This window comes from Ranitomeya imitator, chromosome 2 (assembly GCF_032444005.1).
Source record: "Ranitomeya imitator isolate aRanImi1 chromosome 2, aRanImi1.pri, whole genome shotgun sequence".
Lineage (NCBI taxonomy): Eukaryota > Metazoa > Chordata > Amphibia > Anura > Dendrobatidae > Ranitomeya > Ranitomeya imitator.
The window spans coordinates 296,158,236-296,280,131 of NC_091283.1; the positions used below are offsets into that span (position 1 = coordinate 296,158,236).

Here is a 121,896-nt window from a genome sequence, read left to right on the forward strand (position 1 = left end):
ATTTTGAAAATGGAAGAAAGGAAACTAAATCTGAGAGTTTGTAAACTAAGTGTATATAATTTTATTATTTAATTGTAGATGTTAAAAATCAATAAAAAACAATTTTGTAAAAAAAAATAAATTGCTTTTTGTTCAGCAATGGAACCTTGAGTGGCGAGCCTGCATACAGACTATGGAGGTTGAGTGCATGCCTTACAGTTTTCTTTATAACAATTGTAGCTGCTGATTCCAGGTCTTTCTGTAGCTCTGATCAAGAAATCCTTAGCTCTTGGAAAAAATTTTGTCTAAAACCTGGTCATGGCCGGTTTATAGTAAAATAATGTTCTTTCAATTACCAGACTACTGCCACAACAGTACTCACTAGAACCTTCAGTAGTTTATAAATGTTTCTGTAACCAATCCCATGAGTATATTTTGCAACAATAAGGTTGCAAAGGTCTTGAGACAGCTCACTGGTTTTACGCATCATGAGATTTTTTTTGGGGGGGTGACATTCTGGTGAGGATTTCATGTCAATAGTAGATTTCATGTCAAACAGAACTTTATATTTAGTACAGAAACCTTTGTTTGCAATTACAGAGGTCAGACGCTTCCCATAGTTATTGACCAAGTTTACACACACTGCAGCAGGTATTTTGGCCCACTCCTCCATACAGATCTCCAGTTAGTTCAGGTTTCAGGGCTGGCGCCGGGCAACATTAAGGGTATATGCACACGTTGCGGATTCTCTGCGGATCCGCAGCATTTTTTGCAGTGCCGAAACGCTGCAGATCCGCAATTGATTTACAGTACAATGTAAATCAATGAGAAAAAAAAAATGCTGTGCACACGTTGCGGAAAATCCACTGCAGAAACGCTGTGGTTTAAAAGAAGTAGCATGTCACTTCTTTTTTGTGAATCTGCAGCGTTTTTGTACCCATTCCATTATAGAAAACCGCATTGGTAAAAACCGCAGCAAATCTGCAAGAAAACCGCAGCAAAAACGCACAAAAAAACGCTGCGGAACCGCACAAAAAAACGCAGGTGCGTTTTCTGCCAGGAGGCAGAATCCGCACCAGAAATTCCTAAGCCTAATCCGCAACGTGTGCACATAGCCTTAGTTTCAGCTCCCTTCTAAGTTTTTCTGGAGACTGGCTAGGCCACTCCAGGACTTTGAAATGCTTCTTACGAAGCCACTTTTTAGTTGCCAAGGCTGTGTGTTTGGGGTCAATATCGTGCTGGAAGACCCACCAATGACCCACCTTCAATGCTCTTACTGAGGAAAAGAGGTTGTTGGCCATAATCTTATGATCCATGACCCCATTCATCCTCCCTTCAATATGGTGCAGTCATCTGATTTCTTTCGCAGAAAAGCACCAACTATGAGGTTTCCCCTATCATGCTTCATGGTTGGGATGTACTCATCCTTCTTACTCAAAACACGGAGTGGAGTTTATACCACAAAGTTATATTTTGTTCTCATCTAACCACATGACGTTCTCCAGTGGCGTAGGAAGCGGGGTGCGGGGGGGGGGCCGGGTGGCACAATGCGGGGGGCGGGCGTCTAGCCGTTCAATTTGTATCTGTACAGCCTGTATGACAGTATATATAATATATATACAGGACAGGTGCTGGGGGCCTGGGCTGGGCGGCTGTTGAAATATATACACTGCACAGTACCATCACTCCCCTGTATATATACACTGCACAGTACCATCACTCCCCTGTATATATACACTGCACAGTACCATCACTCCCCTGTATATATACACTGCACAGTACCATCACTCCCCTGTATATATACACTGCACAGTACTGCTCCTCCTGCCCTGTATATATGTCATACCGGCCTCCTCTGACGCTGCAGCCGCTTCTCCTATCAGTCCCGCTCTCTCCATTTCTCCTCACCGCTCTCAGTGTCGCGCCGGTTCCCCGCGTCCTCTTCCTGCTGCTCGGGGATTTCGGCGTGGGGTGCGCGCTCCTCTTCCCTCCCGTCCTGTACCTGCTCCACACATGCGCCTTAGGACGCGGGCGTGCACTTCTTCCTCCAGTTAACCATTTCGGACCCTCCCTGCTCCTGTCTCCTCCAATCAGGTACTTCTTTGGGCTATATCAGGCCTCGCCTCCATAATGGAGGTGCCTGATTGTTGTGTGCAGTTTGTACCTTCGTTTGGCCCTGTCTGGTTCAGATCCTTTTCTGCTCCGGTCTGATCCATTTTCTCAGGCTCATTCTCCTCCTGTCTTCCCTCCGTTTTCCCAGCCTGTCTCCCTTGGTTCGTCCCTTCTGTCCTTTCCAGAGCCGTCCCTCTTGGTGCCAGCTGTTGCGGTATTGTTCCCCTCGGGCCTGCTCCCCAACTATCCCTGTATAGGGGTTGTCATCGCGGGTTCGCTCGTCCCTGGTTGTATCAGTACCGTGACCCAGAGGGTCCACTCTCTGTCTGGTCCTTCCGTCCTCACGGTCTCTATTGGACTGCGCTCAGATTTCATCAGAGTGCAGTCAGATTGTCACAGTCTTCCGTTCTCACGGTCACAATAGGACTGCGCTCAGATTACATCAGAGTGCAGTCAGATCGTCACAGTACAATCAGGCCATGGACCCCGCTGGTGCCTCCGCAGCAACCCAGAAGGAGTTGTTGTTCTTACGGGAGAATCAGACCCGTATTATGTCTGTTATGAAGTCTATGGACTCTCGTTTAACCGCCCTACAGACTTCGGATCCTGGTAACGCCCCTTTGCTGGTGGGACTCCAGCAGGAGCTCGCACAGCAGCGAGATACCCAGTCCCATATTCTTACTTACATGGCGTCGGTTGACGACCGCCTTCACTGTCTTCAGTCTGCCGCCGCTGCTTCTGCCTCTCATCGAGATCCTGTACCCCTTCCTCCTCCTCGTTTGGGAAAGCCCCCTCGATACAGCGGCGATCCCAAATTTGGAGAGAGACCAAGGAGGCTCTCGTTCGGACTGCAGCCCAGATGAAGAGACACGCCGACAAAAGGAGGAGGGATCTTCCACCGTATCATCCTGGTGACAAGGTCTGGCTTTCGACTAAACACATTCGCTTGAAGATCCCTTCCTACAAGTTGGGTCCTCGATACATCGGTCCCTTCGAGATTTTGGGACGTATTAACAACGTGGCCTATAGATTGAGATTGCCGGCTTCTCTCCGAGTCCCTAACGTCTTCCATGTCTCGCTCTTGAAACCTCTCATTCTTAATCGATTCTCTCCTGCACCCATGGACTCCCCTCAGCCCTTTAGCATTGACAATGATTTTGAAGTAAAGGATATTCCGGCCATGAAGAGGGTTAGAGGAAGGGTCTTCTATCTTATTGATTGGAAGGGGTTTGGTCCTGAGGAGAGGTCGTGGGAGCCTAGGGAGAACGTTAATGCTCCACGGATTCTGAGAAGATTCACAGCCAGTCTCGGAGGGGGGAGTCTTAGGAGGGGGGGTACTGTCATACCGGCCTCCTCTGACGCTGCGGCCGCTTCTCCTATCAGTCCCGCTCTCTCCATTTTTCCTCGCCGCTCTCAGTGTCGCACCGGTTCCCCGCGTCCTCTTCCTGCTGCTCGGGGATTTCGGCGTGGGGTGCGCGCTCCTCTTCCCTCCCGTCCTGTACCTGCTCCACACATGCGCCTTAGGACGCGGGCGTGCACTTCTTCCTCCAGTTAACCATTTCGGACCCTCCCTGCTCCTGTCTCCTCCAATCAGGTACTTATTTGGGCTATATCAGGCCTCGCCTCCATAATGGAGGTGCCTGATTGTTGTGTGCAGTTTGTACCTTCGTTTGGCCCTGTCTGGTTCATAGTAACATAGTAACATAGTTAGTAAGGCCAAAAAAAGACATTTGTCCATCCAGTTCAGCCTATATTCCATCATAATAAATCCCCAGATCTACGTCCTTCTACAGAACCTAATAATTGTATGATACAATATTGTTCTGCTCCAGGAAGACATCCAGGCCTCTCTTGAACCCCTCGACTGAGTTCGCCATCACCACCTCCTCAGGCAAGCAATTCCAGATTCTCACTGCCCTAACAGTAAAGAATCCTCTTCTATGTTGGTGGAAAAACCTTCTCTCCTCCAGACGCAAGGAATGCCCCCTTGTGCCCGTCACCTTCCTTGGTATAAACAGATCCTCAGCGAGATATTTGTATTGTCCCCTTATATACTTATACATGGTTATTAGATCGCCCCTCAGTCGTCTTTTTTCTAGACTAAATAATCCTAATTTCGCTAATCTATCTGGGTATTGTAGTTCTCCCATCCCCTTTATTAATTTTGTTGCCCTCCTTTGTACTCTCTCTAGTTCCATTATATCCTTCCTGAGCACCGGTGCCCAAAACTGGACACAGTACTCCATGTGCGGTCTAACTAGGGATTTGTACAGAGGCAGTATAATGCTCTCATCATGTGTATCCAGACCTCTTTTAATGCACCCCATGATCCTGTTTGCCTTGGCAGCTGCTGCCTGGCACTGGCTGCTCCAGGTAAGTTTATCATTAACTAGGATCCCCAAGTCCTTCTCCCTGTCAGATTTACCCAGTGGTTTCCCGTTCAGTGTGTAATGGTGATATTGATTCCCTCTTCCCATGTGTATAACCTTACATTTATCATTGTTAAACCTCATCTGCCACCTTTCAGCCCAAGTTTCCAACTTATCCAGATCCATCTGTAGCAGAATACTATCTTCTCTTGTATTAACTGCTTTACATAGTTTTGTATCATCTGCAAATATCGATATTTTACTGTGTAAACCTTCTACCAGATCATTAATGAATATGTTGAAGAGAACAGGTCCCAATACTGACCCCTGCGGTACCCCACTGGTCACAGCGACCCAGTTAGAGACTATACCATTTATAACCACCCTCTGCTTTCTATCACTAAGCCAGTTACTAACCCATTTACACACATTTTCCCCCAGACCAAGCATTCTCATTTTGTGTACCAACCTCTTGTGCGGCACGGTATCAAACGCTTTGGAAAAATCGAGATATACCACGTCCAATGACTCACCGTTGTCCAGCCTATAGCTTACCTCTTCATAAAAACTGATTAGATTGGTTTGACAGGAGCGATTTCTCATAAACCCATGCTGATATGGAGTTAAACAGTTATTCTCATTGAGATAATCCAGAATAACATCCCTCAGAAACCCTTCAAATATTTTACCAACAATAGAGGTTAGACTTACTGGCCTATAATTTCCAGGTTCACTTTTAGAGCCCTTTTTGAATATTGGCACCACATTTGCTATGCGCCAATCCTGCGGAACAGACCCTGTCGCTATAGAGTCCCTAAAAATAAGAAATAATGGTTTATCTATTACATTACTTAGTTCTCTTAGTACTCGTGGGTGTATGCCATCCGGACCCGGAGATTTATCTATTTTAATCTTATTTAGCCGGTTTCGCACCTCTTCTTGGGTTAGATTGGTGACCCTTAATATAGGGTTTTCATTGTTTCTTGGGATTTCACCTAGCATTTCATTTTCCACCGTGAATACCGTGGAGAAGAAGGTGTTTAATATGTTAGCTTTTTCCTCGTCATCTACAACCATTCTTTCCTCACTATTTTTTAAGGGGCCTACATTTTCAGTTTTTATTCTTTTACTATTGATATAGTTGAAGAACAGTTTGGGATTAGTTTTACTCTCCTTAGCAATGTGCTTCTCTGTTTCCTTTTTGGCAGCTTTAATTAGTTTTTTAGATAAAGTATTTTTCTCCCTATAGTTTTTTAGAGCTTCAATGGTGCCATCCTGCTTTAGTAGTGCAAATGCTTTCTTTTTACTGTTAATTGCCTGTCTTACTTCTTTGTTTAGCCACATTGGGTTTTTCCTATTTCTAGTCCTTTTATTCCCACAAGGTATAAACCGCTTACACTGCCTATCCTATCCTGCCGATCCTTTTCTGCTCCGGTCTGGTCCGTTTTCTCAGGCTCATTCTCATCCTGTCTTCCCTCCGTTTTCCCAGCCTGTCTCCCTTGGTTCGTCCCTTCTGTCCTTTCCAGAGCCGTCCCTCTTGGTGCCAGCTGTTGCGGTATTGTTCCCCTCGGGCCTGCTCCCCAACTATCCCTGTATAGGGGTTGTCATCGCGGGTTCGCTCGTCCCTGGGTGTATCAGTACCGTGACCCAGAGGGTCCACTCTCTGTCCAGTCCTTCCGTCCTCACGGTCTCTATTGGACTGCGCTCAGATTTCATCAGAGTGCAGTCAGATTGTCACAGTCTTCCGTTCTCACGGTCACTATAGGACTGCGCTCAGATTTCATCAGAGTGCAGTCAGATTGTCACAATATATACACTGCACAGTACCATCACTCCCCTGTATATATACACTGCACAGTACCACTGCCCTGTATATATACACTGCACAGTACCATCACTCCCCTGTCTATATACACTGCACAGTACCATCACTCCCCTGTATATATACACTGCACAGTACTGCTCCTCCTGCCCTGTACATATACACTGCACAGTACCATCACTCCCCTGTACATATACACTGCACAGTACCATCATTCCCCTGTATATATACACTGCACAGTACCATCACTCCCCTGTATATATACACTGCACAGTACCATCACTCCCCTGTATATATACACTGCACAGTACCATCACTCCCCTGTATATATACACTGCACAGTACCATCACTCCCCTGTATATATACACTGCACAGTACCATCACTCCCCTGTATATATATACACTGCACAGTACCATCACTCCCCTGTATATATACACTGCACAGTACCACTGCCCTGTATATGTACACTGCACAGTACCATCACTCCCCTGTATATATATACACTGCACAGTACCATCACTCCCCTGTATATATACACTGCACAGTACCACTGCCCTGTATATGTACACTGCACAGTACCATCACTCCCCTGTATATATACACTGCACAGTACTGCTCCTCCTGCCCTGTACATATACACTGCACAGTACCATCACTCCCCTGTATATATACACTGCACAGTACCATCATTCCCCTGTATATATACACTGCACATTACCACTGCCCTATATATATATACACTGCACAGTACCATCATTCCCCTGTATATATACACTGCACATTACCACTGCCCTGTATATATACACTGCACAGTACCATCACTCCCCTGTATATATACACTGCACAGTACCATCACTCCCCTGTATATATACACTGCACAGTACCATCACTCCCCTGTATATATACACTGCACAGTACCATCACTCCCCTGTATATATACACTGCACAGTACCATCACTCCCCTGTATATATACACTGCACAGTACCATCACTCCCCTGTATATATACACTGCACAGTACCATCACTCCCCTGTATACACTGCACAGTACCGCTCCTCCTGCCCTGTATATATACACTGCACAGTACCGCTCCTCCTGCCCTGTATATATACACTGCACAGTACCGCTCCTCCTGCCCTGTATATGTACACTGCACAGTACCATCACTCCCCTGTATATATACACTGCACAGTACCATCATTCCCCTGTATATATACACTGCACATTACCACTGCCCTGTATATATACACTGCACAGTACCATCACTCCCCTGTATATATACACTGCACAGTACCATCACTCCCCTGTATATATACACTGCACAGTACCATCACTCCCCTGTATATATACACTGCACAGTAGTGCTCCTCCTGCCCTGTATATATACACTGCACAGTACTGCTCCTCCTGCCCTGTATATATACACTGCACAGTACCACTGCCCTGTATATATACACTGCACAGTACCATCACTCCCCTGTATATATACACTGCACAGTACCATCACTCCCCTGTATATATACACTGCACAGTACCATCACTCCCCTGTATATATACACTGCACAGTACCATCACTCCCCTGTATATATACACTGCACAGTACCATCACTCCCCTGTATATATACACTGCACAGTACCATCACTCCCCTGTATATATACACTGCACAGTACCATCACTCCCCTGTATACACTGCACAGTACTGCTCCTCCTGCCCTGTATATATACACTGCACATTACCACTGCCCTGTATATATACACTGCACAGTACCATCACTCCCCTGTATATATACACTGCACAGTACCATCACTCCCCTGTATATATACACTGCACAGTACCATCACTCCCCTGTATATATACACTGCACAGTAGTGCTCCTCCTGCCCTGTATATATACACTGCACAGTACCATCACTCCCCTGTATATATACACTGCACAGTACTGCTCCTCCTGCCCTGTATATATACACTGCACAGTACCACTGCCCTGTATATATACACTGCACAGTACTGCTCCTCCTGCCCTGTATATATACACTGCACAGTACCTCTCCTCCTATCCTGTATATATACACTGCACAGCACCGCTCCTCCTGTATATATACACTGCACAGTACCTCTCCTCCTATCCTGTATATATACACTGCACAGTACCTCTCCTATCCTGTATATATACACTGTAGAATTTGCAATAGCTGTCACTCATGTTAGAAGTGAAATCTGGCATTGTACTATACCTAGATTTCTCTGCTGTTTCTGGGCATCAGGACTCTTTTGCCCGGGGCCCTCACAAACCTGGAGCCAGCCCTGGGGGTGGGTCACCGGTCCACGGCCAGCGCTGCAGCTGTTTAACGCTATTGACGTGCGGGCCCGCGCCCGCACGTCAATAGTTAACAGCCGCCAGCCAATCTGAGGTCAGTCCCAGTGTGCATGTCGCCGGCGTCTGACATCATTGTCAGTCGCCGGCAAGTGCGCGCTTCAGCTGCGTGGAGAGAGCAGGAGCGCATTCAGGTAAGCAGAACTTGTTTCTTTTTTTGCAGTCCCGATCATGTGATGGTAACATTCACCGGCGAAACAATTTAACTTGTCCATCTGAGGTCTTATTCCTGCTGGGGTGGGCGTCAAACTCGGGAACAGCCCCGGGCGGCAAAAGCTCTAGCTACGCCTCTGACGTTCTCCCATGCTTCATCTGGATCATCCACATGGTCACTGACAGATTTCCAACGGGCCTGGACTTGTGCCGGAGTGAGCAGGGGGAACTTGTGTGCCCTGCAGGATTTTAATCTATGACAGTGTAGTATGTTACTGACAGTAAGTTTGAGACTGTAGTCCCAGCTCTTTTCAGGTGTTTGACCAGGTCCTGCCATTTAGTTCTGGGCTGATTCCTGACTTTTCTTAGAATCATACTTACCCCTCGAGACGAGATCTTGCAGGGAGCCCCAAATCGAGGAAGATTGACAGTCATCTTGTGTTTCTTCTATTTTCTAATAATTGCACCAAGGGTTGTTGCCTTCTCACCAAGCAGCTTGCCTATTGTCCTGGAACCCATGCAAGTGTTGTGCAAGTCTACCCTGGAGCCCATCCCAATCTTGTGCAGGTCTACACTGGTGCCCATCCCCATCTTGTGCAGGTCTACAATTTTGTCCCTGGTGTCCTTAGACAGTTTTTTGTTCTTAGCCACGGTGGAGAGCTTGGAGTGTGATTGAGTGTGGGGACAAGGGCCTTCTATACAGGTAATGATTTCAAACAGGTGCATTTAATACAGGTAATGAGTGCAGAGTAGGAGAGCTTCTTAATGAAAAACTAACAGGTCTGTGAGAGAGAATTCTTGCTGGTTGGTAAGTGATCAAATACTTACCGTATTTTTTGGACTATAAGATGCACTATTTCCTCCAAAAACGTGGAGGAAAATGGGGCGTACGTATTATAGTCTGGATGTACCGGCTCTGGTTGTGTTGGGGAGGTGGGTGAGTGGCATCGAGGGAGCAGCGGGTCACAGGAGGCTGGAGCCAGCTGCTGTTGCTAACTTCTGTGCAGGTTGCTAAAGAGAAATGAATATTCACTGCATTCTACACCCATGGAGAGCAATGAATATTTATTTCTCTTTATTAGCGTCTTTGTGTGATTGGCCCCCAACCCCGGGTTGCTTTATGCTTGTAAGCAGCGCATGGCAGGGACATCATGCACTGCTTGCAAGCCTAAGGGCAGCTGCCGTAATTCTCATTGCTCTGCACACCGGGACTATGTGTGTGGTGGGAAGTGAGTATTCATTGCTCTTCAGTAGCGTGCACAGTGTCAGCCGCTGGCTTCCTGTTGCTGCCGGGCAGCCATGTGTGCTACTACTTAAGAGAAATGAATATTCACCTCTACACGCCCAGAGAAGTGAATATTCATTTATTTTAAGCAGCTGCACATGTGACCACGGGCAGCAGCAGGAAGGCTTTGGCTGACACTGCGCTACTGAAGAACAATAAATACTCACTGCTCTCTGCGCACACAGTCTCGGCGTGCAGAGTTTTGAGTATTCTGGCAGCTGTGCTCTGCTTCTGAGCTGCGCATTACGTCCCTGCCATGCGCTGCCTACAAGCATAATGCAGCTGCTGGCACCAGAACAAGATGCTGCGAGGGGGCGCAGGGAAGGTAAGTGAAATGATTTATTTTTTTGTTTTCTGATGGGTCATTCATACCAGGATGGGGGTGGGGCCAATCATAATAATCTTTATTTATATAGCTCCAACATATTCCTTAGCGCTTTACAGTTTAACAGTTTCAAACACAACAGTCGTAAGTAACAATGTTAACGATACAATAATTAAAGCAAAATAAGACGACCCTGCTCTTGAGAGCTTACAATCTACAATGAGGTAGGGGAGATACAAAGCACAGGTGTGTATTTACAATGATGGTCCAGCAATCTTCAGGGGGTGCGGGATAGATGTAAGTAGTGAATGGGCTACACACACACACACACATAAAATCACTGATTAGTGAATGTGATAAACCGCTCTCAACAAATGTATTTTGAGGGAGCGCCTAAAACTATGCAAATTGTAGATGGTCCTAATATCTAGAGGTAGAGCATTCCAGAGGATTGGCGCAGCACGGGAGAAGTCTTGGAGTCAGGAGTGGGAGGTACGGATTTGTGCAGAGGTTAGTCGAAAGTCGTTTGCAGAGCACAGTGGTCGGTTAGGCTGATAGACCAAAATGAGGGAGATGTAAGGGGGTGCTGCACTGTGGAGAGCTTTGTGGGTGAGAACAAGTACTTTGAGTTGGATTCTATAATAAATGGGCAGCCAGTGTAATGACTGGTGAAGAGTGGACACGTCTGAATACCGATTAGCTAGATGGACAACCCTGGCTGCTGCATTAAGGATAGACTGGGACCATGCATACCAGGACCGGGATGGGGGCCAATCATACCAGAATAAGGTTGGGGACCTTGCATACCAGAATAGGGGTGGGGCCATACATAATAGAACGAGATGGGGGCTCTGCATACCAGGATAGGGATTGGGGCGATGCATACTAGGACAAGATATGGGCCCTGAATACCAGGATAGGGATTAGGCCCTGCATACCAGGATAGAAATGAAGATAATCATTCCTGCTAGGATAGGGATGAGGAGGACCATTCCTACCAGGATAGGGATGAGGGATCCATGCATACCAAGATAAGGATGAGAGGGCCATGCATACCATAGTAGGGATGAGGGGACCATGTGTGTCACGGTTCCCACCGTGCTGCCAACAATATGTCACGGATCCCAACAATATGTCAGGCATCCCTGATACCTTGATAACAAGGGGGTTGTTTGATTTCCCCTGGTTCCGTCTGAAGGGGATTTATCTACATTCCACTTCCCAGTTCCAGTTTGGAACTTGCAGCTCTCGGGCACCCCTTTACCCTCAGGTCAGATCAGATCAAGTACTGCACCTAGGGTAATTAGTCACCAGAAAGGCTGCCTGCTATGTACTGGCTATTGGCACACTGCAGCGAGGACGATATAACTACTCCCACTCAGGCGGGAACAATAATTATCAAGGCCGCCCGTCACTGCAAAGACGCCCAATTGCACAGAACAAGGTCATTGCATCCAGCTCCGATTTTCACCAAAGGTTAACCGGTCTGGAGCCAACCCAAATCAGTAGCATTATTCACCTCAGAGGATGCACAGTCATATAGAGCATGAAGAGACAAGCTAGTAAAATTGTATATTTTACTCCATAAAAGATAGGCAGTATTTACAAAAATATTAATAAGATATTATAAAGATGACGAATCATGTTTATATCACAATTACAAATAAAAAGGGATAAACGGTGAAAATGGACTTACAATTCTTTTATATCATTCAATGGTATGCCGTATGCTGGCTGGGGGAGGGGACCTTCCCCACTTATTCTCACGTCAGATTGCACAGCCTGTCATAGCTGAATCCCCAGCAAAAGACACTGCAAGAATCCTGCTTTAGGGTATGTGCACACGTCAGGATTGCATCAGGATTTTGTAAGGATTTTTCATCAGTATTTGTAGCCAAAACCAGGAGTGGAACAATTAGAGGAAAAGTATAATAGAAACATGCACCACTTCTGCATTTATCACCCACTCCTGGTTTTGGCTACAAATACTGATGAAAAATCCTGACAAAATCCTGACGTGTGCACATACCCTCACGCAGATATTCCCTGACTAAAGCCCAGGCACTCCCCCTGTGGTGACATCACTTAGGGGCTGAAACCTCCTCTTTTCTTACAATATGAAAACTATTTTTTATGCATAGTTTGCTATGTGAACCTCGATGCTCATGTTCCCCACATCAGGGGCGTTCTGTTAAGTGTAAATACGGAGCCATTACATGATCTGCTTAAGGAGAAATCCGCACTTTGCACTCATTGCACCTAGCTGCTCGCGCTTTCAGTTGTCGATAGGTCTACCGATGGACATCCGGAATATGTAATTCGTATAGTTCCAGCCCAAATTGGTGCCGTGATATGTAACTTTAATAGAACAAAGAAACTCATGTCTTACACCAGTTTTAACTAGTGCTAGATAGGAGGAGTGAGCAGCCTTAGCAGAAACTGCTATTTGCAGGGGGCAATAAAAATTCTTCTTCACACACACACACACACACACTGGCAGCCAGCAGAGGAAAGAGGGGGGGGGGGGTCAGAATTGCCCACAGATTGTGTCTTGTAAAGCTAGGCAGACTCAAACATGGCATATACACATTATCGTGACAATGTGTATCAGGATGTAGGAGATATTAAGTACAATTTTACCACATTTTTTGCTTCAGTTTTTATTTCCCTAATTTCCTCCTTTATAACCTAGGTGAGTCTTATGGTCCGGTGCGTCTTATAGTCTGAAAAATATGGTATTTCATGCAATAAAATGCAATTAAATTATGCAAAAGTCATACAATGTTATTTCCTGGCTTTTATTTTTAGCTCCTGTCTCTTACAGTTGAAGTGAACCTACAGAAAAAAAAATTACAGACTTCATTCTTTGTATCTGGAAAAACTTGCAAAATCGGTATAGTATCCAATAGTTATTTTCCCCATTGTATATAATTTTCTCCAGGTCACAGCTATTTTTGACAGTCAACAAAATACAATTTAAGTAATTCATTCTTTACACTCTGGGTATGATAATGACTTCTGTGTGGGATTTTTTTTATGTTTAAAAGGGTTGTTCTCTACTTGGACAATCCCTTCTCAAGCCTTATGTCTGATCCTGTTAAAATAAAAATAATTATTCAAACCTTCCATGCCAATGCAGTTCCAGCAGTGTCAGCACTTGAGTTTATAAAGCTCATTTGAGTTTATCACGTCATGCGAGCCCTGCGGCCAATCAGCGCTGATGTCACTGTCCCCAACTTCAAATCAAACAATAGGAGGAAGTAGAGAGCAGCCGCAGCTCTGGTTTCCTGTTTATATTCAATACTTCCGAAGGCGGGGACAGTGAAGCCGGCACTGATTGGGCGCAGGGTTTGTTTACTGTAACAACCTCACATGAATCCTGACACCGCTGAATTGGCACCTGCAAGGGAGCTGTGTATGAGTATTTTTGTTTTAGCGAGGCCAAATATAAGGAATGACAAGATGTTGTCCTAGTAGTAAGACAACTGTTTTAAGAAGTTACCATTTTTGGTTAAATATTTCCAACATTCTGAACATGAAAAAGGCTTCTCCCCTGTGCAACTTCTCTGATGTTTATTAAAGAGTTGAATTCCATGTAAAACATTTCCCACATTAGGAATAGGAAAAAGGCTTCTCCCCTGTGTGAATTCTTTGGTGTCTAACAAGATCTGATTTCCGATTAAAATATTTCCCACATTCTGAACATGAAAAAGGCTTCTCTCCTGTGTGAGATCTCTGGTGCATAACCAAAGATGATTTCTGGTTAAAACATTTCCCACATTCTGAACATGAAAAAGGCTTCTCTCCTGTGTGGATTCTCTGGTGAGTAACAAGATTTGATTTGTGGTTAAAACATTTCCCACATTCTGAACAGGAAAAAGGCTTCTCTCCTGTGTGGATTCTCTGGTGACTATCAAGATGCTCTTTCTGATTAAAACATTTCCCACATTCTGAACAGGAAAAAGGCTTCTCCCCTGTGTGGACTCTCTGGTGACTATCAAGATTCGCTTTCTGATTAAAACATTTCCCACATTCTGAACAGGAAAAAGGCTTCTCCCCTGCGTGGGTGTTCTGGTGCTTAACCAAAGATGATTTGTGGTTAAAACATTTCCCACATTCTGAACAGGAAAAAGGCTTCTCTCCTGTGTGGATTCTCTGGTGACTATCAAGATGCTCTTTCTGATTAAAACATTTCCCACATTCTGAACAGGAAAAAGGCTTCTCCCCTGTGTGGACTCTCTGGTGACTATCAAGATGCGCTTTCTGATTAAAACATTTCCCACATTCTGAACAGGAAAAAGGCTTCTCCCCTGCGTGGGTTCTCTGATGCTTAACAAAATCTGGTTTGTGTGTAAAATTTTTACCACATTCTGAACATGAAAAAGGCTTCTCTCCTGTGTGAGATCTCTGGTGCCTAACAAAAGATGATTTCTGGTTAAAACATTTCCCACATTCTGGACAGGAAAAAGGCTTCTCCCCTGTGTGGGTTTTCTGGTGCGTAACCAAATCTGATTTCTGGTTAAAACATTTCCCACATTCTGAACAGGAAAAAGGCTTCTCTCCTGTGTGGAATCTCTGGTGCCTAACAAAAGATGATTTCTGGTTAAAACATTTCCCACATTCTGGACAGGAAAAAGGCTTCTCCCCTGTGTGGGTTTTCTGGTGCGTAACCAAATCTGATTTCTGGTTAAAACATTTCCCACATTCTGAACAGGAAAAAGGCTTCTCTCCTGTGTGGAATCTCTGGTGCCTAACAAAAGATGATTTCTGGTTAAAACATTTCCCACATTCTGAACAGGAAAAAGGCTTCTCTCCTGTGTGAGTTATTTGGTGTCTAACAAGTTTCCACTTCTGTTTAAAACATCTCCCACACTTGGAACAAGAAAATCTATTCTCTGCTGTGTGAATTTTTTGATGCTTAAGAAAAGATTCTTTGAGGGGAAAATGATTTCCATATTCTAAAAGTAAAAATGGCTTCTTTACTTCAGGATCAATTTGTTTTTTAATGCTTATTTTGTGACTTTGATATTCCTTAGTAGTCGGTAATAAATCAGAAGACAGGACCTGTTTCAGATCAGACGATAGATCTTTGCTGTGAAGGGATGATGGTATTTCTGGAGTAATGGCATTCACTTCAATTGTATCCTGTGGGATCTCAAGATTATCCGATTTAAAAACTGAAGATGTCAGCTGCCCCTCTGATCGCCTGCTACAGTCATCTGTTAAAAATAAAATCAATTAGTTTTCATAAAAACATCCTTGAATTTTACATATTTTAACATTTGTACGTAAACAGTCCACAACATGACAAGTTATGTTGAATACGTAATTATTCACTAAGACAAAAGAGCTCACAGTCTAATAGAAAACCTCATAGGATGAACCAGTAGAGCATGGTGTTCAACTGTTTGTCCATTCTGCCTTAGAAATATAGAGTAAAAAGTCACCAAACAATGTTATGTTGAGGAAAACTATACCAATAAACCTTCTACTCATCACACAAAAAAAAACAAATCCCCACTCAGGTCCATCATCTGTCAGTGAAAAACAGGTTTCTACATTACAAGTGGCTCAAAGGCTCTTGAAAAGCACTATGGCTTCCATACACCAATCCAGCAATATCCGCTCTCCCAAAGTCAAATTTTCCCCTCGCTTCTGAGCCTTGCAGTGTGCCCAAACCACATTTAGCATCCATGTATAAAGCACGTGTAAAGCGCCATGGAATAAATGGTGCTATAAAAATTAAAAATGATAATAAATAATAATGTATTTGGCATTACTATAGTGATAAGAGCCCACTTAATTTACAATGTGTGTGTCTCCTGGAACATAATCTGGGCACTGTGTTGGGTAATAAAATGGCATATTTGCCATTTTCACTCTCCAACATCCACTGCGTGCTAATTTATGGAAAGTGGCTCTGGGGTCAACATAGTCACTACTCCAATACATTAATCCCCTGAGGGTTATAATTTCCAAAATTAAGCCAATTTATGGGGATTTCTACTGTTCTGGTTTTCTGCCATTTTCTCATATTAGTGCAGCGCCCCAGAGTCCTGGTCGTTGCAGTAATGTCGTTCTTCCACCAGGGGGAGTGATGTTACGTCTGACGGTACTAAAGGAGTTCACCTTGCCAGGTATCACAGTCACACACTACATTTCACACTCCACCAGGGGGAGCAAAGGTTCTATGTACTAGGCCACTCCTAACACACGGGTAAAACTGGTGGGTTGGATAGGAAGTGAGTCAGAAGCTACCTGGGTTAGACCCAGAGAAGACCTGTCAGGCAGACAGGGGAAGAAGGAGGAACATCTGAGCTGCAGACAGAGGGTCCCTGTCAGGGGTGGGATCCTGACAGAGACATAGCACGAGATAGAACGTTACGGAGCTGCGCCTGCTCCTCATTGCGGCAGCATCCTAAGAAAGGACACAAAGCGAAGTATATTGTGGAAAGTGAGAAACGAGATCACAGCACAAGGAGATAACACCGGGAGGAGTTCTGCCTTAAGATCGGCAACATCCTTCTGAGGCGCGTAGCCGGAGGCCGGAACACCGAGGGAGTAATAGGCTCTACGCATTACTTCAAACTACGGCAGGACAGTTAATTCCAAGTTGGCTGTCCAACCTTTAAACCTAATGAAGACAACGGAGGCAATTGTGGGAGAGGGGTGTCTCTAGGGTCCCTATAAATTAACTCCAGGCCTACCCCGTCATACGGGTCGTCCTAGCCATACCATCTGGGGGACGGAGAGAGAACATCAGAAACATACACGACAGTTGTGAGGACTATCCCGTGGTGCTCAGCAGGGAGTTACTACAACACACAGGCGCTAGTAGGAAGGCTACTGATTTCCACCTGCAAAGGGAACTCTGGATGTGCCTTCGGACAGGCCGGACTCAGCCAGCCCTGTGAACAGTGCTCTGGACGTTGAGGTCTTCAGTAAAAGGTAAAGAGACTGCAACCTTGTGTCCTCGTTATTCACCGCGTCTTACACCGTCCACCATCACCACCTACACGTGGGGGCGATCCATTAGGGCTTCTGCATATGGTATGTCCTATCTCCACGGAGATCTGCTCCTGTGATGTCTGGTTCTGTTACCAGGCACAACCTTATTCATTCTACAGACGGCACTGGTAATGGAGGAGACATCGAATCCAGAAGCTCTGGGCGAAACAGGCTCTGTCCTGCCACTAAGATTAGGGTGCCTGGGATTTGTAGTACCATCCAGTCTGGCAGTATGGGTTTGTGTTGTCCAGCTCCCTGCTCCAGCCAGTTGGAAAGCACCACACCCTACCAAAGCTCGAAGCATATTGCTGGAAGCTGTCAGATACAGCCTTCTCCTCTGGTTAATTCCTCTGTGCTCAGCTGCCGGCTTGTTTATTTGTTTCCTGTTGTGACCTCGGCTCGCTTACTGCCTACTCTTGTGTCTTCTGATTTTGTATTTTTTCTGCTCTCCTGGTACTGACCCGGTTACCTGACAATTCTTGCTACATCTCACATCACAAAACAGAAGGTAACACCATGGCCAAAGCCTAGGGGTCTCTGTCTATGTACAGACCCATGTAGAAGGGTTAAAGTATGATGAACAAGGCAATCCCTGGGATCTGTAAAATGGAGTAGATAGCGCCAAGTCTGTTCATGGTGGCCATCTTTTGAGCTGCCAGATGACCACGAACAGTGCCCCAATGCATCGTGTCTGCAAACTATTTCTGCAAGAGCTGCAGTCAAATAGCTAAATAGCTTCTTAACCCTGCCATGTGCCCAGACAGTAGTGCACAATTGTATATAGAGTATTGTCAGATTCAAGAGAAGTTGGAAAATAATTTGTAAGGTCCATTTGTTTCCTATTATCCTTTGTGAAGAATTCCAAAGTGATCACCACAAAGTGACACACATCAGGTTCGAAAAATTGGGTCAGGAACAAAAAAGGACTGTGGGAAGTGGTTAAGTCAAAGGATTTGGGCAGTAAATACTGTAGTAAAACACTATGACTAAAGACAATAATATATCTACTGAAATGATCAAACTCAACAGTCTTTATCAGTAATAAATGAGTAACTAGTGGAGAAACCTCTCTGGGGTAATTAGACTATGGGGCTCAGTGGCTCTTTCAAGGGAAACTATTATAAGGGCCAATGGTAAATGTCAGATCAGTTTCAAGAAGAAATATTAGACCTTCAAATACATTATTTTATAACAGTTTAGAGCTGATGTGTCAAAGTTTGGATGGAGGAGAATGTTGAGGTCTAGAGGCAAAATGGTGAACACACGATTATCATACAACCGGGCTATACAACCAATAAAGCAGCCACAGCCGGTGACTGAGAAGAATCTGTGACTTCTCTGCATTTATATGTTACTACTCACCTGGGTAGTCATATGCTGGAATCTCCTCTTTACACCGCTCATCACCCCTCACATATGTCTCTATAGTATTAATATGGGTCAGATCTTCACTCTGAAAAACATCGTAATAGTCACAGACAGGTGAAGAGAAAAGATAGTCACATCTATAATCAGCTCTAATCCTGCCATCAGTTCCGCCATCAGAGCATTACTGCCCTTACTGGCGAATAGGGCCTGGCGAGCAGAGGGGGCCCGCAGCAGGCCGCCTCTCATCTACGGGCCCCAGCGACTCAACTGATCATGCATCGTCAGACGCACGGCAAGTTAAAATCTGTTGCCTTGCGGGAGATCACAAGCTGGCAGATGTCAGTGGGCACATTGTCGGCGTATATTGATACTCTCATATGATGGTACACGCCTGTATCAGGTGGACTACACCGCTGGACCTCAGCCAGGTAAGGATAAACCTTTTTTTGGGAAATCTGCAGAATGACGCTGAATTATACTACTATGGGGGTGCATTATACTACTATGGGGGTGCATTATACGACTATGGGAGGGCATTATACAATGAGGTGCATTATACTACTATGGAGGTGCATTATACTCCTAAGGGGATGCATTATACTGCTATGGGGCTGTATTATATGTATTATTATTCAACTATATATGACTATGGCTTGCATTATACAGATACAGATGTGGAGTTTTTCTATGAGTTGGCAGTGGGACTGTGGAAGGTTCGAGAGTTGGAGGCGGAGCTGGGGGGTGGGGGGGGTAGCCTGGGCGAAGTCCCAAGGGGCCCGAAAGTTTTGCCAGTATAGGACACCGAAATTCCTGGTGGCAGTCCTGCCTGCCATCTGCAATGTTCTCATTACACAAGTATAAAACATATAATACTGGTGAATAAAACAAGACTGAGCACAAGACCTTCATAGCCGTCTACTCATCATAGGGGGATCTCATGACACCTTCTCTCCATCTACCTGATGATCCTGAGGAACATTGGGATCTTCTTGCTTATAGTCCTGTAGAAGAAGAGGATTGGGACACCTCTCTGGTGTTGTCCTCCTACTGGATAGATCTGGAGGAAACACATACAGGCACTGAATTCATTCTTTACGTACAGATAATTATAGGCCAAGTGTATTTAGTCCTGTCTATTACCTGGTGATGTGAGGGGCTGGGGAACCTCCATCATGACATCCTTGTACACATCTTTGTGTCCTGCTAAATACTCCCACTCCGCCATGGAGAAATAGACGGCGACATCCTGACACCTTATAGGAACCTGACACATATAATGATACCGTCATCCCCCCCGATCCCTTCATAGTGTTACTGTATAATGTCCCAGCATTCCCAGCAGTGCCACCTCTCCAGTCAGCAGCTCAATCATCTTGTAGGTGAGTTCTAGGATCTTCTGGTCATTGATGTCCTCATGTATCAGGTGAGGTGGAGGCCCCGTGACTGCGCTCAGGGGTCTTCCCCATCCCTCAGACACAGGGTCCTGACATCGCTCACTAGAGGTCTTCTTCACTACTGTGTAATCCTGGTTATGGAGAGACACATTAATAAATCTCACTACAGACATTTCCAGAGTCCTCACCTCTCCAGTTCTGTCCATCTGTTATTCCCATAGATAAGAATGATGTAATGTGACGTCATCAGAATCTCTCACCTCTCCAGTAAGACGGAAGAGGATCTCTAGAGTAAGGTGTAATATCCTCTCGGCCATCTTGTATCTGTCCATATCCATCTTTGATGGGTAATTCAAGAAAATTCTCTTATATAGAAGATCATCACTGAGAGAAGCCGATATTGTAGAGACCTGAATGAGAAGATGAGCCGATGTAACATCATAAAAATCCCGTGTAATAATACAATTACTGGAGATAGGGGAAGCATATGAGTGATTATTTTACAGTATTTAGTTTTCTTCTTTACATCTACTAATAAAACCTATATACACTGCTCAAAAAAATAAAGGGAACACTAAAATACCATGTCCTAGATATCACTGAATGAAATATTTCAGTTGCAAATTTTTTTTCATTGCATAGTGGAATGTGTTGAGAACAATAAAACATAATTATCAATGTAAATCAAAATGAATATCCCATGGAGGTCTGGATTTGGAATGATACTCAAAATCAAAGTGGAAAATCAAATTACAGGCTGATCCAGCTTCAGTGGAAATGCCTCAAGACCCAAGGAAATGATGCTCAGTAGTGTGTGTGGCCTCCATGTGCCTGTATGACCTCCCTACAAGCCTGGGCATACTCCTGATTAGGCGGCGGATGGTCTCCTGAGGGATCTCCTCCCAGACCTGGACTAAAGCATCCGCCAACTCTTGAACAGTCTGTTGTGCAGCGTGACGCTGATGGATCGTGCGAGACATGATGTCCCAGATGTGTTCAAGCGGATTCAGGACTGGGGAACAGGTGGGTCAGTCCATAGCTTCAATGCCTTCATCATGCAGAAACTGCTGACACATGCTAGCCACATGAGGTCTGGCATTGTCCTGCATTAGGAGGAACCCAGGGCCAACCGCACCAGCATATGGTCTCACAAGGGGTCTGAGGATCTCATCTCGGTAACTAATGGCAGTCAGGCTTCCTCTGGCAAGCACATGGAGGGCTATGCGGCCCTCCAAAAAAATGCCACCCCACACCATTACTGACCACCTGCCAAACCGGTCATGCTGAAGGATGTTGCAGGCAGCAGATCGCTCTCCACGGCGTCTCTAGACTCCGTCATGTCTGTCACATGTGCTCAGTGTGAACCTGCTTTCATCTGTGAAGAGCACAGGGCGAATTTGCCAATCCTTGCGTTCTGTGGCAAACGCCAATCGTCCTGCATGGTGTTGGGCTGTGAGCCCTACCCATGAGGAAATCACAGCTAGAATAACATTGTTCCTGTACAGAAAACTTGAACAAAGAAATTAATTGTATAAAAACTGTACTTAAACAATTACCTTTAATTACGTCTTAACGCAGTAAGGTGATAACAAGGACCACTACCACCATTTAAGATAGCAGGAGGTGCCTGTACCCATCACTAATCTGAACTGTTCCTACCTACCAGCGGGAGGTTGGCACCATACACCTGATCACTGTCGACTGTCCCTCCTACCCCTATCCAGCCCTGTGGGATGGGGAAAGGAATAGGAGGTGAGATATTGAAATGAGAGTTTGTTTGGACAGTATACCACAATTATAGCGATTGAAGAAATGGCTAAGACAGGCACAATAGCAACATGGATCAACATGCACCGTATCATGCAGCACACTATGAAGGGGTATCGTTTCCTTATGTGCTTGAACTCTGAACCCTGCTATTGTGCCGGTCATAGCAATTTCTTCAGCAGCTAAGTAGTCTCTTTATACTATGTATACTGTATTCACTCCTGATGAACCTTGAAAGGGGAAATGCGTTGAGTGTGTTTCAGAGCTCTTAGGTTTGTTTTTTTATAAGTTCTTGATTTGATGACATGTACCCATTCTTTAACATGCAGCTGAGCCTTATCTGGTTTTGAATATTTTTGGGCTTATTGCTTAACCCCTTTTTTGCCATCGGACGTACTATCCCGTACATGTGACCTGGGACTTAATTCCCATGGATGGGATAGTACGTAATACCCGATCAGCCGCGCTCACGGGAGGAGCGTGGCTGATCACAGCCAAATTTCAGCCAATTATCACAGCTGACATTCGGCACTCTGACCGCTCCTGACACTTTAACCCCCGAAACACTGCGATCAAACATGATCACAGCGTTCCGGTGGCATAGGGAAGCATCGCACAGGGAGGGGGCTCCCTGCGTGCTTCCCTGAGACCCTTGGAACAACGCGATGTGATGTGATCGCGTTGTTCCAAGGGTCTCCTTCGTTCTCCTCCCTGCAGACCCCGGATCCAAGATGGCCGAGGGGGTCCTTCCGGGTCCTGCAGGGAGGTTGGCTTGCGAGCAAAGTGTCAGATCAGCGATCTGATAATATATTGATGTCCCCCTCTGGGGCAAAGTAAAAAAAAAAAGTTTAAAAAAAATTACACTGTCTAAAAATATTTTTTAAAAAAATCCTAAATAAAGAAAATAATATATTGTTCCAATAAATACCTTTATTTATGTAAATAAAAAAAATAAAAGTACACATATCTAGCATCACCGCTTCTGTAACGACCTGACCTATAAAACTGTCCCACTAGTTAACCCCTTCAGTGAACGCCGTAAAAAAAAAAAAAAAAAACACGAGGCAAAACACAATGCTTTATCATCGTACCGCCGAACAAAAGTGGAATAACACGCGATCAAAAAGACAGATATAAATAAACATAGTACCGCTGAAAACGTCATCTTGTCCTGCAAAAATCGAGCCGCCATACAGCATCAGCGAAAAAAATAAAGAAGTTATAGCCCTCAGAAAAAAGCGATGCAAAAATTCTTTTTTATATAAAATAGTTTTTATTGTATAAAAGCGCCAAAACATAAAAAAAAATAAATGATATAAATAAGGCATCGCTGTAATTGTACTGACCCGAAGAATAAAACTGCTTGATCAATTTTATCCTCGTAAAGCAAATAGATGAAGCTGCGACTCAAGGAGAAGTCATTATTATGGGGTACTTCAACTACCCTGAAATAGATTGGGGAACGGAAACCTGCAGTTCCAGCAAAGGTAATCGTTTTTTGACAACTATGAGAGACAATTACCTTTCACAACTGGTTCAGGACCCAACAAAGAGGGGGGCACTGCTAGACCTAATATTAACCAACAGGCCAGACCGCATATCAAATATAAGGGTTGGAGGTCACTTGGGGAATAGTGATCGCAAAATAATAAGTTTTCATGTATCCTTTAATAAGATGAGTCATAGAGGGGTTCCAAGGACACTAAACTTCAGGAGGGCAAATTTCCCAACAGATGAGAGATGATCTTGGTGCAATTAACTGCAACGATATCCTGAGACATAAAAATACCCAAAGAAAATGGGAGACATTTATTGGCATCCTGGATAGGACCTGTGCACAGTATATACCGTATGGGAATAAACATACTAGAAATAGGAGGAAACCAATATGGCTTAATAGAGCTGTAAGGGGCGCAATAAGGGACAAAAAGAAAGCATTTAGAGAATTAAAGGAAGTAGGTAGTGAGGAGGCATTAAATAAATACAAAAAATTAAATAAATTCTGTAAAAAGCAAATCAAGGCAGCAAAGATTGAGACAGAGAGACTCATTGCCAGAGAGAGTAAAAATAATCCCAAAATATTCTTTAACTACATAAATAGTAAGAAACTAAAAAATGAGAGTGTTGGCCCCTTAAAAATAGTCTGGGTGAAATGGTGGATGAGGATGAGGAAAAAGCCAATATGCTAAATGACTTTTTTTCATCAGTATTTACAAAAGAAAATCCCATGGCAGACAAAATGACTAGTGATAAAAATTCCCAATTAAATGTCACCTGCTTAACCCAGCAGGAAGTACGGCAGCGTCTAAAAATAACTAAAATTTACAAATCTCCGGGCCTGGATGGGATACAGCCCCGAGTACTGCAGGAATTAAGTACAGTCATTGATAGACCATTATTTTTAATCTTTAACCCCTTAAGCCCCGAGGGTGGTTTGCACGTTAATGACCGGGCCAATTTTTACAATTCTGACCACTGTCCCTTTATGAGATTATAACTCTGGAACGCTTCAACGGATCTTGGCGATTCTGACATTGTTTTCTCGTGACATATTGTACTTCATTTTAGTAGTAACATTTATTCGATATAACTTGCGTTTATTTGTGAAAAAAACGGAAATTTGGCGAAAATTTAGAAAATTTCGCAATTTTCCAACTTTAAATTTTTATGCCCTTAAATCACAGAGATATGTCACACAAAATACTTAATAAGTAACATTTCCCACATGTCTACTTTACATCAGCACAATTTTGGAACCAAAATTTTTTTTTGTTAGGGAGTTATAAGGGTTAAAAGTTGACCAGCAATTTCTCATTTTTACAACACCATTTTTTTTTTAGGGACCACATCTCATTTGATGTCATTTTGAGGGGTCTATATGATAGAAAATACCCAAGTGTGACACCATTCTAAAAACTGCACCCCTCAAGGTGCTCAAAACCACATTCAAGAAGTTTATTAACCCTTCAGGGGTTTCACAGGAATTTTTGGAATGTTTAAATAAAAATGAATATTTAACTTTTTTTCACACAAAATTTATTTCAGCTCCAATTTGTTTTATTTTACCAAGGGTAACAGGATAAAATGGATGCCAAACATTGTTGTACAATCTGTACTGAGTACGCTGATACCCCATATGTGGGGGTAAACCACCGTTTGGGCGCATGGCAGAGCTCGGAAGGAAAGGAGCGCCATTTGACTTTTCAATGCAAAATTGACTGGAATTAAGATGGGACGCCATGTTGGTTTGGAGAGCCCCTGATGTGCCTAAACATTAAAACCCCCCACAAGTGACACCATTTTGGAAAGTAGACCCCTTAAGGAACTTATCTAGAGGTGTGGTGAGCACTTTGACCCAACAAGTGCTTCACAGAAGTTTATAATGCAGAGCCGTAAAAATAAAAAATCATATTTTCACAAAAATAATCTTTTCGCCACCAATTTTTTATTTTCCCAAGGGTAAGAGAAGAAATTAGACCACAAAAGTTGTTGTGCAATTTGTCCTGAGTGCGACGATACCCCATATGTGGGGGTAAACCACTGTTTGGGCGCATGGCAGAGCTCGGAAGGAAAGGAGCGCCATTTGACTTTTCAATGCAAAATTGACTGGAATTAAGATGGGACGCCATGTTGGTTTGGAGAGCCCCTGATGTGCCTAAACATTAAAACCCCCCACAAGTGACACCATTTTGGAAACTAGACCCTCTAAGGAACTTATCTAGATGTGTTTTGAGAGCTTTGAACCCCCAAGTGTTTCACTACAGTTTATAACGCAGAGCCGTTAAAATAATTTTTTTTTTTTTTTCGCAAAAATTATTTTTTAGCCCCCAGTTTTGTATTTTCACAAGGGTAACATAATAAATTGGACCCCAAAAGTTGTTGTTCAATTTGTCCTGAGTACACTGATACCCCATATGTGGGGGGGAACCACTGTTTGGGCTCATGGCAGAGCTCGGAAGGGAAGGAGCGCCATTTGGAATGCAGACTTAGATGGATTGGTCTGCAGGCGTCACGTTGCATTTGCAGAGCCCCTGATGTACCCAAACAGTAGAAACCACCCACAAGTGACCCCATATTGGAAACTAGACCTCCCATGGAACTTATCTAGATGTGTTGTTAAAACTTTGAACCCCCAAGTGTTTCACTACAGTTTACAACGCAGAGCCGTGAAAATAAAAAATCCTTTTTTTTCCCACAAAAATGATTTTTAGCCCCCCAAATTTTTATTTTCCCAAGGATAACAAGAGAACTTGGACCCAAAAAGTTGTTGTCCAATTTGTCTCGAGTACGATGATACCCCATATGTTGGGGTAAACCCCTGTTTGGGCGCACGGGAGAGCTCGGAAGTGAAGGAGCACTGTTTTACCTTTTCAATGCAGAATTGGCTGGAATTGAGATCGGACGCCATGTCGCGTTTGGAGAGCCCCTGATGTGTCTAAACAGTGGAAACCCCCCAATTATAAATGAAACCCTAATCCAAACGCACCCCTAACCCTAATCCCAACTGTAACCCTAACCACACAGCTAACCCTGACACACCCCTAATTCTAATCCCAACCCTAATCCCAACCGTAAATGTAATCCAAACCCTAACCATAACCCTAACCCTAGCCCTAACCCTAATGGGAAAATGGAAATAAATACATTTTTTTATTTTATTATTTTTCCCTAAGGCTAGGTTCACATTGCGTTAGGGAAATCCGTTTAGCACTAGCGGATTGCGCTAACGCAATGTCTTTTTAGGTGTCGTGTTTAGTGGTCTCGTTAACGTCCCCGCTCTGGAAGATCGGGGATCGGACCTCGGGCGCGCCGCGGACGCTGCAAGCAGCGTCTGAGGCGCGCCACAAAAGAATGGCACCTTGCTAGCGCGAGCCGAAAATGGCACGCTCTAGCGATGCGCTCCACCCGAAAATCACATTGCTGTCAATGGTTGTGCTAACGGACCCGTTGCACGGCGTTAATTGTGACATTTTCGCCGTGCAACGCTGTCCGTTAGCGTTAACCCATTAACGCAATGTGAACGTAGCCTAACTAAGGGGGTGATGAAGGGGGGTTTGATTTACTTTTATAGCGTTTTTTATATCGGATTTTTATGATTGGCAGCCATCACACACTAAAAGACGCTTTTTATAGCAAAAAAGTTTTTGCGTCTCCACATTTTGAGACCTATAATTTTTCCATATTTTGGTCCACAGAGTCATGTGAGGTCTTGTTTTTTGCGGGACGAGTTGACGTTTTTATCGGTTACATTTTCGGACATGTGACAGTTTTTGATCGCTTTTTATTCCGATTTTTTTGTGAGGCAGAATGACCAAAAACCAGCTATTCATGAACTTCTTTTGGGGGAGGCGTTTATACCGTTCCGCGTTTGGTAAAATTGATGAAGCAGTTTTATTCTTCGGGTCAGTACGATTACAGCGACACCTCATTTATATCATTTTTTTTATGTTTTGGCGCTTTTATACGATAAAAGCTATTTTATAGAAAAAATAATTATTTTGGCATCGCTTTATTCTGAGGACTATAACTTTTTTATTTTTTTGGTTATGATGCTATATGGCGGCTCTTTTTTTGCGGGACAAGATGACGTTTTCAGAGGTACCATGGTTATTTATATCCGTCTTTTTGATCGCGTGTTATTCCACTTTTTGTTCAGCGTTATGATAATAAAGCGTTGTTTTTTGGCTCGTTTTTTTTTTTTTTCCTTACGGTGTTCACTGAAGGGGTTAACTAGTGGGCCAGTTTCATAGGTCGGGTCGTTACGGACGCGGCGATACTAAATATGTGTACTTTTATTGTTTTTTTTATGTAAAGAAATGTATTTATGGGAATAATATTTTTTTTTTCTGCTTTATTTAGGAATTTTTTTTTTTTTTATTTTTTTTTACAAGTGTGGAAATTTTTTTTTTTACTTTTTCACTTTGTCCCGGGGGGGGGACATCACAGATCACCGATCTGACAGTGTGCACAGCACTCTGTTAGATCGGTGATCTGACATACAGCCGGGCAGGATTAGAGCTGCAGCTGCAGCCTGATCCTGACCCGGAAGTGCTCCCTGCAGGACCCGGATGCAGTCCGGCGGCCATTTTGGATCTGGGGATTCAAGCTTCAGGAGGCTAATTTGCATATTCCAGGTGCCTTCTGGGAGAAGCGAAGTCTCCCTAAGCTAGAAGATCGTTGGGTACAGCCGGGACCAGCTGCTTCGAAAGCATCACCAAACCAGGGATTCAAGCTTCAGGAGGCTAATTTGCATATTCCAGGTGCCTTCTGGGAGAAGCGAAGTCTCCCTAAGCTAGAAGATCGTTGGGTACAGCCGGGACCAGCTGCTTCGAAAGCATCACCAAACCAGGGATTCAAGCTTCAGGAGGCTAATTTGCATATTCCAGGTGCCTTCTGGGAGAAGCGAAGTCTCCCTAAGCTAGAAGATCGTTGGGTACAGCCGGGACCAGCTGCTTCGAAAGCATCACCAAACCAGGGATTCAAGCTTCAGGAGGCTAATTTGCATATTCCAGGTGCCTTCTGGGAGAAGCGAAGTCTCCCTAAGCTAGAAGATCGTTGGGTACAGCCGGGACCAGCTGCTTCGAAAGCATCACCAAACCAGGGATTCAAGCTTCAGGAGGCTAATTTGCATATTCCAGGTGCCTTCTGGGAGAAGCTAAGTCTCCCTAAGCTAGAAGATCGTTGGGTACAGCCGGGACCAGCTGCTTAGAAAGAATTTTTGCCTGTAGGACATTATTGCAAGAGAGCTTGGCTGAGTAGATTACACAAGAAGGAAAACACACAGCAAGTCAGCAGGATCTAGGAGCAACATGGCAGATGTGACAACCTACATGGTGAGCTGCAGCATGTGCTACATGTTCACAGATCGACCAGAAGAAGAATCCAATTTCACCTGTCAGAAGTGTAGACTAGTGGCCCTTTTAGAAGAAAAGGTGCGGGGTCTGGAAGAAAGAATAGCAACTTTGAAACTCATCAAAGAGAATGAAGACTTTCTAGACAGAACAGAAGCATCTCTACTGGTCACAGAAGGTGCAAAAAGTGTCAGAGAACCTCCAAAAGCAGATGAGTGGAAGCATGTGACCAAAAGAAGCAAGAAGACCATGGAGAAATCACCAACCACACAACTGAAGAACCGATATCAAATCTTTGTAGAGGATGAAGATGGCACACCTAAGAATGAAGCAATACCAGCAAGCAAAAAAGAAAAAGGGCACACAGCAACAAGTGACAGCAAAAAGTACAGCCAAGAAGCAACGAAGAGTGGTGGTGGTGGGAGACTCACTACTGAGAGGCACCGAAGCAGCCATCTGCAGACCGGACATAACTGCAAGAGAAGTATGCTGCCTTCCAGGTGCGATGATCAAGGATGTGACCGATAGGATACCAAAGCTCTTCAGCTCCAAGGACGTCCACCCATTTCTTCTGATACATGTTGGCACCAATGACACGGCAAGGAAGGACCTACCGACAATCTGCAAGGACTTTGAAGAGTTGGGGAAGAAAGTAAAGGAACTGGATGCACAGGTAGTTTTTTCTTCTATCCTTCCAGTAGACGGGCATGGCACCAGGAGATGGAACAGGATCCTTGATGCAAACAACTGGCTAAGACGATGGTGCAGACAACAAGGATTTGGATTCCTGGACCACGGTGTGAATTACTGGTATGATGGACACCTCGCCAGAGACGGACTACACCTCAACAAACCTGGGAAACACACATTCGCCAGAAGACTCGCTACACTCATCAGGAGGGCGTTAAACTAGAAGAAGAGGGGACGGGAAGAAAAAAACATTAGACTCGAACAAAGACGACCCAGGAAAACATACTCAGAAGGGAGGTAAGAACATTTCTAAAACAATCCACAGTGAGGAGATTGGAACAAAACAAAATCCTCTAAACTGCATGCTCACAAACGCCAGAAGCCTGACAAACAAGATGGAAGAACTAGAAGCAGAAATATCTACAGGTAACTTTGACATAGTGGGAATAACCGAGACATGGTTAGATGAAAGCTATGACTGGGCAGTTAACTTACAGGGTTACAGTCTGATTAGAAAGGATCGTAAAAATCGGAGAGGAGGAGGGGTTTGTCTCTATGTAAAGTCTTGTCTAAAGTCCACTTTAAGGGAGGATATTAGCGAAGGGAATGAGGATGTCGAGTCCATATGGGTTGAAATTCATGGAGGGAAAAATGGTAACAAAATTCTCATTGGGGTCTGTTACAAACCCCCAAATATAACAGAAAGCATGGAAAGTCTACTTCTAAAGCAGATAGATGAAGCTGCAACCCATAATGAGGTCCTGGTTATGGGGGACTTTAACTACCCGGATATTAACTGGGAAACAGAAACCTGTGAAACCCATAAAGGCAACAGGTTTCTGCTAATAACCAAGAAAAATTATCTTTCACAATTGGTGCAGAATCCAACCAGAGGAGCAGCACTTTTAGACCTAATACTATCTAATAGACCTGACAGAATAACAAATCTGCAGGTGGTTGGGCATTTAGGAAATAGCGACCACAATATTGTGCAGTTTCACCTGTCTTTCACTAGGGGGACTTGTCAGGGAGTCACAAAAACATTGAACTTTAGGAAGGCAAAGTTTGAACAGCTTAGAGATGCCCTTAATCTGGTAGACTGGGACAATATCCTCAGAAATGAGAATACAGATAATAAATGGGAAATGTTTAAGAACATCCTAAATAGGCAGTGTAAGCGGTTTATACCTTGTGGGAATAAAAGGACTAGAAATAGGAAAAACCCAATGTGGCTAAACAAAGAAGTAAGACAGGCAATTAACAGTAAAAAGAAAGCATTTGCACTACTAAAGCAGGATGGCACCATTGAAGCTCTAAAAAACTATAGGGAGAAAAATACTTTATCTAAAAAACTAATTAAAGCTGCCAAAAAGGAAACAGAGAAGCACATTGCTAAGGAGAGTAAAACTAATCCCAAACTGTTCTTCAACTATATCAATAGTAAAAGAATAAAAACTGAAAACGTAGGCCCCTTAAAAAATAGTGAGGAAAGAATGGTTGTAGATGACGAGGAAAAAGCTAACATATTAAACACCTTCTTCTCCACGGTATTCACGGTGGAAAATGAAATGCTAGGTGAAATCCCAAGAAACAATGAAAACCCTATATTAAGGGTCACCAATCTAACCCAAGAAGAGGTGCGAAACCGGCTAAATAAGATTAAAATAGATAAATCTCCGGGTCCGGATGGCATACACCCACGAGTACTAAGAGAACTAAGTAATGTAATAGATAAACCATTATTTCTTATTTTTAGTGACTCTATAGCGACAGGGTCTGTTCCGCAGGACTGGCGCATAGCAAATGTGGTGCCAATATTCAAAAAGGGCTCTAAAAGTGAACCTGGAAATTATAGGCCAGTAAGTCTAACCTCTATTGTTGGTAAAATATTTGAAGGGTTTCTGAGGGATGTTATTCTGGATTATCTCAATGAGAATAACTGTTTAACTCCATATCAGCATGGGTTTATGAGAAATCGCTCCTGTCAAACCAATCTAATCAGTTTTTATGAAGAGGTAAGCTATAGACTGGACCACGGTGAGTCATTGGACGTGGTATATCTCGATTTTTCCAAAGCGTTTGATACCGTGCCGCACAAGAGGTTGGTACACAAAATGAGAATGCTTGGTCTGGGGGAAAATGTGTGTAAATGGGTTAGTAACTGGCTTAGTGATAGAAAGCAGAGGGTGGTTATAAATGGTATAGTCTCTAACTGGGTCGCTGTGACCAGTGGGGTACCGCAGGGGTCAGTATTGGGACCTGTTCTCTTCAACATATTCATTAATGATCTGGTAGAAGGTTTACACAGTAAAATATCGATATTTGCAGATGATACAAAACTATGTAAAGCAGTTAATACAAGAGAAGATAGTATTCTGCTACAGATGGATCTGGATAAGTTGGAAACTTGGGCTGAAAGGTGGCAGATGAGGTTTAACAATGATAAATGTAAGGTTATACACATGGGAAGAGGGAATCAATATCACCATTACACACTGAATGGGAAACCACTGGGTAAATCTGACAGGGAGAAGGACTTGGGGATCCTAGTTAATGATAAACTTACCTGGAGCAGCCAGTGCCAGGCAGCAGCTGCCAAGGCAAACAGGATCATGGGGTGCATTAAAAGAGGTCTGGATACACATGATGAGAGCATTATACTGCCTCTGTACAAATCCCTAGTTAGACCGCACATGGAGTACTGTGTCCAGTTTTGGGCACCGGTGCTCAGGAAGGATATAATGGAACTAGAGAGAGTACAAAGGAGGGCAACAAAATTAATAAAGGGGATGGGAGAACTACAATACCCAGATAGATTAGCGAAATTAGGATTATTTAGTCTAGAAAAAAGACGACTGAGGGGCGATCTAATAACCATGTATAAGTATATAAGGGGACAATACAAATATCTCGCTGAGGATCTGTTTATACCAAGGAAGGTGACGGGCACAAGGGGGCATTCTTTGCGTCTGGAGAGAAGGTTTTTCCACCAACATAGAAGAGGATTCTTTACTGTTAGGGCAGTGAGAATCTGGAATTGCTTGCCTGAGGAGGTGGTGATGGCGAACTCAGTCGAGGGGTTCAAGAGAGGCCTGGATGTCTTCCTGGAGCAGAACAATATTGTATCATACAATTATTAGGTTCTGTAGAAGGACGTAGATCTGGGTATTTATTATAATGGAATATAGGCTGAACTGGATGGACAAATGTCTTTTTTCGGCCTTACTAACTATGTTACTATGTTACTATGACTGCAGGGAGAAGACGCTCGGTACACGGTGAGCACATCACCGTGTACCGATCGTCTCAGGGAAGCCCGCAGGGAGCCCCCTCCCTGCGTGATGCTTCCCTGCACCGCCGGCACACCGCGATCATCTTTGATCGCGGTGTGTCGGGGGTTAATGTGCCGGGAGCGGTCCGTGACCGCTCCTGGCACATAGTGCCGGATGTCAGCTGCGATAGGCAGCTGACACCCGGCCGCGATCGGCCGCGCTCCCCCCGTGAGCGCGGCCGATCGCATATGACAAACTATCCCGTCCCTGGGAATTAAGTCCCAGGTCACCTGGACGGGATAGTACGTCATATGGGATTAAGGGGTTAAAGACTCCATAATAACAGGGTCTGTACCACAGGACTGGCGTATAGCAAATGTGGTGCCAATATTCAAAAAGGGGACAAAAACTGAACTCGGAAATTATAGGCCAGTAAGCTTAGCCTTTACTGTGGGTAAAATCCTGGAGGGCATTCTAAAGGATGCTATACTGGAGTATCTGAAGAGGAATAACCTCATGACCCAGTATCAGCACGGGTTTACTAGGGACCGTTCATGTCAGACTAATCTGATCAGTTTCTATGAAGAGGTAAGTTCCGGATTGGACCAAGGGAACCCAGTGGACGTACTGTATATGGACTTTTCAAAAGCTTTTGATACGGTGCCACACAAAAGGTTGATACGTAAAATGAGAATAATGAGGATAGGGGAAAATATGTGTAAGTGGGTTAAGAGCTGGCTCAGGGATAGGAAACAAAGGGCGGTTATTAATGGAGCACACTCAGACTGGGTCGCGGTTAGCAGTGGGGTACCACAGGGGTCAGTATTGGTCCCTCTTCTTTTTAACATTTATTCATGACCTTGTAGGGGGCATTCAGAGTAGAATTTCAATATTTGCAGATGAAACTAAACGCTGCAGGGTAATCAATACAGAGGAGGACAATTTTATATTACATATGATTTATGTAAACTAGAAGCTTGGGCTGATAAATGGTAAACGAGGTTTAATATGGATAAATGTAAGGTCATGCACTTGGGCCGAAGAAATAACATGTATAATTATGTGTAAAACACTGCGCAAAACTGTCACTGAAAAAGACCTGGGTGGATGACAAACTCACATTTAGTGGCCAGTGTCAGGCAGCTGCTACAAAGGCAAATAAAATAATGGGATGCATTAAAAGAGGCATAGATACTCATGAGGAGAACATAATTTTACCTCTATACAAGTCACTAGTTCGACCACACTTAGAATACTGTGCACAGTTCTGGTCTCCGGTGTATAAGAAAGACATAGCTGAACTGGAGCGGGTGCAGAGAAGTGCAATCAAGGTCATTAGAGGATTGGGGGGTCTGCAATACCAAGATAGACACTTGGGGCTATTTAGTTTGGAAAAATGAAGGCTAAGGGGTGATCTTATTACAATGTATAAATATATGAGAGGGACAGTACAAAGACCTTTCTGATGATCTTTTTACTCGTAGACCTGAGACAGGGACAAGGGGGCATCCTCTGCGTTTGGAGGATTTAAGCATAATAACAGACGCGGATTCTTTACTGTAAGAGCAGTGAGACTATGGAACTCTCTGCCGTATGATGTTGTAATGAGTGATTCACTACTAAAATTTAAGAGGGGACTGGATACCTTTCTTGAAAAGTATAATGTTACATGGTATATACACTAGATTCCTTGATAGGGTGTTGATCCAGGGAACTAGTCTGATTGCCGTATGTGGAGTTGGGAAGGAATTTTTTCCCCCAATGTGGAGCTTACTCTTTGCCACATCGTTTTTTTTTTTTTGCCTTCCTCTGGATCAACATGTTAGGGCATGTTAGGTTAGGCTATGGGTTGAACTAGATGGACTTATAGTCTTCTTTCAACCTTAATAACTATGTTACTATGTTAGGGTGAGGTGTAATATCCTCTCCGCCATCTTGTCTCTGTCCATATCCATCTTTGATGGGTAATTCTGAAAAATGATTTTATATGAAAGATCTTCACTGAGAGAATCCGATATTGTAGAGACCTGAATGAGATGAGCCGATGTAACATAATAAAAATCCTGTGTAATAATACAATTACTGGAGATAATGAGGGAAACATATGAGGAGATTTATTATTTTGCACTATTTAGTGTAAAATAAAGCCAGTTTGAATCAAAGAATGCGGAAACGTCTGAACAGAAGGATGACCGTCATAAAAATGATGTAGGCAGGCTGACTTGAGTTTGGAAGTGTTTCACTACGACTCAATTAAGGACTATAGGTCACATCTGAAAATCATAATAGGCAAAATGGACGTAATATGAGAACATTGTCGAGCAAAGAAGTTTAACCATCGCCTGGTATGTCGTGGTCAATGGTGAAGTCAGTTTGTCACCTTTAACTCTACCTCCCGAACTTTTTTCATACATGTTGGGAACAGCTCAGGAGTCTAAGCATTTACTACAAGTTATTAGGAGATACAATTCATCTTTCCAGATGACATCCTTTGGTACGACAGCTGGACTTGAAGCAGGATTTATGCCGACTTTTAAAGTCCAGGGACAAATATATCACAAATAGGTCTGATGCTTCCTGTAGCAAATCAAGACCCAACATTTTTACAAATTTACTGTTTGGCAGATGAACAGATACAAGCTGAGCGACGTTGTGAAGTTTTACCTGAGACGAAAAGACATTGCTTTGAATTTGCAAAGAGTTTTCCATCAACACAATCAGTTAGTAAACCTTTATAATACAACCTTAGAAAGAATGCCAAGTGCGGAATATCAGGGTATAATAAGAGCAGACAAGACACCGGTTGGTGGCACAAAAGGAGATTTACTTCTCTGGGTGTTAATGAAGTAGCTATTTTAATGGTTGGCCGGGACTTTCTAAGCCGAGATATAATTATTCAGCGATGAAGGGAAAATCTTCAGCGTATTACAGAATCAAATAGATCATATGATGCTCTGCAATATCCTATAATATTGTGGAATGGCCAAGATGGCGATCACTATAATCTAACAGACTGATCCCAACACTGCTAGGCCGACCAATAAACCAACCAATAAAATATATCAACTATGCACACCAAATAATGATCAGACAACAATGGAGGCAACTTCTTCATCAATGTATAGTAGATCTGTATGCCAAGGGGGAAAGCGAGCGTCTTTTGTACAATCGACTGAAGAAAGAAATATTTAGAGTGTATGAATACATTCATTTAAGAAATGCTATTGCCAATTAAGGCCACGTGGTGGACATTGGGGGAATGGTTATTTTACTGGCTACATTCACAGGAAGTCCCAGACATATGCACGAGTACGCTCAGGACGCCATGACACATGTTCGGATATACGGCCGTCCAGATTTGCTTATTACAGTTATGTGTAATCCAACTTGGCCTGAGATAAGGGAAGATCTTCTGAATGGTCAGGGCCCCTCTGATCAACAGGATTTAAAGGGAACCTGTCAGCAGGACTGTGCACAGTAACCTACACACAGGCGCAATTATACTAATACTTTGATACATTGGTTGAAGAAATCCGTCTTGTGGTTGTTGTTTAATCTTTATTTGCAATTTTCAGTTAATGAGATTCTCGTGGTTCGGAGCGGTCTGTGAGCGGGGCTTTATGTGGTGCTCTGCTTACATATGTTCTGATGGATGCTACTGCACAGACACTGACCGTGCCATTTTGTTAAAAGAAAAAAAAATTGACTCCACCAAGATATTAATAATAATAATAATCTTTATTTTTATATAGCGCTAACATATTCCGCAGCGCTTTACAGTTTGCACACATTATCATCACTGTCCCCGATTGGGCTCACAATCTAGAATTCCTATCAGTATGTCTTTGGAATGTGGGAGGAAACCGGAGTGCCCGGAGGAAACCCACGCAAACACGGAGAGAACATACAAACTCTTTGCAGATGTTGTCCTGGGTGGGATTAGAACACAGGACCTCAGCGCTGCAAGGCTGTAGTGCTAACCACTGCGCCACCGGCACCGGCTGTGCAGTAACATCTATCAGATCGCAGATAGATTCCACCGCACAGGTGCAGCCTGCGCCATTTTGAGAGAGATCTATTTTTTTTTTTAAATAAGTTTATATCCCCAAATAAAATAATTAAATGGGTATTAAAGATGTGATAATGCTATGGCACAGGAGTTCCCACCAGCACCTGCCTGCTGAATGTGAAATTATTTTTTCAAAACATATTACATTCAGTATGTAAAATAGGGGGCAGGTCAGTGAGGGATCAGTGACCTGTCAGAAGCCATCAGTATGAATATGTAAGCAGAGCACCACATAAAGACAGAATAAGTTCTGGATCAGGACCGTACGGCTGGTAAAAGGACGGGTACTGGATAGGAAACAGACAAGATACGGTCAGGAACACAGGACTGACTCGGGTACAGGATCACACAGGTGCAGGTTCAGACTGCACTGGTGAGGGTAGCGGTACAGGTGCGTACAGGACGGATCAGATTCTGGTAGATGCAGGATGGGCTCAGGAGCAGGTTACAAGGATGCACATGATCAGGTTCAAACAGGGCAAGCATGATGGACAAGCTCAGGATAAGGGAGCACAGGTACAGGGACCTTACAACTAAGTAGCAGAAAACACTGATTACTAAAGTTGCTGAGGTACCTCCCAATAATGGAGGGTGCCTTAAATATCAAACGTCTCTGTCATGCAACGTGAAGAAAAGGTTAAGTGCAACATGAAGGGATAAGGGAAAGGGAACCAAACGCTAGGGAAGGGGGGAGTGGAGACCCCTAGACAGATCTAACGTCACCCTGTCTGCTCTATCATTCTTACATAGGTTCCGCACCTATTGCCGAGCAGGATACCTAATCCTTGCCTGACCCTTGCGATAAGTCCTGCAACGGAAAGGACAGGATGAGCGCTAGTCACTCCCCACTACTGCTAAAGACAGCTAGGATACACAAAACAAGGGGAAACTTAGCTTGAGTAGACTCAGAGAGAAACATCGTTGTCCTTCAAACTCCAAAGAGGACACTAGCCGACTGCTGCAGCTCCAAGCCTCAACAGGGAAGTGCAAATAGAAAATGTCACCCGCACTTGCCAGCAGCAAGTATTTCACACTCAGGTCCAGGTGTGGCCATTAGCACTGGGGAGGTGGCCACTCGTTTGCAAACTACTGAGATCTTCTGCAGACAGATGCAGTGCAACGGTCTGCAGCCGGCTATTGGCTGAGGATGTTTGCAGATGGGCAGGTGCTGCCCCTGTGATAGGCCGGAGCGCGCGCCCGCAGCACACTGCCAGGAGACCTGCGTCACTGTTATGATCCGGTGGTTTGGACAAATAATGGACCTGATAGTTACTGATAATAAGGACGAGCTCTGGGACGTGGGAACTCTGCTGACCGCAATCCCTAAACCTATCAAAACACACTAAAAATTGCCGTGGATTGCGCCCAACGCTCCCTATGCAACTCGGCACAGCCTAAGAAACTAGCTAGCCCTGAAGATAGAAAAATAAAGCCTCATTGCCTCAGAGAAATTCCCCAAAGGAAAAGGCAGCCCCCCCACATATAATGACTGTGAGTAAAGATGAAAATACAAACACAGAGATGAAATAGATTTAGCAAAGTGAGGACCGACTTACTGAACAGACCGAGGATAGAAAAGTTTACTTTGCGGTCAGCACAAAAACCTACAAAAGACCACGCAGAGAGTGCAGGGAAAAATACCTTCCGCACCGACTCATGGTGCGGGAGGCGCCCCTCTGCGTCCCAGAGCTTCCAGCAAGCAAGGCAATATTGACAAAAGCAAGCTGGACAGAAAAAATAGCAAACAAGCAAAATAGCACAGAGGAACTTAGCTTCTGCTGGAGCAACAGGAACTCAGAACGATCCAGGAGCGAACTAGAGCCATAGTACAACATTGACAGCTGGCATGGGGCAAAGATCTAAGTGGAGTTAAATAGAGCAGCCCACTACCGAATTAGCCTCGTCACCTGTGGAAGGCAACTCAAACACCCACAGGCACCAGAGAAAGTCCATGGACAGAACCAGCCGAAGTACCATTCATGACCACAGGAGGGAGCCTGACAACAGAATTCACAACACGTCACACACCCGACTAGACGTCATCTGAGCGTCCATCCTGACAATGGCCAAGATTATTTCACTGCGAACAATGCAGAGGAAAGAGCGGCTCCTCCACCTACCACAACAGAACTATAGATGGAGGCGCACGGCTCAGTCACACTAGGACTGCCCTGAATCCAGCGTTCTGGAAACTCCCGTCTGTAAGGCTCCGTTCACATTTGCGTTGTGCGCCGCTGCGTCGGCGACGCAACGCACAACGCAAATAAAAACGCACCAAAACGCACGCTAAAACGCAGCGTTTTGCGATGCATGCGTCCTTTTTTGCAGAATTTTGGACGCAAAAAAAATGCATCTTGCTGCGTCCTCTGCGCCCTGACGCGTAAGGCAAAAAAGACGCATGCATCGCAAAACGCAGCACAACGCATGTCCATGCGCCCCCATGTTAAATATAGGGGCGCATGACGCGTGCGTCGCCGCGGCTGCGCCCGACGCAGCCCGGCGGAACGCAAATCTCAACGTAGCCTTATATCACTGAGGGCTCAGGGGAGAGAAAGTATCACAGACTTGGAAGGTAATTGGGGTTAATGTACCGTGGGGCACAAGAAAGTGACTGAGGCCCGAGATCCGCACCTCCAGAGATCTGCAGGATCCAGTCACTTGGGGGAATTGTACTTACTGCAGGAGACTTCTGCCAAATGTTACCTGATCTTAAAGGGTAAATGCTAGAGTGTATGGGCTCCTTCCAGGTGTGACGTCATTTCCGGGGGCGTGTCCTATCAGGAGGGGGCGTGTTTTCAGTCACATCATGAAGGCGGCAAAGCAAAGCAGCATGATTATAGCTTGTGGACGCCATGGCACATGGAGGTTAGTGGTTTCAGGGTGAAAAAATGCTACTTGCTGCTCGCTATTGGGGGAGGCTCTGTGGTGGGCGACCTGCTTGTCTGTGTGGGGGGCACCTCTGCTGCTGTGGGGGACCCCCGTGGTGGGCTTTGTGGGGGGGGCACCGCTGCTGCTGTGGGGGTCCCCCGTGGTGGGCTTTGTAGGGGGGCACCGCTGCTGCCGGCTGTTGTGGGGGACCCCCGTGGTGGGGGGGCACCGCTGCTGCTGTGGGGGACCCCCGTGGTGGGCTTTGTGGGGGGGCACCGCTGCTGCTGTGGGGGACCCCCGTGGTGGGCTTTGTGGGGGGGGCACCGCTGCTGCTGTGGGGGACCCCCGTGGTGGGCTTTGTGGGGGGGGCACCGCTGCTGCTGTGGGGGACCCCCGTGGTGGGCTTTGTGGGGGGGCACCGCTGCTGCTGTGGGGGACCCCTGTGGTGGGCTTTGTGGGGGGGCACCGCTGCTGCTGTGTGGGACCCCTGTGGTGGGCTTTGTGGGGGGGGGCACAGCTGCTGCCGGCCGTTGTGCGGGACCCCCGTGGTGGGCTTTGTGGGGGGGGGGGCACCGCTGCTGCTGTGGGAGACCCCTGTGGTGGGCTTTGTGGGGGGGGGGCACCGCTGCTGCTGTGGGGGACCCCCGTGGTGGGCTGTGTGGGGGGGACACCGCTGCTGCTGAGGGGGACCCCCGTGGTGGGCTTTGTGGGGGGGCACCGCTGCTGCTGTGGGGGACCCCGCTGCTGCTGTGGGGGACCCCCGTGGTGGGCTTTGTGGGGGGGCACCGCTGCTGCTGTGGGGGACCCCTGTGGTGGGCTTTGTGGGGGGGCACCGCTGCTGCTGTGGGAGACCCCCGTGGGGGGCTTTGTGGGGGGGCACCGCTGCTGCTGTGGGGGACCCCCGTGGTGGGCTTTGTGGGGGGGGCACCGCTGCTGCTGTGGGGGACCCCCGTGGTGGGCTTTGTGGGGGGGCACCGCTGCTGCTGTGGGGGATCCCCGTGGTGGGCTTTGTGGGGGGGCACCGCTGCTGCTGTGGGGGACCCCCGTGGTGGGCTTTGTGGGGGGGCACCGCTGCTGCTGTGGGGGACCCCTGTGGTAGGCTTTGTGGGGGGGCACCGCTGCTGCTGTGGGGGACCCCCGTGGTGGGCTTTGTGGGGGGACCCCTGTGGTGGGCTTTGTGGGGGGGGCACCGCTGCTGCCGGCTGTTGTTGGGGGGGACCCCCGTGGTGGGCTTTGTGGGGGGGCACCGCTGCTGTGGGGGGGTCCCCTGTGGTAGGCTTTGTGGGGGGGCACCGCTGCTGCTGTGGGCGACCCCCGTTGTGGGCTTTGTGGGGGGGGCACCGCTGCTGCTGTGGGGGACCCCCGTGGTGGGCTTTGTGGGGGGGGCACCGCTGCTGCTGTGGGGGACCACCGTGGTGGGCTTTGTAAGGGGGGCACCGCTGCTGCTGTGGGGGACCCCTGTGGTGGGCTTTTGGGGGGCATCGCTGCTGCTGTGGGAACCCCCGTGGTGGGCTTTTGGGGGGTGGCACCGCTGCTGTTGTGGGGGATCCCCGTGGTGGGCATTTTTGGGGGGACCGTTGCTGCTGGCTGTTGTGGGGGACCCCCGTGGTGGGCTTTTAGGGGGGGGCACCGCTGCTGCTGGCTGTTGTGGGAGACCCCAATGGTGAGCTTTTTGGGGGGGCACTGCTGCTGCTGGCTGTTGTGGGGAACCCCCGTGGTGGGCTTTTGGGGGGGCACCGCAGCTGCTGGATGTTGTGGGGGACCCCTGTGGTGGACTTTTTTGGGGGGACCGCTGCTGCTGGCTGTTGTGGGGGACCCCTGTGGTGGGCTTTTGGGGGGGCACCGCTGCTGCTGGCTGTTGTGGGGGACCCCTGTGGTGGGCTTTCTGGGGGGGCACCGCTGCTGCTGTGGGGGACCCCCGTGGTGGGCTTTTGGGGGGCACCGCTGCTGCTGTGGGAACCCCCGTGGTGGGCTTTTTGGGGGGTGGCACCGCTGCTGTTGTGGGGGATCCCCGTGGTGGGCTCTTGGGGGGGCACCGCTGCTACTGGCTGTTGTGGGGGACCCCCGTGGTGGGCTTTTTGGGGGGGGCACCACTGCTGCTGGCTGTTGTGGGGGACCCCTGTGGTGAGATTTTGGGGGGGACCTGCTGCTGGCTATTGTGGGGGACCCCTGTGGTGGGATGTTGTGGGGGGACCCCTGTGGTGAGATTTGGGGGGGGCACCTACTGCTGCTGGCTGTTGTGGGGGACCCCCTGTGGTGGGCTGTTGTGGGGGGCACCTGCTGCTGCTGGCTATTGTGGTGGGACCCCTGTGGTGGGATTTTGGGGGGTACCTGCTGCTGACTATTGTGGGGGACCCCTGTGGTTGGATTTTGGGGGGCACCTGCTGGCTGTTGGGGAGGGGGACCCCTGTGGTGGGGTTTGGAGGTGACCTGCTGCTTACGGGGTGGACCCCTTTTAGTGGGGGAGACCTGTGGTGGGGTTTGAGGGTGACATGCTTGTGGTTCGGTTTGGGGAAGTGTGACCTGTCTATTGGGGGGGACCCCTGTGGTGGGATTTGAGGGCTATCTGCTTGTGGGATGTGACCTGCTGCAGGCTATTGGGGGACCCCTGTGGTGGGATGTGGTGGTGACCTGCCTGTGGTGGGACGTGTTGAGGCGACCTGCCTGTGGTGGGACGTGTTGAGGCGACCTGCCTGTGGTGGGACGTGTTGAGGCGACCTGCCTGTGGTGGGACGTGTTGAGGCGACCTGCCTGTGGTGGGACGTGTTGAGGCGACCTGCCTGTGGTGGGACGTGTTGAGGCGACCTGCCTGTGGTGGGACGTGTTGAGGCGACCTGCCTGTGGTGGGACGTGTTGAGGCGACCTGCCTGTGGTGGGACGTGTTGAGGCGACCTGCCTGTGGTGGGACGTGTTGAGGCGACCTGCCTGTGGTGGGACGTGTTGAGGCGACCTGCCTGTGGTGGGACGTGTTGAGGCGACCTGCCTGTGGTGGGACGTGGGGAGGCGACCTGCCTGTGGTGGGACGTGGGGAGGCGACCTGCCTGTGGTGGGACGTGGGGAGGCGACCTGCCTGTGGTGGGACGTGGGGAGGCGACCTGCCTGTGGTGGGACGTGGGGAGGCGACCTGCCTGTGGTGGGACGTGGGGAGGCGACCTGCCTGTGGTGGGACGTGGGGAGGCGACCTGCCTGTGGTGGGACGTGGGGAGGCGACCTGCCTGTGGTGGGACGTGGGGAGGCGACCTGCCTGTGGTGGGACGTGGGGAGGCGACCTGCCTGTGGTGGGACGTGGGGAGGCGACCTGCCTGTGGTGGGATAAGAGTTTAGGCTGGGTCGGGGGTGGACGTCCGATGGGGGGTTTGTGCTGGGTGGGGTGTCCGCGTCTGATGGGGGTGTGTGCTGGATGGGGGTGTGTGCTCGATGAGGGGGTCCACGTCCTGTGGGGGTTTGGCCGTCCGGTGGGGGTTTATTATTGGGTGGGCGTGGTGTACGATGGGAGTAATGCTTGGAGGAGGGGTGGACGTCCGATGGGGGTTTATGCTGGGGTGGCATCCAATTGGGGTGGGTGTCTGATGGGATTTATGGTTGGGGGCAGGGGGCGTCATATGGGGATTTACGCTTGTGGGAGGGAATATCTGGTGGGCTTTGGGTTTATCCTGTGGGGTCCGCTGGTTAATGTGAGGTGGAGGTTTCTGACTGGGGGAGCGAGGTTATGCTGTGTGGCCTTCCGGTTGATGTGGGGGAGCTAATGCTTCATTGGGGTACACAAAAAAAAATGGGTGTATGCTGCTTATGCTATGCAAACATTTTTTTTAGGTATTTCCTGTAGAGGAGGGTACACCACCAACTAGCATGAAGCTAATCCGTTTTAACTTAATGTCAGTAGGAGGAAGACATGGGTCTGGACCGCCCAGCCCAGTTTAGGCCTTAGGTTTTGGGAGGTTTTTTTATTAACGATTTTTCTTTTTAATTTTTTTTTTCTTCCCAGATATGGCTTTTGAGGGCGACAGTGGAATTGTCACTCTAATCTCCCACCTAGAATTGTCACTACCATATCATCTGTGGTCTACGAGGCAAGGCCCTAACACATCAATAGTGTTTGGGGTTCCCCGGAGGACCGTTCATGCCACGAATCGCCCTACCCTCTCGCCTCTCTGCGTCCAGGTTATTCCATGCCCATCTTCATCATCGCTCTGCGAAAAAGGATTTGTATATCCTACGAGGCAGTAAGGGGGCTACTTTAAAAAACAAAAACAAAACACAGGACAAATATGTCCTAGTTTTCCCCTGAGCAATGTGGACGTCTCCTGAGGAAACCTTCCTATTCATGCAGCCTCCACGTTTTCCAGAGGCTCCTGTGACCTTGCTCTTAAAATATCCAGGCTTTGGTCTAGGCCTTCTCTGGTGGCCGGTCCACACCGCCAGCGCCCTGAACAATCATGCATGCCGACTTTCTAGTGCGTCCTACTCTGCGCCTATCAGTTTAAGAGTACTTCGCTTCTGCAACAGAGGACTAAAGTCTGCCTCCCAAGAGATCTGTTCAAATTTGGTTGTTTTGGAAATGTCCTGTCCAAAAAAAAAAAAAAAATGTCGGGACAACTCTCTGACCCGCCAGGAAAAGACGAGACCTTCCTTTAGGCCAGCTCCCTCCTGGCATCCATGAACCCACCAGCACTGGTCTGCTAGGCCTGGATCTAGCAGACTCTCTTCGACATGATGGGGCATTCCCACCTTGGATGTTTCTCAGGATCGGCTGCCGTGTCCTTCACAATTCAAGGCCGGTATTATGATCTCTGGTCCGAGACACCGGAGGCAGGCCCGGGGGGGGGGGGGGGGGGGGGCTTCAGAGCCGCATACCCTACCGGCAGTCCTGCCCGCATGCACCAACAGCATATTACATTTTTACAATACTTTAGAAATGCATAAAATGAAACAAGCAAAGGCATAAAATGAAACAAGGAAAGGCATAAAGTTTTTCTATGCCAGAAAAGGCAGTTTTATAAAATTAGAAATATTTCTATATCTAATGTTAAAATGATATTTATCCAGTATTTCTATAAGTAAGTGAGATTTCTGTGAGAAATGGTAATTGTTTGCCTCTTAAACTAGTTCTGAATCTAAATAAAACATTGCTCTGATTAAGTCTCCACATTGTATTTGTCTTAAATTTCATGCGTAGGGCAGGACAAGCCCATGATGTATCTGTGTAAAGCTAGGTTCACATTGCGTTAATGGGTTAACGCTAACGGACTGCGTTACACGGCGAAAATGTCGAAATTAATGCCGTGCAACGGGTCCGTTAGCGCACCCATTGACAGCAATGTTACTTTTAGCTGAAGCGCATCACTAGCGCATGCCATTTACGCGCTAGCAATGTGCCGTTCTTTTGTGACGGACCTCGGACGCTGCATGCAGCGTCCGAGGCCCGTTCCTCGCTACCGCAGATCGGGGATCTGCGCTAGCGGGGAGGGTGAACACCGACCCTCTAGAAACATTGCGTTAGCGCAATCCGCTAACGCTATGCGCTTAACGGATTGCACTAACGCAATGTGAACCTAGCGTAAGACGTAAGGTGCTATAATAACAGCCTTGGGCTGGTTTCACACCAGCATTCGGCAGGGCTGCGGATGGCAGCCTTCTTCCTCAGTTAAGCCCCGCCCAATGCCGCACCTCTTCCTTCAGTTCCACCTACGTCTGCATGCGTCCTGCATCTGCATGCGTCCTGCATACCCTATCTTTAACATTGGGTACGCAGGCCAAGCGGATGCCTCTGCATGCGTTGTTTTAACGCTGCGCCGACCGCAACAAAATGCAACATGTTGCGTTCGGCGCAGTTCAGCGCATCGTCAAAACGACACGTGCCTGTGTACCCAATGTTAAAGATAGGGGATCCATGCAGACGTAGGAGGAACTGAAAGAAGGTGTAGCAGTTGGTGGGGCTTAACGGAAGAAGAAGGCTGCCGAACGCTGGTGTGAAACCAGTCTTAGATAGGTAAACCACTTTTGAAACAATGTTCGCTTGTACAAGCATTTAACCCCTCAGTGACGGGGCCAATTTTTTAAAATCTGACTAGTGTCACTTTATCAGAAACAAAACCTCAGATACAGATACCATTACAGTAAAAATACAGTCACGTCTGGACAACAACAAGACTGATAGGGTAAATACCCCGAGATACTTCCTCAAATCTAACTAACCAAAGGACATGAAGTATATAGACTCAAAGAATATATAGTTCCATAAAATAATATGTTTATTGGTGCAATCTTAAGCAACACTAAAATATACAAAAAACAAAATATCCAGATATATTAACAAATTAGAAACAGAAACATTTGAGTATAGAGAATGGGTGCAGTAAAAACAGTGTTGCACCACGGATATAGGAAAACTGAGGGGGGGGGGGGGGAATTGATATAATGGGGGTCATAAGACCTAGTAACACAAAAAGGATGCTGCCACAGGGCGGCAACGAAGCTGTGGGCGAAACGCGCGTAGGGGCGCGTGTTGTGAACTATGGAAAAGGAAAAGGGTAAGATGGGGATATGGGACTAGTTCACTCTTTGTTTATTGTGGATGTGTTGAACTATAGGATATTTTCCTTTTACTTGATGTAATGTTCACAATCCATATAGCTGTGAGGGCATTGATTGAGCACTGAGCACTTTACTGTAGCCCTGTGGCAGCATCCTTTTTGTGTTACTAGGTCTTATGACCCCCATTATATCAATTCCCCCCCCCCCCTCAGTTTTCCTATATCCGTGGTGCAACACTGTTTTTACTGCACCCATTCTCTATACTCAAATGTTTCTGTTTCTAATTTGTTAATATATCTGGATATTTTGTTTTTTGTATATTTTAGTGTTGCTTAAGATTGCACCAATAAACATATTATTTTATGGAACTATATATTCTTTGAGTCTATATACTTCATGTCCTTTGGTTAGCTAGTGTCACTTTATGTAGTAATAACTCTGGAATGCTTCAACATATTCCATTGATTTTGAGGTTGTTTTTTTTCCTGACATATTAGACTTTATGATAATGGTAAACTTGGGCTAATGATAAACTTGGGTTAATATGTTTTGCTTTATTTTGTAAAAATATCAGAAATTTTAAAAAATAGAAATTTTCAAATTTTGAATGATTTTCCCTTTAAGGCCGGAGTCACACTAGAGAGGAATACGGACGAGTGCTATGCGAGAAAAAAAAAAATTGCATAGCACTCGGACCAATGTTAATCTGTTGGGCAGCTCCCATCACTTTTTTTTTTTTTTTTTTTTTTTCACGGCCGTATTATATGTGCGAGTGAAATTGCACTATGCTGCGATTTGCACCGTATATCAGCCGAGAATCCCCAATGAAAGTCTGTTTATGCAAGAAAAACTCACACCACACGGGCCATCAGTGTGACTTGCGAGAAATATGCAACGGTGTCCTTTTAAAGGCTTGCAATTCAGGTGCAGTGTACAGTAAAATCACACTGACAGCTTACAATACTTACAAATAGTTAATTTGTCAGCTTCTGTCAAATCATTGCAGGATAGGAGACAGGGTTTACATACAGTAAACCATTGCAGAACGGTTAGATTTATATAGGTCAGTGACTAATACGGTTAGTAGTATGTGTCTGTGTGTGTGTAAAATTTGGGACCTGTATGTATTTAATAAAAATGTTTTCACTGAAAAAACTGGCGTGGGCTCCCACACAATTTTCTGTGCCACAGAGGGAAAGTCAGTGACAGGACAGATATTATAGCCTAGAGAGGGACCATGGTTATTGCCACCCCAGAAAAGGTGCATCTGTAAGATGTGCCAATTCTGGCACTCAGCCTCTGTTCTCACTGCCCTGTAGCGGTGGCATATGGGGTAATAAGGGGTTAATGTCAACTTTGTATTGTAAGGTGACAGTAGGCCAGCTTACTAATGGAGAGGTGTCTGATAGATGCCTCTCCATTACTAACCTGTGGGTTTGATGTTACTTGACAATAAAATGGTGACATCAACCCCACAAATCTGAGCCCCACTGCTACAGGGCAAGTGGGAAGAGCGAGGCTAAGTGCCAGAATTGGCAGATCTATAAGATGCGCCATTTCTGGGATGGCTGAGAGCTGATGGTTTTTAGCCTCTGGGGCTGCCAATATCCATGGCCTCTTCACAGACTATTAATATCAGCCTACAGCTTTTATAGGGGGCCCCATGTCAATATTTTGTGTCCCACTGTAAAATAGCCAGTTAAGGCTAAGCAAACAGCTGTGAGCTGATATTAATAGCCTGGGAACCTTTATGGTTATTGGCTCCTTTCCAGAATATTAACATCAGCTGTCAGCTTTCCCTCTGCTGGTTATGAAAATTATGCCGTGCTAGATATAGACACTGACATTCACAGCAGCGCGTCCGCCCCGATGCTCTTTTCTGACTCCTTTCTCAGGCCCCCAAAAAAGTGTTAACTAAGTACCCTTTATTTTCTTGCACTGCAGCCGTTCACTTACTACAGGGTATTCAATCATTGTTTCTTCCCCCCCCCCCATATAACGTACGACCACTATCTATATGCCTTTATATACAGCATTCTAGAATGCTGTGTATATATAGTAGGCCCACTGCCTGTATACCCTTATATACAGCATTTTATAAAGCACAACCACTATCTGTATGCCCTTAAGACTTGCCTAGCCCCATACAATGGGCTTCGCTAGTCTTAATCCGGTGCCTTCTCCTCTTCTATCACCGTCCTTCTTTCTTTGAGTCGATGACGCGTCCTATGTCATCCACACGGTGTCTTCCATCGTGATCCTGTGCTAGGCACTTCTTTCTGCCCGTTGCAGTACTTTGCTTTGTGCTCGGCAGAGAAGTATTCCTGCACAGAAGCGTGATGAGGGAGGTTGTGTGGATGATGTAGAACACATCATCCACGGGAAGGACTGTGCCGGATGAAGACCAGCGCCAAACATAACACCGGACCGCCCCGTAGGTGAGTATAAGAGGTTATTTACATTATGAACATTGGCTTAGGGACATACTGTATATACTCGAGTAGAAGCTGACCCCCCCCCCCCTAATTTTGCCACAAAAAACTGGGAAAACTTAATGACTCGAGTATAAGCCTTAGGGTGGAAAATGCAGCAGCTACTGGTAAATGTCAAAAATAACAATAGATACCAATAAAAGTAAAATTTATTGAGACATCAGTAGGTTAAGTGTTTTTGAATATCCATATTGAATGAGGAGCCCCATATAATGCTCCATAAAGTTTATGATGGCCCCATAAGATGCTCCATATTAAAATATGCCCCATATAATGCTGCACAAATGTTAATAATGGCCCCATGAGATGCTCCATAGAAACTTTTGCCCCATACAATGCTGCATAAAGGTTGATGGCCCCATAAGATGTTCCATAGATTTTACTCCATAGATTATGCCCCATGAGATGCTCCACACATTATGCCCCATTTGGTGTTGCTGTGAATAAAAAAAAAAAAAAAAAACACACTCGCCTCTCTTCGCTCAGGCCCCTGGCACTTTCCACTGCTGCGCGCTGCTCTGTCTTCCATCCTCTGCACTGACTATTCAAGCAGAGGGCGGCGTGCACACGAACTACGTCATCGTGCCCTCTGACCTAAACAGTCACAGCCAGAGGACAGAGCGGACCGCAGCGGTGGAAAGGGGAGAGGTGAATATCGCGCAATGCTCACCTCCCCCGCCATACTCACCTGCTCCCGACACGGTCCCTGGCAGCTTCTCACTGTCAGATGGTCTCCGGGAGTCGGCAGCGTCTTCCTATGTTCAGCTGTCACGAACAGCTCATTAAAGTAATGAATATGCATCCATATTCATTAATGAGCGGTTCCACATGACCGTTGAACAAAGGAAGAGCTGCCCGGAGACCATCGGACATGCAGGGACCGCGCCGGGAGCAGGTGAGTATGTGACAGCCGCCGCTCCCCCTCCCTCGCCGACAATGACTTGAGTATAAGCCGAGAGGGTCACTTTCAGCCCAAAAAAGTGGGCTGAAAATCTCAGCTTATACTCGAGTATATACGGTATGTACGGTACAGCACTGTAGAAGGGTGTGTATAAGGGCATATAGGTTCTGGTGGTACTATATATGGGGAAAACCTGGTGACAGGTTCCCTTTAAGAAACCTATGGAACTAGGTAAAAAATAGCATTTTTTGGATGGTGAAAAACTTGTAATTTAAATATTGATGAAGGCTGAGCTGCAGGTGGTCTGTGTCTCTTCATAAGTTTAAGGCCGGGGTCACACTAGCGTAGAATACAGACGAGCGCTATGTGAGAAAACATCGCATGGCACTCGGACCAGTGTTAATCTATGGGGCAGATCACATCTGTGATTATTTTTTCATGCCGAATCGGCACATGTGAACAATCGCAGCATATATACCTGACAGGGGCCCATACATTCTGATATCACTAATATATACCTGACAGGGGCCCATACATTCTGATATCATCAGTAATATATACCTGACAGGGGCCCATACATTCTGATATCACTAATATATACCTGACAGGGGCCCATACATTCTGATATCATCAGTAATATATACCTGACAGGGGCCCATACATTCTGATATCATCAATAATATATACCTGACAGGAGCCCATACATTCTGATATCATCAATAATATATACCTGACAGGTGCCCATACATTCTGATATCATCACTAATATATACCTGACAGGAGCCCATACATTCTGATATCATCACTAATATATATACCTGACAGGAGTCCGTACAGTCTGTATCTACCATACTATATACCTGACAGGGGCCCATACATTCTGATATCATCACTAACATATACCTGACAGGAGCCCATACATTCTGATATCATCACTAATATATACCTGACAGCCCGTACAGTCTGTATCTACAATAATATACACCTGACAGGAGCCCGTACAGTCTATATCTACAATACTATATACCTGACAGGAGCCCGTACAGTCTATATCTACAATACTATATACCTGACAGGAGCCCGTACAGTCTGTATCTACAATAATATATACCTGACAGGGGCCCATACATTCTGATATCATCACTAACATATACCTGACAGGAGCCCATACATTCTGATATCATCAATAATATATACCTGACAGGAGCCCGTACAGTCTGTATCTACAATAATATACACCTGACAGGAGCCCGTACAGTCTATATCTACAATACTATATACCTGACAGGAGCCCGTACAGTCTATATCTACCATACTATATACCTGACAGGAGCCCGTACAGTCTGTATCTACAATACTATATACCTGACAGGAGCCCGTACAGTCTATATCTACAATAATATATACCTGACAGGGGCCCATAAATTCTGATATCATCACTAACATATACCTGACAGGAGCCCATACATTCTGATATCATCAATAATATATACCTGACAGGAGCCCGTACAGTCTGTATCTACAATACTATATACCTGACAGGAGCCCGTACAGTCTGTATCTACAATACTATATACCTGACAGGAGCCCGTACAGTCTGTATCTACAATAATATATACCTGACAGGAGCCCGTACAGTCTGTATCTACAATAATATATACCTGACAGGAGCCCGTACAGTCTGTATCTATAATAATATATACCTGACAGGAGCCCGTACAGTCTGTATCTACAATAATATATACCTGACAGGAGCCCGTACAGTCTGTATCTACCATACTATATACCTGACAGGAGCCCGTACAGTCTGTATTTACAATAATATATACCTGATAGGAGCCCATACAGTCTGTATCTACCATACTATATACCTGACAGGAGCCCGTACAGTCTGTATCTACAATAATATATACCTGACAGGAGCCCGTACAGTCTAGTGTCTTCACCAGTGAGCTGACTAGACTGTATGGGCTGCAGTCAGGACCTGGCAGGAGCCCATATATTCTGCTGGTTTTAATAATTTATACCTTGAAGGAGCACATACATTCTATTGTCATGTATGGGCTGCAGTCAGGGCCAGGCAGCCGCCCATAAAGTCTGCTATCTTCAAGAATATATACCTGACTGCAGCCCATACACTAGCATCTACAGTAGTGAGCCAGCTACAATGTATGGGCTGCAGTCAGGTGACCTGGAAAGAGCCCATACACTCTAGCGTCTTCAGTACTGAGCCGGCTAGAGTGTATGGGCTGCAGTCAGGAAACCAGGAAGGAGCCCATACACTCTAGGCTCAACCGCTGGAGAAGGGTTGAGCCTGGAGTGTATGGGCTCCTTCCAGGTATATATTCTTGAAGATAGCAGACTTTATGGGCTGCTACCTGGCCCTGACTGCAGCCTATACATGACACTAGAATGTATGTGCTCCTTCAAGGTATAAATTATTATAGCCAGTAGAAGGGTTGGCTCCATGTTTTCGAAAGTTTGCATCTCGGCTTCAGGAAAATGGCCGCCGCGATCTCCATCTGCGCACGCGCGTTATCCCGCGGCCATTTTCTTGAAGCCCCGTGCAGCAGAGCACTCCATCTGCACACGCGCGGCCTCAGGAAGATGGCCGCCCCCACCGATGACAAGGGTAATAGCGCAGATCGCGCGCTTTTTCTTCACCTGCGTGCAGTGGATTCGGAACTTGGACATGCGCACACCACTACGACACCAACGGAAAGCTGGGGAAGAAACAGCGATGTCACCACGCCCACCTGACCTGACCAGCCTGATTGACAGGCGAAAATGGCGACTTTGGTAATGTATTTCGCAGCATAGGTGGGGAATCAGGGTACACTACATACACTATTGTAACGCACAGCGCAGGCCCTATTTAACAGTATTTTTATCTCAATCTGAAAAAACAGGGTGACAGGTTCCCTTTAAGGTTCAGCAATAATCTTCATACAGATGGGAAGGGGTTAAGCTTCTTCCTACGCCACTGGTGCAGCATGCATGTATTCTGGGAGAGCTGGGTGGCTGCAGGCTGTCACGATCCCACCTGACCGCTGTCACCAATGGGTCAGGATTTACACCGTGACAGTCACCCCTACGTCACGGGTTGGGGTGACTTGAGGCCAACAGACGGCTATCACATGTGCAGGGGGGCTTATCTTAGTTATCCCTCCACTCCACGATGTGATGAAAAAACACACACAAGGCTATTGACCTCTTAGCTTACAGCAGGGGCTTATTTTAGGTATCCCACTGCTTTCAATATACCACAAACTGCAGGGATTTATGTATATCCCGCTTACAGTTCCACTTAACACTTGCAGCTCTCTGGCGCCCCACTTACTCTCAGGTCAGATTAGGTACTGCACCCTGGGTAATTAGTCGCCAGAAAGGCTGCCTGCTATGTACTGGCTATTGAGCACGCTGCAGCGACGCGAAAACTACTCCCACTCAGGCAGGAACAATAATTATCAATGCCGCAGTCGCTTCAGCATCCCTCAACAGTCAGCGCACTCTCGCTGCCACCAGCTTCGATTAAACGGGTCCGAAGCTAACCCAACACAGTAGCGTAATTCTCTTCAAGAGACTTAGGGTACTGTTTTTAGAGCATGGAGAAGAACTAACATATAATAGTATATCCCATTAAAAAAAATTAGGCAGTGCTTTATCAAAAATATTTTATAAAGATGTTACAAATGAGACAATTGCAAATATGTACATGGGTAATTATAACATAAAGGGAATAAAAGAGAATATCGTAGTTACTTACCGATAACGGTATTTCTCTGATCCCATGACGGCACTAACGAGAGAGAGGGATCCGCCCTCAGGGACAGGAAACCCACAGGTTAAAAAGGCGGGACCTCTCCTCCACCTCAGTTGGTTTACAGAGCCTTGCAGGGAATTTCTGCTGTAACTTAAATGGTTATTTTACACAACAAAATATAACTGTATAACTTATATAAGCTCATATATATATATATATATATATGTGTATATATATATATATATATATATATATATATATATATATGTGTATATATATATATATATATATATGTGTATATATATATATATATATATATATGTGTATATGTGTATATATATATATATATGTGTATATGTGTATATGTGTATATATATATATATATATATATATATATATATATATGTGTATATGTGTATATATATATATAATATATATATATATATATATATATATATATATATATATATGTGTATATGTGTATATGTGTATATATATATATATATATATATATATATGTGTATATGTGTATATATATATATATAATATATATATATATATATATATGTGTATATATATATATATATATATATATATATATATATATATATATATATATATATATATATATATATATATATATATATATATATATATATATATATATATATATACACACACACACATTTTTTTTTTTGCACACCTCGTGACTTAATTTATAAGTAGTGTGGACTCCCATACGTGAAGGGAGGGAATATACAGGTGCCGTCATGGGATCAGAGAAATACCGTTATCGGTAAGTAACTACGATATTCTCTTACCCCATGACGGCACTAACGAGAGAATTTCAAAGAATGAAAATTTTAGGGTGGGACCACTTCCTCAAGAACTCTCCTACCAAAAGTCAAGTCTGAGGGAGAAGATAGATTAAGCTGATAGTGCTTGAAGAATGTAGAGGGGGAAGACCAAGTGGCTGCTCTACATATTTGATCTATTGATGCTCCACCACGTTCAGCCCAAGAGGTTGCCACCGACCTGGTTGAATGGGCCTTAATTGTGTCCGGAGCTTGCTCTCCGGAAGAGGTATATGACATCTTGATGGCATCTCTTACCCACCTCGCCAACGTGGCTTTCGATGCTTTCTGACCCTTATTTGGTCCCTGAAAGCAGACAAACAGAGCCCTTCCTTTTCTACACTCCCTTGTGGCTGATAGATAGTGTGTCAGACATCTCTCTACATCTAGTGTGTGTAGAGCCTCCTCTTTTTTGTTTTTTGGATTGGGGCAAAAAGATGGTAACGCTATCTCTTGAGATCTGTGGAATTTTGACGCCACTTTGGGAAGGTAAGAAGGGTCAGTTTTGAGGATTACTCTGTCATCTAATATTTGTGTTAGAGGTGGGTAGGCTGATAAGGCCTGCAGATCACTAATCCTGCGAGCTGAGGTTAGGGCCACCAATAAACAGGTTTTCCAAGATATTTTCAGTGAAGCCTGAGATAAAGGTTCGAACGGCGCCTTAGTTAGTGCTGAAAGGACTAAGTTCAGGTCCCAGGGAGGAGCGGTGAGATGTATAACTGGTCTGGACCTAGTGGATGCTCTAACAAATCTTTTTACCCAGTGATTCCCTGCCAAATCCTGATTATAAAGGGCACCCAATGCTGCAATCTGAACTTTCAGGGTGTTTGTTGCCAGGCCTTTCTCTAATCCTTTTTAATGCGTCTGCTACTTGGGATTTAATTAAATCTTTTAATTCAGATGTGAAACTTGGTGTCTCCTCATCAATGGTGTTCTTAATACATGGCGCACAGAGTTTTTTAACCCATGAATCCGGCAAATCTGCTGAACAAAGCGGGCATACTCTATGTTTACTTTTCCCCTGGCATTTCTTTCCTAAGGAAACAATAAATCACTATTAGAATTTATACTTTCACAGAGGTCACTTACCCTCCTAATGTGAGGAAGATACCGGCTGTGGCTTGGAGGATGCCTCCTCCACTTGAACCACCGTCTCCCTCCTGGATCCACCAGAGCCTCTGCTGCGCTGGGATCCTGAGCTGCTGCGCTGCGTGGGTTTTCTTGAAGAATGGCGCTCCTTCAGGTTCTTTGTTACAGGGGCCTGTGAAATTTCTTCTACCGACTGCTCTATTCCACTCATGGTGGTAATCTCTGAGCAGCGGTATGCCCCTTTCCTTCTGGATATATACTGATGGAGCGGCGCCAGGCAACTTCCGGTTTACCCAGAGGTGCCTTGCGCCGCCCCGGAAGTGCCCTCGCGCCTGCGCAGTAAGCCGCCGAACCCCTCGCGCGCGCTCACTGTTTGCCGGCTCACAGGAGGGACGGAGCTTCCGCAGCCGCCGCTGCTCCCAGCGTTCCCTGTCGGAGACCGGCGTCCCCACCTCCTGTGTGCCTCATGGATCGGTGGAGAAACCTCCAGGTAGCCGCCGCTACCTATTGCCGATCGTCCTACTTTGAAAGGGAAGAGGCAGGCTCTCTTCTTGTCTCTTCACTGCCTCCCCTCTGCGCACATCTACGAGGCCCGCCGACCCCGGATCGCGCCCTCAGGGAGGAATCCACCTAGGACCGTGGCAGGGCCCCCCGCTGCCTGAACTCGGCCTGATGGTCCCTGGACTCCTGGATGGTGAGTTGTGGGATCCCCGTCGGGGACAGGAAACCGAACTGAGGTGGAGGAGAGGTCCCGCCTTTTTAACCTGTGGGTTTCCTGTCCCTGAGGGCGGATCCCTCTCTCTCGTTAGTGCCGTCATGGGGTAAGAGAAAAGATAACACTCACATGTTAAAAGCATGGCGGGCACCCCAGGCTAGTGCAGTTTCCATACATCCCAGTCCATGGGATGTACTCAGCTCTTCCAGAAAAATAGGACAAGGAGTCCAGAAGAAGAAATCCAGCAGAAAGGGGTGAGCTGGGGAGCCTGCCACAACTTAATACCTTAAGGCTTTGACATCACAGAAGGGCTGGCTTATCCAGACCCTCCTCTCTCTACCTCCTGAGTACTTCAATCTTAAATTTATCTACTTGCTATAACTTCGCTACAAAACATGACAGAGTCAGACTCAACCCATCATTCATCTCGGATTAACGTGAGCATTCTAATGAGATCAAATATGTCCTAACTGGGATACATATTTACAGAGAAACCCCTACTTCTTTACCAGACGGAGTTAGAAGCCCGAGTTTCAAGGGATGTGTAGATACACCGAGTGAGAATACGAATATATATTTTCGTATTTCTAGCTTAAATCGTTTTCCTAATATCTAACAAAAACTAAACAAAGAATCTTTCATGAATTTTTGGAGCCACTTTTCCATTGTCCAGCTAGTGGAAGATTCTAACCTGGTCGTAAATACCGTTCGGCCATAAAACTCCCCACACTCTCTGAGAAGGAAAGCCAGGAATTGGCAGCTACAAACTGTTACTCCAAGAAGGGGGGCTTAGCCCACGCAGGCTAGCAAGAGAACTACTTATGATATTTCATACCATATCGTGACACAGGCTACACCCCACCAGCTGCTCCTCCAGACATCACCCACATTTTTAGGCAGCGGAGACAGCAGCAGCAGACTGAGCCATAAGACCAACTGCAACTACTGCTGGATACCTTTGCACTCACTCAGTCCCTGGTAGCAGCTCCTCCAGAATCTGCCTGATAAGTTCAGCTCAGCACTGCAGCCAGCCAGGGACGGAGATCAGAGCAGAGAACTGCTCTCTCCGCCCACAATGTCACACTGGCTGCCTTCTCTTAACCCCTATGTGCCTGCCTGGCTGCACTGACTGAGTGAGAAGATGCTTATGTCAGAGCTGGCACATAGGGGTTAAGAGAACGCAGCCAGCAGTGACTTTGTGGGCGGAGAGAGCATGTTCTCCTGCTCTGCTCTCCCAGCTGTATCTATGACAGCGTGAGTGGGCCCCCCTCTCTCCCCAGGGCCCCGGCATTTGCCCAGGTGCGCCGGGTGCTGACGCCGGCCCTGGCCAGTAGAATATATGGGCTCCTGCCAGGTCCTGACTGCAGCCCATACAGTCTAGCCGGCTCACTGGTGAAGACACTAGACTGTACGGGCTCCTGTCAGGTATATATTATTGTAGATATAGACTGTACGGGCTCCTGTCAGGTGTATATTATTGTAGATATAGACTGTACGGGCCTCTGTCAGGTGTATATTATTGTAGATACAGACTGTTCGGTCTCCTGTCAGGTGTATATTATTGTAGATATAGACTGTACGGGCTCCTGTCAGGTGTATATTATTGTAGATATAGACTGTAGGGCTCCTGTCAGGTATATAGTATTGTAGATATAGACTGTACGGGCTCCTGTCAGGTATATATTATTGTAGATACAGACTGTACAGGCCCCTGTCAGGTATATATTGTAGATACAGACTGTACGGGCCCCTGTCAGGTATATATTGTAGATACAGACTGTACGGGCTCCTGTCAGGTCTATAGTATTGTAGATACAGACTGTATGGGCTCCTGTCAGGTATATATTATTGTAGATATAGACTGTACGGGCTCCTGTCAGGTATATATTATTGTAGATATAGACTGTACGGGCTCCTGTCAGGTATATATTATTGTAGATACAGACTGTACGATCTCCTGTCAGGTCTATATTATTGTAGATACAGACTGTACGGGCTCCTGTCAGGTATATATTATTGTAGATACAGACTGTACGGGTGTTATAACCTGGTGGTCAGGACAATAATGAACCTGGTGGTTAAGAGCACACGGAATGACCTGATAGTTACTGATAATAAGGACGAGCTCTGGGACGTGGGAACTCTGCTGACCGCAATCCCTAAACCTATCAAACACACTAGAAATAGCCGTGGATTGCGCCTAACACTACCTATGCAACTCGGCACAGCCTAAGAAACTAGCTAACCCTTAAGATAGAAAAATAAGCCTACCTTGCCTCAGAGAAATTCCCCAAAGGAAAATGCAGCCCCCCACATATAATGACTGTGAGTAAAGATGAAAATACAAACACAGAGATGAAATAGATTTAGCAAAGTGAGGCCCGACTTACTAAACAGACCGAGGATAGGAAAGGTTACTTTGCAGTCAGCACAAAAACCTACAAAAGACCACGCAGAGGGCGCAAAAAGACCCTCCGCACCGACTCACGGTGCGGAGGCGCTCCCTCTGCGTCCCAGAGCTTCCAGCAAGCAAGACAAATTAAAAGCAAGCTGGACAGAAAAAATAGCAAACCAAAGAAATCCAAGCTGGAACTTAGCTTCTGATGGGAAGACAGGTCACGAGAACGATCCAGGAGTGAACAGACCAATACTTGAACATTGACAGGTGGCGTGGAGCAAAGATCTAAGTGGAGTTAAATAGAGCAGCAGCTAATGAATTAACCTCGTCACCTGTGAAACTCAGAAACACCCACCAGAGGAAGTCCATGGACAGAACCAGCCGAAGTACCCTTCATGACCACAGGAGGGAGACCGACAACAGAATTCACAACAACGGGCTCCTGTCAGGTATATAGTATGGTAGATATAGACTGTACGGGCTCCTGTCAGGTATATATTATTGTATAGACTGTACGGGCTCCTGTCAGGTATATATTATTGTAGATATAGACTGTACGGGCTCCTGTCAGGTCTATAGTATTGTAGATACAGACTGTATGGGCTCCTGTCAGGTATATATTATTGTAGATACAGACTGTATGGGCTCCTGTCAGGTATATATTATTGTAGATATAGACTGTACGGGCTCCTGTCAGGTATATATTATTATAGATACAGACTGTACGGGCTCCTGTCAGGTATATAGTATTGTAGATATAGACTGTACGGGCTCCTGTCAGGTGTATAGTATTGTAGATCTAGACTGTACGGGCTCCTGTCAGGTGTATAGTATTGTAGATACAGACTGTACGGGCTCCTGTCAGGTATATAGTATTGTAGATATAGACTGTATGGGCTCCTGTCAGGTGTATAGTATTGTAGATATAGACTGTATGGGCTCCTGTCAGGTGTATAGTATTGTAGATATAGACTGTATGGGCTCCTGTCAGGTATATAGTATTGTAGATGCAGACTGTATGGGCTCCTGTCAGGTATATATTATTGTAGATACAGACTGTATGGGCTCCTGTCAGGTATATATTATTGTAGATACAGACTGTATGGGCTCCTGTCAGGTGTATAGTATTGTAGATGCAGACTGTATGGGCTCCTGTCAGGTATATATTATTGTAGATACAGACTGTATGGGCTCCTGTCAGGTATATATTATTGTAGATACAGACTGTATGGGCTCCTGTCAGGTGTATAGTATTGTAGATGCAGACTGTACGGGCTCCTGTCAGGTATATATTATTGTAGCTATAGACTGTACGGGCTCCTGTCAGGTGTATAGTATTGTAGATGCAGACTGTACGGGCTCCTGTCAGGTATATAGTATTGTAGATATAGACTGTATGGGCTCCTGTCAGGTGTATAGTATTGTAGATATAGACTGTATGGGCTCCTGTCAGGTATATAGTATTGTAGATGCAGACTGTATGGGCTCCTGTCAGGTATATATTATTGTAGATACAGACTGTATGGGCTCCTGTCAGGTATATATTATTGTAGATACAGACTGTATGGGCTCCTGTCAGGTATATAGTATTGTAGATGCAGACTGTATGGGCTCCTGTCAGGTGTATATTATTGTAGATGCAGACTGTACGGGCTCCTGTCAGGTATATAGTATTGTAGATACAGACTGTATGGGCTCCTGTCAGGTACAGTATATAGTATTGTAGATACAGACTGTACGGGCTCCTGTCAGGTATATATTATTGTAGATATAGACTGTACGGGCTCCTGTCAGGTATATATTATTGTAGATATAGACTGTATGGGCTCCTGTCAGGTATATATTATTGTAGATATAGACTGTATGGGCTCCTGTCAGGTATATATTATTGTAGATATAGACTGTATGGGCTCCTGTCAGGTATATATTATTGTAGATATAGACTGCACGGGCCCCTATCAGGTATATATTGTAGATACAGATTGTACTGGCTCCTGTCAGGTATATATTATTGTAGATATAGACTGTACGGGCTCCTGTCAGGTGTATATTATTGTAGATACAGACTGTACGGGCTCCTGTCAGGTATATATTATTGAGAGATTGCACACTTTACAAGCAATGTAAGGAAAAACCTAAGGATAGTATGATATCACAAAGCTTGATGGAGGATAACAATATGAATGGCAAACCATTCGGCAAAATAAAGAAAACCAAAGAAGGAAAAAAACGAACAACAAGGGTCAAAGAAATAATTAAAATGGAAACATGATAATATATGAAATAATCAAAATATAAATTTATTGGTAATGAATAGGGACAAAAAAGAAAAAAAATATAGCAATGTGGTACTAACCACACATAGTGTGTATCAGCCCACAACAAAACACTTCACAAAAAAGTCACAAATGTATAACATGTACATGGTACAAATTAGATGACATCCATCAATAATATATAGCCCGTAAGAGAATATTAAATATATATAACGTACAAGGGCATATAAATATCCATATAACATGAGATGATATGGGTATACAAATAAACAGGCAACCAACCAAAAGAGCAGAGTAATATCTGCTAACTCACATCAATGTATACGTGCCATAATGTAGTGGTCAGTAAGCATAGGTAATATATCCAAATAATACCATCTATACTATGTGAGACCCATCAAAGCCGTGACCTGCAGCTGCAAGGTAACCGGTCACAGCATGCGAATCATAGAGGAATGGTTACCTGTAAGGTGTGGTGAGTGTGGACAGATGCGCCCCGACGCGCGTTTCGGATCAAGAGTCCTTCGTCAGGGGCCTCTTGATCCTAAGGCCTAAACTGGGCTGGGCGGTCCAGACCCATGTCTTCCTCCTACTGACATTAAGCTAAAACGGATTAGCTTTGCCAGTTGGTAGTGTACCCTCCTCTACAGGAAATACCTAAAAAAATGTTTTGCATAGCATAAGCAGCATACACCCATTTTTTCTGTGTACCCCAATGAAGCATTAGCCCCCCCACATTAACCAGAAGGCCACACAGCTTAACCTCGCTCCCCCAGTCAGAAACCTCCACCTCACATTAACCAGCGGACCCCACAGGATAAACCCAAAGCCCACCAGACATTCCCTCCCACAAGCATAAATCCCCATATGACGCCCCCTGCCCCCAACCATAAATCCCATCAGACACCCCCCCCCCCCCCCCAATCGGATGCCACCCCAGCTTATCTGTTGTGAATTCCGCTCTTGGGCTCCCTCCGGTGGTTGTAAGTAGTATTTTTGTGAGTTCTGCTCTTGGGCTCCCTCCTGTGGTTTTGAGTGGTATGGCTGCTTCTTGGGTTTAGTTTCTGCAGCTGTTTTCACTGATCGTCTTATGGGCTCGGCTATTTTAGTCTGGCCTTAGCCCTCATTCAATGCCAGTTGTCAATTGTTCCAGCCTGGAGTCATTGCTCTTTGGATTTTCCTGACACTCTGACCAGTTCTGCTAAGCTAAGTTCTTGCTTGTCCTTTGCAGTTCTCTTATTGTGGACTTTATTGTTCTGTACTGTCTTTGTTTTTGCTCATTTGTGGAGTTTATCAGTATGGATCTATTCAGCTAGCTGGAAACTCTGGGCAGCAGAGTTTGCCCTCCACACCTTTAGTCAGGTGTGGAGATTTTTGCATTTCTCTGCGGTGGACTTTTCCTAGGGTTTTTTACTGACCGCACAGTGCTCTTTCCTGTACTATTTCCTATCTAGCTAGAAGTGGCCTCCTGTGCTAAATCTTGTTTCATACTACGTATGTCATTTCCTTCTCCTCTCACAGTCAATACATGTGGGGGGCTATCTATCCTTTGGGGATTTTCTCTGAGGCAAGATAGTTTTCCTGCTTCTGTCTTTAGGGGTAGTTAGCTCTTAGGCTGTGACGAGATGCCTAGGCCAAGTTAGGAGCATTCCACGGCTGCTTCTAGTGTTGTGTTGAGCTTACGGACTACGGTCAGTATAGCTGCTACCTACTCAGAGCTAGTCCCATGTCGCTCCTTAATCACCAGATCATAACACTTATCCCCCAAGCATAAACCCCCATCAGACGTCCACCCCTCCTCCAAGCATTACTCCCATCGTACACCACGCCCACCCAAGAATAAACCCCCACCGGACGGCCAAACCCCCACCGGACGCGGACCCCCCCACCCAGCACACACTCCCATCCAGCACAAACCCCCCCCCCCATCGGACGTCCACCCCCGACCCAGCCTAAACCCTTATCGGACATCCACTCCACCCAGCCTAAGCCCTCATCAGCCCCCCCAAACCCAACCCATAAGCAGGTTGCTCCCCAATAAAGGGGATCCCCCAGTAAGCAGCAGGTCACCCCCCAATAAAAGGGATCCCTCGGTAAGCAGCATGTCGCCTCCCCACGTCCCACCACAGGCAGGTCGCCTCCCCACGTCCCACCACAGGCAGGTCGCCTCCCCACGTCCCACCACAGGCAGGTCGCCTCCCCACGTCCCACCACAGGCAGGTCGCCTCCCCACGTCCCACCACAGGCAGGTCGCCTCCCCACGTCCCACCACAGGCAGGTCGCCTCCCCACGTCCCACCACAGGCAGGTCGCCTCCCCACGTCCCACCACAGGCAGGTCGCCTCCCCACGTCCCACCACAGGCAGGTCGCCTCCCCCCGTCCCACCACAAGCAGGTCGCCTCCCCACGTTTCACCACAAGCAGGTCGCCTCCCCACGTTTCACCACAAGCAGGTCGCCTCCCCACGTTTCACCACAAGCAGGTCGCCTCCCCACGTCCCACCACAAGCAGGTCGCCTCCCCACGTCCCACCACAAGCAGGTCGCCTCCCCACGTCACACCACAAGCAGGTCACCACCACAGGGGTCCCCCAATAGCCTGCAGCAGATCTCCCCCCACATCCCACAAGCAGATAGCCCTCAAATCCCACCACAGGGGTCCCCCCCAATAGACAGGTCACGCCCCCCAAACCGAACCACAAGCATGTCACCCTCAAACCCCACCACAGGTCTCCCCCACTAAAAGGGGTCCACCCCGTAAGCAGCAGGTCACCTCCAAACCCCACCACGGGGTCCCCCCTCCCCACGTCCCGCCACAGGCAGGTCGCCTCCCCACGTCCCGCCACAGGCAGGTCGCCTCCCCACGTCCCGCCACAGGCAGGTCGCCTCCCCACGTCCCGCCACAGGCAGGTCGCCTCCCCACGTCCCGCCACAGGCAGGTCGCCTCCCCACGTCCCGCCACAGGCAGGTCGCCTCCCCACGTCCCGCCACAGGCAGGTCGCCTCCCCACGTCCCGCCACAGGCAGGTCGCCTCCCCACGTCCCGCCACAGGCAGGTCGCCTCCCCACGTCCCGCCACAAGCAGGTCGCCTCCCCACGTTTCACCACAAGCAGGTCGCCTCCCCACGTTTCACCACAAGCAGGTCGCCTCCCCACGTCCCACCACAAGCAGGTCGCCTCCCCACGTCCCACCACAAGCAGGTCGCCTCCCCACGTCACACCACAAGCAGGTCACCACCACAGGGGTCCCCCAATAGCCTGCAGCAGATCTCCCCCCACATCCCACAAGCAGATAGCCCTCAAATCCCACCACAGGGGTCCCCCCCAATAGACAGGTCACGCCCCCCAAACCGAACCACAAGCATGTCACCCTCAAACCCCACCACAGGTCTCCCCCACTAAAAGGGGTCCACCCCGTAAGCAGCAGGTCACCTCCAAACCCCACCACGGGGTCCCCCCTCCCCACGTCCCACCACAGGCAGGTCGCCTCCCCACGTCCCGCCACAGGCAGGTCGCCTCCCCACGTCCCGCCACAGGCAGGTCGCCTCCCCACGTCCCGCCACAGGCAGGTCGCCTCCCCACGTCCCGCCACAGGCAGGTCACCACCACATCCCACCACAGGGGTCCCCCAATAGCCTGCAGCAGATCTCCCCCCACATCCCACAAGCAGATAGCCCTCAAATCCCACCACAGGGGTCCGCCCCAATAGACAGGTCACGCCCCCCAAACCGAACCACAAGCATGTCACCCTCAAACCCCACCACAGGTCTCCCCCACTAAAAGGGGTCCACCCCGTAAGCAGCAGGTCACCTCCAAACCCCACCACAGGGGTCCTCCCCAACAGCCAGCAGGTGCCCCCCAAAATCCCACCACAGGGGTCCCCCACAATAGCCAGCAGCAGCAGGTGCCCTCCACAATATCCCACCACAGGGGTCCTGTTGTGAATTCTGTTGTCGGGCTCCCTCCTGTGGTCATGAATGGTACTTCGGTTGATTCTGTCCATGGACTTTCTCTGGTGACTGTGGGTGTTTCTGAGTTCCCTTCCACAAGTGACGAGCTTAGTTCGTTAGCTGGCCAATCTATTTAACTCCACTTGGATCTCTGTTAGATGCCAGCTGTCAATGTAGTTCTATGGTCTAGTTCGCTCCGGATCGCCTGCTTGCTACTGCAAAAGCTAAGTTCTTCCTGCTTTTTTCTGGTTTTTGTATTTTTTCTGTCCAGCTTGTTTTGTGAATTTTCTTTGCTTGCTGGAAGCTCTGGGACGCTGAGGGGCGCCTCCGCCCGTTAGTCGGTGCGGAAGGTTTATTTTTCCCTGCTCTCTCTGCGTGGCTTTTTGTAGGGTTTTGTGCTGACCTCAAAGTTATCTTTCCTATACTCAGTCTGTTTAGTAAGTCGGGCCTCTCTTTGCTAAATCTATTTCATCTCTGTGTTTGTGATTTCATCTTTACTCACAGTCAATATATGTGGGGGGCTGCCTTTTCCTTTGGGGAATTTCTCTGAGGCAAGGTAGGCTGTATTTTCTTCTTCTAGGGCTAGTTAGCTCTTAGGCTGTGCAGAGGCGTCTAGGGAGAGTCAGGTACGCTCCACGGCTATTTTTAGTATGTGTGATAAGAGTAGGGATTTCGGTCAGCAGAGTTCCCATTTCCCAGAGCTTGTCCTATGTTTTTGTAGCGATCAGGTTTTTTCTGTGTGCTCCTGATCATCTGGTCCACTTTTGTCCTAACCACCAGGTCATAACAGGGTCCCCCACAACATCCCACCACAGGGGTCCCCCACAAAAGCCAGCAGCAGTAGGTGCCCCCCCAAGATCTCCCCACAGGGGTCCCCCACAACATCCCACCACAGGGGTCCCCCAAAATAGCCAGCAGCAGCAGGTGCCCCCCAAAATCTCACCACAGGGGTCCCCCACAATAGCCAGCAGCAGCAGGTGCCCCCCAAAATCTCACCACAGGGGTCCCCCACAATAGCCAGCAGCAGGTGCCCCCCCCCCAAAAAAAAATCTCACTACAGGGGTCCCCCACAATAGCCAGCAGCAGGTGCCTCCCCCCCCCAAATCTCACCACAGGGGTCCCCCACAATAGCCCACCACAGGGGTCCCCCACAATAGCCAGCAGCAGGTGCCCCCCCAAATCCCACCACAGGGGTCCCCCACAATAGCCAGCATCAGGTCCCCCCCCAAAATCCCACCACAGGGGTCCCCCACAACAGCCAGCAGCAGCCACCCCAAAATGTCACCACAGGGGACCCCCACAATAGCCAGCAGCAGCAGGTGCCCCAAAATCCCACCACAGAGGTTCCCCACAATAGCCAGCAGCAGGTGCCCCCCAAAATCTCACCACAGGGGTCCCCCACAACAGCCAGCATCAGTAGGTGCCTCCCCAAATCCCACCACAGCGGTCCCCCACAACAGCAGGCAGCAGTAGGTGCACCCCAAAATCCCACAACAGCGGTCCCCCACAATAGCCAGCATCAGGTGCCCCCCCAATCCCAAAAGGGGTCCCCCAACAGCCAGCAGCAGCCCCCACCAAAATCCCACCACAGGGGTCCCCCACAATAGCCAGCAGCAGGTGCCCCCCAAAATCCCACCGCAGGGGTCCCCCACAATAGCCAGCAGCAGGTGCTCCCCAAAATCTCACCGCAGGGGTCCCCCACAATAGCCAGCAGCAGGTGCCCCCCAAAATCTCACCGCAGGGGTCCCCCACAACAGCCAGCATCAGTAGGTGCCTCCCCAAATCCCACCACAGGTGCCCCCCAAAATCCCAACACAGGGGTCCCCCCTACAATAGCCAGCAGCAAGTGCCCCCTAAAATCCCACCACAGGGGTCCCCCACAATAGCCAGCAGCAACAGGTGCCCCCCAAAATCTCACCACAGGGGTCCACCACAACATCCCACCACAGGGGACCTCCACAATAGCCACCAGCAGCAGGTGCCCCCCAAATCCCACCACAGGAGCCCCCCTAATAGCCAGCAGCAAGAAGCATTTTTTCACCCTGAAACCACTAACCTCCATGTGCCATGGCGTCCACAAGCTACATCATGCTGCTTTCTCTGCCGCCTTGGTGACGTGAACTCAAAACACGCCCCCTCCCGATAGGACACGCCTCCGGAAATGACGTCACACCTGGAAGGAGCCCATACACTCTAGCATTTACCCTTCTCCAGCAGCCTCAGCAAAACGCAGCTTCCTGCTATTGACTCCTCATTGGAGTACATGAGGCCCCGCCCCTTCCGGTTACATCATGATTCCAAGGAATCACTCCTCCCCCTCAAGAAATCAACTCCATTCTAGATGCTACCATAGTGGTGAGTGCTGGAGGCTCCATTATTCTCTATGTGGAGTGCGGCTCTGCGGGTGGAGGTCGGTGCTGGAGGCTCCATTATTCTCTATGTGGAGTGCGGCTCTGCGGGTGGAGGTCGGTGCTGGAGGCTCCATTATTCTCTATGTGGAGTGCGGCTCTGCAGGTGGAGGTAGGTGGTGGAGGCTCCATTATTCTCTATGTGGAGTGCGGCTCTGCAGGTGGAGGTAGGTGGTGGAGGCTCCATTATTCTCTATGTGGAGTGCAGCTCTGCGGGTGGAGGTCGGTGCTGGAGGCTCCATTATTCTCTATGTGGAGTGCGGCTCTGCGGGTGGAGGTCGGTGCTGGAGGCTCCATTATTCTCTATGTGGAGTGCGGCTCTGCGGGTGGAGGTCGGTGCTGGAGGCTTCATTATTCTCTATGTGGAGTGTGGCTCTGCGGGTGGAGGTCGGTGCTGGAGGCCCCATTATTCTCTATGTGGAGTGCGGGTGGAGGTCGGTGCTGGAGGCTCCATTATTCTGTATGTGGAGTGCGGCTCTGCGGGTGGAGGTCGGTGCTGGAGGCTCCATTATTCTCTCTGTGGAGTGCGGCTCTGCGGGTGGAGGTCGGTGCTGGAGGCTCCATTATTCTCTATGTGGAGTGCGGTTCTGTGGGTGGAGGTCGGTGCTGGAGGCTCCATTATTCTCTCTGTGGAGTGCGGCTCTGCGGGTGGAGGTCGGTGCTGGAGGCTCCATTATTCTCTATGTGGAGTGCGGCTCTGCGGGTGGAGGTCGGTGCTGGAGGCCCCATTATTCTCTATGTGGAGTGCGGCTCTGCGGGTGGAGGTCGGTGCTGGAGGCTCCATTATTCTCTATGTGGAGTGCGGCTCTGCGGGTGGAGGTCGGTGCTGGAGGCTCCATTATTCTCTATGTGGAGTGTGGCTCTGCGGGTGGAGGTCGGTGCTGGAGGCCCCATTATTCTCTATGTGGAGTGCGGCTCTGCGGGTGGAGGTCGGTGCTGGAGGCTCCATTATTCTCTATGTGGAGTGTGGCTCTGCGGGTGGAGGTCGGTGCTGGAGGCCCCATTATTCTCTATGTGGAGTGTGGCTCTGCGGGTGGAGGTCGGTGCTGGAGGCTCCATTATTCTCTATGTGGAGTGTGGCTCTGCGGGTGGAGGTCGGTGCTGGAGGCTCCATTATTCTCTATGTGGAGTGCGGCTCTGCGGGTGGAGGTCGGTGCTGGAGGCCCCATTATTCTCTATGTGGAGTGCGGCTCTGCGGGTGGAGGTCGGTGCTGGAGGCTCCATTATTCTCTATGTGGAGTGCGGCTCTGCGGGTGGAGGTCGGTGCTGGAGGCTCCATTATTCTGTATGTGGAGTGCGGCTCTGCGGGTGGAGGTCGGTGCTGGAGGCTTCATTATTCTCTATGTGGAGTGCGGCTCTGCGGGTGGAGGTCGGTGCTGGAGGCTCCATTATTCTCTATGTGGAGTGCGGCTCTGCGGGTGGAGGTCGGTGCTGGAGGCTTCATTATTCTCTATGTGGAGTGTGGCTCTGCGGGTGGAGGTCGGTGCTGGAGGCTCCATTATTCTCTATGTGGAGTGCGGCTCTGCGGGTGGAGGTCGGTGCTGGAGGCTCCATTATTCTCTATGTGGAGTGTGGTTCTGCGGGTGGAGGTCGGTGCTGGAGGCTCTATTATTCTCTATGTGGAGTGTGGCTCTGTTGGTGGAGGTCGGTGCTGGAGGCTCCATTATTCTCTATGTGGAGTGCGGGTGGAGGTCGGTGCTGGAGGCTCCATTATTCTGTATGTGGAGTGCGGCTCTGCGGGTGGAGGTCGGTGCTGGAGGCTCCATTATTCTCTATGTGGAGTGCGGCTCTGCGGGTGGAGGTCGGTGCTGGAGGCTTCATTATTCTCTATGTGGAGTGTGGCTCTGCGGGTGGAGGTCGGTGCTGGAGGCTCCATTATTCTCTATGTGGAGTGTGGCTCTGTTGGTGGAGGTCGGTGCTGGAGGCTCCATTATTCTCTATGTGGAGTGCGGGTGGAGGTCGGTGCTGGAGGCCCCATTATTCTCTATGTGGAGTGCGGCTCTGCGGGTGGAGGTCGGTGCTGGAGGCTCCATTATTCTCTATGTGGAGTGCGGCTCTGCGGGTGGAGGTCGGTGCTGGAGGCTTCATTATTCTCTATGTGGAGTGTGGCTCTGCGGGTGGAGGTCGGTGCTGGAGGCTCCATTATTCTCTATGTGGAGTGTGGCTCTGTTGGTGGAGGTCGGTGCTGGAGGCTCCATTATTCTCTATGTGGAGTGCGGGTGGAGGTCGGTGCTGGAGGCCCCATTATTCTCTATGTGGAGTGCGGCTCTGCGGGTGGAGGTCGGTGCTGGAGGCTCCATTATTCTCTATGTGAAGTGCGGCTCTGCGGGTGGAGGTCGGTGCTGGAGGCTCCATTATTCTCTATGTGGAGTGCGGCTCTGCGGGTGGAGGTCGGTGCTGGAGGCTCCATTATTCTCTATGTGAAGTGCGGCTCTGCGGGTGGAGGTCGGTGCTGGAGGCCCCATTATTCTCTATGTGGAGTGCGGCTCTGCGGGTGGAGGTCGGTGCTGGAGGCTCCATTATTCTGTATGTGGAGTGCGGCTCTGCGGGTGGAGGTCGGTGCTGGAGGCTCCATTATTCTCTATGTGGAGTGTGGCTCTGCGGGTGGAGGTCGGTGCTGGAGGCTCCATTATTCTCTATGTGGAGTACGGCTCTTCGGGTGGAGGTCGGTGCTGGAGGCTCCATTATTCTCTATGTGGAGTGCGGCTCTGCGGGTGGAGGTCGGTGCTGGAGGCTCCATTATTCTCTATGTGGAGTGCTGCTCTGCGGGTGGAGGTCGGTGCTGGAGGCTCCATTATTCTCTATGTGGAGTGCTGCTCTGCGGGTGGAGGTCGGTGCTGGAGGCTCCATTATTCTCTATGTGGAGTGTGGCTCTGCGGGTGGAGGTCGGTGCTGGAGGCTCCATTATTCTCTATGTGGAGTACGGCTCTTCGGGTGGAGGTCGGTGCTGGAGGCTCCATTATTCTCTATGTGGAGTGTGGCTCTGCGGGTGGAGGTCGGTGCTGGAGGCTCCATTATTCTCTATGTGGAGTACGGCTCTTCGGGTGGAGGTCGGTGCTGGAGGCTCCATTATTCTCTATGTGGAGTACGGCTCTGCGGGTGGAGGTCGGTGCTGGAGGCTCCATTATTCTCTATGTGGAGTGTGGCTCTGCGGGTGGAGGTCGGTGCTGGAGGCTCCATTATTCTCTATGTGGAGTACGGCTCTTCGGGTGGAGGTCGGTGCTGGAGGCTCCATTATTCTCTATGTGGAGTACGGCTCTGCGGGTGGAGGTCGGTGCTGGAGGCTCCATTATTCTCTATGTGGAGTGCTGCTCTGCGGGTGGAGGTCGGTGCTGGAGGCTCCATTATTCTCTATGTGGAGTGCGGCTCTGCGGGTGGAGGTCGGTGCTGGAGGCTCCATTATTCTCTATGTGGAGTGTGGCTCTGCGGGTGGAGGTTGGTGCTGGAGGCTCCATTATTCTCTATGTGGAGTGCGGCTCTGCGGGTGGAGGTCGGTGCTGGAGGCTCCATTATTCTCTATGTGGGGTGCGGCTCTGCGGGTGGAGGTCGGTGCTGGAGGCTCCATTATTCTCTATGTGGAGTGCGGCTCTGCGGGTGGAGGTAGGTGCTGGAGGCTCCATTATTCTCTATGTGGAGTGCGGCTCTGCGGGTGGAGGTCGATGCTGGAGGCTCCATTATTCTCTATGTGGAGTGCGGCTCTGCGGGTGGAGGTAAGTGCTGGAGGTTCCATTATTCTCTATGTGGAGTGCGGGTGGAGGTCGGTGCTGGAGGCCCCATTATTCTCTATGTGGAGTGCGGCTCTGTGGGTGGAGGTCAGTGCTGGAGGCTCCATTATTCTCTATGTGGAGTGCGGCTCTGCGGGTGGAGGTCGATGCTGGAGGCTCCATTATTCTCTATGTGGAGTGCGGCTCTGCGGGTGGAGGTCGGTGCTGGAGGCTCCATTCTCTATGTGGAGTGCGGCTCTGTGGGTGGAGGTCAGTGCTGGAGGCTCCATTATTCTCTATGTGGAGTGCGGCTCTGCGGGTGGAGGTCGATGCTGGAGGCTCCATTATTCTCTATGTGGAGTGCGGCTCTGCGGGTGGAGGTCGTTGGTGGAGGCTCCATTATTCTCTATGTGGAGTGCGGCTCTGCGGGTGGCGATCGGTGCTGGAGGCTCCATTATTCTCTATGTGGAGTGTGGCTCTGCGGGTGGAGGTCGGTGCTGGAGGCTCCATTATTCTCTATGTGGAGTGCGGCTCTGCGGGTGGAGGTCGGTGCTGGAGGCTCCATTATTCGCTATGTGGAGTGCGGCTCTGCGGGTGGAGGTCGGTGCTGGAGGCTCCATTATTCTCTATGTGGAGTGCGGCTCTGCGGGTGGAGGTCGGTGCTGGAGGCTCCATTATTCTCTATGTGGAGTGCGGCTCTGCGGGTGGAGGTCGGTGCTGGAGGCTCCATTATTCTCTATGTGGAGTGCGGGTGGAGGTCGGTGCTGGAGGCCCCATTATTCTCTATGTGGAGTGCGGCTCTGCGGGTGGAGGTCGGTGCTGGAGGCTCCATTATTCTCTTTGTGGAATGCGGGTGGAGGTCGGTGCTGGAGGCTCCATTATTCTCTATGTGGAGTGTGGCTCTGCGGGTGGAGGTCGGTGCTGGAGGCTCCATTATTCTCTATGTGGAGTATGGCTCTGCGGGTGGAGGTCGGTGCTGGAGGCTCCATTATTCTCTATGTGGAGTGCGGGTGGAGGTCGGTGCTGGAGGCTCCATTATTCTCTATGTGGAGTGTGGCTCTGCGGGTGGAGGTCGGTGCTGGAGGCTCCATTATTCTCTATGTGGAGTGCGGCTCTGCGGGTGGAGGTTGGTGCTGGAGGCCCCATTATTCTCTATGTGGAGTGCGGCTCTGCGGGTGGAGGTCGGTGCTGGAGGCTCCATTATTCTCTATGTGGAGTGCGGCTCTGTGGGTGGAGGTCGGTGCTGGAGGCTCCATTATTCTCTATGTGGAGTGCGGGTGGAGGTCGGTGCTGGAGGCTCCATTATTCTACCGGATTAAAGTTAGTCTGCAGTTAGCTATTAGATATTAGTTAGCTATTCGATTTTCCATGAATGGTGAATTATACATAGTGGATATTGTTTGGGTAAAATTTTGATCAGGACTTTGAGACGTTTATTTTGACTACTTGTGGTCCTGGGTTATTCAAGTAAATCGCTTATGTCGCACATAATCAAACACACTCAATCGTACATAAGTTCAATTTGAAAACAGGTACCCTTGACCACTACTACTCAAAATGACCAGATCAATGTCCTGAATAATATTTACCAAAAAAAATATCAACTCTATGTGTAGTTCAGAAGTTATTCACGTAAATCGCTTATGTCGCGAATAAACAAACGCACTTAATCGTACGTAAGTTCAATTTGAAAACAGGTACCCTTGACCACTACTACTCAAAATGACCAGATCAATGTCCTGAATAATATTTACCAAAAAAAATATCAACTCTATGTGTAGTTCAGAAGTTATTCACGTAAATCGCTTATGTCGCGAATAAACAAACGCACTTAATCGTACGTAAGTTCAATTTGAAAACGGGTACCGTTGACCACTAATACTCAAAATGAACATATCAATGTCCTGAACAATATTTACCAAAAAAAATATCAACTCTATGTGTAGTTCAGAAGTTATTCACGTAAATCGCTTATGTCGCGAATAAACAAACGCACTCAATCGTACGTAAGTTCAATTTGAAAACAGGTACCCTTGACCACTACTACTCAAAATGACCAGATCAATGTCCTGAATAATATTTACCCCCAAAAATATCAACTCTATGTAACATAGTAACATAGTAACATAGTTAGTAAGGCCGAAAAAAGACATTTGTCCATCCAGTTCAGCCTATATTCCATCATAATAAATACCCAGATCTACGTCCTTCTACAGAACCTAATAATTGTATGATACAATATTGTTCTGCTCCAGGAAGACATCCAGGCCTCTCTTGAACCCCTCGACTGAGTTCGCCATCACCACCTCCTCAGGCAAGCAATTCCAGATTCTCACTGCCCTAACAGTAAAGAATCCTCTTCTATGTTGGTGGAAAAACCTTCTCTCCTCCAGACGCAAAGAATGCCCCCTTGTGCCCGTCACCTTCCTTGGTATAAACAGATCCTCAGCGAGATATTTGTATTGTCCCCTTATATACTTATACATGGTTATTAGATCGCCCCTCAGTCGTCTTTTTTCTAGACTAAATAATCCTAATTTCGCTAATCTATGTGGGTATTGTAGTTCTCCCATCCCCTTTATTAATTTTGTTGCCCTCCTTTGTACTCTCTCTAGTTCCATTATATCCTTCCTGAGCACCGGTGCCCAAAACTGGACACAGTACTCCATGTGCGGTCTAACTAGGGATTTGTACAGAGGCAGTATAATGCTCTCATCATGTGTATCCAGACCTCTTTTAATGCACCCCATGATCCTGTTTGCCTTGGCAGCTGCTGCCTGGCACTGGCTGCTCCAGGTAAGTTTATCATTAACTAGGATCCCCAAGTCCTTCTCCTTGTCAGATTTACCCAGTGGTTTCCCGTTCAGTGTGTAATGGTGATATTGATTCCCTCTTCCCATGTGTATAACCTTACATTTATCATTGTTAAACCTCATCTGCCACCTTTCAGCCCAAGTTTCCAACTTATCCAGATCCATCTGTAGCAGAATACTATCTTCTCTTGTATTAACTGCTTTACATAGTTTTGTATCATCTGCAAATATCGATATTTTACTGTGTAAACCTTCTACCAGATCATTAATGAATATGTTGAAGAGAACAGGTCCCAATACTGACCCCTGCGGTACCCCACTGGTCACAGCGACCCAGTTAGAGACTATACCATTTATAACCACCCTCTGCTTTCTATCACTAAGCCAGTTACTAACCCATTTACACACATTTTCCCCCAGACCAAGCATTCTCATTTTGTGTACCAACCTCTTGTGCGGCACGGTATCAAACGCTTTGGAAAAATCGAGATATACCACGTCTAATGACTCACCGTGGTCCAGTCTATAGCTTACCTCTTCATAAAAACTGATTAGATTGGTTTGACAGGAGCGATTTCTCATAAACCCATGCTGATATGGAGTTAAACAGTTATTCTCATTGAGATAATCTAGAATAACATCCCTCAGAAACCCTTCAAATATTTTACCAACAATAGAGGTTAGACTTACTGGCCTATAATTTCCAGGTTCACTTTTAGAGCCCTTTTTGAATATTGGCACCACATTTGCTATGCGCCAGTCCTGCGGAACAGACCCTGTCGCTATAGAGTCACTAAAAATAAGAAATAATGGTTTATCTATTACATTACTTAGTTCTCTTAGTACTCGTGGGTGTATGCCATCCGGACCCGGAGATTTATCTATTTTAATCTTATTTAGCCGGTTTCGCACCTCTTCTTGGGTTAGATTGGTGACCCTTAATATAGGGTTTTCATTGTTTCTTGGGATTTCATCTAGCATTTCATTTTCCACCGTGAATACCGTGGAGAAGAAGGTGTTTAATATGTTAGCTTTTTCCTCGTCATCTACAACCATTCTTTCCTCACTATTTTTTAAGGGGCCTACATTTTCAGTTTTTATTCTTTTACTATTGATATAGTTGAAGAACAGTTTGGGATTAGTTTTACTCTCCTTAGCAATGTGCTTCTCTGTTTCCTTTTTGGCAGCTTTAATTAGTTTTTTAGATAAAGTATTTTTCTCCCTATAGTTTTTTAGAGCTTCAATGGTGCCATCCTGCTTTAGTAGTGCAAATGCTTTCTTTTTACTGTTAATTGCCTGTCTTACTTCTTTGTTTAGCCACATTGGGTTTTTCCTATTTCTAGTCCTTTTATTCCCACAAGGTATAAACCGCTTACACTGCCTATTTAGGATGTTCTTAAACATTTCCCATTTATTATCTGTATTCTTATTTCTGAGGATATTGTCCCAGTCTACCAGATTAAGGGCATCTCTAAGCTGTTCAAACTTTGCCTTCCTAAAGTTCAATGTTTTTGTGACTCCCTGACAAGTCCCCCTAGTGAAAGACAGGTGAAACTGCACAATATTGTGGTCGCTATTTCATAAATGCCCGACCACCTGCAGATTTGTTATTCTGTCAGGTCTATTAGATAGTATTAGGTCTAAAAGTGCTGCTCCTCTGGTTGGATTCTGCACCAATTGTGAAAGATAATTTTTCTTGGTTATTAGCAGAAACCTGTTGCCTTTATGGGTTTCACAGGTTTCTGTTTCCCAGTTAATATCCGGGTAGTTAAAGTCCCCCATAACCAGGACCTCATTATGGGTTGCAGCTTCATCTATCTGCTTTAGAAGTAGACTTTCCATGCTTTCTGTTATATTTGGGGGTTTGTAACAGACCCCAATGAGAATTTTGTTACCATTTTTCCCTCCATGAATTTCAACCCATATGGACTCGACATCCTCATTCCCTTCGCTAATATCCTCCCTTAAAGTGGACTTTAGACAAGACTTTACATAGAGACAAACCCCTCCTCCTCTCCGATTTTTACGATCCTTTCTAAACAGACTATAACCCTGTAAGTTAACTGCCCAGTCATAGCTTTCATCTAACCATGTCTCGGTTATTCCCACTATGTCAAAGTTACCTGTAGATATTTCTGCTTCTAGTTCTTCCATCTTGTTTGTCAGGCTTCTGGCGTTTGCGATCATGCAGTTTAGAGGATTTTGTTTTGTTCCAATCTCCTCACTGTGGATTGTTTTAGAAATGTTCTTACCTCCCTTCAGAGTATGTTTTCCTGGGTCGTCTTTGTTCGAGTCTAATGTTTTTCTTCCCGTCCCCTCTTCTTCTAGTTTAACGCCCTCCTGATGAGTGTAGCGAGTCTTCTGGCGAATGTGTGTTTCCCAGGTTTGTTGAGGTGTAGTCCGTCTCTGGCGAGGAGTCCATCATACCAGTAATTCACACCGTGGTCCAGGAATCCAAATCCTTGTTGTCTGCACCATCGTCTTAGCCAGTTGTTTGCATCAAGGATCCTGTTCCATCTCCTGGTGCCATGCCCGTCTACTGGAAGGATAGAAGAAAAAACTACCTGTGCATCCAGTTCCTTTACTTTCTTCCCCAACTCTTCAAAGTCCTTGCAGATTGTCGGTAGGTCCTTCCTTGCCGTGTCATTGGTGCCAACATGTATCAGAAGAAATGGGTGGACGTCCTTGGAGCTGAAGAGCTTTGGTATCCTATCGGTCACATCCTTGATCATCGCACCTGGAAGGCAGCATACTTCTCTTGCAGTTATGTCCGGTCTGCAGATGGCTGCTTCTGTGTTTCTCAGTAGTGAGTCTCCCACCACCACCACTCTTCGTTGCTTCTTGGCTGTACTTTTTGCTGTCACTTGTTGCTGTGTGCCCTTTTCTTTTTTGCTTGCTGGTATTGCTTCATTCTTAGGTGTGCCATCTTCATCCTCTACAAAGATTTGATATCGGTTCTTCAGTTGTGTGGTTGGTGATTTCTCCATGGTCTTCTTGCTTCTTTTGGTCACATGCTTCCACTCATCTGCTTTTGGAGGTTCTCTGACACTTTTTTCACCTTCTGTGACCAGTAGAGATGCTTCTGTTCTGTCTAGAAAGTCTTCATTCTCTTTGATGAGTTTCAAAGTTGCTATTCTTTCTTCCAGACCCCGCACCTTTTCTTCTAAAAGGGCCACTAGTCTACACTTCTGACAGGTGAAATTCGATTCTTCTGGTCGATCTGTGAACATGTAGCACATGCTGCAGCTCACCATGTAGGTTGTCACATCTGCCATGTTGCTCCTAGATCCTGCTGACTTGCTGTGTGTTTTCCTTCTTGTGTAATCTACTCAGCCAAGCTCTCTTGCAATAATGTCCTACAGGCAAAAATTCTTTCTAAGCAGCTGGTCCCGGCTGTACCCAACGATCTTCTAGCTTAGGGAGACTTCGCTTCTCCCAGAAGGCACCTGGAATATGCAAATTAGCCTCCTGAAGCTTGAATCCCTGGTTTGGTGATGCTTTCGAAGCAGCTGGTCCCGGCTGTACCCAACGATCTTCTAGCTTAGGGAGACTTCGCTTCTCCCAGAAGGCACCTGGAATATGCAAATTAGCCTCCTGAAGCTTGAATCCCTGGTTTGGTGATGCTTTCGAAGCAGCTGGTCCCGGCTGTACCCAACGATCTTCTAGCTTAGGGAGACTTCGCTTCTCCCAGAAGGCACCTGGAATATGCAAATTAGCCTCCTGAAGCTTGAATCCCTGGTATGTGTACTTCTGCAGTTATTCACGTAAATCGCTTATGTCGCGATCAGGATCCTGCTGTCCCATCGTTGGTCGGTGCAGAAAGTCCAGAACTTTATTTAGTCGCTGGACTCCCTGCAGACATCGCTGAATCAGCGTGTGTGACGCCGATCCAGCGATGTGTTCACTGGTAACCAGGGTAAACATCGGGTTACTAAGCGCAGGGCCACGCTTATTAACCCGATGTTTACCCTGGTTACCAGGGGACCAGCATCGTTGGTCGCTGGAGAGCTGACTGTGTGACAGCTCTCCAGCGACCAAACAGGGACGCTGCAGCGATCGGGATCGTTGTCTGGATCGCTGCAGCGTCGCTAAATGTGACGGTACCTTAAGCCAACTAGAACGCCAATCATACAACCCCGATGCAAAATAGCCACATAAATTTACGCCCTGCAATAGCTAACATGCACGTTGTAACGTTTCGTAAACTCAAACCTGTTAGTTCAACGATGGGTATAGACTCAACCACTGAGACATAACTAAAGTCTCTTATCTGCCTTTTAACCCCTTTACCCCCAAGGGTGGTTTGCACGTTAATGACCGGGCCAATTTTTACAATTCTGACCACTGTCCCTTTATGAGGTTATAACTCTGGAACGCTTCAACGGATCCCAGTGATTCTGACATTGTTTTCTCGTGACATATTGTACTTCATGACAATGGTAAAAATTCTTTGATAGTACCTGCGTTTATTTGTGAAAAAAACGGAAATTTGGCGAAAATTATGAAAATTTCGCAATTTTCCAACTTTGAATTTTTATGCAATTAAATCACAGAGATATGTCACACAAAATACTTAATAAGTAACATTTCCCACATGTCTACTTTACATCAGCACAATTTTGGAACCAAAATTTTTTTTTGTTAGGGAGTTATAAGGGTTAAAAGTTGACCAGCAATTTCTCATTTCTACAACACCATTTTTTTTTAGGGACCACATCTCATTTGAAGTCATTTTGAGGGGTCTATATGATAGAAAATACCCAAGTGTGACACCATTCTAAAAACTACACCCCTCAAGGTGCTCAAAACCATATTCAAGAAGTTTATTAACCCTTATTGTGCTTCACAGGAATTTTTTGAATGTTTAAATAAAACTGAACATTTAACTTTTTTTCACAAAAAATTTAATTCAGCTCCAATTTGTTTTATTTTCCCAAGGGTAAGAGAAGAAATTGGACCCCAAAAGTTGTTGTACAACTTGTCCTGAGTACGCTGATAGCTCATATGTGGGGGTAAACCACTGTTTGGGCGGATGGGAGAGCTCGGAAGGGAAGGAGCACCGTTTGACTTTTCAATGCAAAATTGACAGGAATTGATATGGGACGCCATTTTGCGTTTGAAGAGCCACTGATGTGCCTAAACATTGAAACCTCCCACAAGTGACACCATTTTGGAAAGTAGACCCCCTAAGGAACTTATCTAGAGGTGTGGTGAGCACTTTGACCCACCAAGTGCTTCACAGAAGTTTATAATGCAGAGCCGTAAAAATAAAACAAAATTTTTTTCCCACAAAAATTATTTTTTTAGCCCCCAGTTTTGTATTTTCCCGAGGGTAACAGGAGAAATTGGACCCCAAAATTTGTTGCCCAATTTGTCCTGAGTTCGATGATACACCATATGTGGGGGGAACCACTGTTTGGGCGCATGGGAGGGCTCGGAAGGGAAGGAGTGCCATTTGAATGCAGACTTAAGGCCCCGTCACACATAGCGAGATCGCTGCTGAGTCACAAGTTTTGTGACGCAACAGCGATCTCAGTAGTGATCTCGCTATGTGTGATACGTAGCAGCGATCAGGCCCCTGCTGTGAGAGCGCTGGTCGTGTCGGAATGGCCTGGGCCATTTTTTGATCGTTGAGGTCCCGCTGACATCGCTGAATCGGCGTGTGTGACGCCGATTCAGCGATGTCTTCGCTGGTAACCAGGGTAAACATCGGGTAACTAAGCGCAGAGCCGCGCTTAGTAACCCGATGTTTACCCTGGTTACCATCGTTAAAGTAAAAAAAACAAACGCTACATACTTACCTACCGCTGTCTGTCCCCAGCGCTGGGCTTCTCTGCTCTGTCTGTGAGCGGCGGGCAGCCGGAAAGCAGAGCACAGCGGTGACGTCACCGCTCTGCTTTCCGGCCGCTGTGCTCACAGCCAGAGCACAGAAGCCCAGCGCCGGGGACAGACAGCGGTAGGTAAGTATGTAGCGTTTGTTTTTTTTACTTTAACGATGGTAACCAGGGTAAACATCGGGTTACTAAGTGCGGCCCTGCGCTTAGTAACCCGATGTTTACCCTGGTTACCCGGGGACTTCGGCATCGTTGAAGACAGTTTCAACGATGCCGAAGTCTTTCCCCTGATCGTTGGTCGCTGGAGAGAGCTGTCTGTGTGACAGCTCTCCAGCGACCAAACAGCGACGCTGCAGCGATCCGGATCGTTGTCGGTATCGCTGCAGCATCGCTAAGTGTGACGGTACCTTTAGATGGAATGGTCTGCAGGTGTCACATTGCGTTTGCAGAGCCCCTAATGTACCTAAACAGTAGAAACCCCCCACAAGTGACACCATTTTGGAAAGTAGACCCCCTTAGGAACTTATCTAGATGTGTGCTGAGCGCTTTGACCCACCAAGGACTTAACAGAAGTTTATAATGGAGAGCCGTAAAAATAAAACAAACATTTTTTCCCACAAAAATTATTTTTTAGCCCCTAGTTTTGTATTTTCCCGAGGGTAACAGGAGAAATTGGACCCCACAATTTGTTGTCCAATTTGTCCTGAGTGCGCTGATATCCCATATGTGGGGGGGAACCACTGTTTGGGCGCATGGGAGGGCTCGGAAGGGAAGGAGCTCCATTTGGAATGAGGACTTAGATGGAATGGTCTGCAGGTGTCACATTGCATTTGCAGAGCCCCTAATGTACCTAAACAGTAGAAACCCCCCACAAGTGACACCATTTTGGAAACTAGACCCCCTAAGGAACTCATCTAGATGTGTTGTGATAGCTTTGGACCCCCAAGTGTTTCACTACAGTTTGTAACGCAGAGCCGTGAAAATAAAAAATAAAAATCTTTCCCCCCAAAATTATTTTTTAGCCCCCAGTTTTGTATTTTCCCGAGGGTAAGAGGAGAAATTCGACCCCAAAAGTTGTTGTCCAATTTGTCCTGAGTACGCTGATACCCCATATGTTGGGGGGAACCACCGTTTGAGCGCATGGCAGAGCTCGGAAGGGAAGGAGCGCCATTTGGAATGCAGACTTAGATGGAATGGTCTGCAGGCGTCACATTGCGTTTGCAGAACCCCTAATGTACCTAAACAGTAGAAACCCCCCACAAGTGACCCCATATTGGAAACTAGACCCCCCAGGGAACTAATCTAGATGTGTTGTGAGAACTTTGAACCCCCAAGTGTTTCACTACAGTTTATAACGCAGAGCCATGAAAATAAAAAATCTTTTATTTTCCCACAAAAAATATTTTTTAGCCCCCAGTTTTGTATTTTCCCAAGGGTAACAGGAGAAATTGGACCCCAAAAGTTGTTGTCCTATTTGTCCTGAGTACGCTGATACCCCATTTGTTGGGGTAAACCCCTGTTTGGGCACACGGGAGAGCTCGGAAGGGAAGAAGCACTGTTTTACTTTTTCAACGCAGAATTGGCTGGAATTGATCGGACGCCATGTCGCGTTTGGAGAGCCCCTGATGTGCCTAAACAGTGGAAACCCCCCAATTATAACTGAAACCCTAATCCAAACACACCCCTAACCCTAATCCCAACAGTAACCCTAACCACACCTCTAACCCTGACACACCCCTAACCCTAATCCCAAATCTATTCCCAACTGTAAATGTAATCTAAACCCTAACTGTAACTTTAGCCCCAACCCGAACCCTAACTTTAGCCCCAACCCAAACTGTAGCCCTAACCCTAGCCCTAACCCTAACCCTACCCCTATAGGGAAAATGGAAATAAATACATTTTTTTAATTTTTCCCTAACTAAGGGGGTGATGAAGGGGGGTTTGCTTTACTTTTATAGTGGGTTTTTTAGCGGATTTTTATGATTGGCAGCCGTCACACACTGAAAGACGCTTTTTATTGCAAAAAATATTTTTTGCGTTACCACATTTTGAGAGCTATAATTTTTCCATATTTTGGTCCACAGAGTCATGTGAGGTCTTGTTTTTTGCGGGACGAGTTGACGTTTTTACTGGTAACATTTTCGGGCAAGTGACATTTTTTGATCGTTTTTTATTCCGATTTTTGTGAGGCAGAATGACCAAAAACCAGCTATTCATGAATTTCTTTTGGGGGAGGAGTTTATACCGTTCCGCGTTTGGTAAAATTGATAAAGCAGTTTTATTCTTCGGGTCAGTACGATTACAGCGACACCTCATTTATATCATTTTTTATGTTTTGGCGCTTTTATACGATAAAAACTATTTTATAGAAAAAATAATTATTTTTGCATCGCTTTATTCTCAGGACTATAACTTTTTTATTTTTTTGCTGATGATGCTGTATGGCGGCTCGTTTTTTGCGGGACAAGATGAAGTTTTCAGCGGTATCATGGTTATTTATATCTGTCTTTTTGATCGCGTGTTATTCCACTTTTTGTTCAGCGGTATGATAATAAAGCGTTGTTTTTTGCCTCGTTTTTTTTTTCTTACGGTGTTTACTGAAGAGGCTAACTAGTGGGCCAGTTTTATAGGTCGGGCCGTTACGGACACGGCGATACTAAATATGTGCACTTTTATTGTTTTTTTTTTTTATTTAGATAAAGAAATGTATTTATGGGAATAATTTTTTTTTTTTTTTCATTATTTTGAAATATTTTTTTTTATTTTTTTTACACATTTGAAAAATTTTTTTTTTACTTTGTCCCAGGGGGGGACATCACAGATCGGTGATCTGACAGTTTGCACAGCACTCTGTCAGATCACCGATCTGATAGCAGTGCAGGCTGCTTCACATTGCCTGCTCTGAGCAGGCTCTGTGAAGCCACCTCCCTCCCTGCAGGACCCGGATCCGCGGCCATCTTGGATTCGGGTCTGGAACAGGCAGGGAGGGAGGTAAGACCCTCGCAGCAACGCGATCACTTCGCGTTGCTGCGGGGGGCTCAGGGAAGCCCGCAGGGAGCCCCCTCCCTGCGTGATGCTTCCCTGCACCGCCGGCACATCGCGATCATCTTTGATCGCGGTGTGCCAGGGGTTAATGTGCCGGGGGCGGTCCGTGACCACTCCTGGCACATAGTGCCGGATGTCAGCTGCGATAGGCAGCTGACACCCGGCCGCGATCGGCGGCGCTCCCCCCGTGAGCGCCGCCGATCGCGCTGGACGTACTATCCCGTCCATGGTCATAGGGGCCCACCCCACCTCGACGGGATAGTACGTCCGATGTCAGAAAGGGGTTAAAAATCTTAATGTGCCTATGGCTGCTCTTCGTACATCAAAACATTCCTAAGCCAACAACCTAAAAATTTGATGCGCATTAAAATTATCCACTGTATTTAAAATGCATGAATGTTCCACTTCACAATGACACAACTCACTTTAGTTGCATTTCATAGATATTACAAGGATTGGTAACAAATAAAATGTGTGTCTAATAATCAGTTTACTAAAACCATACTACTAAATCAACAACCTTGATCAGGTACATAAAACTTAATAATCCACATATTTTGAAATTGTCAGTGACATTAATATAATAAACATTTATAATATGTATACTTTCTAATATTATTATAAATTAATTTCACATAATTTGTGCCTATAATACATAGAGTATGAATATCTATTTGAAGCACTACTTCCTTGCACACTAGTTGACAAGATGATACTTGTCAACAATATTCATACATACACTGTAGCAGTTTCGTATTAAGACAAAAATTTTAAAGCAAGACCTCCAATATCTAACCTTTTTGAGATCTCAAAACAAAAATTATTCAAAAAATTTACATTAAGCAAGTACATTTTTAAGTAAAATGTTGAGACTGATCTCATCATTTACTTTTATTCTTAAAGGGAACCTGTCACCTGAATTTGGCGGGACCAGTTTTGGGTCATATGGGCGGAGTTTTCAGGTGTTTGATTCACCCTTTCCTTACCCGCTGGCTGCATGCTGGCCGCAATATTGGATTGAAGTTCATTCTCTGTCCTCCGTAGTACACGCCTGTGCAAGGTAATCTTGCTTTGCGCAGGCATGTACTACGGAGGACAGAGAATGAACTTCAATCCAATATTTTGGCCAGCATGCAGCCAGCGGGTAAGGAAAGGGTGAATCAAACACCTGAAAACTCCGCCCATACGACCCAAAACTGGTCCCGCCAAATTCAGGTGACAGGTTCCCTTTAAACATATTAAAAATTTTATATACCCAAATATAAATTTAACTTTCAAACAGGACAAACACAACAACACTGAAATTCAGACTTGAGGTTACAGTGTAAGTTAACTCCAGTATGCCAATTCAACACTTACCATGGACAGATGACGTTCACAGACAATCCTCCAAGTAGGGCCGCTCTATGGCATACTTCGATGGCTTCCAAGTAAGTGTATCACTTCAGAACAGATCAGTGATGACATGGACTCTTTCAATGCCTAGCATGGGTTGAGTTTCTTAAAATTTGGTCACACATGATGGTATTCTGTTTATTACCATGTGATAAGACCCTCATTGTTTCTACGAGACTCTAAAGGTACCGTCACATTAAGCGACACTGCAGCGATATAGACAACGATGCCGATCGCTGCAGCGTCGCTGTTTCGTCGCTGTGTGGTCCCTGGAGAGCTGTCACGCAGACAGCTCTCCAGCTACCAATGATGCCGAAGTCCCCGGGTAACCAGGGTAAACATCGGGTTACTAAGCACAGGGGTGCGCTTAGTAACCCGATGTTTACCCTGGTTACCATTGTAAATGTAAAAAAAAACAAACACTACATACTCACATTCCGGTCTCAGCTTCCCTGCACTGTCTCAGCGCCGGCCGGCCGTGAAGCAGAGCGGTGACGTCACCGCTATGCTTTACGGCCGGCCGGCGCTCACAGTCAGTGCGGGAAGCTGACGGCGAGGGGACTGACACCGGAATGTAAGTATGTAGTGTTTGGGTGTTTTTACATTTACAATGGTAACCAGGGTAAACATCGGGTTACTAAGCACGGCCCTGCGCTTAGTAACCCGATGTTTACCCTGGTTACCAGTGAAGACATCGCTGAATCGGCGTCACACACGCCGATTCAGTGATGTCTGCGAGAGATCCAGCGACGAAATAAAGTTCTGGCCTTTCTGCTCCGACCAACAATGTCACAGCAGGATCCAGATCGCTGCTACGTGTCAAACACATCGAGATCGCTATCCAGGACGCTGCAACGTCACGGATCGCTGTCATTCTCATTCAAAAGTTGCTCAGTGTGAAAGTTCCTTTAGGAGTGTAGATTACAGTTCCTGTTGACTCATGTAATTACCTTTGCCAGGGAAGGTCACAGACTCAGATAAATCAATTATGCTAACCTTTCATTGTATTGCTCGATTCTATGTAAATTAGCTGACTCTATCTCATCTCTGTTAGACACCATTAGTACTAAGGATATTATGTTTGCGGCTTGGAATCTAGCCAATCTAGCACACTCTTATTCCACCAATCATGAAGCCCCAAGTCTGAATTGAGAGCTCAGGGGTATAGAAGGACTGTCCAGTGACCAAGTCTCTCTTGCTGCATGGTACCAATTTTTGATCTGCGGATCCGATTGGCAGGCCATAACCGAACATGGATTATAAGACTACATGGACTTCAGCATCGAATGCAAGGATTCGGCTGAGATATCAAAGACTACATAAGGATGGTATACAGCTTGGGACAATCCAGTCTCCTGACTACAGAATTTGCGGTACTCAGTCAGCTTCCTAAATCTGGCATTATTCCGTTCTCGGTGGGTGCCCGCCAAAAGCGGGGTGCTGCTGGCTTGGATTAAGTAGCCCTGGAAGCTCTGATGAACGGATATTATAATCCCTGGGGAGCCAGTGGAAGGGTGAGAAACTGTTGCCTGTTACATTTTGTGTTTTGCTGGTTGTGTGATATATGCCATTAATTGTTTGGAGATCCAAGAAAGTCCTAATATTGTGATTCCCTCACCCTCTGTTGTCTGAGTAGTGTTCCACCCACTGTTGAGGAGGTCGGGCGTTCAGTTGGGATGAGCCATGGTCCATGCTGTCTTTGTAAAGGCGGTCGGGACAGCGGACGAGAGCACCCACTGACCCCCATGTCTACACAAGAACCACTATGTAAAGTTAAAAAAGGTTAAGAATGACGATACAATTACATATAAATAATTTGATGACATAAAACTTTATTAAGTGTAATTTCACACACAAACTTAGCATCTGTTCAACAACCCTTGAATTGAACATAGATTAGTAGGTTAAGCCCTTATGGAAACTTCAAGTAAGTTGTGATAGCAGCGAGGTACCTATAAAATGTTTCACATGTGGAGTTAGCATATTTTGTGTAATTCTTCAAAAATACATAGAGTTCTGAATTTTTGGGACAAAATTTGTTAGATTGAGTACGATTGATTATGTGCGACATAAGCGATTTACGTGAATAACTTCAGAACTACACATAGAGTTGACATTTTTTTTGGTGAATATTGTTCAGGACATTGATATGTTCATTTTGAGTACTAGTGGTCAAGGGTACCTGTTTTCAAATTGAACTTACGTACGATTAAGTGCGTTTGTTTATTCGCGACATAAGCGATTTACGTGAATAACTTCTGAACTACACATAGAGTTGATATTTTTTTGGGTAAATATTATTCAGGACATTGATATGTTCATTTTGAGTAGTAGTGGTCCAGGGTACCTGTTTTCAAATTGAATTTACGTACGATTGAGTGCGTTTGATTATGTGCGACATAAGCTATTTACTTGAATAACCCAGGACCACAAGTAGTCAAAATAAACGTCTCAAAGTCCTGATCAAAATTTTACCCAAACAATATCCACTCTATGTATAATTCACCATGCATGGAAAATCGAATAGCTAACTAATAACTAATAGCTAACTGCCATACATGAAAATCGAATAACTAACTAATATCTAATAGCTAACTGCAGACTAACTTGAATCCGGTCATTATTCTCTATGTGGAGTGCGGCTCTGCGGGTGCAGATCGGTGCTGGAGGCTCCATTATTCTCTATGTGGAGTGCGGCTCTGCGGGTGGAGGTCGGTGCTGGAGGCCCCATTATTCTCTATGTGGAGTGCGGCTCTGCGGGTGGAGGTAGGTGCTGGAGGCTCCATTATTCTCTATGTGGAGGTCGGTGCGGGAGGCTCCATTATTCTCTGTGGAGGGTGGCTCTGCGGGTGGAGGTTGGTGCTGGAGGCTCCATTATTCTCTATGTGAAGGGTGGCTCTGCGGGTGGAGGTTGGTGCTGGAGGCTCCATTATTCTCTATGTGGAGGGTGGCTCTGTGGGAGGAGGTCGGTGCTGGAGGCCCCATTATTCTCTATGTGGAGTGTGGCTCTGCGGGAGGAGGTCGGTGCTGGAGGCCCCATTATTCTCTATGTGGAGTGCGGCTCTGCGGGTGGAGGTCTGTGCTGGAGGCCCCATTATTCTCTATGTGGAGTGCGGCTCTGCGGGTGGAGGTCAGTGCTGGAGGCTCCATTATTCTCTATGTGGAGTGTGGCTCTGTGGGAGGAGGTCGGTGCTGGAGGCTCCATTCTCCTCTATGTGGAGTGCGGGTGGAGGTCGGTGCTGGAGGCTCCATTATTCTCTATGTGGAGTGCGGCTCTGCGGGTGGAGGTCGGTGCTGGAGGCCCCATTATTCTCTATGTGGAGTGCGGCTCTGCGGGTGGAGGTCAGTGCTGGAGGCTCCATTATTCTCTATGTGGAGTGTGGCTCTGTGGGAGGAGGTCGGTGCTGGAGGCTCCATTCTCCTCTATGTGGAGTGCGGCTCTGTGGGTGGAGGTCGGTGCTGGAGGCTCCATTATTCTCTATGTGGAGTGCGGCTTTGCGGGTGGAGGTCGGTGCTGGAGGCTCCATTATTCTCTATGTGGAGTGCGGCTCTACGGGTGGAGGTCGGTGCTGCAGGCTCCATTATTCCCTGTGTGGAGTGCTGCTCTGCGAGTGGAGGTCGGTGCTGGAGGCCCCATTATTCTCTATGTGGAGTGCGGCTCTACGGGTGGAGGTCGGTGCTGCAGGCTCCATTATTCTCTATGTGGAGTGCTGCTCTGCGAGTGGAGGTCGGTGCTGGAGGCCCCATTATTCTCTATATGGAGTGCTGCTCTGCGAGTGGAGGTCGGTGCTGGAGGCTCCATTATTCTCTATGTGGAGGTCGGTGCTGGAGGCTCCATTATTCTCTATGTGGAGTGCGGCTCTGCGGGTGGAGGTCGGTGCTGGAGGCTCCATTATTCTCTATGTGGAGTGCGGCTCTGCGGGTGGAGGTCGGTGCTGGAGGCTCCATTATTCTCTATGTGGAGTGCTGCTCTGCGGGTGGAGGTCGGTGCTGGAGGCTCCATTATTCTCTATGTGGAGTGCGGCTCTGCGGGTGGAGGTCGGTGCTGGAGGCTCCATTATTCTCTATGAGGAGTGCGGCTCTGCTGGTGGAGGTCGGTGCTGGAGGCTCCATTATTCTCTATGTGGAGTGCGGCTCTGCGGGTGGAGGTCGGTGCTGGAGGCTCCATTATTCTCTATGTGGAGTGCGGCTCTGCGGGTGGAGGTCTGTGCTGGAGGCTCCATTATTCTCTATGTGGAGTGCGGCTCTGCGGGTGGAGGTCGGTGCTGGAGGCCCCATTATTCTCTGTGGAGTGCGGCTCTGCGGGTGGAGGTCGGTGCTGGAGGCTCCATTATTCTCTATGTGGAGTGCTGCTCTGCGGGTGGAGGTCGGTGCTGGAGGCTCCATTATTCTCTATGTGGAGTGTGGCTCTGCGAGTGGAGGTCGGTGCTGGAGGCCCCATTATTCTCTATATGGAGTGCTGCTCTGCGAGTGGAGGTCGGTGCTGGAGGCTCCATTATTCTCTATGTGGAGTGCTGCTCTGCGGGTGGAGGTCGGTGCTGGAGGCTCCATTATTCTCTATGTGGAGTGCGGCTCTGCGGGTGGAGGTCGGTGCTGGAGGCTCCATTATTCTCTATGAGGAGTGCGGCTCTGCTGGTGGAGGTCGGTGCTGGAGGCTCCATTATTCTCTATGTGGAGTGCGGCTCTGCGGGTGGAGGTCGGTGCTGGAGGCTCCATTATTCTCTATGTGGAGTGCGGCTCTGCGGGTGGAGGTCTGTGCTGGAGGCTCCATTATTCTCTATGTGGAGTGCGGCTCTGCGGGTGGAGGTCGGTGCTGGAGGCCCCATTATTCTCTGTGGAGTGCGGCTCTGCGGGTGGAGGTCGGTGCTGGAGGCTCCATTATTCTCTATGTGGAGTGCTGCTCTGCGGGTGGAGGTCGGTGCTGGAGGCTCCATTATTCTCTATGTGGAGTGTGGCTCTGCGAGTGGAGGTCGGTGCTGGAGGCCCCATTATTCTCTATATGGAGTGCTGCTCTGCGAGTGGAGGTCGGTGCTGGAGGCTCCATTATTCTCTATGTGGAGGTCGGTGCTGGAGGCTCCATTATTCTCTATGTGGAGTGCGGCTCTGCGGGTGGAGGTCGGTGCTGGAGGCTCCATTATTCTCTATGTGGAGTGCGGCTCTGCGGGTGGAGGTCGGTGCTGGAGGCTCCATTATTCTCTATGTGGAGTGCTGCTCTGCGGGTGGAGGTCGGTGCTGGAGGCTCCATTATTCTCTATGTGGAGTGCGGCTCTGCGGGTGGAGGTCGGTGCTGGAGGCTCCATTATTCTCTATGTGGAGTGCGGGTGGAGGTCGGTGCTGGAGGCTCCATTATTCTCTATGTGGAGTGCGGCTCTGCGGGTGGAGGTCGGTGCTGGAGGCCCCATTATTCTCTATGTGGAGTGCGGCTCTGCGGGTGGAGGTCGGTGCTGGAGGCTCCATTATTCTCTATGTGGAGTGCTGCTCTGCGGGTGGAGGTCGGTGCTGGAGGCTCCATTATTCTCTATGTGGAGTGCGGCTCTGCGGGTGGAGGTCGGTGCTGGAGGCTCCATTATTCTCTATGTGGAGTGCTGCTCTGCGGGTGGAGGTCGGTGCTGGAGGCTCCATTATTCTCTATGTGGAGTGCGGCTCTGCGGGTGGAGGTCGGTGCTGGAGGCTCCATTATTCTCTATGTGGAGTGCGGGTGGAGGTCGGTGCTGGAGGCTCCATTATTCTCTATGTGGAGTGCGGCTCTGCGGGTGGAGGTCGGTGCTGGAGGCTCCATTATTCTCTATGTGGAGTGCTGTTCTGCGGGTGGAGGTCGGTGCTGGAGGCTCCATTATTCTCTATGTGGAGTGCTGCTCTGCGGGTGGAGGTCGGTGCTGGAGGCTCCATTATTCTCTATGTGGAGTGCGGCTCTGCGGGTGGAGGTCGGTGCTGGAGGCTCCATTATTCTCTATGTGGAGTGCGGGTGGAGGTCGGTGCTGGAGGCTCCATTATTCTCTACGTGGAGTGCGGCTCTGCGGGTGCAGATCGGTGCTGGAGGCTCCATTATTCTCTATGTGGAGTGCGGCTCTGTGGGTGGAGGTCGGTGCTGGAGGCCCCATTATTCTCTATGTGGAGTGCGGCTCTGCGGGTGGAGGTCGGTGCTGGAGGCTCCATTATTCTCTGTGTGGAGTGCGGCTCTGCGGGTGGAGGTCGGTGCTGGAGCCTCCATTATTCTCTATGTGGAGTGCGGGTGGAGGTCGGTGCGGGAGGCTCCATTATTCTCTATGTGGAGTGCGGCTCTGCGGGTGGAGGTCGGTGATGGAGGCCCCATTATTCTCTATGTGGAGTGCGGCTCTGCGGGTGGAGGTCGGTGCTGGAGGCTCCATTATTCTCTATGTGGAGTGCGGGTGGAGGTCGGTGCTGGAGGCTCCATTATTCTCTATGTGGAGTGCGGCTCTGCGGGTGGAGGTCGGTGCTGGAGGCTCCATTATTCTCTATGTGGAGTGCTGCTCTGCGGGTGGAGGTCGGTGCTGGAGGCTCCATTATTCTCTATGTGGAGTGCGGCTCTGAGGGTGGAGGTCGGTGCTGGAGGCTCCATTATTCTCTATGTGGAGTGCGGGTGGAGGTCGGTGCGGGAGGCTCCATTATTCTCTATGTGGAGTGTGGCTCTGCGGGTGGAGGTCGGTGATGGAGGCCCCATTATTCTCTATGTGGAGTGCGGCTCTGCGGGTGGAGGTCGGTGCTGGAGGCTCCATTATTCTCTATGTGGAGTGCGGGTGGAGGTCGGTGCTGGAGGCTCCATTATTCTCTACGTGGAGTGCGGCTCTGCGGGTGCAGATCGGTGCTGGAGGCTCCATTATTCTCTATGTGGAGTGCGGCTCTGCGGGTGGAGGTCGGTGCTGGAGGCTCCATTATTCTCTGTGTGGAGTGCGGCTCTGCGGGTGGAGGTCGGTGCTGGAGCCTCCATTATTCTCTATGTGGAGTGCGGGTGGAGGTCGGTGCGGGAGGCTCCATTATTCTCTATGTGGAGTGCGGCTCTGCGGGTGGAGGTCGGTGCTGGAGGCTCCATTATTCTCTGTGTGGAGTGCGGCTCTGCGGGTGGAGGTCGGTGCTGGAGCCTCCATTATTCTCTATGTGGAGTGCGGGTGGAGGTCGGTGCGGGAGGCTCCATTATTCTCTATGTGGAGTGCGGCTCTGCGGGTGGAGGTCGGTGCGGGAGGCTCCATTATTCTCTATGTGGAGTGCGGCTCTGCGGGTGGAGGTCGGTGCTGGAGGCCCCATTATTCTCTATGTGGAGTGCGGCTCTGCGGGTGGAGGTTGGTGCTGGAGGCTCCATTATTCTCTATGTGGAGTGTGGCTCTGCGGGTGGAGGTCGGTGCTGGAGGCTCCATTATTCTCTCAGTGGAGGGTGGCTCTGTGGGAGGAGGTCGGTGCTGGAGGCCCCATTATTCTCTATGTGGAGTGTGGCTCTGCGGGAGGAGGTCGGTGCTGGAGGCCCCATTATTCTCTATGTGGAGTGCGGGTGGAGGTCGGTGCTGGAGGCTCCATTATTCTCTATGTGGAGTGCGGCTCTGCGGGTGGAGGTCGGTGCTGGAGGCCCCATTATTCTCTATGTGGAGTGCGGCTCTGCGGGTGGAGGTTGGTGCTGGAGGCTCCATTATTCTCCATGTGGAGTGTGGCTCTGCGGGAGGAGGTCGGTGCTGGAGGCCCCATTATTCTCTATGTGGAGTGTGGCTCTGCGGTGGAGGTCGGTGCTGGAGGCCCCATTATTCTCTATGTGGAGTGCGGCTCTGCGGGTGGAGGTTGGTGCTGGAGGCCCCATTATTCTCTATGTGGAGTGCGGCTCTGCGGGTGGAGGTCGGTGCTGGAGGCCCCATTATTCTCTATGTGGGGTGCGGCTCTGCGGGTGGAGGTAGGTTCTGGAGGCCCCATTATTCTTTATGTGGAGTGCGGCTCTGCGGGTGGAGGTCGGTGCTGGAGGCCCCATTATTCTCTGTGGAGTGTGGCTCTGCGGGTGGAGGTCGGTGCTGGAGGCCCCATTATTCTCTATGTGGAGTGCGGCTCTGCGGGTGGAGATCGGTGCTGGAGGCTCCATTATTCTCTATGTGGAGTGCGGCTCTGTGGGTGGAGGTCGGTGCTGGAGGCTCCATTATTCTCTGTGTGGAGTGCGGCTCTGCGAGTGGAGGTCGGTGCTGGAGGCTCCATTATTCTCTGTGTGGAGTGCGGCTCTGCGGGTGGAGGTCGGTGCTGGAGGCTCCATTATTCTCTATGTGGAGTGCGGCTCTGCGGGTGGAGGTCGGTGCTGGAGGCTCCATTATTCTCTATGTGGAGTGCGGCTCTGCGGGTGGAGGTCAGTGCTGGAGGCTCCATTATTCTCTGTGGAGTGTGGCTCTGTGGGAGGAGGTCGGTGCTGGAGGCTCCATTATTCTTTATGTGGAGTGCGGCTCTGCGGGTGGAGGTCGGTGCTGGAGGCTCCATTATTCTCTATGTGGAGTGTGGCTCTGCGGGAGGAGGTCGGTGCTGGAGGCCCCATTATTCTCTATGTGGAGTGTGGCTCTGCGGGTGGAGGTCGGTGCTGGAGGCTCCATTATTCTCTATGTGGAGTGCGGGTGGAGGTCGGTGCTGGAGGCTCCATTATTCTCTGTGTGGAGGTCGATGCTGGAGGCTCCATTATTCTCTATGAGGAGTGCGGCTCTGCGGGTGGAGGTCGGTGCTGGAGGTTCCATTATTCTCTATGTGGGGTGCGGCTCTGCGGGTGGAGGTCGGTGCTGGAGGCTCCATTATTCTCTATGTGGGGTGCGGCTCTGCGGGTGGAGGTCGGTGCTGGAGGCTCCATTATTCTCTATGTGGAGTGCGGCTCTGCGGATGGAGGTCGGTGCTGGAGGCTCCATTATTCTCTATGTGGAGTGCGGGTGGAGGTCGGTGCTGGAGGCTCCATTATTCTCTATGTGGAGTGCGGCTCTGCGGGTGGAGGTCGGTGCTGGAGGCTCCATTATTCTCTATGTGGAGTGTGGCTCTGCGGGTGGAGGTCGGTGTTGGAGGCTCCATTATTCTCTGTGTGGAGTGCGGCTCTGCGGGTGGAGGTCGGTGTTGGAGGCTCCATTATTCTCTATGTGGAGTGTGGCTCTGCGGGTGGAGGTCGGTGTTGGAGGCTCCATTATTCTCTGTGTGGAGTGCGGGTGGAGGTCGGTGCTGGAGGCTCCATTATTCTCTATGTGGAGTGTGGCTCTGCGGGTGGAGGTCGGTGTTGGAGGCTCCATTATTCTCTGTGTGGAGTGCGGCTCTGCGGGTGGAGGTCGGTGTTGGAGGCTCCATTATTCTCTATGTGGAGTGCGGCTCTGCGGGTGGAGGTCGGTGCTGGAGGCTCCATTATTCTCTATGTGGAGTGCGGGTGGAGGTCGGTGCTGGAGGCTCCATTATTCTCTGTGTGGAGTGCGGCTCTGCGGGTGGAGGTAGGTGCTGGAGGCTCCATTATTCTCTATGTGGAGTACGGCTCTGCGGGTGGAGGTAGGTGCTGGAGGCTCCATTATTCTCTATGTGGAGTGCGGCTCTGCGGGTGGAGGTCGGTGCTGGAGGCTCCATTATTCTCTATGTGGAGTGCGGGTGGAGGTCGGTGCTGGAGGCTCCATTATTCTCTGTGTGGAGTGCGGCTCTGCGGGTGGAGGTAGGTGCTGGAGGCTCCATTATTCTCTATGTGGAGTGCGGCTCTGCGGGTGGAGGTCGTTGCTGGGGGCCCCATTATTCTCTATGTGGAGTGCGGCTCTGCGGGTGGAGGTCGGTGCTAGAGATTCCATTATTCTTTATGTGGAGTGCGGCTCTGCGGGTGGAGGTAGGTGGTGGAGGCTCCATTATTCTCTGTGTGGAGTGCGGCTCTGCGGGTGGAGGTCGGGGCTGGAGGCTCCATTATTCTCTATGTGGAGTGCGGCTCTGTGGGTGGAGGTCGGTGCTGGAGGCTCCATTATTCTCTATGTGGAGTGTGGCTCTGTGGGTGGAGGTCGGTGCTGGAGGCTCCATTATTCTCTGTGTGGAGTGCGGCTCTGCGGGTGGAGGTCGGGGCTGGAGGCTCCATTATTCTCTATGTGGAGTGCGGCTCTGTGGGTGGAGGTCGGTGCTGGAGGCTCCATTATTCTCTATGTGGAGTGTGGCTCTGTGGGTGGAGGTCGGTGCTGGAGGCTCCATTATTCTCTGTGTGGAGGTCGATGCTGGAGGCTCCATTATTCTCTATGTGGAGTGTGGCTCTGCGGGTGGAGGTCGGTGCTGGAGGCTCCATTATTCTCTATGTGGAGTGCGGCTCTGCGGATGGAGGTCGGTGCTGGAGGCTCCATTATTCTCTATGTGGAGTGCGGGTGGAGGTCGGTGCTGGAGGCTCCATTATTCTCTATGTGGAGTGCGGCTCTGCGGGTGGAGGTCGGTGCTGGAGGCTCCATTATTCTCTCTATGTGGAGTGTGGCTCTGCGGGTGGAGGTCGGTGCTGCAGGCTCCATTATTCTCTATGTGGAGTGCGGCTCTGCAGGTGGAGGTCGGTGCTGGAGGCTCCATTATTCTCTGTGTGGAGTGCGGCTCTGCGGGTGGAGGTCGGGGCTGGAGGCTCCATTATTCTCTATGTGGAGTGCGGCTCTGTGGGTGGAGGTCGGTGCTGGAGGCTCCATTATTCTCTATGTGGAGTGTGGCTCTGTGGGTGGAGGTCGGTGCTGGAGGCTCCATTATTCTCTGTGTGGAGGTCGATGCTGGAGGCTCCATTATTCTCTATGTGGAGTGTGGCTCTGCGGGTGGAGGTCGGTGCTGGAGGCTCCATTATTCTCTATGTGGAGTGTGGCTCTGCGGGTGGAGGTTGGTGCTGGAGGCTCCATTATTCTCTATGTGGAGTGCGGCTCTGCGGATGGAGGTCGGTGCTGGAGGCTCCATTATTCTCTATGTGGAGTGCGGCTCTGCGGGTGGAGGTCGGTGCTGGAGGCTCCATTATTCTCTATGTGGAGTGCGGCTCTGCGGGTGGAGGTCGGTGCTGGAGGCTCCATTATTCTCTATGTGGAGTGCGGGTGGAGGTCGGTGCTGGAGGCCCCATTATTCTCTATGTGGAGTGCGGCTCTGCGGGTGGAGGTCGGTGCTGGAGGCTCCATTATTCTCTATGTGGAGTGCGGCTCTGCGGGTGGAGGTCGGTGCTGGAGGCTCCATTATTCTCTCTATGTGGAGTGCGGCTCTGCGGGTGGAGGTTGGTGCTGGAGGCTCCATTATTCTCTCTATGTGGAGTGCGGCTCTGCGGGTGGAGGTTGGTGCTGGAGGCTCCATTATTCTCTATGTGGAGTGCGGCTCTGCGGGTGGAGGTCGGTGCTGGAGGCTCCATTATTCTCTCTATGTGGAGTGTGGCTCTGCGGGTGGAGGTCGGTGCTGGAGGCTCCATTATTCTCTCTATGTGGAGTGCGGCTCTGCGGGTGGAGGTTGGTGCTGGAGGCTCCATTATTCTCTCTATGTGGAGTGCGGCTCTGCGGGTGGAGGTTGGTGCTGGAGGCTCCATTATTCTCTATGTGGAGCGCGGCTCTGCAGGTGGAGGTCGGTGCTGGAGGCTCCATTATTCTCTCTATGTGGAGTGCGGCTCTGCGGGTGGAGGTTGGTGCTGGAGGCTCCATTATTCTCTATGTGGAGTGCGGCTCTGCGGGTGGAGGTCGGTGCTGGAGGCTCCATTATTCTCTATGTGGAGTGCGGCTCTGCGGGAGGAGGTCGGTGCTGGAGGCCCCATTATTCTCTATGTGGAGTGTGGCTCTGCGGGAGGAGGTCGGTGCTGGAGGCCCCATTATTCTCTATGTGGAGTGCGGCTCTGCGGGTGGAGGTCGGTGCTGGAGGCTCCATTCTTCTCTATGTGGAGTGCGGCTCTGCGGGTGGAGGTCGGTGCTGGAGGCTCCATTATTCTCTATGTGGAGTGCGGCTCTGCGGGTGGAGGTTGGTGCTGGAGGCTCCATTATTCGCTATGTTGAGTGCGGCTCTGCAGGTGGAGGTCGGTGCTGGAGGCTCCATTATTCTCTATGTGGAGTGCGGCTCTGTGGGTGGAGGTCGGTGCCGGAGGTTCCATTATTCCCTATGTGGAGTGCGGCTCTGCGGGTGGAGGGATGTGGAGATTGCCCATTACTGGGGGCATCTCGTGGGTTTGGATCAGGGAGAACCTTCTGAGTGGCCCGATGCCCAGGTAACCCTGATTACACTATGGTGGCGCCCCCTTCTCTCGGGTGACACCGTAGACTTGTATGGGGGTGAGTGAGCCGAGTCTCGCTGACAATCCCAGATCCTCGCTGCCCCATAGAGTAACACGGGGCCGAGTTCTGTGTGAGGTTTACCCCATACCCCTCGGCCGTGTTATACAGTAATGTGACTCCGCCTAGTAGTGGATGTAGGAGAACCTCAGCAGATGACCGCGCTGTTACTGAAAATAATCTCTATACAAAGACCAGCACTGATATTACCGCCATATGGTGACATATAGTGATAGATCTCAGCCCGTATGGTGACTTAGGCTATGTGCACGCGTTGCGGTTTTTACCGCGGAACTGCAGCGTTTCTGCAGCTGTGGGTCCGCAGCAGTTTGCATTGCGTTTACAGTTACATGTAAACCTGTGGAAACCGCAATCCGCTGTGCACACGCTGCGGGGAAAAACCGCGCGGGATCGCAGCGATTTTACAACCCGCAGCATGTCACTTCTTTTGTGCCGAGTCGCGGCGATTCTGCACACATAGAAATGCATTGATCCGCTTACTTCCCGCATGTGGCTATGCCCACCATGCGGGAATTAAGCGGATCATGTACAGATGGTACCCGGGGTGGAGGAGAGGAGACTCTCCTCCAGGCCCTGGGAACCATATTTGTGTAAAAAAAAAAAAAAAGAATTAAAATAAAAAATTATATACTCACCTCTCAGCGCTGCACGCGGCCGTCCGGTCGCAGGGTTGCTGTGCGAGCAGGGCCTGCGATGACGTCGCGGTCACATGACCGTGACGTCACGAAGGTCCTTCTCGCACAGCATCTTTGGAACCGGACCGCCGCGTGCAGCGCCGTGGAGATCACGACGTCATAGGGTGAGTATATCATTATTTTTCAATTATTTTTTAACATTACTATTGATGCTGCATATGCAGCATCAATAGTAGGAGTAAACCCGCAGCGGAAACCGCAAGACAAACCGCGATAAATCTGCAGGGATAACCGCAGCAGTTTTGCCCTGCAGATTTATCAAATCCTCTGCGGGTTCTCCCGCAAAGTGTGCACATGGCCTTACAGCTGACGTCTTTTCCAACTGAATGAAAAAATTGCAAGGATGAGTCCAGCTGAGAAAAAAAGGCTTTACTTTATTCCAGAATGTTATAAAATTTCATGGCACCCAAATAACGCAGCAACGCGTTTCGAACACAAACTGTGTTCTTTGTCAAAGCTGCAACACATAGAACTGACCGGCAATTTATACATTGGCAAATAAACCATGTGATCTAAAACTGTCGAGAAATTTTAAATGAACCTGTACAAAATGCCTGGAAGCCTGTGACATTGCACGAAACGAATCAGCATTGCTATAAATATCGGTCAAACGCGTTTTTTAAGGTTTCTGATAGTGCATCCAACGTACATTTTATCACACATAGAACAATGAATAATAAACACAACATCGTCACTATCACAGTTTAAATGTTGCTTAACCCCTTTCTGCCATTAGACGTACTATTCCGTCCATGTGGGGTGGGCCTTACTTCCCAAGGACGGAATAGTACGTCATAGGCGATCGGCCGCGCTCACGGGGGGGAGCGCGGCCGATCGCGTCTGGGTGTCAGCTGCTTATCGCAGCTGACATCCGGCACTATGTGCCTGGAGCGGTCACGGACCGCCCCCGGCACATTAACCCCCGGCACACCGCGATCAAACATGATCGCGATGTGCCGGCGGTGCAGGGAAGCATCGCGCAGGGAGGGGGCTCCCTGCGGGCTTCCCTGAGACCCCCGCAGCAACGCAATGTGATCGCGTTGCTCCGGGGGTCTCCTACGTTCCTCCCTGCACCAAATCCCGGATCCAAGATGGCCGTGGATCCGGGTCCTGCAGGGAGGGAGGTGGCTTACCAAGTGCCTGCTCACAGCAGGCACTTGGTAACGCTGCAGCGCTGTTTGACAGATCGGTGATCTGTCAGAGTGCTGTGCAAACTGTCAGATCACCGATCTGTATTGTCCCCCCCTGGGACAAAGTAAAAATGTTAAAAAAAAAATTGTACAAGTGTGTAAAAAAAAAAAAAAAAAAAAAAAATCCTAAATAATGAAAAGAAAAAAAAAATTATTCCCATAAATACATTTCTTTATCTAAATAAAAAAAAAAAACAATAAAAGTACACATATTTAGTATCGCCGCGTCCGTAAGGACCCGACCTATAAAACTGTCCCACTAGTTAACCCCTTCAGTAAACACCGTAAGAAAAAAAAAAAAACGCTTAATTATCATACCGCCGAACAAAAAGTGGAATAACACGCAATCAAAAAGACGGATATAAATAACCATGGTACCGCTGAAAACGTCATCTTGTCCCGCAAAAAACGAGCCATCATACAGCAACATCAGCAAAAAAATAAAAAAGTTATAGTCCTCAGAATAAAGCGATGCAAAAATAATTATTTTTTCTATAAAATAGTTTTTAATCATATAAAAGCGCCAAAACATTAAAAAAATGATATAAATGAGGTGTCGCTGTAATCATACTGATCCGAAGAATAAAACGGCTTTATCAATTTTACCAAACGCGGAACGGTATAAACGCATCCCCCAAAAGAAATTCATGAATAGCTGTTTTTTGGTAATTCTGCCTCACAAAAATCGGAATAAAAAGCGATCAAAAAATGTCACGTGCCCGAACATGTTACCAATAAAAACGTCAACTCGTCCCGCAAAAAACAAGACCTCACATGACTCTGTGGACCAAAATATGGAAAAATTATAGCTCTCAAAATGTGGTAATGCCAAAAATATTTTTTGCAATAAAAAGCGTCAGTGCTCACTACACCTCTAGATAAGTTCCTTAGGGGGTCTACTTTCCAAAATGGTGTCACTTGTGGGGGGTTCAATGTTTAGGCACATCAGTGGCTCTTCAAACGCAACATGGCATCCCATCTCAATTCCTGTCAATTTTGCATTGAAAGGTCAAACGGTGCTCCTTCCCTTCCGAGCTCTCCCATGTGCCCAAACAGTGGTTTACCCCCACATATGGGGTATCGGCATACTCAGGACAAATTGTACAACAAGGTTTGCAGTCCATTTTTTCCTGTAACCCTTGGTAAAATAAAACAAATTGGAGCTGAAGTAAATTTTTTGTGAAAAAAAGTTAAATGTTAATTTTTATTTAAACATTCCAAAAATTCCTGTGAAACACCTGAAGGGTTAATAAACTTCTTGAATGTGGTTTTGAGCACCTTGAGGGGTGCAGTTTTTACAATGGTGTCACACTTGGGTATTTTCTATCATATAGACCCCTCAAAATGACTTCAAATGAGATGTGGTCCCTAAAAAAAAATGGTGTTGTAAAAATGAGAAATTGCTGGTCAACTTTTAACCCTTATAACTCCCTAACAAAAAAAAATTTTGGTTCCAAAATTGTGCTGATGTAAAGTAGACATGTGGGAAATGTTACTTATTAAGTATTTTTACCCCTCGCCACGACCGCACCCTACAGGAGAGAGGGATCCGCCCCACAGGAACAGGAAACCTACAGAAAGATAAAAGGGGGCGGTCCGCCTTTCCTCCGCAGTTTAGGTTTCCTGTTCCTGCGGGAACGACAGGACGCTGAAAAGCTACAGACATACCTAGGCATGTACACCGCCTGTGCAGTGTCTTCGGAACGGCAGGGGCTGCAGCCTGGAAGCAGCGTCGGGGGAGTTCCGCTAGACGGCTCCCTCCTCGTCTGGGAGGCATACAGATGGCCGGGTCCGGAGAAAGCCGCCCGGCATCTGCATTATGCGGCGGCTCCAGCGTGATCCTCGCCTGGTGGAGGGTGAGTGGCAGGAGTTCCCTGCATGGCGGTCCGGAGAAGGCCGCACCGCGAGCGCTGTCCGCTATTAGTAAATTCACCCCGGAAGTAGATGCTAAACTTCCGGGGTAAGCAGGCCGAGATCAGCGGTGGGGGTGGCGCGAGTTCGCGCATGCGCAGTACCGCTACAAAAAAAAAAAAATGGCGCTCTATTTAAACTGGCTAACCACTGTTACCTGCGATGCAAGATGTCATCTTCAGGTGCCATGGATCTTGCAGCAGGAGAACCAGTTCCTACCAAGGACCGCTCCAGCAGAGGATCATCAGATGCCGGTCGAAAGAGCGACACTGGATAAATCCAAAGGATCTCGGCCGTCTGATCCGGTAATAAAAAGCTTCACTGGGTGAGTTTATAAACTCTGCCTATTAAGCTGACGCCGTCTCCCTCCTTTCTCTCTCTTTCTCCTTCTCTCGCTATGTCTTAATTTTGACCAGGCCAAAAAACTAAACATAAGGAATGCGCCTTATGCAGCCAGCCCCTACCAGACGCATACCCCAAAAAACTCTGCAAAGATTGTATAGCAGAAACCACACAAGGAGCAGCGGTGTCCATTACGGACTTACGCGCCATTATAAGGGAAGAGTTAAAAACTATGTCACAGGATAAATCACAAAAAAGTAAATCCAAAAGGCCAACGCCCTCATCAGACTCTGATAGTGAACAAGCTGTACTCTCAGATATCTCTATAGCCTCTTCATCATCATCATCATCATCAGCTTCGGAAATTGAGGGACGTTCATGTTTCCCCTTAGAAAGTGTGGATAATCTAGTGAAATCAATAAGAGACACTATGGGGTGTGAGGAGACAAAGGGCGCACAAACCACGCAGGATATAATGTTTGCGGGTTTGGCGGAGAGAAAAAGGAAATGCTTTCCAGTTATTTCAGCAGTAAAAGCATTAATAAAAAGAGAGTGGGGGAAACAAGATCAGAGAAGTTTTTTGCCCTCTGCGTCAAAACGGAAATACCCGTTTAGTGACGATGAGTTACTTACGTGGACTAAAATCCCTAAGGTTGACGCAGCTGTTGCCTCTACCTCTAAGCCATCCACATTGCCTGTTGAAGACGCGGGATTACTCTCAGACACTCTAGATCGCAAAGCCGAGTCGTCCCTTAAAAGATCCTGGGAGGCAACTACAGGCATATTTAAACCAGCAATAGCGAGCACTTGCACCGCCAGGTCAATGCTCATCTGGATTGACCAGCTAGACCAAAGCATTGAGAATAAAATGTCACGGGAAAAATTACGAGCAGCTATTCCCTTAATACGGGGTGCAGCAGCCTTTATGGCGGACGCGTCTGCAGATTCTCTCCGCCTAGCGGCTAGATCCGCAGGTCTGGTAAACAATGCAAGAAGGGCATTATGGATGAAGAGCTGGAAAGGGGACGCACAATCAAAATCTAAGATATGCGCAATCCCATGTGAGGGTGAGTTCCTCTTTGGCAAAACCTTAGACGACATACTCAAAAAGGCAAAAGACAGGAAAAAGGCTTTTCCTGATACATCTATTCCCTTTTATAGGAGAGCCTTTAAGAGAAGGCCATTCGGCAAGAGAAGGCAGACGGACAGGTCGGCAACATGGTTCCCTAAAGAAGATAAACAAAGAGGTACCATGTTCAGAAGACCCAACCCCCCAAAAGACAGCAAATTCTGAGGATATAACCATTCCAGTAGGGGGCAGATTAAAATTTTTCACTCCCCAGTGGGAAAATATTACATCTAGTTCGTGGATTTTAAATATAATCAGAGATGGAATAAAGTTACAATTCTCTCGCTTTCCCCACGAATCATATATTATAACAGCTCTCAGCTCGCCTATACAGCAAGAGGCCCTGGAGAGTGAAATCCAAACCCTATTATCAAAACGGGTTTTAGTCCAAGTTCCGGAAGGACAAGAGACTAGAGGATTCTATTCTCCTCTATTCTTAATTTCCAAACCCAATGGTTCATTCAGAACAATCCTAAACCTCAAAAAGCTTAATTCATTTATTAAAAATGATACATTTAAAATGGAGTCTATAAAATCCACCATAAAGTTACTTTTTCCAAACTGTATGATGGGGGGCATTGATCTAAAAGATGCTTACTACCATCTCCCTATCCATGACAGATACCAGAAGTTCTTCAGGGTAGCGGTGGTTATCAAAGGCAAGATTTGTCATTTCCAGTATGCAGCCATGCCCTTCGGCCTTTCTACAGCGCCAAGGATTTTCACCAAAGTGATTCTAGAGGTGATGGCTTATCTTCGTCAAAAAGAGACATTAATTGTGCCCTACCTGGATGACTTTTTAGTCATCGGAAACTCATTTTCTCAATGTGCTGACCGTTTAGCTCATGCAGTTTCATCTTTACAGGATCTAGGTTGGATAATCAATATCGACAAATCCAGACTGACTCCACTATCACTTAAAGCGTTTCTGGGGTTCCATCTAGACTCCATAACTCAAAAATGTCTGCTCCCTCAGGTAAAAATCTCACTCATCAGACATAAAGTCACAACAGCAATGAATAACCCACACATGACCCTAAGGAAAGCCATGTCATTATTGGGATCTCTTATTTCCTGTATCCCTGCAGTCCAGTGGGCACAATACCATACCCGGACACTGCAGCACCAGATCATCCAAGAGGAAAGACGGCTACTTAGTTTAAATGCAAAGATAACGTTGTCCCAGGAAGTTTTATCTTCTTTAACGTGGTGGCTGGATTCTAACCATTTGATGAGTGGTGTTCCATGGGTAATAACACCATCTCATATTATAACCACTGACGCCAGTCCTCATGGATGGGGCGCTCATATGGGGAATGATTTTTGCCAAGGGTTATGGGACACTGAAGAATGCCACAACTCATCTAATCTGAAAGAACTAAATGCAGTAAGATACGCCTTATGTCATTTTCTCCCATAGCTCCGAGGAAAAGACGTTCGAATCCTTTCAGACAACACCACCACAGTGGCTTATATAAACAGACAAGGAGGTACTCAATCAGAGACTCTGATGTCTTCCGCTGGGAAAATTCTGGATTTGGCAGAAAAACATCTATTATCCCTCACTGCAGTTCACATAAGGGGGAAAAACAACCAGCAGGCAGACTTCTTAAGTCGACATACCCTAAGGCAGGGAGAGTGGTGCCTAAGCCATCATATCTTCAAACGGATAGTATCCCTATGGGGTTGTCCGCAAATAGATCTCTTCGCCACAAGACAAAACAGGCAAGTCCAGAAATTTGCATCCCTATCGTTAGCAGATCATCCGGACGTTCTAGACGCCTTCCAAATCCCTTGGCAATACAGTCTAGCGTATGCCTTCCCTCCGATAATATTGTTACCACAGGTCATTCGGAAGATCAGGGAGGATGGAGCGAGAGTTGTACTAATAGCACCATTCTGGCCCAAAAGGCCATGGTTCTCATGCCTACAAGCCATGTCGGTTTCGGACCCTTGGGTCCTCCCCTCGACACCCAATCTTCTCTTCCAGGGTCCGTTTCTCCACCCCCAGGTGGACAATCTCCATCTGACGGCCTGGAATTTGAGAGGCAGATGCTAAAATTAAGGGGATTTTCCGAGGGATTAATTGACACACTCCTCCAAAGTAGAAAACGCTCTACTACGAAAATTTATACAAAAATCTGGAAAAAAATTCCTACAGTTCCACAAATCTCCCAACACATCAGAAATTCCGATACAGTCTATCCTGGAATTCCTTCAAAAAGGGAGGGAACTAGGTTTAGCTGTAAATACGTTAAAAGTTCACGTATCAGCACTAGGAGCCCTCTATGGCCATAACATTGCAGGAAATAGATGGGTATCCCGATTTATCACGGCTTGTGAAAGGATAAATCCTGTTAATATACCTAGAATTCCACCTTGGGATCTAAATCTAGTTCTACAAGCCCTAACAGACTCTCCATTTGAACCAATATTTTCAGTATCCATTAAATATTTATCACTTAAAACTGTCCTTTTGGTAGCACTGACTTCAGCTAGGAGAATCAGTGACATCCAAGCTCTTTCTATAGATCCACCTTTCCTGCTAACTTTTCAGGATAAGTTGATTCTTAAATTAGACCCTTCCTATCTTCCCAAGGTAGCGAAGAAATTCCATAGGTCACAAGAAATAGTCCTACCCACCTTTTTCAGTAACCCTTCCACTCCTGAGGAATGTAAATATCACACTCTAGATGTTAAGAGTAGTTTTAAAATACATTGAAAGGACCAGTAGCTGGCGACAGTGTAGGGCTCTGTTTATATCCTTTCAGGGTCACAAGAAGGGTCATGCCGTCACAAAAAGCACCTTATCCCGGTGGATCAGGGAGTCTATCACACTGGCTTACTCCGCGAGGAAAGAAAACCCTCCGGAAGGCATAACAGCGCACTCTACCAGAGCTATGGCATCCTCCTGGGCCGAAAGAGGAGACGTCCCAATAGAAACCATATGTAAGGCGGCAACTTGGTCAGATCCTTCTACTTTCTATAACCACTATAGGCTTGACCTATCGTCAACTTCTGACCTAGACTTTGGCAGGACTGTCCTCAGCACGGTGGTCCCCCCCCCCTAGGTGATGGTCTCTGAAAGATCTCCTGTAGGGTGCTGTCGTGGCGAGGGGTAAAAAGCCGGATTACTCACCGGTAATACTCTTTTAGTGAGTCCACGACAGCACCCTATTACATCCCATCCCTAGAATTAATATAGTACATACTATTGAGTAAAAATTCTTTAATCATACGTGAGCAAATAAGTTTGAAAAATGAGATAAATTATATTTGCCTAATACTGGCGGTCCTCCGGGTACTCTGAAATCAAAACTGAGGAGGAAAGGCGGACCGCCCCCTTTTATCTTTCTGTAGGTTTCCTGTTCCTGTGGGGCGGATCCCTCTCTCCTGTAGGGTGCTGTCGTGGACTCACTAAAAGAGTATTACCGGTGAGTAATCCGGCTTTTGTGTGATATATCTCTGTGATTTAATTGCATAAAAATTCAAAGTTGGAAAATTTTCGCCATATTTCCGTTTTTTTTCACAAATAAACGCAGGTAATATCAAAGAAATTTTACCACTATCATGAAGTACAATATGTCACGAGAAAACATTGTCAGAATCATCAGGATCCGTTGAAGCGTTCCAGAGTTATGACCTCATAAAGGGACAGTGGTCAGAATTGTAAAAATTGGCCCGGTCCATAACGTGCAAACCACCCTTGGGGGTAAAGGGGTTAATGAACAAATGCTTGGATGCATCAGAATTGCAAAAACTTTTTACCACTGATACAAATTTGCACACCCTACATCGGTTCTCTCCACATCTAAAAAATCCCTGACGATTAAGCCAAGTATGCCTGCCATGATTTGTATTGTAGTCTGGGCTCTTTTAGCAACAACCGCACAACCAGGATTTAAGATTTTAGACAGAACATTATCCTCTCACAATCAGAAAATTCACCCCTTAAGTTGCCATCATCACTACAATTTTGTTTAATACGGGAAAACTCACCCACTGGTATTGATCTTACTGTATGCTTGGGGTGACAACTGGATGCATGCAATATTCTATTTCCACATAAGGGTTTAGAATATGTAAAAGTGGTAATTTTGTTGACCAAAGCCACCAATTGTAGATCTAAAAAAGAGAGATGATTTGTGAGAAACTGATGTAAAGGACAAACCAAAAGGATTACTGTTAATATAATGCACAAATTCAGGTATTGGAGACATATCGCCCCTCCAAAAGAATAGGAGGTCGTCGATAAACCTCCCATACCAAAAAAGATTGGAAATGACTGCGCTGTTACGGAAAATAATTTCTATACAAAGACCTGCACTGATATTATTACTGCCATATGGTGACATATAGTGATAGATCTCAGCCCTGCAGAACATATAGGAGATTACAGCACAGTTACAGATGGTGACTTACAGCTGACGTCTTTTCCATCTGGCCCAGACCGACACGACAACTTCTCCAGCCAGGACTCCTCTGCAGAGATTACACCAGACACATTTCACTTCTCACATTTCCAGCCCCGTCCCCATCTATTCCCAACCCAAAGAACCTCCTAATCCTTCCAATACCCCAGTACTCAGCTGCTGCTGTGTGTGTCCCTAATACTGCGCCTACTATGTGGTACTGTGTGCCCTTTAGATCAGGCCTGGGCAAAGCACGGCCCACATCCGTGGGCTGGAAATCAGAGGTCCACAGGCCGCACGGTGCCTGCCCGCTCGCTGTCTCCATGTGCGGCCACTTCCTCCACCAATCAGCGTGTGAGCGGAGGCAGGGAGAGAAGCAGAGCGCCGGGGAACGGGACTGAGGTGAGTGTTTTTTTTTTTTTTTTTTTTTTTTTTTGTTTGTTTTTTCTCGTGTATGGGTTGTTTGGATGGGCATGGGGAGGCTATGGGGGAGTGACATGGTGCAATACTCATGGGGCGACATGGCGCTGCACACATGGGGCGACATGGCGCTGCACACATGGGGCGGTGACATTCGGCACATGGGGAGGCTATGGGGCGACATGCATTGTATATAGGGAGGCTGGGTGGGGCTCATGCCGCATATGGGGCGACATGCATTGTATATAGGGAGGCTGGGTGGGGCTCATGCCGCATATGGGGGGGGGGGCGGCTGTGTGGTTCTCATGCCGCATATAAGGGGCTGTTAGGGGGCTCATACGATATATAAGGGTATGTCAGCATTCTTAATTCTGCTCGATACTAAGTTATACAAAGAATATTAATAAAATTATCAATATAATAATTATATCAGTATTAATATTGAGCAGAATTAATTTCGACCTATTGGTTCGGCCCTTCACAATGGTCGCAGTCTCTCATGCTGCCGTCTGTCCTTGTCCTGTGCTGACTGCTGTGCTGTTGGACTACTGGCTATAATGTAAGTAATGGTGTCCATTTTGGGGGGGGAATGGGTTACATTGTGTTTGGCTCTTAACAAGTTTAAATTTTCTTTTCGTTTTTTTTTTTTCTGTAGTGTTTCACTTGACTGCTGCCTGCTCTTCAGCTATGTCCTCAAGTGAAGAAATGACTGCTTCCCAGGGTGGACATGACACCGATTATGCAATCACATTTGCTATACTGATATGTATGTGTTGACTGGCAATACTATACCTGTGTTAAATCATGTAATTTCTTTACGTGTATCTTCCACTGATGAAGAGCAGGAGCAGTCGAGAGGAAAAGAATCTTCACCGGGTCGTCCGGCTCATGTGTCTCAGGAGGAGCGACGTGGTGTAAGTATTCTTTTCATCAGAGTTGTAATTGATTTTTTTTTATTCATTTTTACTTAAGATTATTTTGTTTTATTGGATCTATAGGTTCCACAACGGGAAGAAGCCAAACAGGACATTGAAAATGAGCAACTAATTCACCTTGTGCAAGAGCGAGTGCCGTTATGGGACACCCGTGATCGTCAGCACTACTACATTGCTGTGATTCGACGACTCTGGGAAGAAGTGGCCAGATCGCTGCTGCATGATTGGGACCGTGCCACGCTGAGTACGGCCGGTTTCACACGTCAGTGTCTCCGGTACGTGTAGTGACCGTTTTCTCACGTACCGGAGACACTGACACATGTATGGGTCTATGCACATGCCTGCGTGTTTTAACGGACCGTTTGTCCGTGTTGAAAACACATAGACATGTCCGTTTTTCTCCGGCAGCATGGTCCGCAAAGCGTCCCGCACACGGAGAACAGTGTGATCTCTCCACCGTGTGCACGTGGAAAAAGTTTAAACTTTAATTTAAACAAAAAAAAACTTGATCTTTCATCCCTTGTCTCCTGCAAGCGCTGCTTTCAGCCGAGCAGGAGAGAAGGGATAAATGCCGGCTTCAGCACCACACGCAGGGGACAGCGCTTACTGTAGCACTGTCTCTCTTGCGGCAGTCCGTGTGGTCCTTAGGCGGCATACGGCTGCCGCACGTGTGCCACACTGATGTGCCATGTGAGCACACGGACACAGATATTTCCGGTACTGATTTTTCCGGTACCGGAAATATCCTGACATGTGAGACTGGCCTACCAGAAATGATTTTGGTAAGTATTGCAATGTGGTGTGACGTGCCAGTGAAAGTGTAAATGTAGGTGCATTGTTTTACAATTAATTTTTTCCTTCCCCCCCCCCCCCCCCCCCTTCACAGTGAAGAGAATAAGAGTGCGGTGACGCTCGATGAAGGATCGCTTCAACAAGTACATGAGACAGGAGAACCAGATTAAAAGTGTGTATGCAAAGGAAAAAAGTGAAGGGGGAAAAATTCAGCTCACCAGTTTGAAGCAGAAGTCCTTGTATGCAAGTTTGCTCAGGAACAAAAGTCTTGATTGATTCAGAATGAAATTCACGCAAGGAGGTGACTGGATCAGAGGCGTTGTCCACAACAGGAAAAAAAAAAGGAGGAAGTAAATCTCCAGTGTGAAACTTGGATAAAATTTCAATTTATGTAGACAAATCCATTAAAATCCTTGTTTCATAGTGGTACAGCAAATGATGGGGTACATGATACTACCAACGCGTTTCGACCTGTTAAGGTCTTAATCATGGTTAAAAGTGGTGCTGCTCAAAGGATACTCGGAAAATACAACTACCACTGAAACCTTGTTTTTCTGATGCCTGCGCTTGCTATGCGAATGTGAGTATCTTTTTGGTTGTCTTGCTATTGTTTAACCTCTTTTTGGTGTTTTACTAATGTTTTTTTTTTTTTTTTTTTTTACCACAGAACCTGGTGCAGCATTACACAACCTGGATCACCCTCTGTTGAAGCGGACCCTCATTGACCAGTCAACGAACAGGCACAATCCCAATCATCCATCAGTGATGTAGTAACCTGTCAGGCCTCACAGGCTGAGGAACAAGCAGCCGCCGGTCCATCAGATTTTCCCCTCTCCCGGCCCTCTGCCTCTGCTTTTGTTGGGTCTTCTCATCAGTGGCAGAGGGCCTGGGAGAGGTTACTCATGCCCGAGCTTACACACTTAAGCTCAATCTTCCAGGATGGGATTAAGGTGCTTGGTGATAGACTGAAGAGTGGGTTCACCCATGTGAACACACTTATACAGGATGTCAACAAATGCCTTGACCGCCTGGAATCCGACCTTGAGAGACCGGTGCAACATCTTTTTTTCTTCAATAGAGTGGGAAGTGTCGGAAAACCTTATGCCTCAATTCCCGATCAACGTCATGCAGGCCTGCCATGCTGCTTACAGCCACGCATTGCAGCAGCAGTCCCAAAGCTACAATCCACAGGCCGGAGGATATTACCAGCAGCCGAACATCTACTTTCAAACTCCCACAGTACCGAACTATCCACCACCATCGCCTCCATTTCACAGATCCACCATGCTGCGGACTTCATCATCCCTGCAGCCAGCAGCATTCACCACGCTACCAAGTTCTGCACCCCTGCAGCCAGCAGCATCCACCACTACTTTACCAAATTCAGCACCCCTGCAGCCAGCAGCATCCACCACGCTGTCCAGAACAGCACCACGCCGGAAGACTGCTACAGAGTCCACCACTCCCACTCAACCAAGAAAGCAAAGGTCCAAAGCTAAAAACATTCCCACCAGGATGAAGACCTGGAGTCAAAAAACACTGCTAAAATTGGACCCACCACCTCCACCCTCACCTACCAATGTGTCTCTGTTGTCAAATGTGTCACTACCTTCACTTGTGTCTGTCCCTTCCCGTTTGTCTAGCCATTCCCATGATTCCACTGTGTTGTCTACTCCCAATGTGTTCCGTCCCATCCATTATCCACTCCTTCAATTTGTTGCCCCTTCCCCTGTAACCCTTTCCTCATCAACCTACCACCCAATCCTCACAGCTCCACACCCCCAAGGTCCACCACATCTCACCCTGAAATAGACCCTGATCCTAAACCCAGTTATTTTTTTGTTAAATAAATGTTTATTTGTTTTGCTCAGTATCTGTGTTTTCTTTGTCTCTAAGTGCCGCCGCCACAAACACACCCGTGTGTATTGTATTATTGAGGGAACTTGTAACGGATGTTTTACTACAGGTATTCTATTATTTAATTTAGCAAACATTATAAGTACACTGAAACATTACAGGTACATTTTTGCATTACAGGTACATACTTAGCGGCTTAAACAATTCCGTCTAGCCATGCCACACGTCCATTATCAGAAATAAAGTATGCAGCAAACATCCCTCATCTGGGCAACTTCCACTGTAGTCCAGAAGGTGATCTTGGTAATCATGCAATGTAACAGGTTCCTCAGGTCCTAAGTTGGATTGCTATTTTACCAGGATGTAATTGTGCATAGCACAACCTCATCAATTGTCTCAATTTTTAGATTTATGGCTGTTCCCAAAATGCGCCATTTAGATACCAGCAAGCCAAAGGCACACTGCACTGTTCTTCGTTCCTTGTCAGTCGGTAATTGAAAATCCGTTTGGCTTGATTCGAGTCCGTACTTGATAAAGGTTTTAGGAGGCTGGCACACATTTGAAAGGCCTCATCCCCAACCACGGCATTGACGGGCCTTCTGTGTTGGGAAGAGGTTGTGGCTGTGAAAAATTTAAATTATTATGATACAAACGTTGGCCCATGTCAGAGTTTTTGAAAGTCTTGAGATTCATTTCCTTGTCCAAATGAGCCAACGTCCATGGCGACAAATTGATATTCAGCATCTGCAATCGCCATGAGAACAATAGAAAAGTATTTTTTGTAATTAAAATACTCAGTTCCACTTCCAGCAGGTTTCATAATCCGAATGTGTTTGCCATCCACAGCCCCACACAGTTAGGAAAATTACAAATGTCATTGAATTTTTCAGCATTTTCAAGCCAGAGTTCAGTTGTGGGAGGAATTCTTGACGCAGAACGGTAGCCAGGGATCTGCCGAACAGAAAATGGAAACAAAAAAATGTAATACATGGGTTTTCTAACAATAATAATATGGACATGTGTTTGGTTTTCACAATTACGTACCTAACGGTCACCAACAGACGTTCCTCAGCAGGAATTGCTCTACGGAGTTGTGTGTCATGCCTGGTAATGGATCCTTGGACACGTTGCAGCAAGTCATCGAAACTCCGTTCAGACATCCTTGTGTAGTAAAAAAAAAAACCTTCTGAGGGTTTGCACGCAGCTCGGTGTATAATAAGTGGTAGGCTCCACGTCTCTCTCGGAGTTTAACGATGGGGTGTTGCCAGTAACGATGACGACGTCTTCTCAGTCTTTGTCTTCTTTCTTGACAAGCAAAAGCAAAGGCAGCAACCAATTTCAATTGTAAATCCAGATTAGCATAAAAGCTCTCCATGTCAAGATCCATCTTGCAGCAGGATACAGCAGCAAAAGATGAGGATTTCCTCAGTGCAGTGTGTCTATATAAACAGTGGGCATGTCTCCCATGAGACATGCCCACTGGGAGTCTGATGTCACGAAAAAGCTACTGGAAAACATTGGAATTATCAAACGCATTCAGTGTTTTTTCGTCATACGCAAGATGATGCGGATAAAGAAACGCTGCGTAAGCATGCGTTTTTCCATGCATTTGCACATGCGGATGATACGTTGCGGACTTAAACGCTAATGTGAACCTAGCCTTTTACACAGTATTATGTCCCCTCAGTTTATAGTACCCCTTGCAGTATATTGACCCCTTAGTAGCCCCGAAACTGTTTGATGGCCCTAACACTGTATGATGGCCCCACACTGATGGCCCCCCTCGCTGTATGATGGCCCCTATATAGCATAGTGCACCCCATAGACCTCCATACAGTATACTGCACTCCTCATAGGCCTCTGTATGGTATAATACTCTCCATAGGCCACCATACAGTATAATGCACTCCTCATAGCCCTCCATATATTGTAATACACTCCTAATAGGCCTTCTTATAGTATAGTGTAATCTCAATAGTCCTCCATATAGTGTAATGCACTCCCCATAGTCCTCCATATAGTGTAATGCACTCCCCATAGGCCTCCATATAGTATACTGCACAGTCCATAGTGCTCCATATAGTATAATGCACTTCACACAGTCCTCCATATACAGTAGTACAATATATTCTCCATATTTCTCCATACAGTATAATTAACTCCCCATTGTCCTCCATGTAGTATACTGCATTCATATACACCTCAATACAATTAACCATAGCATAGCTTCCAGTGTGCCTCTCAGAGCATGGGGACCAGGGTGACAGCCCCCTCTGCCTCCTCCCCGGTGGCTATGGTGCTGATGGTTACGATGCTGAAATTGGTTTTGTATTTGGTTTCTTATTCAGGGCTGAAATTGGCTTATGTGGCAGACAAAAATAAAAACATTACAATAATAAAATACAATGCAGCGAGGTGCCCTGATGTGAATACACACAAAAACTGCTACAAAATGAAAAAAGTGGCACAAAAATGGCCAAAGTGTGCACCGAAGGGCATTATTGAAAGGATTAAATGACTTTAGGTCACTGATCTCACACAAGCATCGCTATGTATGTATTGGTGGTGTGAGATCAGTGGCCCAAAATCATTTAACTCCCATAAAACACTAAAGAAGTTGTCCGCTACTTGGTCAACTTCTTCTCATTCCCCTCGCTGAGCCGCGATTTAAAAAATTAAAGCCTATACGTGCCTCCCGTGCCTGCACCGTTCCTGCATGGTCGGCATAGTTCTCCCAGGGCTCCCATGCTGTTGTTATGTAACGTCCCCAATCAGCGCTGGTGTCGCTGTCTCCGCTTTCGGACAAATCGAGCAAGAACCGGACTTCATTTTCATGTTCCATTTGTTGAAGGCAGTGACGCCAGTGCTGATTGGGCGCCAGAAATCACTTGTCACAACACTGTATGAGAGTCTCGGGGGAGAGCGAGTGCAGACACCATGGAAACGGCGCCGGAACGGGAGATGAGTATAGGGTTTATTATTATAATCGGGCCAAACTAATCAAGAAGGGGTTGTCCTATTGGACACTGCTTCTGGCCCAGCCAAATAGACCTTCGTACGTTTCAGGCCCAGAAACCATTATTAGGCATGTAAGTATCATAGTAACTAGGCCGCCCCATACTATCGAGTACTTTGGTTCGGAGGGCATTCAGCCGAACTCTGTCACACCTTCTTAGATGCCATGTTTGTTTTTGGCAGCAACAAGTGGTTAAACTGCCAGGGTTTCGTGGTAGCCGCCCCTGTGCCATCCTAGCAGTGTAAATCTATGTTCTGGGGCCCAAAAGAGTAAAACAAATGTTTATCGTGTCAAAAAAATAATTTTTAATGTTTTTTTTTTCTGGTGTTTTTCCTGTAATATAGGACAGCCTAAGGCCAGAAATAAATCCCATAAAACAATGTGCATATGGAGGCTTTGGGATCAGATTTCTGTCTGCGGTGTTTGTTAAAAAAAAAAAAGCTTTTATAAAAGCCTCAAACTTCTGCGTGTGACTTAGGCTGCCGTCACACTAGCAGTATTTGGTCAGTATTTTACCTCAGTATTTGTAAGCCGAAACCAGGAGTGGAACAATCAGAGGAAAAGTATAATAGAAACATCAGACATGAGATCTAACGTGATAGACCTCGCCTTATCTTGGATCTCCTCATAGCTTTCCAACCGCACATTCAGCGTCTGCCACTCCCACACTACTTCCTCATCCCACCCACTTTCTGTTGAAGTCCCCCAAGGCTCTGTTCTAGGACCTTTACTCTTCTCAATCTATACACTTGGCCTGGGACAACTCATAAAGTTCTATGGCTTCCGTTTCCATCTATATGCTGATCACACTCAGATTTACATATCTGGCCCAGATATCACCTCTCTGCTGTCCTGAATCCCAGAGTGTCTATTAGCCATATCCTCCTCCTTCTCTCGCTTCCTCAAACTGTGGACAAATCTGAACTCATCATTAGTGATGAGCGAATATACTCGTTATTCGAGATTTCCCAAGCACGTTCGTGTGTCCTTCGAGTATATTTTAGTGCTCGGAGATTTAGTTTTCATCGCCGCAGCTGAATGATGAAAACTAAATCTCCGAGCACTAAAAAAAATACTCGGAGGACACCCGGGCGTGCTCGGGAAATCTAGAGTAACGAGTATATTCGCTCATCACTACTCATCATCTTTCCTCCATCTCACAGATTTCCTTACCTGACCTATCTATCACAATTAACGATATCACGCTTTCCCCGTACCTGATGTCCGCTGCCTCAGAGTAACCCTTGACTCTGCCCTGTCCTTCAAACAGCACATCCAAGCTCTTTCCACCTGTCGCCTTCAGCTCAAAAATATCTCCAGAATCCGTGCTTTCCTCAACCGACAACCTACTAAAATTCTTGTACATGCCCTCATCACCTCCCGCCTCGACTACTGAAACCTCCCTGCTAACACCTTTGCACCTCTCCATTCCATCCTTAACTCTGCTGTCCGACTAATTTATCTCCTCGCTACTCCTCCACTTCCCCCTTCTGCAGATCTTTTCACTGGCTCCCATTCCCTCAGCGTATCCAGTTCAAATTACTAATACTGACCTACAAAGCCATCCATATCCTGTTTCCTCCATAAATCTCTGAACTAGTCTCTTGACATCTTCCCTCACGCAATCTCCAGGCCTCCCAAGACCTCCTTCTCTCCTCCACACTTATTCGCTCCTCACCCAACAGCCTCCAAGACTTCTCCCGAATATTTCCCATCCTCTGGAATTCTTTGCCCCAACACGTCCGACTATCAAACACATTTGGATCCTTCAGACGGAACCGGAAAACCCACCTCTTCAGGAAAGCTTATAGCTTGCAATGACCCCCCTGTCTCCTCATCACTACCTGGGCTACCGCCTCACCAACACCAGAGCTGCTGCAATCATCAACCTAGTGTCTCCTTCCCCACCATCCTGTAGAATGTAAGCCCGCAAGGGCAGGGTCCTCGCCCCTCTGTATCAGTCTGTGATTGTTGGTTTGCTTACTGTAAGTGATATGTGTAATTTGTATGTAACCGCTTCTCATATACAGCACCATGGAATCAATGGTGCTATATAAATACTAATAAATAGAAGATTACAGTGTGGGAAAGATGGGAAACATTCATATAGATGGCCGGTGGTGATGGGGTCAGTGACAGACTCTGGCCAAATATATGTTTCTAGAGCCGTAGTAGAAGATGAAGATGTCGTCCTCATCATGAAGTAGTTATTTCTCCTGTCACGTGTAATGAATATCTCCTGCAGTATTGCTAATGCCGATTCCATTGTCGGTAAATGAGACTAGAATTGGCGTTATGGAAGATGAGTCTATGAGGAACGTATTCAGCTCCCGACTCCGAGGAAGAAACTGCTTGTTGTCTGTGGCCTAAAACATATAGGTTTTATTAGTAGATGTAAAGGAGAAAACTAAATACTGTAATTGTATTATTACACAGGATTTTTATGATGTTACATCGGCTCATCTTCTCATTCAGGTCTCTACAATATCAGATCCTCTCAGTGAAGACCTTTAAATATAAGAGAATTTTCCTGAATTACCCATCAAAGATGGATATGGACAGAGACAAGATGGCAGAGAGTATATTACACCTCACCCTAGAGATCCTCTTCCGGCTTACTGGAGAGGTGAGAGATTCTGATGACGTCACATTACATCATTCATATCTATGGGAATAACATGGATAGAACTGGAGAGGTGAGGACTCTGGAAATGTCTGTAGTGAGATTTATTAATATGTCTCTCCATAACCAGGATTACACAGTAGTGAAGAAGACCTCTAGTGAGCACTGTCTGGACCCTGTGTCTGAGGGATGGGGAAGACCCTTGAGCCCAATCACAGTGCCTCCACCTCACCTGATACATGAGGACATCAATGACCAGAAGATCCTAGAACTCACCTACAAGATGATTGAGCTGCTGACTGGAGAGGTGACACTGCTGCAAATGCTGGGACATTATACAGTAACACTATGAAGGGATCGAGGGATGATGGTATCATTGTGTGTGTCAGGTTCCTATAAGGTGTCAGGATGTCGCCGTCTATTTCTCCATGGAGGAGTGGGAGTATTTAGCAGGACATAAAGATGTGTATAAGGAAGTCATGATGGAGGTTCCCCAGCCCCTCACATCACCAGGTAATAGGACTAAATACACACGGCTTATAATTATCTGTATGTAAAGAATTAATTCAGTCCCTGTATGTGTTTCCTCCAGTTCTATCCAGTAAGATGAGAGCACCAGAGAGGTGTCCCAATCCTCTTTTTACACAGGACTATAAGCGAGAAGATCCCAATGTTCCTCAGGATCATCAGGTAGATGGAGATAGGGTGTCATGAGATCTCACCTATATGTAGATGGCTGTGAAGCTCTTGTGCTCAGTCTTGTTTTATTCACCAGTATTATATGTTTTATACTTGTGTAATGAGAATGGTGCAGATAACATGCAGGGCTGCCACCAGGAATTTCAGGGCCCCATGCTGGCAAAACTTTCGGGCCCCCTTGGAACTCCGCCCAGGCTACACCCCCAGCTCCACTTCCCATTCTCGAACCTTCCACAGTCCCACTGCCCACTCATAGAAAAAATCCACATCTGTATCTGTATAATGCATCCCATAGTCATATATAGTTGAATAATGCAGCCCCATAGCAGTATAATGCACCCCCATAGTAGTATAATGCACCTCATAGTATAATGCACCCCCATAGTGGTAGAATGTACTCCGAAGTATAATGCAGCCCCATAGTAGTATAATGCACCTCATAGTATAATGCAGCCCTGTAGTATAATGCACTCCCATAGTGGTATAATGCAGCCTCTTACTGTAGCTTTACAAAAAAATGTTTATCCTTACCTGGCTGAGGTCCAGCGGTGTCCTCCATCTGATACATCTTAGGCGCATACCATCATATGAGAGTGACATTTCATGTTGGCAACATGTCCACTGACATCAGCTGCCAGCTTGTGATCTCCCGCAAGGCAATAGATTTTAACTTGCCGTGCATCGTCAGTTGAGCCGATGGGGCCCATAGAGGAGAGGCGGCCTACTGCAGGCCTCCTCTGCTCGCCAGGCCCTATTCGCCAGTAAGGGCAGTAATGCTCTGATGGCGAAACCAATGACCGGATTAGACCTGATCGTAGATGTGACTATCTCTTCTCTTCATCTGTGTGTGACTAATACTATGTTTGTTTCAGGGTGAAGATCTGACCCATATTAATACTACAGAGACATATGAGAGAGGTGATGAACGGTGTAAAGAGGAGATGCCTACATATGACTACGCAGGTGAGTAGTAACATATAAATGCAGAGAAGTCACAGATTCTTCTCAGTCATTGGCTGTGGCTGCTTTATCGGTTGTGTAGTCCGGTCGTATCACAATCGTGTGATCATAATTTTGCCTCTAGACTTCAACATTCTCCCCCATCAAAACTTTGACACATCAGCTGTACACTGTTGTAAAACAATTTCTTTAAATGTCTAATAGTTCTTCTTGAAACTGATGTGACATCTGACATTGGCCCTTACAATAGTTTAGCTTGAAAGAGCCACTGAGCCCCATACGCTAATTACCCCAGAGAGGTTTCACCACCAGTTACTCATTTATTACTGATGAAGACTGTTGAGTTTAATCATTTCAGTAGATGTTATTGTCTATAGTCACAGTTTTTGACTACAGTAGTTACTGCTCAAATCCTTTGATTTAACCCCTTCCCGCAGTCCATTTTTTGTTCCTAATCAGGGCCCAATTTTTCGAACCTGACGTGTGTCACTTTGTGGTGATAACTTTGAAATTCTTTGCAAAGGATAATGGGAAACAAACGGACTTTACAAATTATTTTCCAACTTCTCTTGAATCTGACAATACCCTATATACAGTTGTACACTACTGTCTGGGCACATGGCAGGGTTAAGAAGCTATTTAGCAATTTGAATGCAGATCTTGCTGAAATAGTTTGCAGATACAATGTATTGGGGGCACTGTTTGTGGCAGCTCAAGATGTCCACCATGAAAAGACTTGGCGCTATCTACTCCATTTTACAGATCCCAGGGATTGCCTTGTTCATCATACTTTAACCCTTCTACATGGGTCTGTACATAGACAGAGACCCCTAGGCTTTGGCCATGGTATTACTTTCTGTTCTGTGATGCGAGATATATCAAGAATAATCAGGTAGCCGGGTCAGTACCAGGAGAGCAGAGAAAATACAAAATCAGAAGACACGAGTAGTCGGTAAGCGGGCCGAGGTCACAACAGGAAACAAACAAGCCGGGAGCTGAGCAGAGAGGAATTAATCAGAGGAGAAGGCTGTATCTGACAGCTTCCTGCATTATGCTTTGAGCTTTAATAGGGTGTGGTGTTTTCCAGCTGGCTGGAGCAGGGAGCTGGACAACACAAACCCATACTGCCAGCCTGGATGGTACTACAAATCCCAGGCACCCTAATCTTAATGGCAGGACAGAGCATATGCAGAAGCCCTAATATGAGAAAATGGCAGAAAACCAGAGCTGTAGAAATCCCCATAAATTGACTTAATTTTGGAAATTATAACCCTCAGAGGATTAATGTATTGGAGTAGTGACTATATTCACCACAGTGCCACTTTCCAGAAATTAGCGCGCAGTGGATGTTGGAGAGTGAAAATTGCAAATATGCCGTTTTATTACCCAACACACAGTGCCCAGATTGTGCTGCAGGAGACACACACATTGTAAATTAAGTGGGCTCTTATCACTATAGTAATGCCAACTACATGGATGCTAAATGTGGTTTGGGCAAACTGCAAGGCACAGAAGCTAGGGGAAGATTTGACTTTGGGAGATTGGATATTGCTGGATTGGTTTATGGAAGCCATGTTGCTTTTCAAGACCCTTTGAGCCAATTATAAGGTATAAACCTCTGTTTTTCACTGACAGATGATGGACCTGAATAGGTTTATTGGTATAATTTTCGCCAACTTATCATTGTTTGGTTACTTTTTACTCTATATTTTGGAGGCAGAATGAACAAACAGTTGAACACCACATTCTACTGGTTCATCCTATGAGGTTTTCTATTAGACTGTGAGCTGTCATTGTCTTAGTGAATAATTACGTATTTAACATAGCTTGTCATGTTGTGGACAGTTTACTTAGAAATGTCAAAATATGTAAAATTCAAGGATTTATAATGAAAACTTATTGGTTTTATTTTTAACAGATGACTGCACCAGGAGATCAGAGGGGCAGCTGACATCTTCAGTTTTTAAATCACATAATCTTGAGATCCCACAGGATACAATTGAAGTGAATGCCATTACTCCAGAAATACCATCATCCCTTCACAGCAAAGATCCATCGTCAGATCTTTTGAAACAGGTCCTGTCTTCTGATTCATTACCGACTACTAATGAAAATCAAAGTCACAAAATAAGCATTAAAAAACAAATTGCTCCTGAAGGAAATAAGCCATTTTCACTTTTAGAATATGGAGATAGTTTTCCCCTCAAAGAATCTTTTCTTAAGCATCCAAAAATGCACACAGCAGAGAATAGATTTTCTTGTTCCAAGTGTGGGAGATGTTTTAACCAGAAGTGCAATCTTGTTATACACCAAAGAACTCACGCAGGGGAAAAGCCTTTTTCATGCTCAGAATGTGGGAAATGTTTTAATCTGAAAGCTCATCTTGATAGCCACCAGAGAATCCACACAGGGGAGAAGCCTTTTTCGTGTTCAGAATGTGGTAAATGTTTTACACACAAATCAAATTTTGTTAAGCATCAGAGAACTCACACAGGGGAGAAGCCATTTTCATGCTCAGAATGTGGAAAATGTTTTAATCAGAAAGCTCATCTTGATAGCCACCAGAGAATCCACACAGGGGAGAAGCCTTTTTCATGTTCAGAATGTGGTAAATATTTTACACACAAATCAAATTTTGTTACGCATCAGAGAACCCACACAAGGGAGAAGCCTTTTTCATGTTCAGAATGTGAAAAATCTTTTAAGCAGAAATCAGATTTGGTTAAGCACCAGAGAACTCACACAGGTGAGCAGCCTTTTTCATGTTCAGAATGTGGGAAATGTTTTAATCGGAAAGGGCATCTTGATAGACACCAGAGAATCCACACAGGAGAGAAGCCATTTTCATGTTCAGAATGTGGGAAATGTTTTAACCATAAATCAAGTCTTGTTAGTCACCAGGAAAGGCACACAGAGGAGAAGACATTTTCATGTTCAGAATGTGGTAAATATTTTACACACAAATCAAATTTTGTTACGCATCAGAGAACCCACACAAGGGAGAAGACTTTTTCATGTTCAGAATGTGAAAAATGTTTTAAGCAGAAATCCGATTTGGTTAAGCACCAGAGAACTCACACAGGTGAGCAGCCTTTTTCATGTTCAGAATGTGGGAAATGTTTTAATCTGAAAGGGCATCTTGATAGACACCAGAGAATCCACACAGAAGAGAAGCCTTTTTCCTGTTCAGAATGTGGGAAATGTTTTAACCAGAAATCAACTTTGGTTACACACCAGAAAACCCACAGAGGGGAGAAGCCTTTTTCCTGTTCCTAATGTGGGAAATGTTGTACATGGAATTCAACTCTTTAATAAACATCAGAGAAGTTGCACAGGGGAAAAGCCTCTTCATGTTTAGAATGTTGGAAATATTGTAACCAAAAATTGTAACTTCTTAAAACAGTTGTCTACTGCTAGGACAACACATTGTTACTCCTTATGTTTGGCCTCTTTAAAACAAAAATACTCATACACAGCTCCCTTGCCAGCGCCAATTCAGTGATGTCAGGATTCATGTGAGGTTGTTACAGTACACAAGCCCTGCGCCCAATCAGTGCTGGCTTCACTGTCCCCACCTTCGGAAGTATTGAACATAAACAGGAAACCAGAGCTGTGGCTGCTCTCTTCTTCCTCCTATTGTTCGATTTGAAGTTGGGGACAGTGACATCAGCGCTGATGGGCCGCAGGGCTCGCATGACGTGACAAACTCACATGAGCTTCATGAATGCAAGTGCTGACACAGCTGGAACTGCATCGGCATGGAAGGTTTTAATAATTATTTTTATTTTAATAGGACCAAACATAAGGCTTGAGAAGGGATTGTGCAAGTAGAGAACAACCCTTTTAAAAATAAAAAAAAATCCCACACAGCGAGAAGTCATTATCATTCCTAGAGTGTTACTTGAATTAGAGAATTACTTGAAAATTGTATTTTGTTGACTGTCAAAAATAGCTCTGACCTGGAGAAAATATATATAATGGGGAAATTAAGTATTGGATACTATACCGATTTTGCAAGTTTTTTTTAGCTACAAAGAATGAAGTCTGTAATTTTTTTGGGGGTACACTTCAACTGTAAAAGACAGAATCTAAAAATAAAAACCAGGAAATAACATTGTATAATTTTTGCATAATTAAATTGCATTTTATTGCATGAAATGCCGTATTTTTCGGACTATAAAACGCACTGGACCATAAGACTCACCTAGGTTTTAAAGGAGGAAAATAGGGGCATAAACACTGAATCACAAAATGTGGTAAATTTTGTACTTAATATCTCCTATCCTGGTATATATGGTCCCGTCATCCACATCCTGATACACATGGTCCCTTCATCCCAAGCCTGGTATGCCTGCCCCCCTTATCCCTATCTTGGTATCCATGGATCTCTCATTTCTATACTGGTATGCATGGCTACAGCCCTATCCTGGTATGCAGTGTTAGGGCTAGCGGGACGCACCAAGTATAGGAAGGAAACAACAAGGTGCGTTCGCAGCCCGGGGTCCACCGGGCAGAGATATCTGCTGCAAAGTAATTGTCGGCACTATATGGCGGTAAAAGCGAACTCTGTTAACGTCACAGAATCGCAAAGATATGAAAACGCTGTGCCCTGTTAACCTCACAGCTCCCTAACTGAGCAAAGCAAAGAGTGGTCATGCAGTCAGCATAGCACACAAACAACTCCTCACCGGAGGTGCCGGTTTTCTAGGGGCTTATTTCAGCCGGGCCCTGAATCCAAGCATACAAAACTCCTCACCGGAGGTGCCGGTATTCTAGGGGCTTATTTCAGC

The 121,896-nt window shown here is 47.1% G+C and overlaps 2 protein-coding genes and 1 long non-coding RNA gene across 4 annotated transcripts; 2 read left to right on the forward strand and 1 right to left on the reverse strand.

Moving 5' to 3' along the window:
* Window positions 1-11,714: 11,714 nt before the first annotated feature.
* Window positions 11,715-66,807, reverse strand: LOC138663293 (zinc finger protein 665-like). Its single transcript, XM_069749470.1, has 7 exons — window positions 66,735-66,807; window positions 20,454-20,603; window positions 20,148-20,324; window positions 19,940-20,063; window positions 19,759-19,856; window positions 18,794-18,884; window positions 11,715-15,642 (listed from the first exon to the last, which is right to left on the reverse strand). The coding sequence occupies exons 1-7, from the start codon at window positions 66,738-66,740 to the stop codon at window positions 14,036-14,038; spliced, it is 2,253 nt and encodes a 750-aa protein (XP_069605571.1). The 5' UTR covers window positions 66,741-66,807; the 3' UTR covers window positions 11,715-14,035.
* Window positions 39,615-43,875, forward strand: LOC138663305 (uncharacterized). Its single transcript, XR_011318149.1, has 2 exons — window positions 39,615-39,707; window positions 43,696-43,875. It is a non-coding gene; the product is annotated as an uncharacterized lncRNA (long non-coding RNA).
* Window positions 66,808-66,906: 99 nt separating the features above from the next.
* LOC138663294 (oocyte zinc finger protein XlCOF22-like) lies at window positions 66,907-121,220 on the forward strand. 2 transcript variants are annotated; one of them, XM_069749473.1, is made up of 7 exons: window positions 66,907-67,033; window positions 115,300-115,450; window positions 115,578-115,754; window positions 115,837-115,960; window positions 116,040-116,137; window positions 117,019-117,109; window positions 119,025-121,220. In XM_069749473.1, exons 2-7 carry the CDS (start codon window positions 115,373-115,375, stop codon window positions 120,380-120,382), a joined length of 1,926 nt encoding a protein of 641 aa, XP_069605574.1. In that variant the 5' UTR covers window positions 66,907-67,033; window positions 115,300-115,372; the 3' UTR covers window positions 120,383-121,220. The 2 variants fall into 2 exon arrangements, with proteins under 2 accessions (XP_069605574.1, XP_069605573.1); XM_069749472.1 differs by lacking the exon at window positions 66,907-67,033 and having other exon boundaries at window positions 113,936-115,450.
* The last annotated feature ends 676 nt before the right edge of the window (window positions 121,221-121,896 follow it).

Coding starts and splice junctions, on each gene's coding strand:
- LOC138663293 (XM_069749470.1), bottom strand. Junction 20,325..20,453: donor TCTTCCGTCTTACTGGAGAG/GTGAGAGATTCT, acceptor CTCCATAACCAG/GATTACACAGTAGTGAAGAA. Junction 15,643..18,793: donor TCCAGCATATGACTACCCAG/GTGAGTAGTAAC, acceptor TATTTTTAACAG/ATGACTGTAGCAGGCGATCA.
- LOC138663294 (XM_069749472.1), top strand. CDS start 115,268: ATGATGTTACATCGGCTCATCTTCTCATTCAGGTCTCTACAATATCAG. Junction 115,451..115,577: donor TCTTCCGGCTTACTGGAGAG/GTGAGAGATTCT, acceptor CTCCATAACCAG/GATTACACAGTAGTGAAGAA. Junction 117,110..119,024: donor GCCTACATATGACTACGCAG/GTGAGTAGTAAC, acceptor TATTTTTAACAG/ATGACTGCACCAGGAGATCA.